Genomic DNA, 144,179 nt, shown 5'->3' on the forward strand with positions numbered 1-144,179 from the left:
AGCGTCCTTTGTTTACAATTGGAGCGATAGTCTAGTGGTAGAGCATCTGCCTCTCAGCCGAGAGGTCGTGGGTTCGCGTCCCGGCTGTCCTCGTGACAGAAAATCTTCCTATTGGAACTAGCTGTTCGACCCGTGCCTGCGACCCGTTAACTATCACCTTTTTAGACGCCTTTCCCACTGCCTGCAGACCCTGTCGGTACCCGATCCGTACCCGGAACACGATCCGTACCAGACGCCTCTGCGCATGCGTCAACTCCCCGCGCATGCGCAGAAGTGGGTGTATTTACGACACTCCGCGGTGGTAATTAAATATAAAAATATATATTTTAATTGCTGCCAACTATCACGCATTGGCCGGATTCACACGCTCCCACGCCACATCCTCCATTTCTCCCGCTGAAATGTCTTTTCAGGGACTTTGTTTTAGATTTCGGCTCAAAAGTGATCTGTGATCTACCTGTTCAGCCTGTGAACTCGCGATCGTTTAGTTTTGTCTCAGAGGCCGTGAAGAGATGAACTAACGCCGTCAGGTATGTGTGTTTTCAGTATTTATGCTCTTAAAGTTATAATTATATTTTCTAATTCGTTTATGTGTGTTGTGAGAACATTTTAAGGCATTTTGAGCGCTTTGCGGACACTCTTCGGAGGGTTCCATGCTTCATCAGTGAAGCTGCTTCACTCCGTCCTCCCAGCCTGCTCCTTGCTACCATCTGGTCTGTATCGATGCTGATCAATCAGGGACTCCAGAGCAGGATTCACTATTGTTTATCAGTTTTGGGATACAGCTGTTGTTCTTATGAGTTCGTTTGCAAGCTGAAATGTGGTCAAATAAAACTAGACAGACATATCTCTACAGTTACTATGCATTCAGTAATTCATGTCTATGTGTAGAACTTAAGAACAGTTTTATGGTCACTTGTTAACGATTTGTTTTCACATGTTAAAAAAAGGGAATTACAACACACTTGCTTGTGATATTAACCTGTTAGGAGACAGTCACTGGTTCACTCCTGTAGCTTTAATAAACCAGCATGAGGTTTGATAAGACAGGGCCAGTGGCAGGAGGAAAGAGGGAACAGGTTTTATCAAGCTCAGCAGAGCCTCAGGATGACAGAACAAGAACAGCTGTGTTGTTTGCTGATTCAGTGAAAGGAAAACAAGAAAACAGTCACATTTAAGAGCTGATTCCCTCTGTTCTTTGTCCAGTCTTCATAGATGATGGGGCTAAACCTGTCCCAGAAGTTTGCCCCCATCACAGGGATGGTCCTGGTCCTGCCCCACTCCAATGCAGATGCAGTGTGTTTTCTGTGGTGGGACTAAAGAAGACCAAGACCAGGAACAGCTTGGCTCTGGTTGGAACCCTGGAACCCTGGAGTCCTGGAGCCCTGCTTCAAGTGGGAGCCCTTCCCCTCCCCAGCATCTGGGCCTCAAAGACCACGACTCAGTACAAGAAGACTCAGAGCTTCAACATTTTGACGACAGCATCCTTTATCCTTTAAAGTTGTGACTAGCGTTTTGAAGTGATAACAAATTTAGCAGGAAGGTGCCTCCCCCTATATCGCTGCTTGCCAGTTAGCTGTTAATCATGTCAGTAAAAAGTTGAATTGATGTTTGTCTCATGGTACATGGCAGAAGCGGACCCCCCTGGGAGATGTCTGCCTGGATCTACTGAGAAGCTCCCGGGAGGCCCAGAATCACACTCCTCGCTGCGATCAGGTGTGGTGAAGCAGGACCGAAGTTCTCCAGACCAAACACCACCCGCTATGTTTCTGCGACGCCTGTCAGAATGACTGCTCCCCGGCCGGGAGCGTCTCGCCGAGCTTCGCTCTCCACTCGTCCAGTTTCTGGATCTGATTCTCGATAAGCATCACGGCCACCCCAAACACCAGGACCGCCAGGAGGAGCATAACAAAACAACATCAACCAGCATGTTACGCCAACGCTGTTTGTGTCCATATGGGAAGAGCACCTGAGGCCCAGTCTGCATATCCACCCGCGGACAATCAATCCCTGAAGTCCTGCATGGAGATTTATTATTATGAGAATAAAGTCAGAATTCTGAGTAACCTGTGGCAATCAATACTGCTACAGTGGAAAGGTCAAACTTTGTGAAATAGAACCAAGTGTATGAGGGTAACACATGATGGAATTACTTATTGCTTAAAAGGCCTGACATCTGAAAAGGCCACAAACTGAAAAACAAAAACTACCCAGTCACACTTGATTAATTCCCATTGGAAAGTTGCTTTTTTCACATTGAGCCATCTAGGATTCTGGGGTCACAGTTAGGGAGCACAGGGAGCTTATGGGGGTCAAAGTTCACGGCCAGAGACCCACAGTGTCTGCGCCTCCTCCACTCCTGCCCAGCTCCATCGTCCCTCTTCTTCCTTACAGGGCCTGTGGTGCCTGAGCTGAAACCCGCTGCTGTCAGAATGGGCAGCAACACACACTGTACACCTGCTTCCATCGTTTGGTCCCTCCGTATGGAACCATTGCTCCACAGCAGGGCTGTCAAACACACAACCTGCAGGCCGAAACATTCAAACCACAATGAGGCATTAACTTTTTTTAGTTGTCAGGTGTTTTCACTGAGCCAAGCCTGCTGATGAGGGGCAGGTGGGCAGGACGGGGCCCTCATTAAGTTATCCAGTATTTAAAAGCAAATTCAAACACTAACTGAGAAAATAATACATATTCACATAATACATAGAAGCTCCTAAAATACCTTATTTTTCTTGGCATGAATGCACTGCTCCCGTGAAGTCCAGAAAAAGTCAAGCAGTGCACTAAATTCTACAGATGGGGTCAAAATAACCAATAAGAAATCCTGAGGGTGGCTGTCAAACCGTTTTACAAGGAATTATCGCCATCTACTGTTCAGCTATGTGAATAGACGTTCAGCTTTTTTCCCCCTGGACTCTATTTTCACTGGCAAACACCCACGTGGTCCGTGATTGCGAAATATTTGGGGAAAACATTTGGAATTGTCAAAAAAGAAAAAAGAAAAAGTAAAAAGCTTCAATGCAAAGCCGATAATCGTGGGTGCAACTGTAACTGGTCTGGCCCATCTGAGATCAAACTGTTGTGGAAGTGGAAAAAGCATCTTTCTAACAGTATTCACCCCCACCAGCCTCATTACAGAGTCTCCCCTCTACAAAGGCTGAGATTACATAAAACACTGCGCATTCAATAGGAATTGGTTATTTCCCTTTCCCACTGGTCAAAAAACCCGTTTGAACCCTTTAAGTCATGGCAGTGGGAAAGGGTTTGACCCGGGATTTTGATCCGGGTCGTTGACCCTGCACTGACCCGGTAATTTGCCGGGTGAGTTTGTGGCGGCTTTTAGTGGGAGGGACACATCGGGGAACTTACATGATGACGTCGACGTAGCGCGGCTAAGTTAGCGCGCTAGTTGTTGTTTCTGGACACAGGGTGCAATATCCTTCGTTAAAATGACCCAGCATTGGCAAGATAGCGAGACCAGAGAGCTTCCCCTGATCCATGGGGAAGAGGAGATTCGTCTACAGGGAACAGGGACTGTTTTCCACTGCATTGTTTACTTTAGTTTGCTCCGTCGCGCTGATGATGTCATCAACGTGGGACACCATCAGTGCAGGAAAACGCAGCAACGCGGCCAGCGGCTCGCCAGCAGGAGGTGAGTCGCGGGTCTGCAGGCAGTGGGAAAGGCGTCTAAAAAGGTGATAGTTAACGGGTCGCAGGCACGGGTCGAACAGCTAGTTCCAATAGGAAGATTTTCTGTCACGAGGACAGCCGGGACGCGAACCCACGACCTCTCGGCTGAGAGGCAGATGCTCTACCACTAGACTATCGCTCCAATTGTAAACAAAGGACGCTTAAGATGAGGGTACACCAGATTTTGGTTCTGTTCTATTGACAGTGCATAAAAACAGGTGAATTCAGACTTGAATCGCTGTAGTTTCTTGAATTGAAAGCTTGTGCAATTTGTCTCTCTCTTAAAATAAGAAAAAAAATCTTGTTTGCCTGCCGGGATTTCATGTATACCATTGTTGTAGCATATTACTAGTAATTCTAGCTCAATATTAGCTGTAGTATCTTATTGAGAAAATGTTAGATATGTTTTCATAAAATAAGAATAATTTTCTAGAACAAAACTTGCTTGTCAAGATTATTTGATTTTTTTTAGACAAAAAATAAGAACACTATCCCTGAAATAAGATTTTTTTTTTTTTTACTTTCTTAGAAATCCTGTTTTGCAGTGTGAGTGCGTGTCTTCAGGAGGGCCTGACTGTAAACCTGAGACGCTCTGGATGCAGATCCCTTTTTTCTTCGGACACGTTTCAGAGTGCTGGTGAGAGAGCGGGACTGACTGCTCATGGCTGCTTCCTGATTGCTTTGTGAAGGTTCACTGGACACTGAATGACACTCGTAACCACAATCTTAAACACCCTCTGATCTTATTGTTTCTGTCCATTTTCTGTGGTAAAATATGCTTAATTTCATTTTAAGAAATTCACGATGATTGTTATATGTCATACAATGCATAACATAGTTAATATAAAAAGAGACATTTACTGTGAAAGGTAATTTTGGCTTCCACTTGATACTGCCTGCATGTACGTTGACATCAGATTGCAGCTGGAGATGATGGAAGCAACACAGTCTTTTGTGAAATCGTTGTAGTTACCATCCTCCTCAAACATGGGACAACACAGCAGACAAATACACAGAAACACAACAGTAACGTCCCTACAGTGGACAAAACCTTGATCATCAGACCTTGCCATCCTCACTCCCAGCCTCGTGGCTCAGTCAGTCCCCAGTTTCTGGGGGCTCGTCCGGTTATGATTAAAGCTGCACAAGCAGTTTTACAAGCCAGATTGTGTGCATTCATATTATAGTACATATCCACTAGACTATATGTAAGCAAGCAAGCACTCAAATCAAATGTAAGTTTTGCCACAAATCCCCCTCTTGGCCAAAAACAGATTTTAGGACAACAAAATTAACATTCCTGCAAAACATACATTTCTGCATGGTCTGCAAGCATGTTTCCAAGTGCATAAATTAATAAATAAATACTTTATATATATTTCTGTTGTTTATCTCCTGTCATCCCTCAGTGGTTACAAAACCAGAAAAATGAACCAAATAATTAATAATGTAAAATCGTTCAAAGATAAGAATAGATTGTAAAAAAAAAAAAAAAAAGTTCAAGTAAAGAAGAAAAGAGATCTAAATGCCAAAATGTAAGAACAATAATCAATACCAGCAGCTTAAAATACAAAATGATTACTTTATGAGCTTCGGCATCTCTGTTTTTTTTTTTTTTTTTTTTTTTTTTCCTTAATTTTGATTTGATTCAGCTTTACAATCATTGTCATGTGTTGTTGTGAAGTTAGGCACGTGCACTTTGTTCTCTGTAAACTGTGAATCATTACATGAGTCAGGTTAAAATAATGCAGCTCCAGCAGTTCCACGAGTTCCTCCTCCCCTTCACATCTCCCTTCGGAAGATGGGTGGAACCAGCAGAGGTGCAGAGCAGCAGCTGATAGGCTCCATGCAACCACATGACGAGCTGATCACTTGCCAGAGCAGTTTGTTTTGTGAGGAAGTGAAACTCACACGGTCAGAGCCACAGAGAGGAGGCATGGCGCTGAGAGGAGTTGAGCTGGACAGAGAGAGCTTCTCTTGTTCCATCTGTCTGGATCTCCTGAAGGATCCGGTAGCTATTCCCTGTGGACACAGCTACTGCATGACGTGCATTCAAAGCTTCTGGGGTGAAGAGGATGAGGAGAAAATCCACAGCTGCCCTCAGTGCAGGCAGACGTTCACAGCCAGGCCCGTCCTGGTGAAAAACACCATGTTAGCAGCTCTGATGGAGGAGCTGAAGAGGAGCGGACTTCAAGCTGCTCCTGCTGATCACTGCTATGCTGGAGCTGAAGATGTGGCCTGCGATGTCTGCACTGAAAGAAAACTCAAAGCTTTCAAGTCCTGTTTGGTGTGTGTGGCCTCTTTCTGTGAGCAGCACCTTCAGTTTCATTATGCTTCAGCTGCTTTCAAGAAGCACAAGCTGGTGGATCCCTCCAAGACGCTGAGGGAGAACATGTGCTCTCGTCACGATGAGGTGATGAAGATGTTCTGCCGCACCGACCAGCAGTGTATCTGTTTTCTCTGCTCTGTGGACCAACACAAAGGCCACGACACCGTCTCAGCTGCAGCAGAGAGGACGGAGAGGCAGAGGGAGCTGGAGGAGAGTCGACTGATCATCCGGCAGAGGATCCAGGACGCAGAGAAGGACGTGAAGCTGCTGGAACAGGAGGTGAAGAACATCGATGTCTCTGCTGATCGGACAGTTGAGGACTGTGAGAAGACCTTCAGCCAGCTGATCTGCCTCATCCAGGACAGAAGCAGAGACGTTCGGCAGCAGGTCAGATCCCAGCAGCAGACAGAGGTTAGTCGAGTGCGAGGGCTTCAGGAGACGCTGGAGCAGGAGATTGCCGAGCTGAGGAGGAAAGACGTCCAGCTGGAGCGGCTCTCACGCACAGAGGACCACAGCCAGTTCCTGCTCAGCTTCCCCTCACTGTCAGCTCACACACTGCCCACACACTGCTCCAGCTTCCACGCTGCTCCTCTCAGATACTTTGAGGACGTGACAGCAGCTGTGTCAGAGAGCAGAGAGAAACTCCAGGACATCCTGAGTGAGACATGGACAAACATCTCACTGAGAGTGACTGAGGCGGACGTTTTACTGTCACAACCAGAGAATACGAACAGAGCTGAATTCTTCAAGTACTCACGTGAACTCACACTGGATCCAAACACAGCAAACAAACAGCTGCTGTTATCAGAGGGAAACAGGAAAGTCTCATTAATGAAGAATGAACAGAGTTATCCTGAACATCCTGACAGATTCAGCTTATTTTGGCAGGTTCTGAGCACAGAGAGTCTGACTGGACGCTGTTACTGGGAGGTGGAGATGAGGGGAGACGTCCGTGTAGCTGTCGCATACAAGGACATCAGCAGAGTAGACTGGATTGAGAGTGTATTTGGTAATAGTGACAAGTCATGGGGATTGGATTGTTCCAAACACAGTTATAGTTTTTATCACAATGAAGTTGAAACTCCGGTGTCAGGTCCTCCTTCCTGCAGAGTGGGAGTGTATCTGGATCATCCAGCAGGTATCCTGGCCTTCTACAGCGTCTCTGAGACCATGACTCTCCTCCACAGAGTCCAGACCACCTTCACTCAGCCACTCCTCGCTGGAATCTGGTTTTATGGCCTGTTTGCCTCTGATAGAAGTGCAGAATTCATCAAAATAAAATAGACTGAGGTCAGATCAGGTGCAGTGATTCGGTCTGACCCTGTAACTGGACTCAATGAGTCTCCGCTGCTGAGAGCTCCTTGTTTTATTTCTACACTGCACACAGATCAGTTGTCAATCAAACAGGCTTTGACAGAACTTTTCTTCTTCTGCTTCTCTACTTATTTTGTCTCTCACACCTTTGTGTTCAGAAACCTTCCATCAAGTTTGGGTGCAAAGAGGCGTTTGAGAGTCCTGACACGTGAGACAGCAGACATGGCATCTTAACGGACGTGAGCTCATTTCATGTGCCGTGACGTTGACTGGATGCAGATAAACCTCAGAGGGAGTACGCACAGGGGTGTGTCTGCTCTTCCTTTTTTTTGGTGGGATTGTTGAAACAAATATTGTAATTTATTTATTTTTCAAAAAAGGGAATCACTTGTTTGGAGATGGGAAACTGAAGAGTCTTCTCAAAAAGTTGAATTAACTTTTTTTGTACATCTTTGGAAACATCCAAAATTTTCTCAAAGTTCAATAAACAATGTGTTTTGATGGTTAATATGAAGAGTCAATTTCTGTACTCATCAAACACTCTGACTAAATTACAACCTTTCCAGACAATTTTGCCTTTTTAAGATAATACTCTACATATTTTTAATGCTCAGACAGAAAACATTAAGGAAAATCTGAGGAGTGAAGAAAATGATCAGAAGCTTTGATTACACTGAGTAAAAAGCACTTTCAATTGTTTATTTAGGTCTTTCAGCTCAGTCATTTAATTGTATAAATAAGTAGATCTTCATCGGGAGGAGGTAACGAGGAAGACTGAGGACATGTTGGAGAGACTGTCTCTCAGCTGGCCTGGGAACGTCTCGGGATCCTCCTGGAAGAGCTGGAGAAAGTGTCCAGGCTGAAGCTGCTGTTGTGGGCAAAGTGACCCTCGATGAGCTGTGTGTACCTCTGCCTGGAACTTCCTGATGAACCTCTCCAGATCCCCCCCCGGGAAGATTCCATCTCCATCGAAGATGAAGCAGATACTGCAAAACAACTACGAACAGCTGTTTCTTTCTTTCATTAAAGCTTATTTGTTGAGCCGAATGAAATAGACTGGAAACAGTTTGAAAATGCTTCAGTGTTTAAATAAAATCAGCTGTTTTGGAGTTAAAAATTAATTTATTCAGCAGAATCTCAACGAAGTGTGTGAATATGTCAAATCCAAAGGGCTTTGAAACATTTTTTCAGGGTCATTTCTGTTTTTATCAACACATAACATTTCTCTTGAAGCAACTTTTCTCCATAGACTGAATTCCGGTGTTCAGGTGCGGGACTGCAGTGCCAGCCTGTGGACTGTGTCTGACAGCACAGACTGAGCCTGATGTCTGACGGACTCCCGAGTCTGAACCTGAAGCGTGAACCAAGAGTCCAGAACGCCATCAGTCCACAGTCAAAGCGATCAGGCTTCAACAGCAAGACAAACACACTGAAAATATTCCCCTGACAATTAAAACAGTGAGGCATAGTGTGAAACATTCTAGATGTGGATTTTCTTATCAGTCTGGGTTTACTGGATTTCACCAACTTGAAGAATATATATTTTAATGTTTTGATTGCAAAAAAACAAGCATGAATTTGGTGATGTCCCTCCTCTTACTAATACAGAACTTCAGCCAATCAACAGACCATTTAACAGTCTCAGATTTCATGGCATTTAAAAACTGCAGCATATGTTTGTCCACTAGAGAGCAGCAGATCCCAGAGACAGAGAACTCCACTTGTCTACTTGTCACATTTCTTCATTTCTGCGAAGCACGTGCTATTGCTAATGGTCCCAGACAGTTTTTAGACACATTTTAGTAAAAAAAAAAAAAAAAAAAAAAATAGCCACATGTTCCTGCAGACAAGCTATTTTAAAGCAGAAAACCTCTTTTAAAAGCTGAGCTGCATATTGAAAAAAAAATTAAAATGAAAGAGATGCAGTGGTTAGCTCTCTCAATTCACAAAAAGAGGTTCAGTGTGGACTTTGCATGTTTTCCTCGTGTATGTGTGTGTGTGTGTGGGTGTGTGTTGGTTTCCTCCAGCTGCTCCAGTTTCCTCCCACAGTCCCAAAATGAGCATGAGGGTAATTGGTGACACTAAATTGCCCTTACATGTGAGTGTGAGTGTGTGTGGTGGTCTGGAGACCTGTCCAGGTTGTATCCGGTCCTCACACACAGTAATCTGGGAATGTCTCCCTGTGACCCTGAACAGGATGAAGCCACACAGAAAATAGATGGAAACAAGAGGGCAGAGAACTATGCTCGGTGTTTTCCCTGTGGAATTTGCATGAGCTCATGTTTCTTTGGAGGCCAGACTCATTAAAACACTCATTTAATGTTAACTGGTGACTGTGAGTTGCTGGGAATAGGTGGGAATGTGAGCGTTCCCAGTCTTTTATCACTGGAAGGCTCGGATTCCTCTCAAGAAGCCACTCTCCAAACATCACAGTGAAGCCGACCACTGGCCCTGACCCACTCCCATAAACAATAAGCTGAGGGACACTTCCTGTGATTGTCAAGTGTCTCACTGACATTTTCTTCAGCATGTATGAAATTAAAAGGACAAAGCCTTGGCCTCACCTTGAAATCTGTGGTCCACCTCCAAGACTCCTGGAACCGCTGGAAAACGCCAACTTCAATGAGCATTTCCCAACAAAGTGTTTATTTTTGTTTCACTTTTATTTACTTTGCATAACAGTGGCTTTACAGAGGAGTTTCACATTATCCTGCTCATTCTTCATGTACCTGAGATATTTGGCTGACAAACATTCTACGTGGGTGTTTTGATTCATAAACGCGCTGCATCTTTGGTGACTCCGCCTACACTGGTGCAATCACAAAGTCCCAGCAAATGAACCAATAGGAACAAAACACTGCCTCTTTAAAAAGGACGGGAAAGTTTCAACCGTGCTGTAGTCGGTAAAAACTTTCTAAAAGCCTGCAGGCTGTGCAAAACAAACTCAAGCCAGGCTGACAACAAAACAATTCAATTCAAAAATAGGAAAAGAGGCACAACACTAAGTGAGAATAAATAAAATAGATTTAGGTGGGTGGCATGCTTATCATCACACGTGAGTTTAAATTAAAAGTTGCCCGTGAGACTTCTTTGAATCCGCAGTAATAGAAAAGGTTTGACTTCAATATCTTACGTTGGATATTCCACCCAAAGAGCACCATAATGCCCAGAGCAGCCCGAGCCCGAAAACACTGCTCTGCATGAAATTATGACAAACATCACACTCAATTCATAAATATAGTGTACGCGCTCAGTGTAAGTGCACTTCACAGTTTCTTACGTCAAATCTTATTAATGCCAGCAAACAAATCACACGTGAAAAACAAAAAAACAAACCAGCAGTATTCAGGCTTTACCTGTTTGGGAAAATGAGTGCCTCTAAAAAAAAAAAAAAAACAAAAAACATGAGGCATCAACATGAAAGTCTAACTGCAGCTTACAGCAAGGCAGCATCGAGAGAAGCAGCTTGTGCTGAGGTTTCGTTGTCACATGACGGCATTCATGTCAAAGTACGTCTGGAGAGTCTTTCACTCTTTTACTGAAACAATTCTGGAGGGTTTAGGAGTTTTTTTTTTTTTTAGCAGAATACAACCTACATGTGACCAAAAACTAAAGAAAACCAATGTAACATTATCATCAGATATTGTATCTTTGGCGCAAGTTTCCTGCGAACTTATCTTTATTTTTCAAGAAGTCCATTACGTTGTTGTCAGAGACAGGATTTGTGTTGACAACAAGGAAACGACAACTGAAGCATATTTCTCTGTTCAGCTTGCAGCAGACGTTTCGGGTCCGTTCCGTTTAGTTCAGAAAGTTTTTAGCATCAATCATAAACCTGTGCGTATTTTCTCAAAGCTGAGACAATGATTTGAAAGTTGGTGTGTTTGGAGTGAGGTATACTCCTACCTCGATGAAGAACAGATAAAAGCCTCCAGATGTGCAGTGGCGAAGCAGCGGTGGCTGACGGGACCATCAAACCTCAGGCTGTTCAGGATGCTGCCTTACTGCAACAGTTTGACTAGGCACAGAGTTATTTCAGCATTCTCTTAAATATTTCTCATATCGCGAGTTATTTTTCCCCTTTTCTTTCTTTTTTTTTTTTTTTTTGAACTTTCTTTGCTTCTGTTGCTCAAAAGCAGTTTTGAAACTTTCTTTGCGGATGCGTCACAGCATCCCAAATCCTTTGGCGTACGTGATGGCCTTGAGGAGTCTTTCCCTCAGTTTTTCCTTGGAGGAGTACTCGGGGAGCAGCAGTGCATTGAAACAGGTGTGGGAGGTCGGCAGCCTGCATGAAGAAAGAAGAGAACGATCTGAGTCTGAGTCTTGACTTCACAGGCTAAAAGAAACCAAAACGTCAGTCTTGGATAAGACGAGCCATCACAAGGCTTGACACCGACTTGAGGGAGCAAACAGCAAACTGTCAAGCCCAAGATGTTGCATGACTGTCAGAATTAGGACCAGCGTTCCTCGGTTTTTGTGACTGCGTGCATAAACACATTTTAAAACATTTTTACAGATTCAATTAGCAGAGTTTACAATTTAGCAAGTGATCGCAGTGGATCAGCTGCCAAAGAGCTGGAGCTCAGAAATCAAAGCCCTTGTTTTATAATATAAACAAAATGAAATTGAGGGAGTTTTAATTCCAGCTGAGTTCTACCTGGTCTCACTTCATCTCACATCAACTTAAATTTGATCATTTCAGCTTTCTTCATGAACAAAATGGTGAAAGCCACTGAAAAAGAGGAACCGATTACAATAGTTACTCTGTTAAGAAGCAGTGGCGTTGCTTTAATATTCACTGCAAGAATGCAAGTTGTGACTTGACAAACTAACTTGCATTTGCTAATTTTCTTTCTTATTCAGGCCTGCCTTATTAAGGTGCATGTAGCTGTATTGTTCCAGTGAAAAGGGACTAAAATGCTTTTCATTTTGTAGAGCTTACTCATTTTTATTGCATTATCACTATTGTTGCTGTTGCTGTGACACATTAGCTGAGCTGTCAGTACTGTGTTACTCTAAAAGACACAGGCTCCATAATCTGGATGTGAGCGCCTATTAAAAGAAATAGATTTATAACTTATTGTCAACAATAAACAGCAACGAAACACTGAAGATAAACTACCAACATGCAGGCAGCAGGAGAAAGTTGTCTTGACAGTAATTCGAACTGATAATGCAATACTGTAGATGAAGGGGAGGTTTACTAGAATTTAGAAATCAGCTAATTCAGGGATAATTAGATACTCTTGTTTAGTGAAATAGCAACGGAGCTGGTTTTCACTGGAGACATTTGCTCAGTCAAACACTGTGTCTGTCTCACACCCAGCAGGAGAGCCAAAATGAAGACAGAACAAGAACTTTTTGATCACTTTCAGAACATCTTCCTGAGCTCTACCTGTCTGTGTCGGAGCCGTTTTTGGCGATGATCATCTTTAGTTTTCCCAGCCCTCCAACAGGCGCTCTGTCCGTTCCGGTGGTAAACTGAAGAAACAGTCGCTTCTGCTCCTCTCCAAAGGAGTGAATGGTTTCCCAGAAGTCTCTGCAATCACCAGGATAAAACTTTGAGAAACTTTTAGATAAAAAAAAAACTATACATCCCCAAATCACCTCTGCCTACTTGATAATTTGGCTGTCTGTGCTGTAGCCTCCGTCATATTCGGTCGTCTTCTCAAGGGCTTCAAAGTCCAGCTTCTGAGGGGTGACAAAATGTGGACCAGTCAATTAAAAACCAAGCAAAATAAAGATAAAATTCTGACAGGCGTCCTCACCCTGCTTCCACAGATGAGCAGTTCAACTTCCTCTGGTCGAAACAGATATTTCAGCGGAGACTCGTTGGTGACCATCAGGAAACCTTTTTTAAAGGCTTTGAATTGTCTCTCAACGCTTGTGTTCAAGATGTAGTCAGCATACAGATCTACAAACTCCTGAGAAAGAATAACACATATGAAGAGCAGAAAAAAGTCAACAGTCTTCAAATCTACCCCAAAAGTGATCGTTTTTGAGTTTTCCCAGCAACAAATCTGACAGTTCTGTGTTATCAGATGGGCAAACCTGCAGGATGTACCCTCAAACAAACAGTATTTTTCTTATTTTTATTAGGTTTCTGTTTATTCGCTAGGGAGAAGTACTTTGCTGCCAGAAGGCGTTACCCAATATATCTGTAGTTACTACTCTATACCACAAGGAGGCAGTGTTGCACAAGAATGGTAAAGGAAAAGAAGCTCAAATCCCTTCACTCCTTTTTAATAATTGTTACATTTAAAAAAAATATATACATTGAAAGCTAAAATTGAGAATTTTAGTTGCATGTAAAAGAAGTTCTCTTTTAAAAAAGTTGGCAATCGCAAGAATGCAGTGTCTCAGAATCCATTGTGACGACACTGAGGCAGATAACATCAAATCTCCCCTCACATGAGACTGATCTGACTGCAGGTGTTTAAAATTGGATAAATTCTGCCGGATTACCAAAAACTGAACGGGAGATGACTGAATGTTTAATTTCTTGGGAGCTCAATCTACCACAGCTAAAAGTTTAAAACAAAAAAAGTCACACAAGAGGATTTTGTAAACATTTTACCTGTCTGTTGTCTTCGGTAACTGGAATTTGGTCTCCCTGGTCCTTCAAGTCGTACAACACCGGGTTTCCAAAAAGGTCTGTGTGTGAAATCTGGAAAGTGAGCATCATGTCTTCTTCCACATTACCGGTGTGCTCCAGCAACCCCTTCAGACTCTGGTACAGAACCTAAGAGAGAGAAGAGAGAGTTGCTGCCAAACGAAGCAGGGAGTCATTTAAATGTCTGCAGAACTCCAAAGTTTTACCTGTAAAATACAACACAAGCACATTACAGCTGTGAACAACACACTTTTCGGAAAATCTGGACTGTGTATGAACGTTGGAGAAAGTTACTATACTGGATGTGAGTCTGACAGGTCCAAGTAGGTTCCCTTCTTTCCCATCAGCTTCCTGTAGACCACCATTGGGAAATGGACATCCAGTATGCAGTTGTTGTAAATTGCTAGGCCCAAGACGATTCCAATGAGAGTGTACTGCGCTTCATTCTCCAGCGATGATGAATTAAACCAGAAGAGCTTTGTGTCGCTGTCATAGGTGAACATCCCTACGCACACAAATAAAAGAGAAAGAAAGTGTTAAGCTTGCATGACCTTCACACAAAACCTTTGAATTTCTGGATTTATGTCAGTCACTGGCGGTACTCACTGCCGCTGTTCTGTTAACACTAGTGACCACATCACATAATACAACAGAGGTGTACAAATATCCTTCTATTGTGACTTTAGGTGTTGTGAAAAAGGAAAAACAGCCTGATAAAGCTAATTGGTAATTCCTGTGTTTTGCGCTGGAAGACTCACCTATGTCAGGATTAAAGATTTCCTCTAAAACCAACTGAAAGAACTCCTTTGAAACTCCTCCTTCATCAACCCCCTGCTCCCCCTCGAACTCGACAAAAAGCTGCTTCTTGAGGTCGGACGGGTTCTCCATGGAGATCATCTCCAGCTGAAACAGAGGGGAGAAGAACTCAGTTCACTCACCAACGTGGCAGAACCTTGGTGCCACGCCGTCTGCCCGCGAACGAAAATCGACCAAACGTGCGGGGGCTCACCCTGACGAGGGCATCGTCAATAATGTGGTCTCTGCGCACTTTCAGCTTGAGATAGGGGTTTGCCTGCTGGCCCTGTGCCAGGCTGTAGAGGGCCGTGAGGCGCCGCTCGCTGTACATCCGGATCCTGTTGTCGTAGTACAGGCCCTGGCTCTTGGTGATGACGCTGAGGATGAAGGGGCAGCTCTGGAAAGAAAACTTAGTTTCTGCATTGACCTTGAAGAAGGTGAAGTCTTTGTCCATCTCAACCACGTCGTTCAGCGACTCGTTAACGAAGTCCTCAAAGGGCAGCAGGGGTTTTCGGCTGTCCACAGGCCGGACGCCCAGCTCTTCCTCCAGCGGGTCCACCCGAGGACCCTTCTTATAGAGACGCTCCTCACCGAGCAATTCGTGTAGCGTCAGCTCATCAGACTCAGCCTCTTCTTCTTCTTCCTCTTCATTGTGCTCAACGTCCACGTCCCCTCCCAGGATGCTGGCGTAGAAGACGACCTTCAAGCACTGGGTCGCCGCCACCACCGTCTCGTCGTCGTTTACCAGATTCGTTGCGTCGAATTCATTGCTGACCACTGTGAAAGTGATGAGCTGCTGGAAGGTCTCCATCATGCGGCGAAGGTGTGAGAGTCCGTAAGTCGACCACAGCTTGGACAGCCGGGCGAGCGCCGCCACCGGCAGTTTGCTCATGGCCTTGCAGAACTGCGGTAAGGCCACCTCCAGGTACTCCGGGCTGTGAAGGTTCCCGTTTTCCATCACGATGACGAAGATGTTCAGGTAATCTGGGTTTACTTCGTACACGTCAAGATATTCCAGGTCGAGTTCCACATTGGGAGTAAGGTATATGATGGCGTTGACCAGGACCGCCTCCACCTGCTCGATGGACAGCAGCTTGGCGTAGACTCTCCGTACGGCTTCGATGTCCACCGTCAGATCGCAGCAGTTGGACATCTCGCCCGAAACCTCATCAGGGGTGGAGGCTGTAGAGGAGGCGCCCGTCTTCTCACTCTGCTTCTCCAACTCTTTTGACTTTTTCGAGTCAAGATTTTCAGCAGCCTTCGGCTCATCCTTCCTGAAACTTTTCATCAGGCATTCCGCATTTGAGAAAACTTTTCCGATGGCACGGGTGAGAGCGGAGTAATCCCCACGCTCCTCGCAGGCGTTCAGTATCATGCACACAGTGTTTTCTGAGAGGCAGTGAACATCTGCAACAACACAAGAAAATAAAGACTGAATAACGATCAGGTTGAGTGGAAAGACGGAGAGCTGAGCGTACAGTACCTGAAAATTCCTCACTCGGAGAAACGGGTTCGCTGTCGCCCATCGTGCTGTCCGGCTGAGCGCTTTCGTCACTGCCGGACGCAATGCAGGGATGATAGTCACACAGTTTGGCATTAACCTTAAACAGCTCGAACGCTTTGGCGGCCGCCAAATTGTTATCCAAAGGTTGAAAATCATGACATGAAGCGCAAAACTCATTCGTGCAGCTGCCATTTCCACAACCCTGGGTTAACTGCCGAAAGTAGCGCTCAATTAGAAGCTTTGCAGTCGCTCTGTTCCTGCGTGAGACATTCAGACAGGAAGTCAGACTGACGGGTTCAACGTCACCTTCGGTTAGAAACGAAACAGCGAAGACAAGAAGACACAGACTTGCAATGCAAATAATGTATCGACATGTATTTGAGATTTGTAAAGAATTCTTGAACAAGTTTTTGCTTTGACAAACATAACATAGCATAACATAACAGAAGGAGACCAAATATTAGTAGAACTCTTCATTTGTGTATTAATGTATTTACAAATAGTGGAGGTCCAGGAGAGTGACTTACATTCGGCTGGATTCTGATACCTTTCAGTGGCTCTGCGGATGATACTCTGGAAAAAAAGCATTGATATTGTTATTGCTGTTATTGAATATGAGAGCATGACTGATATTGAGGCAGTGGGTCTAATTGAGCGCTCCAATAAATTACTGAAACACAGTTAGAAGAAAATCTTATCAAATTTAATTGCAGAACTATCTGAGGTGATTAAATAATGCTGAACTGGTACTAACACCCCAAAAACCCAAGTGGTCAAAAAAGAAAATCTCCCTTCACCAGCAGCAGCAGCCTGAACTGTTAATTCAAACATGTTGGATCCCGGCTTTAATTGTGGCGTTTTGGTGAGCGTTTGTGAACTGTTCTGACAGCAGTGAGACCCGGCGAGTCCTCTGCTGCCGGAGACCACCAGCCTCAAGGTCTGAGATCAGAGATGCTCTTCTGCACTCTTTGCCTGTAACAAGTGGTTATTTGAGTTCATCCCGTCTTTCTATCATCTCCAGCCAGTCTGGCTGTTCTCCTTGTACCTCTGGCATCAACAAAGTGCTTTTTCCTGGAGAACTGCTGCTCAGGGGGTGTCTTATCTCTCTCAGACCATCTCTGTAAATCCTAGGGATGGTTGTAGATAAGCAGCTTGTGAAATAATGCAACCTTCAAAGTCACCTTGATGTGCTGAGTTTGAGCTTCTCCAGGTTAATACGACCACGTCTTACATGTCAAAATGCAGCGACTTGCTGCCATGAATGACTAATTGGCTGTTGAGTCAATCCAGTCTCACTCCAAATTGTGCAATAGCTACGTTGGTCCACAGCACATATTATAGACACGTCAAGAAAAACGCCTAGTGTGTTAAGTTTTATCATCCCAGTCTTTCCTATGGGCATAGTCTACTGACTACAGCAAAGTGTTGCATAACCTCTTGCTCAAGGTCTATAATAATGGTGTTTATTTTCCACAACTTGGATAAATCAGATATAGAAGACAAATGAAAGGATGCGGGAATAGTTTGAATGGAATATTTTTCCGTGATGGATGAGATCAAACAGTCTTCAATCGATCCACTAAACTTTAAGAATGAAACCGGGACTTCAAGTCACTTAATTCCTCCAGTGTACTATCACAAACCCATACTAGAATTATCCTCATAATAAAGAAACACATAAAAAAATAGTTTAGTGACAATGGTAATGATTTAAAAAGCTTTAAAAATCTCAGCCAGGCTGAATTCTCCCTCCACCATCAACATGACACAGCAGGAACCTGGCGGCTGGCTTCACACACGTCTCTTTCTCTAATGTTAACTTCCACCACTTTCAGGCTGCGGGTGTGAATTGGTGTTTTTCTGCTGGCTGTACAGACCTGCGCGTCAGTGCGTCCGTGACGGTGCAAAAAGCCGCGTGCGCCCCGCTCAGTGCGCCCCGCTCAGTGCGCCCCGGACGCGGTCACCTCCCCGGAGTCTGCCCGCTGTCTGACAGCCCCGCGGACACGGCACGGAGAAGGAAGGCGGCGAGCCTGGCGACTGACAGCAGCTTTCAGCCTGGAAGTCAGAGAGAAATACCCTCCTCTACCGTGGTGTAAACAAGAGCGCCATTAGTCCCAGCATGCAGCGCGACGCCGCGGAGCCCCTCAGCCCCCCTGCGCACTGACACACATTATAAATAACAGCAGGGCGCAGGTCTCACATATCCGTCTGTCTGCCTATCTATCTATCTATCTATCTATCTATCTATCTATCTATCTATCTATCTATCTATCTATCTATCTGGAGAATCTGCACTTAAATCCTCCCCAAATCTTCACATGGCTTTTTAAAATTTCATTTTATTAACTTGAGGTATAACATTTATAGACGATAATAATAAACGACAAACTATCTCGTTATAACAAGATACCGCTCATAAATATATTTCTTCACTGTGACAATTCTGCAGGTGCATTTGGTAATTTGATTATTCTAAAGTGTACATATTTGATAATTTTTTTACATAGTTTTTCATGTGAATCGATTTCCTAATCATCAATATTAAAAGGTCATTCGTTTTATATGGTTCATTCATTTAAATTGTATATTTCAACTATAAATTCACCATATTTTTTTGAAGGAAAGTGCAAACACGTCTGTCTGATTGCTTTTACAGAAGGGATATTTCAATGATTGACATCAACTCTGAGGAATTTGCTACAATATTTTTGGGGTCAAATCCTGATATTTTAACCATGTGTGTACTCAAAAAGAATATTTATACATAATTCAGTTTCAGCATTATTCTTATAAATGAAGATAAAATTAACACAGGAGTATTATGTATTTATTTATAAATAATGTAGCATATAAAGATCATATCAGTATTCTTTCCATTTTTCCAAGTTGTATATTTTTGATCAGCATTATTATTACAATATCAAACACTCCTCTGCTCCGAAGTATTCATTTTCTTGGTCTTCAATATTCCGATGTCAGACTCAGACATCTGAATTATCGGTTTTGATTATTGTGATCAATGATGGTTTGACTTGGAGTCAATGATCATTCTGTCACTGAGTATTTTGAACGATGTTTGAAGGATTTCTATTAATTTTCATTATTTACAATAGGTTGATTTTTGCAACTAGGATTAGATTATGAAGAAAAAGAAAAACTCTTTGAATCTTGGTTGATATAGTACAACCTCTTATTACATGAAGTGCAAAGTGTGCACGTTATCTTCACCCAGAACAGTGCAGAAGCATTCAGGAATCAAACTGAAATAGCAAATTTAGAGATATTAAGTGTGTGAAAATAGGCATGTCTTCAAAGAGAAAATCAACAGCTACAAACAGATTTAAAAATTACTGCAGCGCAGGTTTCTAAAGAGTGGGAGAATGGACATCAGAACTCTTCAAACACTATAAATTGTGTTTTATTTTAAGATATCTGGTGTCGCTTTATGAAGTCTGTCACTGTTGTGACTGTTAGAGAGCTGTGGCTGTTCTCCATCACTCTGGCACACAGTGGAACAGTGGTTAACAACTTCAAATACTGGCAGAGAGTTTCCATGTGAGGTGTGTGTATGTGTGTGTGTCTGTATTTGCCCTAAAGGAGTGACATGATAGCTAACAGAACAAACACCACAGTTAGAATTATGACATATCTGACTGCAGCTCAATGGAAACAAGGGGAAGCACATCCAGTTGATTTCCAGTATACTCACCAATCAGCCACAACAGGGTTTCTGTGTGTGTGTGTGTGTGTGTGTGTGTGTGTGTTCTTCCACGCCGCTCTCTCACAGCCAGAGCTGCGCCGCTGTACACTTGCTCCCTAACGTAACTGCCTAATGTTTGTAATGTATGGCATACTGTTGTAAACACTGTTATCAAGGAAGATTTACTGTAAATGACCTTGAGGAATTGAAAAGCCAGTCAGGATGTGCGGCAGGAGTGACAGAGTGAGGAGTGTGAATATTAAGACCCCCACCGGCTCACGGAGGCCCAGCAGGCAGTGCAGCCTCCTTCCCAACCTCTAAATCATATCCATAAACCATAAATCAAGCCCGACACTCATAGCAGCTCGTCAAATCCGGCGGCCGTCTCATTCTGAAACAGAGCCTTGTAAATTATGCATTATCCGATCCATATGCATCTGGCGGTGCAGGGGAGATGTTTGTTATTCTGTCAGTGTTCAGGCCTGATATGGAGTTTTACACTAAGTGTGACATTTAGTTTCCGTGCCCATCCGTCCTCTGTGTCACACTGCACAATGAGGAGCCTTCATCTGAACCCAGGTGGTGCGCTGGAGGTCAAAGGAAAGCAAATATCAGGGTGGCGCACAGTCATAGAGATGGAAATGAGCCCAGAGGGATAGCCTGAATGGAAATGCATTCAGATTTTTACCATAATTGAATGCTTTCTGCAATGAAAAGCGTGGTCCCAAAAGCCATCAAGCTACTATTCATATCAATCACACATGTGCTAAAAGGAGCTGAAACATCCCATGCGATCCTGAATAGATGTGGCGTTCTGAATAAGAAATGCTCAGCATTAAGCCCCCTATCTTGTTGCTCTCCTCTTTCTTTCTTTAAGCCAGTGGCCTTACCACGAATGCAGACCTGGCTGCAACCGTCCACATGAACACTGGGAGTCACTGCAGGCACACAAAGCTTCAAACACGCAGCTCATGAGCAGCAATGCAGAGGGAAGTATCACACACACATAAGCACATGTATTTAAGTACTGCAGTTTAGCAGAACTGGAGATTAATACTTCACTAACCAAAGTTAAATGTAAAGAGGCTGTTTGCATGGCAGCTCCATAATTTAAACATAACAGCAAAATACTTTGAGCGCCTACTTCATATTGTATTAATCCACTGAGAAGGTTGTTTTCACTCCGTCTTAATAGCAGATCACATCAAGTTGACTTGTATGAAGATGCACAGTGTATAGAAGTAGGAGACAAGAGAACCAGACCCCCGTCGTCACCCTCTGTGTTTGGTGTCTCTATGGCTGAGTTCAAATATCAAAACCACCTAGATGGTTGAACCGCTTGAGTCACGCACTTTAATACCAAACGGACAAATGTTTGGACATTAATACAGGAATGTGTTCAAATATGACCTGAGACTTAGCCTTTCACTTTCGCTCAGGTACTGCAGAGGTGCTGTACCTCAATTAGCAAAATACAAAAAAAGAGTGCAATTTTGCTGCTTTCCTTCAATATGCGATAGAGTTCAATTCCCGTGTAGTGTGATGCAGCACTAGTGGTTTAGATGGCCCACTTTGGTACTGATTGGAGTATAAAGGAATAGGGAGTCAGGCTGAGTTGCCACTGACGTAGCTTGTACGTTTTGTTCAGGTACCCTACAGGCATCTACAACAACAACAACAACAACAACAACAACAACAACGGAAGAACCCCACATTATTGTACGCCTCCCTTTAGCACGTGTGTCGTGTAAAGGTTAAAACCCGACACTATGATGCATTTAGAGAAGGTTGCTCGATTATTATCTAATCCCTGGCTTTTTAGACTTTCACTTTTGAAACATTCTGAAACCGTACTTTGAATAAAAAGGAAAATTAGACCGGACATTGATACATCAACTTACTCTGGAGATCAATGGACAGGATCTGATTTCTATTCAGTACATCCATCCATCATCCATCCATCATCCATCCATCCCTCCCATATCACCATGTGTGGTTAGCTGGCCTCCGGCTGCAGGACTCTGACAGTGGAGCTGGATGTTCATGTTTCCTGTGAGTGAATTAGCTGTCTGATGTCAAGTTGTTTGCTCGCTGCCTCCTTTTCTCTCTCTTATAACACCCAGACGTGGCAGCAGAAAGTCTCCATCTTTGAATCTGCTTCTGCAGAGATTTCTTCCTGGTGAAAATGTGTGTTTTTCTTCTCACTGTTGTTCATGCTCCCTCATAAGGGATTGTTTGGTGTTTCTCTTTAAAAGTACGCTGAGATGGCTATGTTGCCACTGGCGCTATATGAGTAAAATGGAACTGAAACGCCAGCGTACTCGATGTCCATTCTTTGCTTGTGGAATATTTTTGCAGAATGACTCTACCAGAGGAACCTTTTAAAAACGACTTCAAAGACAAATGCAATGTTTTGGATGTATTCATCCCATCAGTGCTGCGAGGAAGAAAGAAAGAAAGGACGGGCAGGTGTATTCTAAGCTTTGCACAGGAAGTTATCCTATCAATTCCTACTAATCTCTCTGCTCTGCCCGTCTGTTATTGCCTGTTATCAGGACTGTAGGGAGTGGATATGTTTTTATCGATGGATCTGAGACATCAGCTGGGTGACTGCTGTTCTTCCTGCCCTGTATGTGACAGCCTGTGGTTATATCATCTCCTTCCCAGTCATCTGACTTGAATTAAGTGTGTGTGAAATTGACATCTTCATGATAACGCTGCATCCTCTTGAACATATCAATTAACCCCAATCACAGGAACCGGTCCAGGAATGTGGCGTGCGGGTGGTGCAGAGTTCAGCGCAGGATGCTGAAGGTGGCGTGTAGGACGGGACAGAGGTGCGGCCTGTGGGACTGTTTTATCATCTCTGTTAAGTAATTCCTGGAAGTGCTGCAGGCCGGCTGGGCGTGGAGACGGGCGGGGGGTGGCGGGGCAGTCACCCAGGCAATCAAGACAGAGCTGAAGCCTTGTGTGATCAGGATACATGTATCATAGGGAGAGCCTCACATCTGGCTCATAACCCCACCCCCACCCCCGCCCCCCAAGGGGATTTTCGACACTTCAGCATAACGCAAATGTTGACTTCATCACAACAACAAGCGGGCGCGATTTGTTTATGAGGCAAAAACAAAGATTTTGCTTATTTTGCTTATGTGAAGGTTTATGCCTCACGCTCCTTTCACAGCTCACTATAAATAATCCTGCTGTTCCCTCCTGACAGGAGATCCGGCCGGCCAACTTTTATCTTCAGGTATGGCAAAAGTTTTAAAACTCTGATCATCCAATGACGTTTCGTATCGACACACTATGAGAATCAGTTGAAAAGACAGAAGCACACGGATAATCGATTCAGGCTGTGGCTCTTTAAACTATCAGAGGACACTCAATGAAATGCTTTTCACCTTTCAGTGTTTCACCTTTTCAGTGTTCACATCTGCAGTGTTGAAATGTACACTCTCCCTGCATGAACTACTAAGACAAGCTAAAAAGAAAAAAAGAAAGAAAAGACACAGGACAAACAACACAGTTGCCTAAATAAACTCTCATTGTGTGTTTGTGATTTGCAATATTCATCCATGTGTAAAAGTTTGATGACTGTAGATGCTGCTGGTTTGTTATCTCAGAAGATTGTATTAATTCAGTGTTGTATGATGTGGAAGCGGCCAGGCTGGAGCCGCCTGTCTGATGTTCACGTGTTTCAGTCTTATTCAGACTTATGCACCAATGTAACTTTATTTTGAGGAGAGTTTTGTGGAGAAGGCATCCAGTCTGTGTTTCAATTTGTTTTCTTTTTTAAATTGTTCTATCCACTGAGAAACCCTCAATTAACTTTGTTCTGAATAAAAGAAACCGAGATATATTTCTGTGTCCTGTTCAGTGTTGATTTTGCTAGGCTACATACGGATTGGTAAAATGAGCAGTAACGCTGACGGATCTTTGTGCAAATAACAGAATGCTTATTTTTGCAGAGAAACTGACAAAAGTCACCTGGAAGCGCTTTATGGACTGTACTGTATTTCTCATGACTTTATCAGTAAAAACATCATCTGTCAAAAAGTGGCTACTGAAGGACAAATGGAAAGAATGTGGGGAGTCAACAATCAGAGGTGTCCAGTGCCGTGACCCATTTATTGTCCATTTATAAACGACACCCTGCTGAAATAATTTCATTTACAAGTTTACTACAAATCGAGAGGTTTGGATTTTATCAGCTGTCAAAGTTTGAATCTGAAATGCCGACGTGCGAACGCTGCCATCTGAATGAGTGGGGAAAGAAAGACACTGGCTGAAAAAAAAAAAACCCTGATTGAGAACCTCAAACAATGGACCATGACTCCGATACACAAACTGAGCTCTTCACCAGGCCTTGTGATGCACACACAGATCGCAACGTTCTATGGTCTAAATTATATGCTCATAGTATCTGCTTTAGGCAGAAGCTTTTCACTTCATCACAGCCTAATAATAATATTTCCATGTGTACAAAAGTATACAGGTATATTCTGTTGTTGAAAGGTGACCAAAACTCGATGACTAAACCATCAAATAATAATAAAAAAAAAACTCCCCACGCACAGGAAAAACAAGAAAACTAAACGAGGAATAGTCAAGGACAAGTTAAGGTGGCTCCTGCTGACGGGAGGTGGTGGGACAACCTTCCCGTCCAGTTTGTTTTGGTATCGTCTGGTTGGTCTTTGTGAACCGGCGTCCGCTGCATCGTCAGGACCTGCTGAAATGGCCTCGGCCACGCCAAGGAAAAAGTCTAGCTCCGCCACTGCTCTTTAAGCCAGTGCTACGGGGTTGTGCCCGTTTTCAGTCCCTCCCTGCTTCAGCACACTTCAATGTAATGTTAATGTCATCACCAGGCTCGTAAATAAAATAAAATATCCCTTTATTTCTGATTTGCAGTCAGATGTACAGTATTGCAACTGGCAGAGGCACACGAGTGTTTTCTGCAGTTTCTCGGTCTCCATTCTCACTTTGTGTAAATTCACTCATTCTGCTGCAGCAGCCCAGCGCGTCTCAGTTCGAGAAAACAGCTTCAAGAACAAAAACGATGCAAATTCACTAACTCAAACAAAAGTCTAAACGAGCAGCAAAAAGAGGAACGTGGAGCAAAAAGCACAGAAATAAAGCATCAACATCAAACGCTCTGCAGATAGAAACAAAGCACCGAATGCTATAAAGCCCGACGCGGTTAAACACTTTATTTCCTCCATTTTGCTGTGACAACGAGTTAATTTCACTGGTTGTCTCGAGTTATTTTTCTCATTTTCTTGAGACAACAGAGTTTCCTTTCTCAGCGTCTTGAAGTAAATTATCTCGTTCTGAAAAATAACCTCATTTTTCCGGCTCTCTATAAATCACCACAGACAGACGCGAGTTAAGCCTGTTTATGTGTTTCTTTATGCTTTTGGCCCTGTTTTCACTCAGAGAGTTATGATGCAAACGTCCTGTTTATCTTCCCGGAGCGTTTCACCCGGCAGTCTACCTGTGCAGGGTCCAGGTGTCTGGCCCACACTGCAGCCTTTCATCCAGGAACTGCAGCAACCAGGCCAGATTCACCAGGGAAGCTGCACTGTCTCTACTTGAATGCTCTCCTCTTTCCATGCTTCCCATCCCGACAGCCTTCGCTGTTATAGAACAATACGTTTTGCGGCGGAGCACGGCAGTGTAAGATAAGCACGAACAGTGGATCATTTCTTTAACAAACTGTGGATATTTGTGAATCATATTTGGACTTAGAGGACATACAAACCTCACTCATTAAAGTTGAACACGTGTTTATTTGTATCCATGATATGAATCGTTCAAACTAACACTGCAAAAAGAGACAATCATTCAGAAACCAGGTTTGAATAAAACACAAGAAATCCACTTACAGTCCGCTGGCTGGGGGTAGTGAAGTTCTGGTTCATGAGGAAAGGCTTTCCATTCTCATCACAATGTCCAGAAGCAGCCGGCATTCAGCCTGTGACGCTGTCCCATGTCCTCATGACACCAGCACATCAGGACAGAAAACAGGCGGTTTACCTGCTGAAGGTGTTTGGGGCGCCACAGACACCTGGACCCTGCATTAGGAGGCTAAACATCACAGTTCCAGACAAACCACGGCTGATCGTCTGGCTTGATGATGCTGTGATCGGCAAGTAGATGTTGCAGCTGAGTTGTCGACATGTTGTCTTTATCTTTCCAGTTTAAATAAAGTTTTCAGACAACTCTGTTTCCTGCAGGGTTGCTGTGATTATATATAATAATGAGTGAAGGATCTTAATGACTGTGGATCCAGTTTCTGGGGAAATGCGTATAAAGAATGCCAGGGTGGCCTCGCAGAACAGTCATAATTCTGCGTCATATCTCAATATTTATTCATTATAAAAATCTCAGCAGATTGCCAGAGGGTGGATCGTTCTCACTTCGGTGATAACTTTATGTCTGTTTTTCAGTAAAATGTTATTATGATGGCATCCAGTCCTGAGTCTGTCGAATGGCTCGGCTCACTGTGACCTTGCTTTTGTTTCTGACTACTGAAACAATTTGCTCAAACAAATATGTTATTTCAACATAACATTTGGCTCTCCTGTTCCTCCCTGCAGCAGACAGTCCGGTGGACTAAAAGAGTGTAAATTAGTGAAAAACGTTTGTCGGATGTAGCTCTCCGTCTCTGTGCATCCCTTCTGTTTCTGTTGGCTGGATTTCCATGTTTATGAAGACTGAAAAGGTGCAACAATGCTTCATCCAAGCCACTCCTGTGTGAAGGGAAGCTAGAAAGCAGATGGTGCCGACCAGCAGGAAGAAGAGGAGGATTTTTCATTCTATATGCGGGTAAATGAAGGCGATGCAGTGAATGTATCCGCTGGTGTGAATGAACAAACCTTCTCAGGAAAAAAAAAAGTCTCTTCTCGTCCTTGTTCTCAGCCGTAGAGGCTGCAGTGGTGTTAAAACATAAACAATTTCCATAGTGCGCCTCCTCGACAGCTTCATTGAGCCAGGCTATTTACGAGGCAGCTTAGGAAATTGAAAATATCATGATTTAAGCTTGTTAAAACAATGGGTCATGAAGCGGGCCAGGGCTACTTTAACGACCACAATCAATGAGGCTCCTCTATGATAGAATTCAAATTAAACTCCATTAGCTGGAGCAGAATTGGCCTCCTGTCCGTCTCTGGACTGCAGGTCATCCAAAAAGTAATTAGAAGGAAAATGAGAGGAGACTGCGAGGAATTCTTCACTTTGCACGATGAAACATTTTTAATTACATTATCAATCTTTCACATTAATTCTCGTGTGAAAAAAAAAAAAAAAATGGAATCGCCACATGTACAGCTTCTCAGGTGTGAAGCCGCTGAGTGCTGATACAACACAGAGCAGAGGATGCAGCAGGAATAAAATAATAATAATGATAACAATAATAATGATAATACATTGAAAACAGCGGATGAATCCTGGTGGTTTCCACTGGCGTTTTGACAGAGACTGAGAGAACAGCGCTGCAGGGCTGAGGAGTCGTCGTTCGGGGCCCGGCCGGCCGAGGAGCCGCGGCAGACTGTTATTTGTGGATGAAAGCAGGCAGAATGTCTGCAGACGCTGTACCGTGCACTATTGACACACGGGGGGCCACGAAGCCGGAGCTGCTTCTACCTTTGAAAAGCAAACAGAGCTAAAGGGGCGAGCGGGTCAAGGTGGGAGTAATAATGTCGGCTCTGTCCGTAGACGCTACCGCTGTTTGCTCTGGTCCCGAGGCAAAGCAAAGAACCTGTGAAGCTGCGTTTTTAGCAAGCATGTTGGATCCTGGGGGAATAAAGTCCTCACAAAATTAACCGATCATCCAGCCGACGAACTGCAGCGTTGACTTTGAAGCTAAATTAAAAGGCGGATCTGCTATAGCGTCTAGTGGGAAATCCTGAGCGCCCGCAGACTCATCAAGGTGAAACATTTTCAATGCTGCAATGAACTCTATTTTCACTAAACCTTAATAAATGTTTTACCGAACACAAATAATCAAAACTCATGACCCTGTGACCCTTGACATGGTCCCTATTCTGTCACTGTGAGATCAGACTGTCCCGTTTACATGAACACTGAATTAAATATGACCGATTCAGTGAGTGGATGCACGAGAGCATGGTTTTACCCTGAAGTTCACTCGTTTACCGAACTTCTGCCTTTTCATCACTTCTCCTTGTTCAAGTATTTGTTTGAGGGCTGTCTTCTGAATCAATCAGGACGCTTTTCTGGAAACAGCGTGAAGTGTGTGACCGAACAGCGTTACATAACGAACACACAGTAAGGATGATTCCTTCACCATGATTCCTTCTTTGTGTCCGGAGCCCGGAAGACGCCATATCAATAGATAGATACGATCCAGTCCTGCAAACCGGCGGCAGGTTCCAGGAACATGACCGACGAGGAGTCCAGACTGCATCCATAAGGTGAAATAAAGTTTGGACAGCGGCTGAAAATGAAGGCGTCAAAATTTACCAGTTGGAATCTGAATGTTGAGACATTTTATTATGCAAAGAGTACAATATTCTGATCAGAAAAACAGGTAGCAAAGGATAAATACTTTATTCGTGTCTTTTTCTTCTTTGTTCACAAGCCACCTTTGTATAAGAAATACTGAAAAGATTCTCCATATAAATGCTTTACACTTCTTTTCCGAGTGGGAGACTGACAACCAAACATCTCTGAGGCAAAAACCGGGCTGTGTGAAGCATCATGAGTTATATCCTCAAATCTACTGAAGCCATGCAGATAAATTCCCCAAGATAGACATAAAAAAAAAAAGAAAAAAAAAAGTGGCGCTCACAGTAGGCCGACTTTGTGACTGAAATGAAAACGAAGGGAGAAAGAGCGGAGCTCTGGTCTGTTGGGCGCTGTGTGTGGTGAAGTGAACGAGCGATCCTGTGAGGAACATGCGAATGTGGCCGACGCCGCGGAAGCGACTGCGAAGGCGTCTGAGCCAAATCACAGAACGAACAGAACCTTCGAAGTAAAGTGAACAGACTGCAGAGTCACAATCTGACAGAGACGCCAGAGAAAACCGAGGAGCGGCGGGGGGAAAAAAAAACGAAGAGCGAGGCAGGAGGAACCGAACCAAGGACAAAGTCTCATAAATATCTCTAGCAACACAAAAAAACGCTCCATCCTCGCCGAACCAAACAGATTCAGCATCACGGGGAGATCTGTTAATTACTTTCCAGTGTTAAGGCACATGCTATTCTTACTTAGAAAATACAGAAATATAAATGACCTTTGGTAAATGTTATACTTTTTACAACAACATACGGTAGAGTAACAGAAGAGACAACAAAACATTAAAGGTGCTGCTGCTTTAAACTGCTGAACGATGAACTGTGGAGTCGTTTCTATCCTCCTGCTGGTGCGACGACGCATGCATAACTTTATTAGAAAACCTTATTGGAATAAAAATAAAAGTGACAAGAGGATGAAATCTCCCGTTGTTTGTGTCGTCGCCGACACGCTGCATTTCTCACATGATGCTTTCAAAGTGCGAAATAGAATTTACATTTTAAAGCCACATCTCTACATTTGGAAAAGGTGTTCAGCACCTCTCAGCACTGAGGATTTGGTCTACAGCTAAAAACAGGCACAAAGGCCGTCAGAACACAGAATAAACAGAATATAAAAAAAAAGTTATTTCAAGTAAACTTGTTTATGAAATGAGATGGCAGCTTGGAATGAAAGGAATAGTTTGATATTTTGGGAAATGTGCTCTTAATGAGCTAAAAAATAAAAAAATAAAATGCTCCCAGTCTTATATTTGCATTAAATATGAAGCCTGATGAAGGTTGGCTTAGTCTAGCAGGAAAAACAAAACAAAAACCTCCAAATCCTCTGAATTATCGCAAGCAAAAAACTGTCTATTTCTTAATAATGTCAACATGATGGACTATTTATTAGCTCTATCAGCAGTGACTTTTGGAATTTACTGGCGATCTCGTCAATAAATTTAAGTAAAACCCTGTAAGAACAGTTTGTGAGGCTGTGAGAGGATCGGTGAGAACAGAGACGCTCTCTCTCTCTCACTTCTACTGAGGTTCGCCCAACGCTGAGCTCCAGCGGCGACCCGCTGACGTCTCATAATAATCACACCAGACTTTCTGGTTAAGATGAAACTAACATGATACAAACTGTTTTCTTTAGATGATCCAGCTTCAAGCAAGATTAGGATTTTGATGCTAATCGTGACCACATCCTGTAAAGCTGTGTGTTTTTATGAAGTCGTCATCAGCATCATGTGTGTGTGTGTGCAACCTGTGTTATATGTCCCCATTCTTTGATTTGACACAATTCCCACTCAATATTTTCTCGTATTTCAATTTTGTTGCGCTCGACGCAGATTTAGGCGTTGTGCTTGTTGCTACACTGCCCCCTGGAGGATTGGCATGCTCATAGCAGCTCGGAAACAGGTGTTTGTTAAAACACTGACGGTGTGTAAATGTGGCCCGTTCGTTTCAGGCGCCACTCCTCTCGTCTTGTGCTTAACTTAAGACAGCCGATCAGCAAAGAGACTAACTGATGAACTTCTTCAACTGCCAAAAGCCTCAGTGCTGGTGGCTTCTTGAGTTGTGTATTTGAACCAGTATTGGAAATAGGTAGGGCTTCTAGTTAACATAACGATTTCAGTGAAATTGCACCATTTTTTGCCTTTGTTTGTTAAAAAAGTTTCATGTTTACTCGGCAGCTTCATGTCCATTTACCCAGAAACAGCAGGAACACTGAAAACCTTGTAGTTAGCACACTGGGCCACGAGATGGCGCTGTGGTTTGTGTGCAAATCCCTCTGTTCCCATTAGTTCACTCCAGATATATTAACATTTAATGTTCAATGATTATTTGAAAATACTGGATCTTTTGTTTTCCCATGGAAGAATCTCTTTCCGTTCATCATGGTTGTTTTGGTCGTTTTTGTCACGTTTGTTTCAGGAGAGCAAAATAAATATTATTGTTGACCAAACGTCCAGCTGGTATTTTTGTGCTGTGTTCCCCGTTCTCCACCTTGAGCCGGGATCATAGCACTGATGTTTAAAGAGGCGGGAATGCAGATTATTTTCACACCTTTTGGCTCCAGCTTCATGTTTAACACAGACGACTGAGAACAGCTTCGACTCTCGGTGAGAAGCACATTCCCAAAATGTCAATCTACTGTTGACGTTTTACTGGCTAGCATTGTTTAACGCACACACACACACACACACACACACACACGCACACTTACACACACATCATTCCGGTTTTGTGGGGACACTTCCTGTCTTAAATAAAACCTGAACCCACAGAACCTAAAGCTTTAACCTCAAATCAGCACTGATGGTGAAATTATTGACACACACACACACACACACACACACACACACACACACACACACGCACACACACGTAGCATGATTCCTGGTAGGCTAAACTGACAACTGGTTGAACTCCCAAACTGCATAATTACAGGTAACAATGGTAATTCAGCACTGTGCAACTCAACAGCGAGAAATTCTCTAGTCTTTAAAAGTTTGAAAAAAAAAAAAAAAAAAAAAACCCAAAACAAACAACAAACAAAAGACAAAAACAAAGAAGCAAAGTTTGTAGATCCAGCAACAAGACTAAAACGTGCACTGGGACAATGCCTCTCTTTGCATTATGTAAATAGAAAAACTTTGGTGTGTGTGGAAATCCTCTTAAAACGCGCTCACAATGTAAAAACTTCTCTCTGCAGGAGTGCGACCGGCAGCGGTTGAAGGCCGCAGTGGCGTCGGCTGCAGGTCTACAGGCCGAAGCTGAAGGAATGAACGGGGTACCGTATCAGAGAGAAAACAAGAATCCTAGATAAACCCAGCACTGGAATGTTTCGACTCGTCCACGTATCAAAAAAAAACCCTGATGAGATGCTTCTTTCTGTGGAATCCAAACTTCCCAGGATTCAGCAAACATTAGAACAGACGGGAGCGTTTCCAGTTCTTCCTGCTCCCAAACCTCTAAACTATCTCACATCCAAAATATACAGTACCTATTTGCATCTTTTCATAAAAAGAATCTCCTCGAAAAAAATAGAATTAGATTTTTAAAAACCTATCGTGCAAATTGAGAGCCTGGAGCATCATGTGCGGGTCCGTAAGACTTCACGTGGCGGCGTGTGGCGACTGCGCCGGCGCCGCGGCGGACTCTGTCCTGTGCGCCGGCCGCACGCGGGTCTGCAGACCTTCCTCGGCCGTCCTGGTGTACTTGACGCAGCGCGGGGCTCCGCCGGGCGGCAGGCTCAGCTGGACGCTGTCGGCCTTGGCGAGCAGCGGCGTGGAGGTGACCCAGCCGGACGCGCTCGGGTCCGACAACTCCTCGCTCTTTTCCAGGCACTCCGAGTCTTTGGCTGACGGCGTCCGCGGCTCGGCGGGCGGCGGAGCGTCTTTGGTGTAGGGAAGGGTGCTTCCTTCGGAGGGAGCCGGTGAGTAAGGGCCGGAGAGGCCGCCCTTCTCCTCGTCGGTCTGTAAACCCGGCCCTGGTCTGGAGGTCTGGCTCCTCTGGTCCTCTTTACTGCAGCCTCTCGGCCAGGGCTTGGCGAGGGAGAGGAGGGGCGTCTTGGAGACGAGCGGCAGCCCCGCGGCGACGCCGCTCAGGCTCAGGATGTTCCTGAGGGTGTCGGTCGGGAGTCTGTCCAGCTGCCTCCCGACCTGGACCGGGCTGGGAAACAGCGTGCCTTGACACGCCCTGTAGAAGTATCTGGAAGACAGAGAGGAGAGACAGTCAGGCGCTGGGAGCGCCACGCCGGCGGGCATCGCCGAGGCCGAAACGCACCGAGGCAGGAGCGCCGACATGGGCGTGATGAGGCAGAGCAGGTAGAAGAGGGGGTCCTGCAGCAGCCTCTGCATGGTCCAGTAGGGGTTGGAGGGCGAGTAGCAGGTGGGGCAGGAGGCGTTGTAGCAGAGGGCAACGGTGAAGAACAGCGTGATGCTGAAGGCGATGGACAGCCAGTTCATCCAGGTCTGCAGGAAACAGGAAGCTTCAGTCACAGTGTGAGCAGCACAGCGAGAAGCAATCACCTAACCCAGAGAATCGACAGTCATAGCTGATAAACCTGCCCTAATAATCCAGAACCTGCGTTTCGCAGATCAAGATCACTTCCTGAGGCCTGAACATGAAATAAACTGAAGAAGAAACAAGTCCGAGACATTTCACACAAACAACGTGGTGCGTATGAATGTGGATCGAATCGAAGCGGACATGGACCGACCCTGAAGCTGCAAGAATGCGCCGGCACTAATAAACCTCGTCCAGGGTCACGCGTCGCTCTCTTTTCTGAGGGACGAGGGAAAACCGCCGTACTTCACTGACGACTCAAAAACCTTTAACGCAACCATTAAACTGAAGCAATCTGACAGTAAAGTCACAAAAGCAGAGTCTTTGAGTGTAAACAAGCCTTCACTTTGACTCTGAGTGATCAGCTCAAGTCCAAAAACCATCTCTCTGAAATGACAAGAGCCGGTAAACTCCATTTCAGTCCCAACATAAATACTGTTTGAGAGCTGCTTCAATATTTTTGGGTCACTCGGAGGTAGCGGAGCAAACAACAAGGACAACATACTCCTGTTTTATTGGCTGTTTTGTCACCTGTCAAAAATACAAACGACTTTTATGACCGTACATTACATGACTATTTGATATATATGATGACGCGCTTCGCTGCACTGTGGACGGAATGACACCGTGATCATAAATACGACGATACGCTCATCATCACACTGATATCTGCCTTTTCAGTCCATATTCGCCCTCCAACGATCCAACGGCGCCAAAACCAGCAGAGACCTCTGATAAAAGCTATTTTTCTCATCACCTGCCAGGTATTTGATCCAGAGACAGAGTCAGTGAGATATTCGGTCTGAATATCAGCTCACCTGGCGAGCAGGCAGTCCACTGATGAACGGGAAAACATTCAAATACAAAAACAATATTGCATTTTTGAAGTAAATGACTGCAAAGGGCCTCCTGTTTTTTTGCAGACGCCTTTTTCCCAACATGGAAACACACACAGCGACATCAGTGTTTCATCTACTAATCCAACTAAAGCACAACTTTAAGGCTGACTTTAAATATTTCTACATTCTCTGATATTATCCTCAAAAACCGACGCACCAGAGGAACCGCTCGGACCCGAGGGCTCAATGTTTGTTCTTATTACTTCTTCACACGTTTGACCGTCGGTCTGAAAATATGGATGAGTGAAACCTTAGGGTTTGAAATCTCACAGAGTTATGCATTAAACTGGAGAACAAGCTTCAGGACACTGAAATATTCAATAGAAAAAGAAAAGACAAATGTTTCCTGACGTAATCTGGAATATGAGCAATGAATGTGATCAAAGCAATCACTGAAATACTGCTGCGTTTGCACAACGCTGCACGTGGAAATCCGTCTTCTGGTGCGCTTTGATGAGTTTAGAAAGAGAAAAGAAAAAAAAAACCTCCAGCGTTTCATCCTGCAGTTGATTGGCTGATCTGACATCTGACAGAGTGAATATTACACAACGGCTCGCCGCGGCATCGTCCTGACACACATAATTAATTACAGCCTCTGTACAGGAGACAGGAGCGCTGCCTGCCGTCACCTCAAATACCTTTAATTGACTTTCACAGCCGTTTACCGATCATGCATGCATTATGCTCCCCAGCAGCGGGAGGATGAAGTACCTGCCAGCACAGCGTTTGTTTACCTTCAGCCGGTGCCGCTCGCTGTGAATACCGGCGGCACGAGGGGCCGATTGTGTCTCGGATGTTAGTTAGGGAACAGAACATTCTTCATGTGTATTAGAGAAAGAAAAAGAAAAAAAAAAAAAAACTTGTCAGGCTAAATTTACAACCCGGCACATAATGGAAAAGACCAAGAGTCATAAATTTAAAAGGCTCATGACCAAACAGCGCCGCGCTGTTTTACTGGAATCACAATGGATGTGGATGGCTGGGAATAAAGGCCGGTGCAGCGCGGCGACGTCCTGCTGCGAGCAGGTAAATTACTTTCCCGAGAGGCCACGTGAAAAACGAACCCCTAATTCACACCCGGGACAGAGTTTTCATTTGTTCACGTGGTCGAATGCCGCTCGCACCAGCTTCATATCGGCTGTTGCTTCGATCTTTTCTTCGTTCCTTGATTTAAAAGTTTTTATGTTTCTGACTGTTGTCGTGTTCCCCCACACGTCTCCAAAGTATCATTATCAAATACATGGCCACGATCATTTCCAGAGAAACTGCAACGCTATTGTTGCATTTTGGCGTGGAACCTTTAGAGAACACTGAAAACTCAGTCGACAAGTAAAAGAGGGGAAAACAAAACTTTCTGAAAAGCTGACGTCTACTCTTCTTGAAGCGTAATCCGATACAGTTTTTAATTAATGAGTAAAAGTATCACTATCATCCAGACACTGGCAACCTGCAAAATGAGGCAAAAAAATAACACCACTTCTAGAAAAGTGGCTCCAAATCAGGTGAAAGTTAGTCAGCTGGAGTTAAACATCCAGACGGCAGGAATCACAGAGCGAGAAGAGAGGCCTCCTACCCATGTCTTCGTCTCAATGCCCAAATGCAGCAGAATGGTGAGTAAGGCGATGGTGGTGATGGGGGTCCCCCATGTAAACAGATCCACGTCGGAGTCCGCGTACGCCTGGAGGCGGAGGCAGAAACGGCGAATTCACTGCAGCAACCAGGAGGTGCGAAGGACCAGCCAAACAATCAAAAGCAAACTCACAAAGTAAGGGATGAAGAAGCAGACCAGGCTTTGGTAGAAGGCATCGATCATGTTCATCCAGAACATATATGGCTTATATTCCTGTCAGACAGAAACAGACGTTAAACGGACGGCAAACTCTTCACCGGAGAGGCGAGCTGTGACCGAACACATGTCAGAAACAGCTCGAACCAGTGATACTGCTGAGTGTGAGCTGGAGCACAAATCAAGCTTTTCTAGAGTAATTGGTGAATCATTTCCAAAAGGAATGTGGTTTTCTTTTTTTAACTTTATATCAAGGAGCAAGTGAAACTCTCCACGTCTCTGAGCGGCGTCTTCAGGGGTCATGGGAAAGGGGAAGAGGGAAAAAAAAACCCTCACACACACCTTATCTCTTAATTATGAGAAAAGATCTCGTAATTACGAGATGCAATGCACTATCATACAGGGGCAATGACGGCAGTTAATCTGCTTTTAACGGTCTTCTCCGTTTGTGATGCTGAGGAAAAACTGTTTCCTAAAAATGAGGGATGGCATTAAGGATGGACGGATGGATGAAATCTCATATCACTGGAATTCATGGTGTGTGGCTCGCTGTGCAGTTGTTCAGTAGTTAAAACCTCCTAAAAACTTCCCCAAACACAACCAGAAGAAGGGCAGCGTGCTTGGTGCAAACCGGCAAAAAGCCACAGCTCATTTCTGATATAACGCTGAAGAAGAAGAAGAAGTAAGTACAAGCCGACTCTATCCGAGAAAACGAGTCCTCCCGAAGCAGACCGAGGAGAGCAGAGCAGGAATACCTCGGAGTTTTGGCCGTTGACGTAGAGCTGAGGTAGATGCTGGAGCGTCTCTGCCGACACGTCTTTGTCCAGCGTGCCAGTGATGAGTTGTGGGAAGGCGGAGAACATCAGGTTGAAAAAGATGAGATACCACTGGTCGATCATGGCCGAGCCTGAGAATCCACAGTAGAACTGATACCAGAAGATGAGCGCCACGAACATCTGTGGACACGGAGGGGAGGGAGTCACACCACCGACAGGAAAACACACCGACCGCAGGGCAGATCAGCTGTGGCCTATAATGAAGACCTAAGGCACAAAATCTGTGGATTAATATAGAAACTACACCGTTTCACTTCTACCGCTACTTTTTAACAACTGTAAAAGACTCAAATGTTCTTTAAAATTCGCCATTCATGACTTCCTAGTTTGAACCTCTAAATATCAAATACAAACAATTTACTTAAACCTGTGACACCGTCTAAATCCCGACGTTTGTCATCTACTGTGCATTCAGGATTAGGGTGGAGGCAAGTAGCCGAGTTTAAATTATAAAAACAGAAGTTCAGTTTGGTTTTAACTGATAAATACTGTAGACAGTGGTAGAGACCGTACACAGGAAGTCGGGACATACAAAATGTCCAAAAAGAGTCAAAATGGCTAAAACAGAAATGGTTGATAATATTGCTGATATAGGAACAAACAAGAAACCAAACTAAACACTAAAATGTGTAAAAGCTACATAAAGCGCCGGCGGTTCCACACTGCAGTTAAGAAAAAACATGAATGGAAACTAGTGAACTAATGTAGCAGAGAGGGATGTGTAACTGCACGAGCTTTATCCTCACTGTGAGGCTCAAAGACGCCTTGTGGCTTCAGACGCCGTTCGTTCGGTGGAACGCGGCGACCCGCAGACCCCCGCTCTGAACCCTGACGTGACTGTGAGGCTCGTGTTCTCGTGGTCATACGGCTGAGGGAAAGCGGCTTACGGCGTTCTTGTAGAAGAAGTAGAGGATCATGTTGGCCAGCCTGGAGTAGCACCAATGCCCGTGGACCAGCAGCAGCTTCTGGAGATACCGGAAACGTGGGAGCGCAAAGTCGCTCGCCATCACCGCCTGCAAAGCACCACAGTCACCCAACGTTAACTTTCCTCCCCCCTCCTCCTTCTCCTCCTCGCTGTCCCGTCGCCTCTCAGCAGCGATAACCTTCGAGCCAAGCGTCCACGTTCTGGGAAGGGCCGTCACTGTGGCGGGAGATCCAGGAGAATCTGAAACCCTCCTCGCAGTCCCGCCCACCTCCCAACGCCGCCGCCAAGCCGTCCACGCCGCCTCTCCACTGTCAACAAGAGAAACAACGGCGGGCGCCTCGCTGATCGCAATGACCCCCGAACGGCGGCGTGGGGAGCGCACTCCTGATCGAGCAGAGGTGTGTTAATCATAATGTGGCGCGTGCCGGCCCGAGTCGCAGAGGTGTGTGTCTCAGCACGCCGCGGGATGCCAAGGACCGACTGGCCGTCTCATTAAGAGCACATTTGATTAACGGTGATTAATCTAGCAGCTCCGGCGGAGACGGGAAGCCGAGGCTCAGATGGGCCGGAACAGATGGGCTGCGCGGCGGCGCGGCAGCGTGCCGGCGCAGCCTCCCCTGGAAGTTAATTGGGAATCTCCATCATCGCTGCGTAGGATCACCGCAGCGAGTCCGGGCGCCAGAGTTAAATGAGAGCGGGGAAGGAGGGACGTCGCCTCTTATTTATTTATCTCCCCTCCTCTGCGGCGGCGGCGCCTTCGTTAGGGCCGTTACCTCGGCCGTGACCTTTGTGAGGACGGCGTCCCGCGCTCGGCGCCCGTAAAGCTCAGTGCTTTGCAGCGTGACGCGGGGGAAGCGGGCGGGACGAGCCGACTGACTCAGCACGGCGCTGGAAATCCCATTTAGAGGAAGTGTATGGATGAGGGCTGAAACTCGCACTTAGGAGTAATGAAAAGCCGTTAGCGGCGCTGAAGAACCTCCCCTCGTTCGCCCAGTCCTGGATCTCCTGGCTGCTCTCGCAGCAGTGACGCTTTTTTATGATCCGCTCTACCCCCCCCCACCGCCACCAGTCCCCCCTCCCCTCCCCACTGCCTCATTCCCGTTCTCCGTCCGCCACGCCCACATTCCTCCTTACCTGCATGCCCTCCTGTCCCGAGATCCCGACGCCGACGTCCGCCACCTGGATCATGCTGACGTCGTTGGCGCCGTCACCTGTGACCGATGCGGCGGAGCAGAGCAAAGGAAACACGGTCACTGATTGGTCGGCGGGGGCGGTCATTACCGGCTCGTGTGACGGCGACGTGGCGAAGGCGGCGCTCGCTCCCGGGTGTTTATTCTGTTGGTGGGGGGACCGGCGAGACCAGGAGCCATCAATCTGCGCCCGTGTTCGATATGCGCCGTGGTTTACTACCTGACCTTCACCATCGCCGCGCACAGGCAGGTTTTATTACGGTTTTCCTGCATGTAGCAGCCCATAACGTAGCGACAGTCAACAACCGAATGATTTTATCCATTTAAAATGTAGCAAACACAATAATGAAAACGCAATTTGTTTTCTAAAACATACGTATGATCAATGAGTGGATAAGACGACGAGGTGTTCTCCATCACACTGATGAAGCTTTGGTGGGCAGAGAAGGATTTTGTTTGTTTGTGCGGTGAAGCGTCAGGACAGACGTTTAAGGCCTTCAATAGAAGCGGTGCTGGTCGACTGAAACGAACCTTCGTCTCTTGTTTAGGTAGAAATATTGGGGGGAAAAAAAAAAACCTGAAAAAGTTCAGGTTTCTATTTGTGTGCTTGGTGAAAATCTTTGGCTGAACTCCAAAACTCTGAAACTGCTAAAAGTGCAAAATGTTCTGGCCTTCGTTACACCTAAAATCATCTGGTCACGGCTCATAAATCCTGCTTCAGCCTCACAAGAAAAACTCAACGCCTTTTCACATTTTAAGCTTTTCTCCTGTTGTTTTCCAATTACATCCTTTGAGTACGATTACTTTTGAACTGCAAGGTGTGATAAAGACACGTTTACATAAAAGTTGCAGTAGCAGTTGTTTGGATTTTGCTCAAATCTAAATGTCACTTTTGATTTCTTCTTTTTCTTGTGAATCAGTTTTTTCTGTTTAATATCCACCACTGGAACATACGGGGCTGCGGCAACTCGCACGCATCACGTTAAGCGCAGGTTTTGAACCAGAAGGTACAAAGATGCTCAACATGCAGCTGTGAGGAGCGAGAAATACGTCTGTTTAAACTTCTTAGGAGTGAAATAAATCAGACGGCATTGCAGATGAGCCGAACTGATCGAACCACACATGACACTTATACGGTTTGATGGTCAGAAAGTATAAATAATCAAGTAGAAGAATTATAAAACATTTGTAAGAAACATTAAATAAACTGTCTGTGTGCTCTGCAATTTCAGTCCGCTAAAGTTTTACCTATAATCCACATTGCTGCTGATTTTCAAGATGAAAATATTCCCAGTTCTGTCTGTAGATCCCTGTTTGTCCTCATTTGCTTTTGGAAAAGGGTCTGAATGAGCTTTTTCAGTGTCTTCGTGCATTCATTTCGAGAGTGATTCTTTCGGTGGACATCAATCAGCGCATGTTTGGGTGATATCTATAAACTAGTTACGATCATGCAAGCCAATGTATGCAGAATGGTGGTGTGCAGACTTTCCGGCATTAGGAGACCAAATGCTGATTAACAGTGGTGTTTATTTGGGCTGCAGTTCACTGACAAAGGATAATAACAGATTAAAAAAATATCTATATTTAAGTGAAAACATTTCAATCTCATGGAGTAAAAGAATGAAAGTCTATGAGATCTGTTTTCCTGGATCTGATTCTAACAGAATAAAGCGCTGAGTCTATTATAAGCGATGTAAGACGTGAGGATGATGCATCTTTTGATGACCGATTCCCTTTTCAACACAGCTGTACTTTCACCTCGTTATCATCAATTACCATCACATTTTTGCTGCTGTTCACTATTATTTAATCCTCGGTTGTTTAACTGACGTCCCCTGAAAGCTACACAGCACTTAATTACTGATACGACAACAAACGGTGCGACGCTGGCGAAGCTCGGTTCTGTAATAAGACTGGCGTCTGGCGTCCTGACGGACGTCGGGGCTCGGCCCTCCTCTGCCGTCCCCACAGGGACCAGAGGCGCTCTGCTCGGCCGCTATCGTAGCGAGCTCGCAGAGAAAGTGCTTGTCTGGCAAAAAGCGGATTCTCCTGAGTGCCGCGGGAACAGACGAACGGAAAACACTGGGAAAGGCGGTTATAAGTCACGCTGGCATCCTGGTGTCACCTCTGTGGGGTAACGGCTTCATTAAGACCACGGAGTGCAGCCACTAACAACACCAGAGCCACGAGGGAGTCTCTCAGAGACCCAGCGTAGGGCTCGCCGTGGGGAGAGGCCGTCCACGACGGGGGCAGAACACATGTGAAGATGCTGCAGAACACTGATCAGGTCTTTAGGACTATCAAGTATATGATTTAATATAACAGTGCTCTTTCTGTTGTTGGGCTGAATGCCAACCAGACGCTCCTGCGGAACTATTTTTCTTTTCAGATGTGATGATTTGTCTGTACTTTTGTCAACTGTCTTGTTTTTGGGCAATTTTCTTTGCTTTTTGTGCTACTTAATTGACAATCTTGTCCAGCAGGGATCCATCTGATGGGTCAAAAATGTTGACCTGCAGTGCATGAAACCAAGGTGCAGTCATTTTTTTTTTTGTTTTTTGCAATTTGTATATTGGAAATGTTGACCATATATGTATGCCGTATCATGTAGTCACAGTTATAATAGATTCTATTTGCCAAGAGGTACAGAGTATGCAAGACGAGACACGCATAACTTAAGCTGCTCATACTTTGGATTTTATTCCTTGAACTGAAAGTAAGAAAGGAAGGTTTGTTTAAAGCAGCATGAGCAGGTTGAGTTCATGTAAGCACGATTCTGAGCGCATACCATGTGAAGTGTTTATGAGAAGTGTATAAAAGACATATGCAGACACTGGGTGCATGCCAGAGGAAGACTCGGAGAGTGTTTGGTCTCTATAAATCAGCCAGAGTCTTGAACAGACAGTCCGGTTTCAGCGTGCCGTATCTGTTAATTCTGATCTTGCAATCAGGTCCAGACATGGACTGTGTTTGAATTAATTTCTGTGTACCTAAATGCAAGATGAATTAAACTGGTCTGAACTTGCCGTGATGGAGAAGGAGATCTTTATCAAAATCCATACTCCGAGCAAGAAATGATGCTTAATATTTAAAAATCACTCACGGCTTCAGTGGGCTGCAGGTTAAACCCTGCTGTGGTAACAAATCACGCCATTTACTGAATCCTCCCTCAGTGTTTTTTAGACATCTTCTTTCCTCAAGATGCAACTTTTTGAAACTGCCAATGCGTATTCTCTTGAGTCCTGATCTCCAGGCCTCAGCAGAAGGCGACCACCCATCCTAAATCTACCGCCTGCTGCTTCCAGCCAAGTTCCTCTCACATGGTTAATCTCTGACACTTTGTTTCTACTCAGTGAAGGAAAATAATTTCTGCCTCCTGTGTTTGCAGTATAATTTCTTTTGGACATGTGTGAACGGCGATAAGCCCAGACGAAGGCAGCGGTGGAGACGGACGTGCTTCGCGTTCTTCTTCTATCCAACAGTTCAGCAACAGCAACCAACCGCTTATCTGCTGCTGATTGGGTTGAGTATTCAGGCTCTATCAAAATATTCTGAGCAGCATGCAGGCCGCTCACATGACTGCTGTCGACGGGGAGTCGGAGAAAATCCATGCAGGCCCAAAACCCGAGGAGTTCTGTAATGAGCGTTGGCAGTAAAATCCTCCCGGAGGCCACGTCTGGTCAGCGAGTAAAGAGAGGATCGATGCTCCAGTGTGGTAAGCAAACCACTCTGAAAGCAGCTCGGAGTATCAAGCTGGATACTGCTGCTCCACCGACTGGACTTCAGCACCGAGAGCATCGAAGTGGCCTCACTTAGTCCTGCTGACTGAAGCTTCAACACTGCAGCAGTCAAGAGTCCACAGGCAGTCACGCCTCCTTCATCCTAAGTATGGCGAGCGTTTCTCTAAGACGGTCACACTGCTTTATATTTCAGAGCAGTATTTTCTTGTTGCTGTGTGATGCTGAATTCGAAGGCTTAGAAGTATCTTGAACTGTCTTGCTACTGCTGTGTCTTGTAGCCTGAAGGCAACTCAGAGTGAGAGAGTTTTTTAGATGTTTGTTTACACATCTGAACAAGGAATGTACAGCCTTTCTGAAATGGGCAGAACTGTACATCCTCATCTGGATCACTGACGAAGTACTGTTGTCTGTGTGCATGTCTACGATAGCGCATTACAGAAACAGAATCAGATGCTACCCTGACGAGAAAACTGAAGAGTTTTCAGGAGTTCTGATGATTCTGCCATCTGGACGAGCACTGCTTCACCACCACATGCTGTCACTTCCATCAGAGTGTGTGTGAAAGGGAACTTTGGGTCCGGCGCTCACCTATCGCCAGGGTCATGACCTTCAGCTTGTTCCGCACCAGCTTGACCACCATGCTCTTCTGCAGCGGCGTGGAGCGGCAGCACAGGACGGACCGGCAGCTCCGCGCTACCGCCAGGAACTTATCTTCCAAGCTTTTATCCAGGGCATAGGCCAAAGTACGCCCATCAATTACCAGGCCCAGCCGGTGCACCAGGAAGGGAGCGGAGTGGGAGGACGGAGATGAGGAGGAGTAGATCTCACAGGGAGCAAAGCCAGTGTGGAGGGCCTTGGCGGCTCCATCGGGGGAGTCGCAGAGGAATTTGGCCTGGATGTAGTGCAAACTCTCCTCCAGCAACTGCGCACACGCCTCCTGGTTCAGATCAAGGGGAGAGCGAGGAATTCAGTGTCTGGATGCTATGTTGTTTAATACTGCTGCACATCTGGCCACCAGGCCCTTTGGTAGCACAGAGGTAAACAGTCTGTCCTTAAATGACCCTTTCATCTGCTGTCTTCTCTATAAAAGGTTCTGTTTTTAATAATATAAAAAAAAAGACAAAAACATTAACAGTTTGAGATTTTGGGACAGACTAAAGGTTTGAGAAAAAGATCAATATCGCTCTGTTGTCATATCAATAAACTCGGGGAAGTGCAGACGAGCTACACCTCTGTGGGTGTGTCTAAGACATGAAATACAGCGAAACTTTACCCAGCTGCTCATGTGTGTGTATAACATGTTGATTCTTCCCCGGTCACAAATCCAAACTCACATCGGCGCCGCGAGACACTGAAGACTCAACAGACTCGGCCGAGCTTGGACAACACTACTTTTTGAGAACAGCTCCCAAGGTGGAACTTTTTGAAAACGTTCCAACTCTGTTGTCGTGTAAATGGAGGAAAATGCAACTGAAAACACCAGAACTCTGTGTAGAGGCAGAAACACTTCTACTGTGCATGAGCACCATGGCTGTGGTAAACGGTCCTTCTGCTCAGTGGATGAACAATAAGAACATTCTCTACCAGAGAGTCGGGACTCCCTGTCCAGATTCTCCTGGACTTGGTAGTTTTAGTGTTGAAAGACACCATGACAGTAATCCAACTTGGTGGTCCGTCGGTGTTCTCGCATTGCTAATGTTCATAGAGCATTGACATGTTTGTGGTTTCATATAAAAAAACAAAACAAACGACTAGGTCTGACTTGCTAGCTACATCGTTTCCAGCGTTATCTGCTGTCGCCATGTAAACAGACATTGTTTTCAAAACGCTGCCCTGTGAATGAGAAACATTTCTGAAGCAAAAACTCAAAAAAGAAAGCATTTTCACTTGAATCTGTTTCAGCCTTTCATTTGACTCGAAGTCAGTCTGAAGTGTTTAAATACTTGCAGATGCGAGTTTCACATGAACATGCCACTGATGTGTCTCGGCCCTGACAGGTAAAGGCCTCATGGGGCTGCTCACCTGAGAGTCTGCGTTCAGAGTGAGGATCTCTTCCTCGGGGTCCAGCAGCTTGCAGGCGTAGGCGATGTTGACGGCCGTCTCCTGTTTGTCGCCCGTCAGCACCCATATCTGCAGACCGGCCTGTCGCAGCGAGGCGATGGTTTCAGGCACGCCGTCCTGCAGTCGATCCTCGATGCCGGTTGCGCCTGTGGGGCGAAGCAGCTCTCCGTGTTAACTTGTTTAAATAAATGCCGTCATGATGGCGTTTAAAAAAATAAGGTGAAGAGCACGGTATTACCCAGAAGCTGAAGGTTAGTCTCGAGTCGCAAGGCCGACTCAAAGAGCTGCTCTTCTCTTCCCTGAATGGCCGTCTCCGCCTCTAGGTGGCGCTGCAGCCAGCAGGCATACTCCTCTTTGCTCAGAATCTGCCACACAATGACAATTCACACACGCCATCAACTGCTGAAGTGTTGGGGTAAAACCCAATGGAGGAGCAGCCTGAATGCAATATGAGGATCTGCAGGGAGAATATGACATCCTGACAAGGTGTTTTATTTATTCGCTTGGGTGGCGGGCATTTGTAACAAGCCATGCAATATAACGAGCCCGGCTTGCGAGAGCATAAATTAGCAGCCTGGGAAAGTGGCACAGATTGCAGCTGAGTCACGAGGAATGTTGCATTTGGAGGAGGGCAGCTCCGCATCGGGGCTGCGAACACGACCCGCCAAAAACAGCCACGAAGACGCCATCTCCGTCTGAGAGCGGGCGGCGGAGCCCCCGTCGCTCACCTTCTTTGCAATGCACAGCGTACGGAGGCCATCGGCAGCGTACAGGTTCAGGTAGTTCTGAGTCCGGCCCACGATCTTCTTCTGACGCTTTCCTTTGGAACTGCCTTCAGGGAAAGAAAAGAGAGAAAATGAACAAAATCTGGGTGAATGTTGAGAGTACGGCATCATCAATCTGTGTCTGTACATTTTATTTCTGTTATTTTTTTTTAAGGTGTGAGTGGCTGGAAGAAACCTGCAGCAGCAGCAGCGAGTTACATCATAACAAGTCTCAGAACCGACAGACACCTGCTATCTTTAGGCTTTCTGGCATTTTCCTGTCGGAGTTACCTTCAGAAGCAGGGAAGGACACGAGAGGGAAGATTTAACATTTTGAGACTTTTTTTTCCTTTTGGCAATGTGTCTAAGTGCTTCGTATTTTGTTCCAAATCGACAGACTTCTTCCAAAAAGCACATGAAAAGCCATCTGTCCTTACACCTCCATCCACCATGTCGGCCGAGCCTCGGTGTATTTTGCGTTGAATTCTCGTGGCTCGTCACGCTGCGTCTGGAGCGCACTAATAAGTGATTTAATAATTTCCCGTCAGATCCCACATCCCGCTTCACAGAAGTTTAAAGCCACTGAATACTGCGTGCCGTCAGGAGATGTGTCGAGGCGAGTCTCGCAGCATCTCCGCCATCTTTCTGGCAGGGCCGCGGCGCTCTGACAGATCGGCTTTGCGGGTCTCCTCCACGACACAGATGCACCAGCCAACAGCGACTGCCAGCCATGTAATCTCGGTAATAACACAACAGCTTGGCAGGCACAGCTAAACACACACCACCGTGCAAAATGGAAAAAAGAAAAAAAAAAAAAAAAATCACTTTGAGAAACAGATTAAAACTCGTAGGAATCAAATTCACATACAGAGAAGTCTGTTTTTGGGTTGTCATAAAATGACATCGATGAAGACAAAACGTGTCTTTGTTGAAAGGTTTGTGTCATACGGGAGGAACATTCACACCCTGTTCTGTTTGGCTGCGGACTGAAAAGGACAACATGCGTTTTCTCCCCTTTTAGACAAATAACTGCTGGGAGCAGACAGCCGTGCAGACGCAGGTGGAACTTTGTGTCAGGTTTATTTTCCTTTCCAGAAAAAAAAAAAAAAAAATTGAAGGGAAAATCCACCTAAAATAGAATTTGATGCCTGTGTGCCGAAGGCTCCCAGCAGACTTTTTCACGACTATCAGGCATCAGTGAGGGTGGCCTCACTGTTGTGGTGTGAAACATTTATCTCAGTCCCTGGTATCGCACTGCTGGTTTCACAAATAAACACGTTTGTGCTGACATGCCAAGCAAGCATGTAAACACTGTGGCTTTCTTTAAAAAAAAAAAAAAGTCTAGCTTTTTGTGCAGCTTACATTCTTACTTCAAGAAGGAACGTTTACACTTTTGATAAAGATAGATTTACTATAGATAGCTTAAATCCACATATAAACTTTTAACTTCATAAACTTCTGAAATCCCGTTTACACGACAATGTTTCAAGAGAAAATGCATCATTTTTGCATTTTTTAATTCAGAATAATTTCGAGTTTACACTGCGACATTTTGACAACAGTGTAGTTTTCCTGTTGGGCCACAGATGCAATAATACACTACAACCCCAGCCCTTCCTCTGGTGGCACTCGGGAAAAGTCATGTCAGTTTGTAATAAGAATTATTTGAAAATTAAAAAAAAAAAAAATCCGTCAAAATATTAAAAAACTTAAAATGCAAAAAGTTTAGTGTCTTTCTTAGAAAAGTTGCGTTTTCAGTGGTTCCAAGGATTGACTCCCAAAATGCAACTAAAGTTTTGTTTTCACTTGAAAACACCGTGTGAAGGAGCCCTGAAGCAGACTTGGTCGGAATCGTCTAGTATCTAGCGGGACACACTGTGTTAGTGTTGGTGTGTTTAGCAACTAAATTTTACTTTTCCATTTGAAAGAGTGTGAAAACAAATCATTCACTAAAGAAACTGCTGAATTATTGAGATTTTGCAAAAAGCGCAACCCTTGCACCGATTTTAAGCCATCGCCTCAACTTTTCTTCGCTGTTCGTTTCCGCATGAGAAACACGTTTTGACAGTTTGTGCCAAATAAATCATCAAAATACATTTATATAAATATTTTCACATCAATTCCTTCTTTTTCTCTTCCACCATCAGACATCTTACATCAATGGTGTGACTTAAAAAACAAAAAAGATTTTTAGTCACGTACGTAGAGACCCTGAGGTTCCCAGTGATTTATGAATGGTCTCACAGATTTACTAACATGGCTTTGTTAAGTTCAATGAAAGGTAAAACAGGAATTGAGGGTGAAAAGCAACAGGTTTGTTTCTTTTTTTTCTTCCAGTTTTAAGGTGGGTGTGGCTATTAAACAGAACGCTGCAGCAGCAGCGAGACTGGAGTTACATCATGAGACACACTCTCAACTTTAAAGCCCTCGGGGTCGACGGCGTACCTCCACCGGCGCTGTTATGAGAGTGGCGCTGAACAACTCCCTCACTGCCTGAATGGAGCCTTTATGGAGGCCTGTGTTATGAGGAGGCCCAACTCACCCCGCGCTCTAATTGGCTGGCTTTTCACCCAATGGTAAAACAAAGCTGCGGGTTGTCCGCACGACGACACACCCAGCCCGTCATTAAAGCCGCTGGGCTGAGACACCAAGTGTCGGCGGAGGAGGAGGTGGCGGTGGCAGCATGTGAGAGTCCCCCCCAAAAAAACCCTCGGTCCTCTGGTGACCTGCAGAACTCTTCAAACACAAGTGCAAATGGTCCATTCTACCAGGTCATGCAGCACTCAACCAAAAAAAGAAAAAAGGCCTGCAGTGTTCTCCAGAGGAAGAATCAATACAGTGAATCATGCAGTGTTTATGAGGATTTCTTCAAAGAAGAGGACTGACCATCAGCATCCCTCCTCCGATCTGCAGCTGTACAGCACAGAAACACTGTTTGGCCTGAGACCCGTTCCACCCACCGGGCTGAGCAGGCCTGCTCAGATTAACTTGAGGCAGCTGTTAACATGTGAAGTAAATAATTTACAAACACGACTGCATGCTTTCACTGAATGGAAAAGCAGCCGCCAGGATTTATACATTTAATCAAAATACAGACTTCATAATATACTGCAGGCAGAGTTCAGGGACTACATTAGCTTTAAAAAAAAAAAAGCCATAATAAAAAAAGCTGTTCTTAAATCATAGCGTTGTCAGAAGAAGCTCGACCACTTCATAGCACCCTGGTTGTTATGTGATCATCTTAAAAGAATCACACAAAGAATGAAAAGAGGCAGGGATTCACGTCTGTAAGTTTTTCTGATTAACAAGTTGGAACGACAAAAAAAAGGAACTTTACTGAAGTTACTTCACCAAATCTAACACTACGACCTTTATAGATGACCTTCATGTGACCTCTAAACTTCTGAATGTCCAACTGTTCAATATTTCAGGACTTTTTATTGAACTTACAAAAAAAAACCAGTGAAACGAGGTGCATCACGACAAAATTCACAATCAGGTGTTGGATTCATGAACGGACCCAGTTCAAATACAAACGGCATTTAAATGGCCGAACAACTGATCGACAGGACCTTGACTTTGAAGGCTTTCAAACAGGAAGTTCTGTGCATCGAGCTCAGAGCGTCATCAGCAGGCTGAACAGAGAAACACACAGGCTGGAGGAGCCACAGGGCGGCAGAGACGTAGACGAATTAAAGACAAATTAAAGTTGCTTCAGTAGGTAAAACTCTGGAATATCGTCCCATACGATAATCTGAATGTCTATAGAGGCAGCTAAAAGCCAGCGTGTCGTGCTAACCCTCCGTGTGGGCCGGAGTGGGTCCTGCTCAGCAGCCATGGACAGACGTCTGGTGACTGTGTACAAAGCATTAGAGAAAAGTGCCTGTGTGGCTCTTTGTGTGCCTGGAATACTAACAAGCAGCTACACCTTTGCCATTAGCACATAAAAAGAACATGTGGAATATGGAATGAGGGGAAAAAAAAGGGAAAGAGGGGAAAGAAAATGCACCTTGACTGTTTCTGGAACCAGGACTCGCTGAACTTTGCGGCTCTAAAAATACAAGTTGTTGTGTAACGAGACGGTGTCCGAGGAAGGTTTGGGAAGCAGAGCCTGAGACCAGGACCCCGCTGCTGGATAAACGACAACAAACCTGAACTGGCGTCTTCCTACCTGTGTCGGGCGGTTTGATGAGGTCCATGATGACCGAGTCGGCTCCTTTGGTGTAGACCGTGATCTGGTCGGTGAGCGGGTGCCGGACCACCACGGACATGCGCTTCCTGGTGGAGTCGAATCCCAGCGTGTGCAGCAGCTCGAAGCTCAGCTTCCCGAGGTGAGGCAGCTCCACGGTCACCTGGTCAGGGAGGCGCCCCACCAGGGAACACTTGTAGGCCCGGGCCGCGTAGACCAGCGCCGCCTCGTCGGGCGACTCGGCCTCGTAGCGCAGCTCGCCCTCCTCCAGGCTCCAGGAGGCCTTGCCGTCGTAGTAGGGCGGGACGGGGCTGAAGGCGTGCTCCAGGCCCTCCGGGCGGGGCAGCTCCTCGTGCAGCTTGGTGAGCGTGCTCTCGGCGGACGGGGACGACAGCAGGCTGGAGCAGCCCTTGTTGGAGGAGCGGTTGGTGACGAGGCTGGAGGAGCTGCTGCTGTTGGAGCCGGAGGTCAGTCGGCTGGGAGTGAAGCGCTTGATGAAGTCCTCGATGGTTTTCACCGGCGACTTCAGCTCAAACCTCATCCGGACCTGGAGAGGACAGGAGCTTGATCAAACCAGACTCACGTGTTGGCGAGAAGCGGTATGGAGGTGAGGTTTAGGTAAATATGAATTGATGGACGACAGCAGCGGCTGTCAGACGGACTGCTTCGACATTGTTACTGCAAACACGGCACGCTTCACAAAACTCCGCTTGTGTTTTCATGTGGAAGTGAGTTTGGAGTCTCCTTCCCCTCAGAAATGTGGTCTGCTTATCGTTACATAACCTGGATTTCTGTCCAACCTACACAACATTATATTCACAAATGGATTTCATCGGGAGAGCGCCGAACAAAGTGAAAACATCCGTGGCTTCGGGGATTGTGAGGAAATTAGAAATTCCTGTGTCACACAGTGAAGGCTGGCGTTTGTCAAACTGAGGTTGTAAAGTTGTGTTTTCACCAATGTCCGTTTGTTAAAATATGAGAAGACATGAAGGAAGAAACAATTTCTCATGAAACAAATACAAAAAACAACCACATTCAAATGAGATTCATCTTCATGAGACCCAGTGATCTGAGAATGTGTTTGATTAAAAAAAAAAAACATTGATAGCAAGCATTTTGATGAATAATGGATTTTTCCCAGAATATAAGCAATTATATTTATGGAGCCTGAGCTAAATGCAGCAAAGTACAATTGGAGTACTCCATGCTAAGTGAGCCTAAAGTCTTCACGGCGTTTTAACAACAGTTTTTTTCTTACAATTATTCATCTCAGTTTATAATATGTGTTTCTGTCTTTGGTTGTGCGTTGACATGCTCTAGAAAATAAAAGTCCACCTCTTTGTGGGGCAGGCAGCTCCAGAGCTGACATAAATCCCTCTCCTGCAGCCAATGCTTCATCCCAAAGGGGGGCAGCACAATTGTAGTTAGAGTGACTCACTTTGAGGTCTCTTGGCAGCCGGAGCTGCAGCTCTCAGATATGAGTATGAATCATTCAGGTGCCGGTTCAGCCACAAGGGCATCATCATAAACTGTGAACAATGACAAAGGCACAGCGGACAACAAAGGGAAAGAATAGCGATAATTATAAAAACAAGTTAAAATGGGTGAACTGCTCGAATGTGGGATGCTACTTATTTGCGTCAGGATCCCTCCAGGAGAGAGATGCAGACTTGAAAAGACGGCGTCCCGCACTGAAGCAGTCTGATCCGGGCAGAGCCACGAGTTCTGACCGTGAGGACGAGCAGCGAGCAGAGGATATGACCTCCGCACAGGACGGCCACGCCTCGACTCGCAACAGTGTAAAAACAAAACACGGATACACTGTGGCGAAAGGAGCGAGCACATCAAAACACCGGCGGAATAAAAAAAAAAAAGAAAAGAAACAGTGAAAGCTGCATGCATGTTTGAGAAGCTTTCTTTCTTTTTTTTTTTTTAAATTACTGTTTCAAGGCCAACTTGAATTCCTTTTCCTCAAAAGATGGAAACTACTCCCCGGTTTTTCAAAAAAAGACAAACATAAAGAAAAAACTAACGATATTAGATCAACGCTTCTGTTACTGATCTTGGAAAGATTTCAGTTGAATTTCTGGATCCCCTGGATCCTGCCTCGTACTTCCAGGTTTGTGGCTATTAATCTTGGTTTAGATTACTGTCTCTTAATCTGAGGTCTGTGACCTTTGTGGAGGACACAAGATAACGCGAAGCGGGTCCAAGGCTTTGCCTGCTTCAGGGTTGCGAGACTAAAATTAGCTGGATGAAAAGTGTACATGTGCATCTTAGACCTGAACGAAAGGGTTACCGAGCTGACTGGATCCACAGAAACTACTGAGAACAAACTACCCTGTTTCAACACACTGGACCCAGCATGCACCACATGTGCTCGGCTCCACAGTCGACTAAACCAGGGCTGCCTTTGAGTGGCTGCTGTTTTAGTTGTAAAATGACAAAGCTTCAAATCCGAGCAATTGTATTATGGGGTGTTTCCTTCATACGACACAAGTATTATGAACAAATGTTGGGTTTGAGGTTAAAAGTGCTTTCTTTTAATTCAGCAAGAGCCTCTATGGAGCATTCGCTTTTTTGTGTTTTAATCTGTATGTGTCACTGCAGTTTTAACAGCTCATCTGCTTCTAACAAAGCGGTTTTAGCCGTTTGAACTCATAATTCCTTAAGTTGTATATAACGCCAGACCAGATCTGTAACGTTTATAAATAAACAAAACAGAACAATTAACTCGAAGTTATCAGCCAGCAGTCAGCTCGCTCCTTCCGCCATGCCTTCCCTTCACTTCTTGGGGTCATTGAACTTTAGTGGTGTCCTGCTGTTTCCAAAAATGGTCTGTGTATACTTTATGCACAATAACATCCATTTCCTCCAATGAGCGTCTGCCAAATCTACTGCTTGACAAATCCATGGTGGTAGCGGCAGCACTGCATCAAGGTTTAAACTGGATCTTAAGGATTGATCTCATTGATCCATTTGTTACACACCAAAGTTAAATTAATTATCAGAAGCCTGCTGGTGTCCATGTCTGACCTTGGTTGCATTTAAACACAAATAGCTTTGTGCCTTGCGAGTTAACATGAAGCAAAGGCAACAAGAAACACACGAAAGACAAGATGCGCACTCTAACTTGCATGGTAATTATCTTTAAAGGTTGATGGGAACGTCAATAATTCATAGTAGACTGCTGATTAACTTTTCTACCTCAAGCCATGTTGTTAAATTAGAGGGCAAAAGAAACCTTGAAATTTCCAACCCCTTCGGGTGGAACTCGTTCACTTCGTCTCTCTGGCATATCTGCCGTCTTAATCCCAAATAAAAGCTACAAATCTACAAAAACATCCTTTCTTTGACCTCTGAAGAACTCTTCTGCGGTGGTAAATTTCAAGAGCTGGATTTTACTCGTCAAAGGTTGCAGTGAAGTGAAGCTGTAAGTTGCGGCCTCTGATATGCTGACGGCACGATATTACGAGCTGAGCTTCTCCTCCAGTCCAACAGACACATCTATTACAGTAATTAAACCCAAAGGTCTGCAACGTAAAGGTGGCTGCTTTTCTGCTGCGCCACAGAAACACACAATAACAAACCGCATGTGTACATGAGTCCCTGAAATGAAGTATCATCAACTTTAAAAGGTAAAGCCCCAGAGAGCCGGAGTGGGTCCATCCAAATCAATAAAACTGAGGACAGCTTTACCTTGTGCCTGGGCTGATTGGGAGAGGACACCACTACGGTGTTGCAGATAGTGAGAGCGATGAAGAAATCGATGATGTCGGAGAGGTCAGAGGGCAGCTGGGACATGGACTGGCTCTGAAAGCGCATGAAGTCCATCCGGCTGCTGCATTCGTTGACTTTCTCTAATAGCTGGGGATCAGGGGTGATGTCTTTCTCCTGCGGGACAGAGGAGTGGGAGGGGTTATCCGGAGGAGAGCAACCAGCGGACAGACGCACACACAGACGAGCGGACACACGGACTGACCATCGGGCTGCTGAAGGCCGTGTGCTTGGAGAGGATGCTGGCCCGCTTCGCCTCCGCCCTGCTGCCCGTCCTGCGGTGCGACTTGGTGCTCTGGGAGCGCAGCACCACCCGGGCGCTCTGGTGGCTGGTCACGCTGTCCCGTCTGGGCAGGGTGCCACCGTGGGACGTGCACTCTTCTTCTTCCGAATCCATTTCCTGGTACATGGCGAGCCTTCGAGCTGTGCGACACACACATGCGAATGCTTTTTCAGCATGATTTACATGTACAACAATTCCTGAAGCCACTGTGTGTTTTTGCTTGTGTGCGTCACCATTTGCATCGTGGGAGTACTCCACCCCTGCCACCGTGCAGCGTCGAAACACCATCTTGTTTTCCGTCAGCGTGCCGGTCTTGTCAGAGAAGATGTATTGCATCTGGCCCAGATCCTCAGTGATATTAAGTGCTCTGCACTGCAGGTGAGAGTCTGTCTCCTCGTCGTACAGATCCATGTCCTGATGGATGAAGTACACTTGGCAGATCTTGACAATCTCAATCGACACAAAAAGGGAGATGGGTATCAGCACCTGGGGAGAGGATGGAGAGTTTATTAGAGAAAGAAAAAAAATAAAAGAACCGGCGGTGAGCTGGACGACTAAACTGTTTCAATAGAAAATTAGAAAATAATAATTAAAAGAAGGTATGTTAGTTATTTAGTTAGACAGTTGTAAGGTAAGCATCTAAATAGGTGAAATCCATTTGTACACGTGCGGCTGTGGATCGGTGGGCAGAGCGGGTCGTCGGTCAATTGGAAGGTTTGCAGGTTCGATTTCCAATCTGCCAACATGTCAAAGTGTCCTTGAGCAAGACACCGAACTCCAAACTGCTCTCAATGGCTGCACTGAGCGCCTTCATGGCAGCAGTTTGCATTGGTGTGTGAATGTGAAAAGCACCATGTGAGTGAAATCTATTTATCATATATAATTAAAAATGCAAAAAAAGCACTTGAAACAAAGGGCAAAATTACACGTTAATTCATCGTTTGCGATGGAAAAACTGGCAAATGAAGGTCTGAAACCGTGCAAGCTGAAGCAGCAAAAGCTGAGACGATGTGTTAGCCCGAAGAGTTTATCCTCAGAAAAAAGGAACTCGTCGCTACAGAACCCAACAAAGAAACTGGATTTCACATATACAGTGTCTTTGAGAGGCTCCTTTAACTTTTTTTTTTTTTTTTTTTTCCAAACAGTACAGGGTGAAGGAGAACGCGGCTGTCTGAGTTCACAGTGGTTGAAATTTCGGTCCTTCCTTCATGTATGTACGGAGAATGTGTCGACGTCCTTCAAGAAGGAGCAGGTCATGCTGTCAGGTAAATAGAGTCCCTTCAATATTATAGTAAATTATGGAGCAAAACATGTCGATGTGAAGCAGAAACAAATGTAAAGCAGTGGTTGAATGTTAGAGGAGTTAGCTAAAGATATGAAAGATTAAAAATCAAAAAGCTGATTAAATGGCAAGCTAGGTAAAAGAAGCATAAGTGAATAGATTAGAGAACAAAACAAACTGTAGGTAGTTTATAACGGCAAGGGATTCTGTTGTTAATTCACGAATAAAATATGGCGTGGAAGGATAAATGTTTGAAATATTTAGGTGAAGGTGAAGAAACAGTCGCTTCTAAGATCAGATGTGGGTGGATCTTAGTGAGAATTAAAAAGGCTGTGTGCCACAATAAATAATGTTCAAGCATCTCCGCTTCTTATCATTCAGACGGTGTATATGTGTATTGTTTAGAAAAATGTTGGAATGAGTCGGACATTTCCGGGCAGTGACTTTGGAAAGTGGATCCGGAGAAATGAGTCACAGTCTTCAGGAGTGCCGTGCAGCCTGCGCTCCTCGTTCCGCAGAACTCCAGCGGCCATGAGTTTATTCCAGTCATGTCTGGTAAACTCCAGCAGATCTCCCAGCCCCAAACAGTCACTGTCTTTACAATAAAACAAAACCACTACCTTTCCTGAATCCTGTTCAGTTTCAAAAGCTTCACAATATCAGAGAAACTCAGCTGAGAAAAAAAAAAGAAAGAAAAGAAAAAAAGATAAGAAAAAGACCATCAATAACTGTCAGCTGTCACTTCTACTGCCTTTATTACACGGGTGGTTTTTGCTGCAGGAAGCAAATACTTTGCTGGTGCTTTTCCAGGGTAAATGTGGGGATGAAGATCTAGAGGTCACACGGCCAGAGGAGCTGAAACAACTCCTGCCAATGCTTTGGTTTACAGCAGCGCTTTCATACACGGGTTATAAAATGTTTCAAAGTAAGAGATACCGTGTCCCTCCTTTATATCTTCACCCCTGCTTTTGTTCCTTTCTAAGGTCCTCTTGGCTTCGTACCTGAAAGACGATTATCATAGTGAGGAAGAGATAAATGGCCGACATGATGGGCGATAAGTCTGTCCCCTCCGGGCTGAGAACGTCAAACACGGGTCTCTTATCTCCGTACTGAAACATCCACAACCCGTGACCTGGAACGGCAACAGCACAAGGTCAAGTCGCATAAACAGTAGCGCGGGGAGAGAGAGAAAGAAATAAGGAAGGCAGGGAGATATTTCCTGACTTGCTCATTTAAAATGTGTCACAACAGAGGCTGTATGGAAGCGTTACGTACCAACGGCAGCGAACAGGCACATGACCAGCAGGATGATGACACACCAGAACACATCTACATTCATCTGTCGCTCCAGTTTGCTGCGCTTGTAACGTGGGCCGTTGTTGTTCAGCATGGCTTTGGTCTCGTGACCTGTGGAGAAACACACGCAGCGTGTTAGTCAGAGGTCAGAAATTAAGTGCAACACACGGCAGCGTTGTTTTTCTAACATTCTCGTTCGAGGGCCCCGACCTGCATAAATGACGATTCCCACAGCCTCCTCTGTGTTGCGGATGGTGCAGCCTCGCAGCAGCAGGTTCTCTTTGTAAAGTGCATCTCTTCTGCCACTCCGGTGGACTCTGTCAAGTGAGGAAATGACGGTAAAGGTGTGGGCAAAACGATCAGGGTCCACGCTCGGGTGAGAAACGGAGGAGGGATAAAGTGCCGTTCTGCGGCCGAGTCCTAAAGAACACATGGTTTACTCGGCTGAGCACCTCCATCAATCACGACCCGGAGCGTCGTGGAGCCCCCTCACCAGGAGTCCTTATCTCAGCACAAAATCCCCCTGATGCAGAAGCAGTGACTGCGCTGCCGCTCTGCAGAAAACCCCTCTGGACCGAAGAGTCAATCAGGCAATTCACTGCCTCATCGCTGACCCTCACATCTCGCTCGAGACTCGTCAGTTTCAAGCTCGTCTCGAGCCTCAATGTCACCAGAAGAGCAAATTCAACTCTCGGCTGGCCCAGCGGGGGAAGTCTAAACCCCTCTCGGGGGAGAAGAGCTTCAACTTTCAAGTGAGATGTGCTAAACAATCACACAATGGGAATATTATTGGCTTCCAATGTCATCTTTAATCCTATTACTAAATTGAGGATTACAAGTGTGTTAGTTATATAGACTCCGGCGGCCGTGAGCAGCGCTTACTCATCCCTGCTGGAGTCACGCAGCAGTCAGCATGTGTACAGACAGAAACGTCCATCCTCTGGCCTCTGACAGCAGGCCCGAGTGACACGCCACCGCCGCAGCAGATTAACGCCGCCGTCCCTGAGCTCGGAGGAGTTCACACACAGCCTGTCCTATTTCACGGCCGGCTCTGTTCGGCGGCGGCGGCGGCGGCAGAGGAGGGGGGATTGATAACACCCGCAGAGTGATTTCTCCCCGAGACGATGGGAGCAAGATTAGACTCGATGTCATTGGCCGTAATGTAATAAAACAGAGAGCGAGGCAAGCGGCGGTGCCCTGTGCCCCGCTGTAGCCTGGCAACTGAATACCTGCAGCATCTGGCGTCCCACTGAGCAAAGAACACACGTCTCAGTCATGAGAGCGTGGGTCCACTGCACCACTGCGCCGTGTGCTCCCACATTTCTCTCTCACACACAGGCACTAAATCTCACTCTAAACTCAGCTGTGATCACAACACGTCTGACCTTCACCCCAATCTGACTGTGACCATGACCCCATCTAGACCGACTGAAAAGAGTCCAGATTTTATTTTTTTTCCTAGGAGAGACGTCGATAGACGACAATAACTCCTGCTCTGCATCGTCGTTGCGGAGCAGTATTACTATTGCAACAACACATCATCAGTAGGGTAAAACTAACCTGTCTCTAGCCTGTAGAACCTACACTGTAATTTTTTGCTAAGCCCCCTTGCCATTTATTGTTGAGTTATGCCCAACTATGTGAAAGACTGCCCTATCTCTCAATGATAAAGAATCCTTTAAAAAAATTCCTGGATCCAGACAGTGATCCAGATCATCACCAAAATGTAATGGATTTTAAGTTAGCCCAAGACCCACCTTTCCATAAAGTTTCGTTGCAATCTGTCCATAACTTTTTCCGTAATGTTGCTAACAAACCAACCAACCAACAAACCAACAAACCGCCGTGATTACATAACCTCCTTGGCGGAGGTAAAAATGATGTAGTTTTCAAGCAGGGCCGGCTGTCGTTGTTTTTGTTGGTTATTATAATGAAACCACACACACGTGCCCAGAGAACAATACACTCTAAACATTACCAATGGGAGGACACGGGCATTAATATGGACAGATGACTGTCAACTCTAAAACTAAAATCCACGTCCAGGAGAATCTGAACTAGGACCAGGATCAGGAGAATCTGGACTGGGAGTCATGACACTCCGGAGGAAGACGTCGTTCCTGCAGTCCATCTACTCGTGCATGTGCAGAAGAACAGGTCTGTCTTGAGAACAGGTGCCCAAAATGCAGAGAATTTTTTTTTTTTTTTTTTTTTTTTTACGCTTTCACTTGAAATCGTTGCAGCGTAAACAAACCCTTAATGCTAACACTGAGAGAACAGTTCGACTTTCTGTCTGGTTGACTTTAACTCAAGAAGTCAAGTCTTGCTGTTCAGTGCAAGATTCTTACTACTGTTTTCTTTAATAAACCTACTTTAACAGTTTCCCATTTAAACACAGTGCATGCTGCACCTGAAAGAGTTACGGTAAAAACGCTGATTTATGACAATATTTACGAGAAATCAGGTAAAGATATGATATGCAATAACGTTATCAGAGTATTGTGACAACAATATGAGCAGTAAATGTAATATTTTCATCTTTGTAATTTGAGATTTGTTAAAAAACAACAACAACAACAACAAGAAAACACTGATCTTTCTCTTGGCTCCAACTTAAACCCAATTGTGTCTTGATTTTTAGTATTTCTGGTTTCTTCTTTGGGGCCAACAAGCATTAACTGATTAGATATTTCAAAGTATTTAAAATATTTTATGAATTCATTTCACTCTTTCAAATTTCAGATTATATCATTTTGAAATAGCAAACTATGAGTGCAGAGTATGTGGTGGACACTGTCCATCTTTGGCAAATTTGTATCAACATCATAATAATTTCCCTTCTTGATGTTGCGTTAAACTATATATTGACTTATAAACATCTGTGACTTCATCAGGAAATTAGTAGTAAATGATCATTTGTGTTCGGATTGTTTTGGGTTTTTGTTTGTCAGTTTAATCTCAGGGAATCGCAGAGCATAACTCGAATGCTACACGATAATGTGAGAGCTTTAGAGAAAGCCTGACGAAAGGCGCCTGCCTGTATACAACGACGGAGAAGAGAACCGGAGTAATGGACGAATCCGCTGCAGCCGGAGAATCGCTAAATGCGTTTGTTAAAAGACTGAGCTGAGTGGCTCGTCTCTGGCACAAGTGAGGACAGACATTAACAGGTCCTTATAGGCAGGCTTTCCACACACCGACCATCTTACAGTGAACACAGATCTAATCACAGAATTTTTGCTACTACAGCAGTCGATCGCGAGCAGCGAGCTTTCATCTAGAGTCCCACTTTCACACTGCACAGACGTAATAACGCCAATTCACGCTAAGAGACGGAACATTGTTTTTCGGGACGCTCAACAGAATCCCACTGACGGTGTCCACTCCGCACTGAAGCTGGTCGACCACCGTGACCCGACATGCCATTAGCATCGCCGGCCGTCAGTCAACGAGCAGCCCAACAATCCAAACAACAACTAGCCGAAAAGTCATTAATGAAGGAGATGAGTCATTGTTTGAAACTCAGTCACACTCCTTCCTTCCTTCCTCTCTTTCTCAAGCCTTCTACTGGTCCCAACGCACATCTATGTGTATCTTGGGAAAACACCCACTGTGGACAGAAAGGAACAAGTAAGAGTGAACACACAAGTTAATGATTCTCGTAGAGGTCTGGGAACTGCAGATACAGAAGCTGAACTGCCCGGAGCAGATGTGCTTTAGGGGGTTTTTCGGGTCAGGAAGAGAGCACAGAAAGCTTCCAGCGGGCTCAGTCGAAAACCCTGCAACCACATCCCAACGAGGCAGATCGCAACCTCCACTTGGAAAAACTGTAATTATAAGTTGGAAAACTTCTGGCACTGTCAACAAACCACACTGTCACATTATTTCCAGTCTGAAGCTGAGCATGACTCAAAACGCCCCATTAATTCATTGTTAAAAGAAATGACAACAGGAAAACCCCGACGTGAGCTGATGAGCAGGACTTCAGAGCATCCTGGGTTCAAAACCGTGGTCTGAAGGGTTCCGCTGGTTCTGACAGGGCTACGTGTAGCGGGCGGTACTCACATGTAGCCTCTGAATCTGTTCAGGTCGTTGTTTGGCTTTTCACATTCGATTACACTGGTGTACTTCAACGGGTCGAACTCGCAGTCCTGCAAACAGAAAAGAAGCGGCTCAAGAACAAAATTCAACAGAACTACACACGGCACGGACTTTAATAGTTAGCCTGATGCTTTCTAAGCACAGCCCAGTGTTTTGCTATTCAGTCATCAGCTGCTTGTTAGCCACTTATGGGAGCAGAGCTCGGCTTGACTTCCCGTCTCACCGACTTCTTCTCTGGAAGGAGCATCAGAGGAGAGATCAGAATACTGACACATGGCAGCTAAAAGGTGAAGTAAATTCATTTTCCTTTGATGTGCACAAGGGATGCACTGATATCGATACCAGTCTCAGGTGTCAGGTCATGCACAGGGTGCGTATACTCAAAAAAAAAATTCCCAGATGCAACCCGATATGTGAGACATCACGAGCAGTATCCACGATTTGGAGATTCTCTATCATCCATGAGCTTCAGCTTAAGTACGTAACTTCAGCTTTCTCAATTATGTCCACAGACATTATTATTGTAGCTGAGCTGTGAGCATTGAGGGGTTTGTTCACTGACTCATTAGGTTCAGCTGAACTTTGTTTCCAGTCAAATGCTGTTTTATCAGGAATTATTTAAAAGCAGATAACGTCAATGGCACGTGGCGGCGTAATTCTCATCAGTCGTGACCTTAACAGGACGTTTCAGGTCTGGTCACGTCTGCTGGTGGAAATCACTTCAGGAGCATAAACAGAACGCAGTAATCGGAGTTTTATCATGCTACCAAGAAGCGATAACGTCAAGACGAGAGGCAGGCTTTTACATGCTAATTTTTACTACACCTCAAGTTGTCCAGTTGACCTGTTGAATAATGTTTCCTTTCTTTTTAGCTTTTTTTGTTGACCTTCAGCAGCACAGGTATCCATTCTGGACCCTGATGGGTCAGAGATTTATGTCCCATTTACAAGACGTAACAAATGAAAACGCATCGTTGTTGCATTTCCGTCTCAGTAATGTTTAACGTTTACACAGCAACGTTGTGAAAACAGCATCTGTTTACAGTGAAACTGCAGAAATGCGAAAAACGACATAGTTAGCATGCCAGCCCATGAGCCGGTGCGGTCGTTTGCCTTTGTAATGAAATGAAACCGCACACGCACGCACGCACGCACGCACGCACGCACGCACGCACGCACGCACGCACGCACGCACGCACGCACGCACGCACGCACGCACACACACACGCACACACACACACACACACACACACACACACACACACACACTGCAGAGAACCACAACAAATAAATAAAAATTAAAAAACCTGAAAAGCTCTTTAGCTCCTCCAAAAGTTTTTGAACTATGGTGAACTAAATGTCCAATGCACCCTAATTAAATCTCACCTGTGTAATAAGACTGGCATGAGGAAAACATTTAAAAGAAACAAAACAACTGACGGTAAATGAGAAACTTCTATCTCACCAGGTCGAAAAAGCTGCGGACGACCTGCCTCTGCTTGAGGTTGGTCTCGCCGTCCAGCGTAGCGGTCTCGATGTGGCACAGGCGGTCGGGGTCACTGGAGCTCAGCAGGAGGACGTCAGCGGGGAGGATCTCGTTGCAGCGCAGTCTGATGAAGTCTCCCACTTGAACCTCCTTCCAGTATTTCTCCACGTAACGTCTCTCCGCTCTGCGAGGGCCATTGGGAAAGAATGAAAAGATGGAGCATGAGGCAGAATGAAACACGTCCCTCTACTGCTTTGAAAAATGGCAGCTTCTATCAACAGACACTTGAGGACTCCTATAACTCAGCAAATATGCTTCACATAGAAGTGAGCAGCTGTTTGCTGATGGCAAAGCTGCTGAGAGGAAAGCCCAAATTTCTTTGAATGTATTGTATTCAGTTCAACTTGTTCTTGTACTAATTCACCATGGCACCAAAAAACATGGTTAATCCATCCAAAAACACTCAAACACGAATAATAAGTCTGTGCTATTGATAAATGAAGCAATTTCTGACTAAAAACTTGATAAAGTTTAAACCATAAAACAGCAGGCTCGACGTGAAAGAAACACTCAGCTGTTTACTCGGCATTATGTGGCCTTGAAAAAAAGCCTTTCTTTTAAAAAAAAAATGCTTGAATTCCACAAAAGAATAAAAAGTGAACTTAGATCCAATAAGCAGATATGAATCCCCCAAAAAAGACAAAAAAACAAACAAACAAACAAACAATAATATCTATATTTAAACTGCTACTATTCCAATCTGACATTAATTGGTGGAGAGAATAGTTTGAATGAGGAAGCTATTCCATGGTTGTACATTAGTGACAGGGCTGCATACTAATGCTATGATATGCATCACAGGACAGTGGTCACAATTAAATGTATGGTAATATACAGAAAAGCTGTAAATAAGGCAGTGCCGGACAATCTGTCTAATTTTAGAAAACTATTCAAGAAGAAAAAAAAATAGTAGATTTTTTATGTAATAAAGCCACCATTGTGTTTCAGCTGGCCTCAAACACCAACATCAAACAAGAACACACACACGGGCGCACACACACACAGAATATGGAAAAAAATAAAAGCTACTTCTGGAAAAAAGTAAGTAAGAGTGTAAAGGCTGCTGATGATTCTTTAGTTGATATGTGTAAATCTAACACAAGCGGGTCACTTGACGGATTATTTCTCACCTCACTTGTTGGTTCTTAGCTGACAGAACTCGTGGCATGAAAAATACCCGGTGCAGAAAGCAGCCCTGAGCACACTTTTCCTGGTGATGTTTGTTTAGGAGGTCATCGTAACAGTTAACTCCTTGAACAGTGTTAAACAGCAGCCTTGTTCCTTCACATCAGCATTCTGTTTATTCTAACAAATTAGTCTTTTTAAACTTGTTAAAGTGTCGACGAACAGAAAACAAGAAACGCGTGACAAACAATGCCTCGTTCCTGCAGTCACAAGCCTCTCCTTTGATTAGATGTGAAATTTATCCTCTGTTCCTCGAGCTTCACTGCAAAACAACTGGGTCAGTGCCCCCTTCACAGATCACTAATTAATTATACGGTTATGGCGGAATATACCAGACTCACTGGACGTTCAGTGACCTGGAGCGCAGATGATTTCCAGCAGCCACAGTTGGCTCCTCATCACCATTAATTGGTTTAGATTAACTTTCAGGCTTTTCATGAGTTATCTGCAAGCTACCAAAACTCAGTGAAACTTACCAAAACTATGTAAATGTCTTAATGAATGCTTCTTTTCTTGTTGAACTTGTGAGGGGGAAGAAAATGTTTAGAAGTTAAATATTTGGATTGGGCGTTTGTCAGGGTTACACAATCTCATTTTCTTCCGAGTTCCATGAATACACCATCAGAAAATTGAAATTAGTCTCACGGAACACCAGGTCAACCTGTGAAATAGATACCATGACTCATGAAGACTGCCTTCATTAACTTGACTGGGCGACAAGTGACAACAGTTAGACAACAAAAAATGTGGAAGTGTTTCCTAAGAAGAGAAGCATGTTTGTGTAATTTTTCCCTCTAAAATCGTCTACTTAATCAGTGTGATTCTGTTTAACGTCTATATTTTCTGTGCATAAAACCTGACTCAATACACTCACTCCTTAAAAGTGAATCCCAGCTGATTTATAACAAAAACGGCAACTTGTACGTAAAATCAGGGCAGCTGAGGTTTGTAAGGTTGCAGGTTTGGTCCCCATTTCCCCTTGTCCACATGCGTAAATGTCCTTGGGCAAAACACTGTGTGGATGAATGGACTTAGCGCCTTGCATGGGAGCTGTCTCCATCAGTGTATGGATGTGTGTGTGTGTGTGTGTGTGTGTGTGTGTGTGTGTGTGTGTGTGTGTGTGTGAATGGGTGAATGTGATAGAAGGACTTTGGGGACTGCTCAAGCAGTGGAAAAGCATTTTATTAAGTGAAATCCATTTACCATTTAAAGTCGACTTTTAGAACGACTTCTTCAGGGCCGATATGGGTTTTTCCCCGAACCACTATAACTTTTCTACTGCAGAGTTGACATATGGAGAAATCTGCTCAAATGTGGATCAAAGTGATGCTGCACTTCGTAAGTCAGTCTTCTGCTCTTCCTGAGAAAAATGGTCTTTTGCACAATATTGCCACAGCATAAGAAAACTCAATTATCTCCACAGATCAAGTTGGGTCAAGACTGCAGCGTCAAAGTGTAGAGCCAGTCAACACTGACCCTTTTGATTACTGTGAATTATGCTCTGTACAGAGACGACAGTGCTGCTTTTCATTAGCAAAATACAGTCTGTGCACACAGGCTCGGGAAAACAGTCAGAAACAGGTCACCAGGTTTCATGGTGACTCATAATTAATAGTGACAAGAGAGCAGCAAAAGGTGTGCTTGCAGAAAGAAAAAGCCTGGTTCACATCTCCGTGACAGACACGTGGGCAGGAATGTAGTTTCTCTCTGAATTCCTGTGATTCTCTGCTGCTTTAAAACAGGACCTCGGAGTGTGACAGCTGGGTCCAAGCACCACTTTCAGACTTTTTTTCTTTTCTTTTTTCTGGGAAGTTTTCCTGCATAACGTGAGGAGCAGTCGAGGACAGGCTGTACGCTGCAGGAAAAGCAAACAGGAGTTTTCTGAGTCTCGGCTGCCAGGCCATCTTACCTGCTGTAGACCAGACAGTCCATGTGATTGATCTCCTTGTCGGACCGGTGCCTCCGGTAGTCCTCCCACAGGTCCTTGATGGCGGTGACGGACAGGATGAAGACCACCGGAGCCAGGGCCAGCTCGGGCTGGAAAGCGTTGACCACCGGGACGAAGTTGAGCAGCGCGATGAAGACGAAGTAAACATTGGCGAACCTGTGGAACTGCTCGAAGAGGTTCTTGGGCAGGAATGACAGCACGGTGTACTTGGTGGTCTTTATCTTGTTGCTGGCGTAGTGTCTGTTGGGGTTCTCCTCTCCCTTGGCGTGCTCGTACAGCGTGTTTGCGTGGATCGTCCTGGTTTTGTTCTCCTTGCTCTTCTTCTTCCTCTGCCGCCTGCTCCTGGGAGCTTTGGCCGTCCCGGTGCCTTCGCTCTCCCGCGCCATAGCTCCAGCCTCGGCCCCCCTCTCGCTTCCAAACTTTCCCACACTTTAACTTTTTCGCGTCCTCTCATACAAACACGCCGTAAAGCCGCTGTCTATGTTATCATTCTTTGACCGTGCGGACAAAGTTTTCGCCGGTCCCTTTCTTGGTTGGCTCACACAAACAGCTCCTTTTCATCCATGTCGACTCCTCTTTTCGCCAGTCAGAGGAAACTTTTTGCTTGTTTAGCTTCTCCCTTTTTTTCCTCCCGTACTGCTGGGAAGGATGCTGAGATAGTAGGGAAGCATAACTCCCGTCAGCCGCGGCTGCGACAGTAGATCTGCACCGAATATGGATGAACCGTCGCCACTGCAACTCGCCGTTGTGCTGCAGTATAGAGCAGGGAAGCTGCGCAGGCAGCGCACAGCGATGAGGCCCGTCAGCGGTCGAAGGGTCGCACTTCAGTGGAAATCTGACCCCGAGGCCCCTCCTCGATCCATCCTGTTTTTTTTTTTTTTTTTTTTTTTTTTTTTGTCTAAGTGCCACGCGGTATTATTGAGTTTACTCTGGTCTGCAAGAAACAGCCAAAATATCCAAGGTTGAGTCAAAGTACTTTCTCCATTGTGGTGAAAACATGGTGGAAAAGAAGTGTTTGACTCAAAAATCTGGAGAATTGTGTGTTTATATCCTCTCCCAGCAGAGCTGCTCCTTGATTAATCAGAGCTGTTGAACAATGATAATGATCCCCCTTCTGACACTACACAGTAAAATACCATTCAACACAATAACTTAAAAAAAATAACCAAGAGTTACTTTATTTGTCAAAAAATAATTAATGCACTCTGCGTATCAGTCTATACTACAAAATTCAGAACAGATTTTGGTGTTTCATATGTCCCTCATTAAATTAATTGATGTTTAAATTTTTGTTTTTTTATTAAACAAAGTCAACCAAAATCCATCCAAAAGAAAAAGGAAGAAAAAAACAGTGGAAACGTAGCATGGAGAACAAACATTAACAATGGGACATACGTATGGACAGGCGACCATGTTAAATTCCGGGTGATTCTTCATTGTAAAACTATGGCGTCCCAAAAGCATATCAACAGGAAGTCATGACACTCTGGAAGCTGCCATATTTGTTATTGTCCATCTAGCTGTGCATCTGCAAAAGAATTATTTACTGAGATCATCGTACACATGACCAGTAGCGGTATCGCCACCCACTCAGAGTTGGAGGCCGACCTTTTTCTGAAAGTTGCTTCTACTTCCACCCTATTCACACAACAACAGAGTCGGAGCATTTTCAAAAAGCTCCACCTTGGGAGTGTCACAATGCATTTTAAAAGTGTGTCAAAGTTTTCAGAGGCTCTGAGCATGGTTCTTGTGTAAACTGACACCCAAAAACAACGAAAGTTTTGCATTTCTACTTGAAAACATTTTTGTGTAAATGAGGCCTTATACACTATGTATGATCAAGTTAGTTTTGAGTAGATGAAAGTTAATTACTTGTCATGTGAAACTGGAAATATGTTTATTTTAATTTTTCTTTTACCACTCATCCAACAAACAACCATGAATAGCAACAGAGTAATACCCTTTCAAATATTGCCATACTGGGCACCTGAATCTTCAGTAGTGCATACACTAAAGAAAACAAACTGTTTATGTCTTCAGCTGAGGTGAGGATAACGATGCACCCCTAAAGTTCTTTAATGACCAGCCAGCTTTAAGTGAATTTGTTTATTCTCTCCTCCACGGTGGCGTCCAGATGCTGACTATCAATCATCGCTAGACTAGGCCATTGAAAAACGTCCACTCTCTCTAGTTGATACACAGATATAGTATTCAGTAAGTCTCCAAACAACCTGCATAAATCCGATTAGGAGTCATTCATCTCCATCTTTTCATGGAATCAGAGACTCGTAGAACATGTGGGAGAGAAGCTCTCACATTTAAAAAAAACATTACACTGAGCCGTTATCACTGAAAATAGAAACTCTGACAAATTTATATTTACTTTCCAAAGTCAAAATATTGCTGTTCAGCAATTCTCCAAAATGTAGGTTTAAATGTTTATTAGGTGACAAATTATCAGCAGGAGGATTTTTCCCTTCCACTAGTGTACACAATCCAGAACTTCAGATAAACAAAATGTAAAATAAACCTTCTCTAAAAGTAGCTTAATCTCTGAGGAGTAAATAACTGCATTGACAAGAAATACTTGAGTGTCACAAAATAGAGTAGTATTTAACATACAAATGCAATACCAGATCTTATATGAAGTAATACTATCACAAAATGTGTCATGAAAACAGTTTAACAACAGAAAACAAAAGCTCTCGAAATTGCTAAACTTTCACAATATTTGCATTTTGGTGTGAAGGGGTTTGCATGGTCAACAACAATAAAACTGGTTTGATTCTCAGCCAGTTCCATTGTGCCTGGATTGAATGATGTCCTGGTATATATGTGAAGGGTTTTTTTTTCTGTTCTTTTTTTCTTTGCTTTTAGAGAGGAACTATACTCAAGACAAACTTGGATAAAGTTCAAACCGAACAGAAGTGGAAAACAGCATGATATGTCCTGCATAATGACGTGTTCTGCTGAAGTTCATCTCCAGACCGTAAGCTGTAATGGCAACAATAAAGAAACAACTGGCATTCTTGCTGTGGCACTTCAACAACAACAATGCCAGTCTATCTTTTTTATATCTGACAATCAAACATAGCGAAACTCTGACAAGAAAGCATAAATATAAGGCACCTATACACAACTAATGGCCATCTCACTTACCAGAGGTCTACTGCTACGCTATCAAGTGGGGTAAGATATAAATAGAATTTGCCATTCAGGTAAATCAATCACACAACCGGAGTTATAAGGTTATGCCAGCACTTGCTGGAAACCTTTAAGTCTGAAGTTTTTATGGGATACGGTTCTTTATATCTTAAGCATACGTCTACCTTTGTCTGACTAAATGTGAAGCATTTTTCTGTGCGCAGTTCCGGTGGAAACTCAGCATTGCCTCTAAGCTCCATTGAGATTTAACACATCAAGCTGTAACGACTGTGCTGAGTGTGATTATATATCCAGGCATCATGTTCTTGCTTCATAGTTGTTGTGCCCTCATGAAACAAAAATATATTGCAGTATATATGAAAATATCATGCAATATATTTGGCAATATATTCCCATATATAAGATGTGAAATGTATAATTTTAAACATATTGCAATATGTTGAAAGTAGCAAATAGCTGCATGTTTTGCAAAATTTTCATAATATATTTCCAGAAATATATTGGTGAATATATTTTCCTTTGGTAAGGGTTCTCTCTGTACTTTTTTTTTTTGTGAACTGTATAAAAATGCCAACAAGGGCAGACATGTCTTGCAGCCGATCACATCTACTTTTCTTCAGCATTAAACTGTTTGCAGAGTACAATAAAGTATTGGACATTAGCGCTGGAGGCTCCGCCTTCTGGGCCTTTCTCCCTGCTGCACCTCCAACGGTGCAGGCTACACCAGTCAGCCCCCCAACCACAGGCTTGCTGGTGTTGGCGTGCTAAGATGCTGCTAACCACACTGACAGCTTCAGCCCTGAGTTGGCCGGCAGTCCTGGAGCCTAGCCCAACCTTTCCTACCTGATGGCAGCAGGATCATCAGCTGGGAGTCAGCCATCACTGCTGTTTGGCTCCATTAATCCCAGAACATCTCAAGATGATAGTGCCAAGGTGGGATTGTCTCCCTGCAGATCCCCATGTTAACCCTTATTGTCCTGCCTTTGAAGAAAGAGACTGAAGTTCCTTTGTTCTGCCTCCTCTGCTGCTTCTTTATTAGGCCTTTCTTAACCTGGAGCTAATCATCCTAAGAACCTGGTGGGTAGGTGAGTGTCCTCCAAGACTCCAACTCTTTTGCTTTTTCCTTTAGAAGACAGCTTCAATTAATTCGCAGACAGTCTGCAAGTTCAGCGACAAAAGATGAATGTGTTGCTCATTTAATGGGGGCCTTTAAGTTAAGTTTGATGTTGTGGCTTCAATGCAAAACTCAGTGTTAACGTTAGAAAAGGATTAAAAAAAGAAAACATTGAGTCATTGCTGCAGTGATCCCCAGAATGGACACAAAGCTCAAAGATCTGAGATATTAGTACCTCGAGAGGCTCGCTGGCCTCTTAGACGGCAGGTTCCCCAGAGGTGATAAATCAAAGGCCTGTTCCAGGGTAGACTGCAGCAATTTGCTACAGGAGCATCCAGCTGTTGGACTAAAAACGAATGGCTGATTGTACACCGTGGCATCTTGGCATGGAGAACAATTCAATTTCCACATGATGGATGACCACAGTGAGGTGGATCGTGCTACATGGCTTCAAAAATCCAACTACTGCACTGAGAAAACAATAAGAAGAAAAAAAACTAAATCAGGTTTTACCTCTTAATAAAAAATAACAAATGCTTTTGCTTTTCTTTTTTAGCTCTTAACACAATCAACATGACATAATCTTCTTTATCTTGTAACAGAAAGGGTAAAGGTTGGAAAGGAGCTCAAAAGTCCCTCCCTGCTTTAAGGACTGCAGTAACATATTGTGAAGTGTCACCCTCTTGAGTCTGAGGGTCAGACCTCTTGGGGTGGTCTCCAGGTTAGAGAACCAGACCTGGGATTAGAGTTTTGCAGGTTGGAGTGGCACAGCTGACTGTTTACCACTGTGGGTGGTAACCAGTGCAGGACCATCTGAACCCCACAGCTCCATATCCCCGCAGCCCGCTGATGATAATAATAATCAGAAGAAGAATAAAAACACTTTATAAGCATATTTACAGGCAATAATTTCACATTCAAGCCCAGGTTCTCTTCCCTAAAGAAGCAAGCATCCATCACTAATGTAGAAACATAATTCGATAGGAATTAGTTTGACAGTCATCATTGTAAATATTTTTGATTAAAAACGATTATGGGGTGTATAACATTCAGCAGAAATGAGGCTGTTGTACTGTGTGTAAACTACAGTATTCAGTCTCACACTCCTGAAGGCCACCAGCCAAAGGTCGCCACATAAATCTGAGGGTTAGTCGGATGATAAATGGTGCACACCGAATAGAAAAAAAACCTTTGGTAGGAGTCATTTTTCAAGCAAAGACACCCATTCCACCTTCTCAGTCTGGAGCATTTTCTGAATCTTTGTATCTTTAAGGCTGTGTGGTGAAAGAAGACAAGATTCTGTCAGTGTTGACAATTTTACTTTTTTGTAATTGATTTCTGGTAATAAGGGGCAGACATAATAAGACTTGTCTTCTTTCTGCTCCCTTTCATTTCTTGTTTGGTGACTGTATTTACATAAAACCTTTTTATTTTACAACTGAATGAAATAAAAACAAAGAAACAAACAAAAAAAAAACTTGTGAGAACTTAGCTTGATGTGTAGGGATACAAAACTAAACAGCACAAGTAATGAATTATTAGAGCTTTAATTAGTGAGGTGTATCCTGGGTATAAATACATGAAAACTGGGTGTTTTGCCAGTTACTGAAGTACTATTGTTAAAACTAAAGGTAAATAGTTACTTGAAAACTATCTCCTCAAATTATAAACTACGGTACTTTTAATATCTGTCCCTATTTATATATTGCAGTGAGAAGAATTTCATCAGCTTGACTTTTGTTAAGTAGGAATGGTGTTTTTTCCCTGCATGCCCTCTTCCTCATTATATTGATAAGAACATTTAATAACCATTCTGTATTTTTATTTCTATTTTGTTGTGACTGAATCCATTGTACTTGTATATAAAACAAGCAACGTAATTTGTTTTTTCTAAATTAAAAGCCTTCCTCTAGAAAACATTGGATTTCAACTCTTGTTCAATAACAATATTTGAATGTGTTTATTAGGTGACAAAGACAGGTTTTAAAACAAATTTTACAGTCAGGACTAATTAGTTGTGGATCAATGAACAGAAAGGAAGAAGGAGCAATAAAACCAATTGAAATAAATTTCAGAAGCACCTTCTAAAGGTACGTATAACTTCTGATGCATACAGGTACTGTAGACACACTCCACATATGCTAACTCTAATGTCACGTGATATTATGAGAACAAAGAAGCCATTCACCAGCCGTAGAAGCTTTATTATAACATCTTCTGGGTCTTGAGAACAAAAAACACCCACAACAGGCCTGAAAATCATGTAAAGACCAAAGAAAAGCGAGGTCTGTGAAGAACAGCATGTAGACAAAGGGTTAAAAGATCCTGCTGTGGGAGTTTTTTGAACAGACAGGGACTAACCCACCAGAAGAGGGCACACTACTACAATCAGCCCGGGGCTGCACTGAGCTCCCAGGACCAGGTCTCTAAACTACAGCATGGAGGAAAAGTTGATAGAGTCAGGAGAAGAAGTGTTTTTCATGCTATTTCAGTCACACACTGTGTAAAAGCTCTTTTGTAGGAATCACCCAACATAACAAAAGCGAAAAGCATGTAAAGCTCACCATATACCCTTTCTTTAAATATGCTTGGATTGGAGCCATCTGTGGGCTTCTGTGCTGCTGTGTTTGGATCTCTTCAGGGAAGTCAAAGAACGACCACTAAGCTTTCAATTCAGTCGACTTGCATCCGTTTGAGAATCTCCAGGATGACGTCAAGGATGAAGATATCCAGTCAGAAAATCCACTGTTAAAGCCTTAAGAAAGGTGTGGAGCTCTTCTGCTGATTAACTGGGTGAAGGGGAACTCCGCAGTTGAAGTCTTTGCTCTGTTATAAACGACCTCATGAAGCCAACAGAGACTTGGTTTTACTTGATGTTGTAGCGCTGCTGGTCAAGCGCTGCACAAGCGCCTCCTGATCAGCTGACCTGCCACCTTCATCTTCAACAACCTCAAGCAACACGAAGCATCTCCAACCTTGAGAATCAAAACGGGGTTTGGTTAACTGCTTTTAGTTCAGAGATCTCCAGGTTTTTCCCATCTTCATTAACAATCTAAATACTCAAAATAAACGCAAAAATCACAAATGTACCATTTTAATTTCTGCTTTTATTATTTGTTGTACTTTCAGTCTGCACATCAGAAAACTGATATATCAACTGAACACACCAATCATTGAAAACCTTGTTGAACATGTTGTGATACGTTAGGAGCACCCAGACCGAACTCCATGAACAGGGACAACCTGCAAACTACACATGCTGCACTGCAGCAGTGTAAAGTTCTAAAAACGTTCCTGTAAAAATCGGTCCTGTTTTTGTATTTTTTATATATTTCAACATACAACAATAATATGGCTGAAGACAATGAAGGGTAGAAATACAACAAATACCTGCACAAACTGAACTGAGCTCCACTGGAAAGAGTGAAAACTCAACTCTGACTCCACAGGATGAACTATAGCCTCTAGTTCTCAAACTGTGTCATCTATTTTGCATTTTAAAATACCCTATATGGTTAGCATGCACATCTTGTGAAGCATCAGTACTGTCTTTATTTGGCTCTGAGACCGCACAGTGCTGCAAAAAATGCAGCTTTAACCATTAAAATGTACAGCTGTAATAAAAAAAACACAGTATGCTTTTCCACACAGTGAAGTTGTCAAACAACAGTTGTGGATGTTTAACCGAACAGATTTACACTGCATCACATGTTACGCTGACGTTCAACATGAAGTCGACCTGAGTGACGCATTTAGTCTACTTGAATGCGACAGGAATTTTCATACATCTATGCTTTGGATCATTTCAGAAAGGGATTTGGTTGCAGATTAAAATAAAACTGAGAGGAAATCTTGTGAAATCAGATGGCGTCTGTGTTCAGCCTCTCATATCCTAGTTGCCTGGAGACAGCGGCGACACTTCTGAGGTGATCTGTAGGTGTGTGTGACAGCACGACAATGTAAAGCCGTCAATGGCTGATATTACAGTCTCCATATACACAATCGTTGAGTTCCCAGGTATTTTTCATCTATTCTTTCCTAATATGTGCACTTATGAACAATTTCATGAATCTAGAACAAATCCTGACACACTATTATTATTATCATCATCATCATCATCATCATCATCATCATCGTCATCATAATTATTATCATTATTATTGTAATCAAACATTCTGTCATTCATTGATTTTGCTATTTTATATTATCTTTATTGTACTGAGAAGAACTTTGGTTGACCATTTATGGTTTTGTTTGTATTATTAATGTTATAGTTGATGCTCATAATGGTAAAAGAAAAATATGATTTTTCTGTCATAAAATGAGGAAGAGAAAAAGGGTTCAGTAGAAAAGGGTGATATGGACCTGAGAAGGACAAGGTTTCCAGGCAGGACCAGGAGGCTAAAGACGCTTCTCAACAAATCCTAACCAATATCCTAACGTGCTAAAATCCTACTGTGCAATCTGGACAGCCCATGGATGTGATACACTTTATACACTTATTTAAAGACAAAATCTCCAAAGCGCCCCCATATTGACAGGTTTCATGTAATTTCATGTGTCGGCTTGTGAAAATATATCGTCCAGAGTAACCTGACTGGAGACAGTACGCCCCTACACACTGGCAAGGACAGACTGGAGAGTGAGAAAATATGAAAAAAACATCCGTCGCACTGACTGTAAATCCTCTTCTTCACCTTCGTCTCATAATGAACCCACAAGATGGATATTATATTTGTCCCACAGATAAGCAATAGCTGCCGAGCCTGCTGATTTCCAGGTGAGCCGGGTGCAAACCTGCTGATTCTGTTGAAGTTGCAGATCAATCCCTGGGAATGATGTACAGTGAGTTGGAGTCATTGTAGCAAAGGTAATCAGTTACTGCAGATGGCATCCATATAGCCCGTGTAAAAAAACAAACAACCCCCTCCCCGAAAAAAAAAAAAAAAGAAAAGAAAAAACTCCCTAATGCGATTCTGGTTCAGTCATGTTCATCCACCACCTATCGTGATCAGGATGTTGCGACTGAAATTCCTTTCTCTCTCATACCACATACCATTCGAGAGGTTTGAATCAATTCAAATCAGTTTAAAATATAATGTCTTTATGTAATTCCATTTTTCAGGGGTTTCTGATTTTCTGTGAAGACAGAACAGCGGCGCAGACTGGGAGTGTGCTCAGCCGGCCGGAGGGCTCAACAAAACCCAACTTAAAGAAACAGTGACGGGACAAAACGGTGCCCGGTGGTTGCATGTCAGTGTCTAAATAACGCCAACAAACTGTCCACTTATTCCAGTTTGAAGCAGCTGTCCAAAGGTCGTCCCCCACTGGACTCCTCAGATGTTCAAGGTTAAACTTAATGGCTGGTGCTGGGTCTTATTAGTCCGGCAGAACATGGACAGGGTAAAATTTGCCCTGAGGGGATGGGGGGTACATTTGCTTCCCTTTGCTGAGTGAAGGAATGAATTCTTGATTAAAGCTATTGTATTCAGAGCACTTCACTTTTTTCACATTTTCAGCCTTATTCCAAAACATGTCAAATTCATTTTATTTCTTCTGTACACAATACCCTGTGATGACCATCAGAATCAAGTTAAATTTAAATATTTGGTAATGTATTCAAATTATTAAAAACAAAATAAAACAACCTTCACATGTACATAAGCATTCACAGGCTTTGCTTTGTTGGTGCACCTGAAGCTCGGCACACCTGCTTTGGGCAGTTTGGCCCATTTTGCAGAACCTCTAGGGCTTCATGAGGCTGGATGGGCGGCGTTCAGCGCTCAGCCGTTTTCACATCTCTCCAGAGGCGTTCAGTCAGAGTCCGGTCTGTGCTGTGGCCTCTGAAGAACCCCACACACAGTTCTCCTGAAAACACTCCTTCGATGCTTTCCTGCCGGTCGATGAGCCGTCGACCCGGTCTGAGGTCAAGAGGAGTCTGGAGAAGGTTTCACAATACAAGAAGTTTCAATAATGACTTCAGAGACTCGTGGAAAATAAAAACCATTAGCTGACCTATGCTAATTTCGAGGCTTTCGCTCCAAAAGGCAGGATGAGTCACAACATACAGCTCGTCACCTCGGGGCCCATTACACCACTTCTATGCACATTTAGTCCTTCAATATGTGTTGTAAGAATACAGATGAGATCTGGGGCAAAAGGGCCAAACTACACTCACAGGGGGCAAAAACAAAGTTTTATGGCCTCCTGTTATGATTGAAATTATTGTTATATGGATCTGATGCGGTAGGAGCTGCACGGGTGTGAAGTGTGTGTGCCGGCGACTGTCTGTGTTCCAGCGTCAGCCTATAGGATGCTAACCTGCATCCAGGTGACTGCGGACCTCTCAAACAACCAGCCCACCCGGACACCACAGGCACGGCGAATAGATCAACGATGGGACGGATGCAACAGATGTTCTCGTGAAAACGCTGTCATATAAGTAGAATATTAAAAATTAACAAAAAATGTAAAGACTTGCAGGGAATCTGCTGTCAGTCTACTTTTGGGGACTTTGACCAATCGCTGGTTTAATCAGAAATCACACACCTATACACAAAAAGTACAGCCGTAGTTACAGCAAAATGACAAAAATGGAAAAACAGCATGACACTGAATACTGTTTTTGTGGTTTTATTTTTGCCACACAGTGTATTTTATTCCTTTCATTGTAGTGCTTTTAACATGTGTACTTGTCTTCTTTTTTAATTGGATTTCGTTATTGAATTGCCTTGTGTATGAAATGCGCTTTTGAAATTAACTTGCCTTGATCTCCATTGCCTTGCTTTGCTTTTGGGTGCTTTTAACCTCTATGTTGACACTGTTTGAATCACTTCAGTTCTTTGTAATGTAGTCCCCGGTGGCTGGCGTGGGCTGAAACGAGTGTGCAGTGCAGTCAAAGAAACCTGAAGGTCAGAAGCATGCTTTAATTTCTCGCTGTGTTTACATAAAGTCAGTTTATCTAAGGTTTTTGAATGGTTAGTGAAGGTCAGGCTAACTCTCTCATAAATACCAACAAATCATAATATATGTGTGCAGATGTGGAATGGAATTCATTGCCGTCTGTTTTTTGTTTGTTCTTTCCATAAAATCACAATTTTGGTGTGTTTTATATTTTGACCCTTTAAATATGGGGAAGAGTTTGATGAGTTTGGTGCTTTAAACTTTCTCTCTTCACTTCACCCATACTGCAAACATGAGACACTGCATTCATTATCTGTTTTCTTCTTTTATTCTGTTCCTGTACATTGAGGGGCGGAACCAACGACAAATCTCTTGTTTGTGTGAGCAATAAATGTGATTCGGATCAAAGAAAGGCTGAGGACCCTAAAACTGTATCCCACCCCAATGGAAAAGATTTTAAAAACCACTTGGATTAAACTGGATTTTGTGTTGTATGTGTTGAATATTAATTTTCAGTCTATGCACCCTCAAAACGTTGAGCATTAGCCTATTTGTCAGGTTACAGGAGCTTTAATTCTGAAGTCCACGGCCCTGTTGTGGTGCTAATCTGCAGATCACATGGAGCTTGGCGCTGTGTAGCTGTTGACTCTGCAGAAAGCTGTCCACCCCTGCACACTGTGTTCCTCAGCATCTGCTGACCCCGCGCTGTGGTTTTTCACGGCCGAGCTGCTCTCGTTCCCAATCGCTCCAACTTTGTTTTAGTGCTGCTAACAGTTGATTGTGAGGAACTTTCCCGGCTGGACTTGCTGCTCCTATTACTGTACCGGGCTGGAGTTCACCGAGCTCCCGAGAGCAACACTTTCTTCACTAAGAGTCTTCATGCTGAAGTACTTGATTTTATACGCTGTGGCCACAGAAGTGACTGGAACACCTGGATTCAGTGGTTTGGAGAGCTGGGTGAACACTTCTGAGAATCAAACAGTTAAGTGGATAATTTGTTGACTGTTGAATCCTCCCAAGCTTGAGATTTCAGGTTCGAAAGCAGACAATTTTTACTCATTTTCACCTTTAAAAAAAAAGATAAAATCTTCCACCAAGTGTCAAAACTCTGAAGTGCAAACAATCAACTGAACTGAACTATTACTATAAAGTTAAACTAGTTAAATTGATCTTACATGAAATGTGAAAATCCAGAAAGAGTCCTGGAGTACAGCTCAGAAACCCGCTGCTGCCTCCTCGGTGGACCGCCGGCTCTTTCAGCACCGACAGCCACCGTCTTCTCATGCCATCATCATAAAAACCTCCTCCACACCTGTCCCCAAATTGCTCTGGGAAACAAGAGGGGCTTGTTTGAAAATTAGTGTTGAAATCATCACAACAGAGGCGTCCAGCGGGCAATACCTGCGCACACTGTGGCACCGGCGCCGGAGGATCTGTGGAACAGCTCCACATTACCTGTAATAACGTCAGCCGTGTCTTTTGGGCTCCACTAAGTGTTAAAGCTGCAGTGGCACGGTTTTATTAGCCAATGCAAATTGCGACAGCAGCAAGTGAGAGTCTGTGCACAGAGCATGCAGCGTCTGATTGGTGTTTAATGAGAAAGCTCATTGAATTAACATTTCCTCCCAAGAGTTCATGAAGTGGACACTGGTTGGCTTAATTAAAAAACATGTTGCCTTTTTGATGAAAATGAGTTTAAAATTAGTATCTTGCTTCGCTGAGCCCGGGCATCCTAATTATGAAATCTGCACCTCTGAGGAGGCTGACTAATGTGACATGAACAGCAGAGGCGAGGGCGGAGCGCCACTCTCTATTTGTTTATTAAAATTCAGCAGGATGATAAACACTTTGGCAACTAATGGAGGAGAGATGAGTTTTGTGTGGAGTTAATTTAATGAGTGGCGGCACTACCTTGACTTTTTTACAAAAAATAAACACTGTGAGTTATTTTAGAATATTGTATGTAAATTAGTGTGTCGTGAGAGCCAGCGTTCATCCTTGTTCCCCTTGAGTTTCCTGGATTATCTACTGCAGGGGTAGACAACTCCGGTCCTCGAGAGCCGCCGTTGATGTTTAAGACATCTGCCTGCTCTGGCGCACCAGAATCTGGAGTCATGTCATCATCAAGCTTGTAAAAAGTCCAATATCGAGCCCCATCTTGCAGTCAGGTGTGTTTTAACTGGGAGAGACCTGAAACATGCAGGGCGTCGGGCCTCGAGGCCCGTAGCTGCTCACCATGGCTTACCACTTGTTTTTAATCTAAGTTTGTCCATATATCCTTTCTGTGTTTTCTCCCCGGCTGCCCGGCCGTGATCCCACTGCAGCTACATCTTAATAATACTGCAAGTTGACTCTGAGGAAGTAACGTCGCCTGCGTCAGGTCAGTGAAACTCAACATTAAAACCTCATTTCGTCTTGTCTCGTTTTGGCCAATGAAAATGAAGAAACCTTTTAGTGAAGTTTTTACTCCATAAACCACATTTTATCTTGTTTTTATTCCTCAACATGATGTTACTATAATTATCGCCACATAACCACCATTTACATTTGAGCTCGTCCCGTTTTCGTGACACAGGTTGGTGGACGAGGATATTCTGTCATAATTTTCTTTGAGGAAAGCAACACCACATGCAGTGAAGTCCTGTAACCTGCTTCAGATCTTCTCTGCATTCAGAAAAGACGCTACACTGATTATTTTCATAGTGTCTTCATGTATTAGATACACTACTGCACCGACACACAAATGTCAATCAATTTTCAATCAATCAATTTATTTTTGTATAGCCCAGTATCACAACAACAGTTGCCTCAGAGGGCTTCAAGATGTTACATTGGTCGGTAAAAGTAAAAACAGTGAATAAGCATAATGGTAATATGTCAATATTTACAGTAACGAGACAGAACGAAGCAACCACTGCCTTCGACCCTCACATCCGGCAAGAAAAAACTCCAAAAACCCAGTGGGAAAAGAAGAAATCTTGGGGAGAACCACAGTATGGAGGGATCCCTCTCCCAGGGACGGACAGCTTTGGCAACAGCTAGCATGAGACAATAAGAAGTAAAGCCTAGGACAATGTTGAGGACAGTCCGTTGGACGGTCCAGCACAAGAACCACGGATCCCAGCAGTAGAACCGAAGCCAGTCCACGGGCAGGACCGACAGGAGTGTCCTCCCGGTCCGGACGGAGCTTGTTCATAGGCCCTCGTAATAGTGGAGTCAGCAACTGAAACTGGAGAAGACTCCCCCTCGAAGGGGGGGACAACAGGTGAAAAGCAATGAACGGACTAAAGGGAATAACATTCAGACATTAGAGGATAGGGCTCAGTGCACCGTACTTCCCACAGCATTCTAGCTCCTGGGGCAGCTTTGTGGATACTTAACTGTTTAAACTAGTATTTAGTTAGTATAGTTTAGTTTAGTTTAATTTAGTTTGGTTTAGTTTAATTTTGTTTAGTGTAATTTGGTTTGGTTTAGTTTAGTTTAGTTTAGTTTAGTTTGGGTTGGTTTGGTTTGGTTTAGTTTGGTTTAGTTTGGTTTAGTTTGGTACCTCGTTCGTTTGGGTCGGTGGTCAATTCAGCCGTTCACACTCACAACACACCAGAGTGAATCCAAGGTTCTGTGGTCAGTGACAGTAAACACTGAGCTGCAGTGAACCACAGACATGAAACACCAAACAGGATTTACAATGACTCATTGCATTATTGGAAAGATTGCATCCATTTCTTGAAGAGTGAAGGACAAACTCCAAGAGTTGTTTTTGGTGGTCTCCCTGTTCGGGACCTTGCTGCAGTCGGACCACTTCATGCAGGTGGAGGACTGTTGGCTGGGATCTGAATGTCTGGTTTGGCCCCCGTCTTCCATTCCAGCTGTCAATCATTGATTTCCTCTTTTCCGTTATGTATGTTTCCGGTATTTATGCTCCTGAAGTTTGAATTGTGTTCGTGGTTGGCACAAATGCATGCAGCATTTGCAATAATTCATATCTATGTATATAATTTTAAAGGACATTTTCACGGTCACCTACCTGTTACAATTGGTTTTCACCTGTTAAAGTAAAAAAGAATTATAACACACTTAAATGTGACATTAATCTACTGGTTCCCCCTGGTAGATTTAATAAACCAACAGGACCATTTCAATCCTCAGAGGTTTCACAGATGCTTCGCAAAGGTAAGACAGGGTCAGTGGCAGGAGAAAAAAGGGAACAGGTTTTATTTTTTAAAAGAGCCTCAGGACGGACAGAACAAGAACAGATTGACGATCAAAGGAAAAATGAAAACAGTAACATTGCTGTGTTTTCAATAGCACAGAAATAATGCTGTTTACACTTCTTTAGACTTAATGTGTCTCACTGTTGGTGGTTTTTCCACTTGTCTTGTCTGCTGAACCGAGTGGCAGGAAGGTCTTGACTGAAACATGAGTTTCTCTCACTGACTGATCTTATTTTGGAGAACGGTATTTGGTCATCGGCCAGTAATGGCAATTTCTGGCCATTGCATTTGAGAAGATTAGAATTTAGAGGTAAATTAGTGGTTCTGGCTTTCGCAGTCTCAGTGGTCCGAATAGATTCCTTGTGTTCCCCATTGTTAAAGTGACTGAGTCAAAAATCAAAGACTCAGAACTTCACTGAGAACCACTGATGTGTGGTAAAAGGTAAGAAAAATGGTTTCGCTGTAGACAACATTTTCCGTATATTGGAAAAATGATCATTCATTGATTGAAATGCTCAAACAGCTGTTGGCTGGCTTGAACTGCAGCTCTGATTCGTCTTTATGGTAATAATGCTTCAGTGTTTGACCTGATATGAAGATGAGTGCTATAAATAGAACATGTAATTTCCTATTAGGCCTGCCTGCTTTTTGTGTTTACTGTGGAAAAAAATTAAACTACGCCAAACAAGACATTCTAAAGCTATGGACCATGTTATTTTTTGCATTTCATCATTTGAACTGAAGGATCTTTTAAACCATTAGTGTAACATTTAGCCATTTGAGTGACTGCTGCATAAACTGCTTTTAAATCTGCCGTAGCAGATTCGTTTTCCTCCCAGAATCACTCTCTTGGCTTTATGCTAAACTAAATGTGTTTTTATCAGCCTTCACTGTATTTTGTGCAGCATAAACTTTTTTAGAAAAACCCCAACTTATTAATTATTCACAATGGCTCCGTTTTGTTATCACTGTTGATCCATAGCACTCGAACAACACCGGTCGCTCTCTGCTGCACGAGCATGATCCGGTTATCAAAGGATTTAGCTGACTGGCTCTTGAATGTGTAATGCGTTTAGAAGTTCACTGTGCAGAGGCCAAAATAAATCAAAGTAATTAACTCAGTAATTGATTTGATGAATTCCCCTGCAAAATGGAGACAGTTTTGCTAAATCTGCAGAAATGTGCAGCTGCTGGGGCTTGGAGGAGTATCACATAAAGAGAGACTTTACACTGGCTATTTGCACGTTGTGCCAGAGGGTGAGGCACTTTTAATTACAACACAACTGAACACAGCGGCCCTTTAATCAGAGCCTGATTGGTGGATATACCCCATTCGAAATGCAAAATATTACCACAGAAAACACACTGCGCCTTCTGTCAAGCAGACAAAAATGAGCACCATACTTATAAAACACTCAGAGTTTTGATGTGATGATTATTTGATTTGTTTCAATACACACAGGATGTGACAGTGTGTGTATGACAACACACAGTTTCAGGTGCTCAAGGAACCAGAAATCACAATGAATCTGAGGTTTTAAAATTTTGATGAAAACTAAATGATTTCATTTATTTATTTGTTTGTTTAAAGGTTTATGTGTTTCTGAAAGTGAGAAAGTCCATCAGTATTTGGCTCAGTGTAAAATAAGTAAATAAATAAATAAATAAATAAATAAATGTGTTTTCTCATTTTCTTCTTGAATGCAAAGAAAAAAATTCTGATATTTTAGTCAAAAATGTTTTCAAAACAAGAATGTTCTGCTTTGTTTGTCAGGTTGTTCACTCGTTGGGTTGTTTTTAGATGCACATCTGGCCACACTTTAAATCTATCACACCAGTAGTTATTTATGAATCTATACTTGCTTTGATATGAATGTGTCTTGTTAAAGTAACAACAAAGTTTTACTTTTTCTTTCAGAAATAATTAGGAAAAAAATAAAATTCCGTCTGTCAAATTAATTTTTTTTTATTTCTGTAATAATACAACAATCGTCTCGTCCAAAGAAACACCGAGCAAATAGAGGAGACAGTGGTGAATGGAAAACTCACTTACACCTACAGAACCAGACTCAGTGGAGGCTCTCTGCTGGTCTGGTCTTGGCTGATGAAAAGAGAGAAAAGGAGATCACAAACAGACGGAAAGATTTTTTTTTCCAGTGTAGTGTTTAGAATTTTTTAGTGTGTGAATCCATCTCCTGTACCGAAGAGACGGTGACATTGGAGCCTTCTACATTCATCCTCTGGGAACAATACGTTCTGGTCTTTCGTTAGGGTGGAGAAACAGCTTCTGTACTCAGTGCAGCAGATAAACACTGCAGCACAGTCAATTGAAATGCTCTTACCATGTAAATTGCTACTTTTAAATGAAAAACTATATGAGAGGCACACATTTCTGTGACACTGCTGAAAGACTTTAATCAATATTTAATTCCAAATTACCAGCAGTTTTTTCTTGGGCTGGTATTGATCCCAGGGACCAGGGAGGAGCTATTGCACACAAATCACTAGAAATTATTTGGCTGTTTCTGCCTCGCAGCCCCACTGGGGCATCAGGACAGTGTTGGTGTTCCACCGTGGATTAGCGTTGTACAGGTTCCTGTGGAGAACAAAAGTTTTTTTTTTTTTTACCCTGAAGACAACAGAAGCAGAGGAAATATCACACAACAGCTGATTTCATAACGATGCTGTGTTGTGGGAATAAAAGTTATTATCACTTTTTTTTTCTTAAGAGTTTTGCCACCGTCAAATATTCAGTAATGAGCATTTGGAAAAAAAAATACAGAAAGAGTTATTGAAGACGACAATGCACACCACCTTATCTGTCTTTCCATTTGTCTTGCTGTCTTAAATGTCAGTGAAATATGATGTGGACAGTCCGACATGATTATGGATAATCTAACCCTTCACCCTCTGGAAGGCGTTCGTATGATGGAGACCGTACATTTTGAACGTCAGTGTAATAAGTGGAAAATCCATGATTGTAATCACAGCTAACTGCTTTGAGAGGCCATAAATCACTGCACCAGCAGTGTTGTAATTTAACATTCCGACACCTGCACTCCACAAAAGATTATCACACTTTTCCATGCAATAGAATCCTGTCTGTCTTCAGATGTCTCTCATTAAGTATTTGTCGTTTTATTTGATTCTGGTTTTGTTTGTGCTGATTGGAGACAGCCTCATAATATTCGCCTTTTTACCAAAGATTACTCTTTGCTGTTTACAGTCGCACTAATGGCTTGGCGTTTATTTTTCTTTCTTCATCTGGAGTCTCATGTGGTCCACCGGAGAGCTTCGTTCAGTGAGCTGCCAGGTGTTTTGTGTCTGGACTGCATTGCTGCAGAACCCTTTTAGGACCCCACGCTGTTTTCTGGCAGCGGTCCATCTTACATGGTCAGTATTACACCCTGCAGGTTGCAACTCACACCTGGTGCAATGCAGCACCAGGCAGGTGTCTTTGCTAGTCCCACATGGACAAAGTCAGGATGAATTACTCCGTCACAATGAGAGGCAGCGGACTGAATTACTGAAATTATTGCCAGGTTTTAAGTTCCTTTTTATTGAAAAGGTCAAAACATCTGTGTGGACGGGTGGCCACAGTAGGCTGAGACCCCTGAAGGTCTCCCACAGCTGAAGTGGATCAAACTCCTGCCGGCTGTTTGTTGAAGAGTTTCTTTGAGTGTACAAAGCACCTTCAGCAGGAGACAACAGCAGGACCTTGACGGGCTTCCATACGTGTCAAGACTGTATTTCAGGTGGAAAAGCTGGAGGTCTACAGGTCCCAGCTTCCTCTCAGCTGAAGGTGAGCACGCCGCATGCTCGTTAGACTGGTTAGTGAACAGCAGTAACACGCAGCGGGACAGGACCGGTGCTGTTTACCCTGAGCTGTCACTGATTCGTGGATGTGGAGCCGATGGCCTCCGTCCCGAACCGTCACAGCCGTCACCTTTATTTCATGCATGAGTAAATCTGTTTCCAGCTCGTCTGCTGGTTGGACATCAGCGTGCGTTGAGCGGTTGTTAATTTGCACCATTTCCACTGTGATCATCAAGTTTTGCAGGAAACTTTGAGCAACTCTGATGTTTTCAGAATCCTTTTTGAATATTTCTACATATTCTGCAGGTGTGAGAATCTTTCTGCAGTGTTTTTCTCTTTCTGATTTATTTATTTTTAACTGTAATAAAATATTTCAGGCTTGGGTTTCTCTCCACCATGAATCCCATCATAATGATCTATTTCAGCACGTTCAATAACAGATCCCGGGAGTTTCATTTCAGGCTTGGAAACCTCCAAAGTTCCTCCAGCGATGCACAATTGATTCAGACACCTTGAACTTGAACCTTCCCTCAATGATTATACATAATAGAAATGACAAGGTACGAGTCCTGACTGTTATCAACATTAACATAGTACTGTGAAAGCAAAGAAAGGCAATATCCAGTTTGTAAACAACATGTTTGGTCACAGCTTTAGGGTTCAAGAGATGCAAACAGAAATGCACAACAACCTCCAGGCACCATTTAAGAATTTCTCTAAATGCCATCCTGTTCCATTTTGTGAGCCTGAGCACTGTTTTTCCTCTTTACGTTTCCTTCTTTAACAATTTAGGAACAGCAATCAGTGAAAGTACCAAACACTATATACTGAAGCCTACACAAAGCCGTAAAATGATAATAAACCCATTTTACAGGACATTTATTGGCGTGAAGTCATTAATTAATATCTCATTCATGAGCCAAAGGGCGTATCCTGATTTAATTCTCATTTCTCCTCCCTGTCGGTGCCCTCATCTCCCCTTCTCCTCTCTCCAGCTAATTCCCCGGAGGTGAGGGAGTAAAGAGAGAGACATGTTACTTTTTGACACTCTTAAAAGAGAAATTGACTTTTGGCTTCTAATGCAGAAAAAAATATTGCAAAAAGTCACAGAGGACACGAAGCGAGGAAAATCGGGAAAACAGCAGCACCATTAGCATCTCTGTCTCCCCTTAAAAAAGACGGAAAAAAAGAGCGTGAGAGGCTCCTCACACCTTCTCCACCAGGGCTGTGTCCTGCGCTGCCCGGCTGTTTGTGCTGCGTCAGAGCGAGCATTGTGTTACCGGTGCAGTAACCTTTATGAAGGGCTGGGCCGGACTCGGGCGCATCTCACCGGAGAGGGCAGGAGAAGAGAAGACCACTCAGCTGTAAAGTTAGCTCGCAGGACGACTCAGTCAGGCCTTTTGGAGCTCATACGACACAAGATGGATGAAATATACTGAAATTTGTGAACTTGCTATTGCGAATTTGCCATTTACAAGGTGAAAATAAGTTGCACAGGGCAATTGCGCTTTGTACACAGTGGCAGAGGAGAATGCTGTGGAAACGCAGTGCGTCCAGAAAGTGTTGACAGAGCTCCACCTTTCTCACGGGTGGACTCCAGCGGAGCTGCAGACACATCTGGAGGAGGATCAGTGGAAACAGACTCAGCCTGAGCTTCATGGCACAAAGTGAAGGCCCGGTCACACCGCCCGAACTTTGCTGGAGCGTTCCTGGAGCGGTGAAAAAAATTCATCACCACTCGTAACCGCTCACCACCGTTTAACAGAAGTTGGTCCCCATTAAAGCAACGCCGTTACGCGCGGCCCCCGCTGATGTTTCTGGAGGGGAACTCCTACCGCTCCGAAAGTTTTGAGCTGCACAAAATATTGCGAGCGGTGAGGAGCGCGGAATTTTCCGCCCCGGCAACGTTCACCCCCGCTCCACCAACGCCCAGTCCAAGTTTGGCACAGCTAGACGCAAGTTCCTGGACGCTCGGGTCCGCCAGGCCAACGCAGAAATCTTGAACGCTGGACCACCGCTGCTTCGCCAGCGTTCCCCGGGCGGCGATTAAACGTTGCACAAACTTCGGTGGAGCGGTGGTAAGTGTTTTACGAACGGACACGGGGTTGCTGGAACGGTGTCCGGCGTTGAAGCAGCGATTCATGGCGGCGATGAACTTTGGTTTGGCGTTGGTATAGAGGTGTCGGGGCGGGACCAGAATTTGGCTATAAATACTGGGAGAGATGGACCAGGAGCTCATCTGGAATCGAGCTGCTGTTGAGTTCAGACCTCATCTATATCGAATTTGCTCAAAGTTACAATAAAACTGTATCACAATGGATGCTGAGAGACTTGCTGTGATTGGTGCACTTGTCCAGCAGCAGAATATACAATATACGTAACAGTATTTTTTCACAGTTGTTAAATATTTCTTGACACATCCTCATCTATTTACCTGACTCCATTGCTTCAGCTGCCTGCTCGGTAATGATCTTCTAGCAAAAATCTATCAGAACTTGTATCAAAACGATCCGTTCAGCTCCGTAGTCACAAGCGGTATGCCGCTAAACCAACTTTATATCCCCGCCGAGCCAACGCCCGCAAGAGCAGAACGCCGCTCTACCAACACTCGAGTCACCGCTAACCCAACGCTCGCTACCGGTAAACCAACGGTAAAGCAACGCTGGCTTCAGCGAAGCTCGGGCGGTGTGATCGGGCCTTGAAGGACTGCTGATGTTTTCTGGCTGGACCACTGTTTCAGAACATAAACCTAATAAATGCACGCTTATATGGAGAAAGCTACAAAGGTCACGATAAAGCCTGAATATGAAGGACAAACTGAGGGCGTTCAGGCCATCGACTCTTCCTCCTCACGCTCCTGTCGATGGGTGAAGCAGGAGGAGACGTGTGTGCAGGCTTGAGGGAATCAGGTGAACACAGCATATGTACAGTAATCTCATTAATTTAAAGGGATCCCGGGCATCCTGCCAACCCCAATGAATTATGCCAAGGTAGTGAAGCAGCATCGGGCTAATATTATTTAGAGATATTAGAATGATCTACAGCATGGCCCATTACATCCAGGGTCAAGGGTGAGTGTCGTACAGGGAGGACTCGGCTCGGCTGCTTGACTTATGCGCTGTTGATTCTGGGGAGCGGCTCGTTCGGGTGTCTGGTTATCTTGACTCTCGCCACTGAACTGTGCTGGGCTTTTTTATCTTATTGTTCATTATTTTATGACACGAGCTGAAGCTCAAAGGCCGGCGCTCATGCCATTATTTCTGGTCAATGTACAATTAAGGGTTCTTTTTTTTAATGATCATGGACAGTAAAGATAATGTAGACCCCAACACAAATCTTGAACAGAAAGATTAACTTTGCAAATTAATTACACAGGGTTTAAAAATCTGAAGGAAGGGAATAGCAATGGGGATAATAAGAACAAAAGCAATGTTGATTGATCTTTTCAGCTATCTTTAAATTTGAGAGAATTTAACCTTATTAATTGATCTCACTTTTTAAAATAATAATTAAATAAACTGCTATATTTTTCATTTTGAAGTGACTAGTATTCAAAGGTCCACTACCCTCTTGGGGAATGAACACAAAGTACAATGAATGAGACATTAATACAAAAATCTAAACAAAAACAACAACAAAAAAAAATCCACCAACTTCAGGCTTTTAGCTCGATTATGAAGGAAAATGAGCTCAAGTAATCAGGCACTGGCTTACAACGGCAGAGAGTTGTTGTTGTTCTGCAACTCTGCTCTTTTCAAAATAATTAAATCAGATGGATCTTGGATCATGTATACTTCATAATCTGTAAAGAGAGGAATTGATGCTTTCAGCTTGGCAAAGGTTTTACTGGACTGATGAACTTTTTCACACATTTACTGTGTTTAATCTGGGTGTCATGTATTTTAGCTATACTGATGCGGTTCGTAACACATGTAAATGATTTGAGGCGATGTGTATTCAACAATGGCAGATCGTATGAAAAGTCTCCTGTAGGTATTTTTAACTACTGGGTCCTCGCTCGCAGCTGTCAGCATGTGACAGGGGAGCGCTGGGGAGCGACGTTAGGACGGGTGAATCCTGACTGCCGATGACAGGCGGAGTCACGGGGTCACCAACAAGCGTCCAGTAACGACGTTTCCTCCCGAAATGAGCAGCAGCTGTGGCGGTCTTCGCTACATGTGACCAGACGCCAAAATAAAAGCATACATGCAGCCCACAGTTATTTCAAGCACCGCAGAAAAAAAAACCAGGCAGTTTGTTTTCAGTGAGACTGTTTTTAAAGAAGGTCAGAGTTTCTGACGTACTGATGTTTGGGTCGCGTTAAAGAAAAACAAGATGTCGAATCTTCAGACATTATTCTACGTCTGTGTAATATCCTGAAATCAAAGAAAGTTTTATCATGAAATGACACTAAAAGGCAGGAAGGTCCTCGTTTCCTTGTTTGTGTGTTTGATTTTGCTGATTTACGATAAACATAAACATTACCCAAAAGCATTTTTGTTTTTCATTTTTAAAGAGTTTCCTATTAAAATGTACTGTAATTTGAGTTAAGTTGTTTCTCCCCACGTTTAGTTACGAGCCTCCTCCCCGTGCCCACAGTGGCACTAGTAGTCTATCGTCGGACATTTGTCAGGCAGAGCATGCTAGTTTTAATGATTTGGTCCTGGACAGCTGAAGCAGCTCTTTTTGTAGGCAGTACAGTAAATAAATGAGCCGGTTGTGGGATGTGGGTGCAGCGTTCTGGCTGCATCCGTGGCTCTTTGGAGGCACTTCAGCGATCACACTCGCGCTCCCTCCTGCCAGCAGACACACACATCAAACATCCAGGCAAAACAGACTGGGTCATTACTGCTGATTGTAATCACGACCGTACCGCTAAAACGGGGAAGCACAGAAATAGAAAGGACGGTATATATTTGGGGGAAACCCAAACTCCTGTGATCTGAAGCGGAGAAGGACATGAAAGTCGGGGACAGAGGCGGCGGTTTGAGTTTTAAGATGAGGTCCTTTGGGTTTTTTTTGCTTGAAGCAGAACAATAGTGTCCCTCTGTAACAATGATGTGATAATTATACAAGACCGCCCCCGCGTTCTTTCACCGAGCTGCGTGTGAAAATCATGTAAAAAACATCCACACTCTGCCTCTCCGGTTGGTTACTGACCTTGAACTAATAACGGGAAGTTTTCTGGAGCGCACCGACTGCTTACCGAGCCTTTTTCAGACCCGTTCACGCTTTTGTTTTTGTGCCCCAACGGCTCACAAACTAATCCTAACCCTGGAAGAAAAAAATTTTATATATACAGAACAGAAAAATATCTCATCTCATCTACATGTGTGTTTACGTGTTTTTTAAAATCTGTTTTTACTGATTGAAATTATAATAACATCTTGGCTAAGTCAGAATAGCAGTATTTTAGTCAATCAGCATGAAAAAATAATTTAAAGAATCCCTTTGTTGTTTAACTTTTCATACAGTGTTGAAATATAAATCTATTTAAACAATTTCCTTTTCAATAGAAATGCATCTTTGATGTACTGTGCAGTCATATGTGAGTGAAACATCTGCAATTTTCTTTAAATTTCAAACAACAGTACACTACAGTCAAAAAGACAGACTCACTTTGGGATGGGTAAGGATTGGTGTGAGCTGCATGTTGTCTGAAAGTACTGGGAACTTTTTAAAACGCAGAGTGAAGATTACAATAACAAGAGGACCAAAATCCTACAGAAACACCATAAACACGGTGGAGAAACATCCCGGTTTGACAAACATGGATGAGAGTGAACCTGCACTGTGCTTTATGGGGATTTGAACTGGACAGAAAATGAGCGGGATGGATCCAAGAGACCAGAAAGACTCGACTCCTCCCTCTGTGTATTTATGCATAGTCAGGGATTTGGAGGGGGTGGGGTGTGGGGTGTGGCTACTGTGTGGAGTCTGCATTTTCTTCATGTGTGTTAAGGCGTCCTTTGGGTTTCACAGTCCAGAAACATGCGGTGGACTTTAGCCATGGCTCCAGTTTCCATTGGTATTAATGTGAGTGTGAGAGAGGGTGTGACTGTCTGCGTTTCTCTGGTGAAATGTGAAATGTCAGCTGGGATCGGCTCCAGCGCCCAGTGACCTTGAGAGGGATACGGTGGTATAGAAGACGGATGGATGGATAATATCAATCTCATAACACAGCGATGCTTTGCATAATATGTAAAGTCAAAAGGTCATTTGCATTGCATCAGTTCAGCTGGCCAAAAGTTAGATAAGAACAAAGGAATTATCCTTCAGAAACTCAGCACAGATATTTGTATTTAAATAGCAGAAAGTTCTTTTCTATATATATATATATTTATGTCTTTAAAGTAAGTAAGATTTAACTTTTCTGGTGGTGTAACCGGGTCACGGTTATTTAAAGCCTGAACAGGAGTCAGTGAAGCGCTGGGGTCACAACAGAGACAATTGTTTGAAGTCTTTTCATTTGAAGAAAAGCTGTTTTATTTCCTAATTAATTCATAAACTACTGTACCGTCACAACACATTCTGTAGCATAATCTAAAGCTCTTTATCTGTGCAGTGGGCGACTTATTTGCTGGAAGGTTAACTCTACAATGAAAGTGACCACGGCGGATATGTAAGCATGCATGACTCAACTCTGCTTCAACCCTGTACGCATGAATATTTCAGCACCAGTATAGATCAAAGTGAGGGAGATAAGTGGGGGCTACAGATTTACTTTTATTAGCGCGCTGGCTCATGCTATTTAACAGAACAAAAAAACGCGTATCGAGAACTCGGCCGCAGCAAAAAGGCAAACGGAGACAAAGCCAACCAGCGTTGCATGGATCTGTGTGATAATATAACACATCTCCTGTCTTCAAATGTGATTTAAGAGATTCCATTTCTCAGTGCAGCTATAATTACACTGCTGTATATATGTGTGGGTTTTGAACGCTGCAGAACCATCTGGACACGCTGCAGCCCAGCTGGTGAGCGGCGCCGAACCCCGAACAGCCAGCTGAGCTGAACCAGTAGAAGTGATGAGTTCAGGTGCTTCTCTGCATCCAGAAAATAACGGCGCTGCCGGGAATCAGCTGCACACTTGCCCGTGCGCTCCATCAAAACGCTGCTCCCAGTGATAACGGGCCGGGCCACACATCTGCTGAGGCACAGAGCAGAAGTTTTAGTGTCAGTCAGTCAAACCAATCTGCAGCTCACACCTTCCCTGCACACAGAAACTGTGACAAAAAAACAAAACAGGAAGGTGGATACCAGACAAAAATGAGAGACCATCAAAAGTCTTTTAAAGAAATGAAGTCTGATTGTTCTTACGCTAAGTAAAACTGGATGAGAAAATAAATAAAATATAATACTGATTAAATCCCAGATTAAAACTGGGATTTAGCAAATAAATAACTAAATAAGCATTTTATTTTATTAAATAAATGAAGCACAAGTGGGACATTTTAAGTTTTATTATTGTGATTTTGTATGAACCAAAAATTTCTAATCACATATATCAGTGACATTAAAATTAATGAGTTTGATGATAAATCGGTCTGACCTGCACATTAACACCAACAGTTATAAGAGATAGTATCAGAACCTGAGCGAAGATTTATTGGAGACATTTTCTACATTAAATTATCGGCTCTAAGATGGACTTCGCAGGAGTGTCCAGTCCATAAAGCCTCAGTTGTTCCACCTCCCCACCTCTCCGCATGATGAAGTATTTTATTTCAGATCTCATTATACTTCACAGCCTTTCTGGACAGAGAGGCTCCTCGGAGCCGAGAGCATCGGGTCTCGCCTTTTCCTCCAGTTAGTATGAATAACTCATCTCATGGAGTTCTCAAGTCACACAGTCAGAATGTATCGGATGTGGGAGAAATAACTGTTAAAGCATCACTGACTGATTGTCTTCTCATGACCTTCCCCTTTAAAAAGACGTAATGCTGGCCTGCGTGCGTTTCACCACACATGTCAAAATGCAACCAAACCATATTTCTGATCTGTGCTTTGTCGCACAAGAAGAAACGTCTCTAAATTCATTGCCAGGATGACACTTGATGTAAGATGGCAAATGCCTCAATGTTCTTATAGATTTAAAAAAGTAATTTCAACTGGAATTAGAGGAATAAAATACCAAACAGGTGTTTGCTATTATCAAAAAGAAAAAGAAAAAGATATGCAAAACAAATGTGCTAACGTACGATGGATTTGGACGACTATTGAATATTCATGCTCCTAATTCTGATGACTGTGCGTTTATCCAAAGTGATTTTCTTCATACAGTGTGAGCGTCTGGAGTTTCAGTCTTACGTCCTGGACAGATCCTCCAACGAGCCAGTTTCTCTTCAGTAAAGTAAAAGTTTCGTACAGTGTTTCTGCATGTTTGCAGAGAATGAAACATTCTCAGAGTCAGTCTGTGTGAAAGCGCCTGTGTCTCTGTTGATCCACAGCATGGCGCTGAGAATTTCCACTTTGTCGGAAAACACTGGGTTTCCTCCTCTGTTGTTGTCGTTGATCTTCTGCTGGAAAACTGTCCACTACAGCAACGGTGCACATGTGCAGAGCTACGCCTCGTTTCAGAGCAGCTGCAGAGACTTGCAGCATTCTGCATGTAAACAACAAAAGCTTATCGTGTTCAGTGAGAAGCGTTTCACGTAAACAAGTCGTCGGTCTCATGCTCATCTAATTTCTGGTTGACTCCTGAACGTCTAAATGCTTTTTCCATTATAAAGTTCTAATAAAGTCATTAGTTTTGCTCTTGCCTGATTTATTTTATTCAGGCTTTCTTGAAAGCCACCCCTCAGTTTTGACTGACGTGTACTTTATTCATGGGTCTCTGCAGAATGTCTTGAAACTTTGCAGATGTTATTCTCAAGTGACCAACTCAAAAGTGGAAATTTCATGGAGGGGTTCCTGTTTTTATCGCATTTCTTCTTCTCACAGAGAAACGCTCCGGTGACAATGCCAGACGAAGCTGCTGGCGGCGTGTGCGTCATTCATCTCCACTTCTCTGATGCTTCCAGAGACACGGTTTGCTTGCAGCCGCGGCTGCTGGTTGTCAGTTCACCTGCTCGTGGGGCGGAGCGGCGTCTGGGAGGGTGGGGGTCGCTCACAGCTGCTGCACAGCTTTCATTATCACTCATCTTGATTGATTTTCCAGGCAGCGAGTGTATCGATATTGGGAGTTTATGTCTCAATACGAACACTAACATATCATCGTTTGTGACTAATTATTATGCCACAGCCACACACACACACACACACACACACACACACACACACACACAGGTTAATTGTAGAACACTGAGGTTAGAAAGGGTTTTGGGTTTTTTCCCCACTCCTACAATATTTTCTTTTATTTTCCTTTAATCTTTTATCTTGGGATGCTCTGATCTCACGGGTAAAAATACCTTCCTGGATGTGTTAATTTCAGTCATTACACTCCACCACACTCCTTTTAAGATTCCCAGAGGAGCACTCTCTCTCCTCCTACCCTCGTACCATCTGATCCCTCATTTACAAACCAATTACTGAACAAATCTGTATTTTTTTTTTTTTTTAATGAGTGACACTCTCACCCACCCATCTGACAGCTTCTCTGAAAAAAAATAAAAATAAATCCTAATTATTCAATCCTGAATGCAGTATTTTTGGAGGAGGGTTTCATTTTGGCCCCTTTGATGAAAAAACTTGCTTGTGGGAGGTTGTTGCTTTAATATTCTGGACAAAAGTGTGGCTCTTAAAAAAATCTTCAGAGCTCTATTTAAAAAAATAGTAAGTTATTGTACTATTGTTACTTAATACAAATGACAAAGAAATGTACTTATGTAAAAACAGACCAGCCGTGCATTCAAGACAAGCTTGTTCGTGACAGTTTCCAGTTTTAACACACAGGAGTTTGCTTTGGTTTTATCTATCATTTCTGATCGATGGATGTTCTTTTCAGACAGTTTCCAGATGTTGTTTTTACCTGTAAAAGTTTGAAACAGTTTCTAAATATGAGTGAACATTTTAAAATGTCATGTCTGAATTTAGGGCAGATAAAAGTGGGTTGGTCTTCTACTCTGTAACATTCAGCTACTACATCTTTTCTAAATTTTGCACAGCAAGCGGGATGGGACATCAGCTGAAACCCGGGACACAACTAAAGAGGCCAAACTAATAGTGACCCGTGAAGGAGGACTAAGACGGTGGTTTTCTGCTCTTTGATGCTTGTTTCCCTCACGTCTGCATTGAGATTTATCTGCTGATGCAGAACAATGGCGCTGCCGGTGGGACGCCTGGACCACCTCACTCTGTATGCCGCCGCCGCCGCCGCCGCTGCCGTGGACGGCTGCAGCGTATTTCTCCACCACTTGAGCAATTAGCGGCGCTGATCGTGGGTGATATCTCCAAGGGGCTATTTCACAAGTGATTCATGAGCGCTACTTAGATGCTGAGTGTAAATCTTGTCGAGTAAAAGATCAGATTAGCTTGCATGTGCACAGCCTAATAGAGCTCTTTAGATAAGTTAACACCGCCCGAAAGATGGGGTTTTCTTTAGTGGCCGCTGTCCTTTCCTTTTCTAAATGGCGCATCGTTTTTCTAAACTACCGCCACGTGCAACACGAGTCTGCGAATTGTACAGTGTCCCTCTTTCATTTCAGTCGTTATTCGTAATCACAGCTGAGACCAGTACCAGCGGTTTGATTAATCTCATCTGTCACCAAACCAGAGACATCTAATCAGAGCGCAGGGGACCGAAGGTGGCGCTATTCATGGTCCGGGGTTTTGGGGAAGAAAGGTCAAAGAAAGAGAGGGGAAAAGGCAGCGACAACTACACGCATCTGAAGTTCAAAACTATCTGTCAACTGCAATTTGTGGATTGAAATATCGCGATATTTCAATCCACAAATTGCAGCTGACAGATAGTGGATCATGGCCGGTATATCCCGCAGAGGAATTCTCCCATCCATTCATCCCACGCTGCACCAATCACCGCAGCGTCACGAGCCGGATGATGAAGAACAAACAAGCCCGGTGACAGAAATGAGATTAGGAATGACGAACGCTGGCAGAGAAACACCGGCGCAGAGAGAAGAAAAGACCGGGAGAGTGAATGATGGATGCAGCCGACTAATGAACAATTAGGGGACGTGGTTACAGTGGCGCCCCGGCTTATGAAAATTACACCGGTGTTGCTCGTTGGAGCGGCACCACGCTGCGACTTTCAGCCGCGTTAATACACAAACAGTAAAACAGGGATCACGCTTGTGTTATGGTTATTGCTGTGATTATTTCAGTCCCTTTTCTGCTGACGACGTCCTGCAAGAAAATTGCCTCGCCGAGCTTAACTCAATGATATTCATGGCTGCAGAAGAACACTTAAGCTCTGGTTTTATTGTAATGTGGGAAAGAAGCCGCATATGAAAGGTAAGTATAGACAGAATGAATGAATTATGTTGGCGTCCCCTCCATGTGTCTGCTCTGGAGATGCCGTTATTTTACAGTGGTTGTAACGTTATGAGTGATCAGTGTGCGTCTCAAACAGGATAAAATATAACACAGAATATATCTGCTTATAAGTAAAATTATATTGTTTGGAATTGGTTTACTCACAGTGTGCAAATGCTAATTAGATGAGGTTTATAACAGATGCATCCATCATCCCTCATGTTTATTAAAATATGCTGCTGGGCTCACAGAACCTGCAGAGTGGAAACATCTGAAGACTGCGGTCTGGCCTTGTATTCATGCTGCAGCAGCTGGATTTTGAGACGGTGTGGAGTGTAGTAAGGTGGGGATGAACACAGTACAGCAGAACTGCCTGAGGAGGTCAGAGGTCAGAACTAAGTGGATTCAGTCTCAGGCTTCATTTACGCGATTTTAACTTTGTTAAAACAGGAAATTTTTATTTGCATTTAATTAGTTGCATTAAATAGTTTTTCTTCACGGTGTATTTCTTCTAAACTACTACAACCTCGTTCCGAGTTGAGCGTAACACAAAAACATCGCAGAAGTTCGTGACCCACAGTGAAAAACGGCCCTATTTCTGTTTCCTTCCTGAACGCGGCTGCTGGCTGTGTGGACATGGCGCTCCCCACGGCGCCGTCGTGCTCGGCAGTCACTGAACGCGCCGCTCACCCAGTTGGTGAGGTGTCTGAAGTGGGAAAAGTAGGTGTGAATGAAAACTGCACCGACTACAATGTATCACATTTACATTTCAGCACGCCGCGGTCCGCACCTCAGGGTGCGAAACCGCATTAGCTGGAGTAGCGAGGGATCCTGAAGGGACGATTTACGTTCAATGAAAACTTTTTTAATCCTTTACTCCAATTGAGAGAGTGATTTAGGGGCATTTTCTATGCACGGTTTTAGCCTGATCTGTTAGAATCGGGCTCCATCAGGCGGCCTGTGTGCTGTGCGGACTTCTGACAGGTGGCGTCACTCCTACGCTCGGCAACTCGCTCAACCAGGCGGTGCAGATGGTGCGCTGCGAGCTGCGTCTGCCAGCAGTTGCTTTTTTCATTAAAATGTTTTTTTTTTTTTCTTTTCACAAAGTACATGCGCTGAAGTTCTTTCCTCGATCGGAGGATTTTTTCTTCTTTTTTTTTTTTTAATATCTTTGCTCCACCTTCAGAAAAAGAATGGCAAAAATATCAAGCTGTAACATTTCTGTTTATATTTACAATCACATATAGGAAATATTGTGCAACGTCTCACAAAACAAAAAGAAGCCAGGCCAGAAATCACAGTGCAAAAAACATTGTTGACAGCAGAGCCGTGTTATTATTGTGAGAGAGAATGTGCAGTTACAGCGTGACAAACACAGCCGCCGCATGACGGCAGTAATGAAAACACAATGACAGGAAGGAGTGAGATTACCTTAACCAATCAGATATTGTACAAATCATTTGGGAAATCTCATCCAGTGACTCTCAAATGTTTGTTATGCATCTTTAAAAGTGAAGCAAACACAGCAACAAATTTATAAATGACAAAGAAAATGTTGGATATTTGGAAATATAAAACAAACTTCCATTCACGTACTTTTATATCTTCACTGAGAGAAAGTTTTCCGCCACATACAACGGCAAACACAACCTTCTGAGTTAGCTTGGCTCAGCATTAAACAGAGAGGTGAATATTTTATTTCCAAATTGTTTTGTCAGACGTATTTTGATCTCTTGCTGTTTTTTTTTTTTTAAACCTTTTTTTGTTTTAAAAACTGCAGGCATAAGTAATTACAAAACGCCATTTTTTTTTTTTTAGTAATTTAAATGACACATTCAGCAGTAGGTTTGACGTGGCGGACATACTTGAAGCCGTATGTTTTCACATTTTTTCCACCGCAGCTGGAAGCTCACACTCACATGCTGAACTGTCAGGTTGGACTCATGGTTACTCTGCAGCTTTGGCGTCAGAGGAGTTCTTTGCTGTTTTGAAGCCTCCAGCGATCTCTGCTGCGAGGGAGTTTTCCCTCTATCCGCATGATGATGACAATTGGTTTCAAATTTTAATACAGTAAATGCAAATTGTGGTAGTAAAAACCATTTTTACGGGCCAGAGAGAAATCCAGAGATCCTGCTGAAAATATCTAATAAAGTTTGAGGAAAAACCAAAAAACAACTTCAGCTTTTTCCAATGATTTTTTTTGGGGCAAAAACTGGTGTGTGAAACATTCATCTATTTATTGCATAGTACTAAGTGCCCTCAAGCAAAAAAGAAAACAAAGTGGCAACTCTGCCTGGACAAAAAGTTTTAGGTCCCGTTTACAACGATGTCGGTGAAATTCATGAGAGTATCAGGTCTACACAGCAATGTTTTGAAAATGTCTTCTCACGTTGCAGAAACGCTGAAAACAAATGTAGTTTTCATGTTGGGCCACTAGTGGGTGCTGTGGGTTGTTTGTGCGCGTGTAGAGAAAAAGATGCTATGAACAGTAACAGCGGGAGAACACGGACATATGTGCCGTAGAAATCTTTACTGTGGTCACGGTGAGCAGGAGCAGCTTCAGCGCTTCTGCCGTCTACGCAGTGATTTTAGAGATTGGCACAAACACGAGGTCACAGAAAGGTCACCCAAATCTTTGTCTCTGACAGAGGAGCAATATCTGGAATGGGAATGAGTGTTTGAAAACGTTCTGTTTTATACCCTAATTTTTCCTCTCCAGTTTGACCCGTGGGTGAAATATTGGAGACTTAATTCCAAAAGTGTGTATATTTGATTTCAGAGTGAATTCACACCAGTGAGTTACCAGTAACATGCATCCATAGCCAGCATTTCATAGCCCACACACACACACACACACACACACACACACACACACACGCCCACAAAAAAAACTAAAAACGTATTTAACACTCAAAAATGACAGTTGTAGTTTTCAGACACAAAGGAGCTGCAGCAAACAACGCCTCACAAAAACATCTTTTTTTTGTTTGTTTGTTTTGTTTTGAGTATTGGGAAAGCAAACATGACCAGTCAGCATCAAAGGTCCAGTCCAGTCGTTCAGCGGTTTGTTGTTACTCTACATGCTAAGCTAAGACAAACGCCTGCTCGCTTCAGCTTGAGCTGTATCGTAAAGAAAAGTCAGCGGTTTGAGATTTCCAGCAAAGTGAAGGAAGCCGAGTCCCACGATGATTCTTCTTGTAACGGCCGTACGAAACGATAAAAAAATAAAAAATGCTGGCATGAATTGCGTCAGCTCCTGAACCGTTCACCACTTTCAAATCAAAGGTTTCGAGAACGTCACACAGTGTTCGGGCTCCAACAGGAGGAAGGTCACAGTGCTGGCAGCGAATATCTTAAAACAGCGAGTTGCCACTGACTCCATTGATAATTACGGAAATAGATCCATATTTTTGGGAAATACACACAGTTGCTTTGCAGAGATTTCTACTTTTACACAATAAATGAAGCTTAGATGTTTACACTGTCCCTCACTTTGAAAGCAACTGAGCTGATTTCTCAGAATATTTGGATTTTACGTGTTCATGATGGTGCAGATGACCTGCATTAGTAAAACAAATAGACATTAATTTTCAAAAATCGTGACCACATCAGCGCAGGAAGTGTTGAGGAATCAATCTACAGCCGTGTAAAGGATGACTGGCAGAAACGACACCGCCAAGAGCTTCGGCCCCGGAGGTCCAGGTTCAGATCTGCACAGCGAGCGCCGAGTGACGGAGCATCGACACATGCGAGCTTTTTTAAAAACACGTGCTCTGTGAATAGATCCACGCCACTGTGCTCAGTCTGGGCGAAAGATCGCTCATCCAAGTCTGAACTCACTGTGATCCAGAAAGAGAGTTAAGGATTTCATCACGCCCGAGAAGTCTCCTCTCGTTCCCGAGCAGAACGAGGCGAGGGCGGGAGTTCTGACACACGGCGTGTTAATGGACGTAGTAAAGCCAGTAGATGAGGTTAAAGAGGGAGAAGGTGCAGGGGAAAATAATCCGTGACCATCTGTCGATGGCGTTCACGTCGGTCAGGTCCGGGATTTTGATTTTCAGCTGCGAGGACCGCCTCCGCAGACGGGTCTTCTTCAGGTGCGCGTTCCTGTCCAGGCTGTGGCGGCCGGACTCCCGCGTCCCGCTGGGCTTCCGGTACTGGACGCCCGAGTTGTCGAACACCATGGAGGATGAGTTGTGCGTCTCGCTCACGGTGGTGGTGATCTCGTTGGCTCCCACCTCGTTGTGGATTTCCAGGGTCGTCAGCAGGATGTTACCCTGGGAGTCGACCTGGGAACGACAGGCAGCGGAGGAGGAGTTAGAAACGCGGCGGAGGCGTTGGGGTGACTGATGGCGAGTGTCTGGAGGCCCCGGGGCCGGGCCGGGCCGGGCCGCGCCGGGCCGGGCTGACGGATCACAGTCAGGGAAATGGAAAGCAGCCTTCAATAATCTGGTTTTTCCGTCCCAAAGTTAAATCGCTTCTCACAAATCAGCTCAAGGTTGGAGTGGACGGCTCCAACACTAATTCCACGACAACCATTTGTTCCCACATGAAAACAGATAAATCACTCAGACCCGTGTGCAGAAATAGAGGCACAAGATGAACACGGCGATACAGGAATGTGGTTATAAGGCATGAGGGGGAGTGACAAGGTGAATATTTGTTTTTTTTTTTTTCACTCCACTGCTGCAAAGTCAAGACACAAATGACCTGAGGTGTGAGAATTTCAGAGAACCAGCTCCTGCTGAACGTACGTGATCAAACTTTGAGCGCATTTATACAGCTGACACAAGCAAGAGCAACAAAACCTCAATGTTTTAATGTTTTGTAGAACCAAAATGAGAAGGCTACGTATTGAGATGCAAAAATGTAATGTTTTTCTTCTTTTTTTGTGTTGCTGGAAAATTAACAAAATGCAAATGTTTACTGAGCATTACAAACGTATGAGTTTTGCACCAAGGACTGTATGAAAATGTGCATCTCTACATTGTCCAAATGCAATAAGAGGGCTTTTTTTAGTCACTTTACACCAGAACAAACTCAACTGGAGCCACAAAACATGTTTAACCTTTAAAATGTGGCCGATGCAACTTATTAAGTCACAAATGGAGTTTTGCTGTATGTCCAAAAACTGGATCTTACACTGCTTTTCTGAAATTTCAATTACAGTTTCGCAAGGATGCACTGACACTACTTTATTAAAGGACGACTTGCTGATGCCGAGTGCCAATACCAGTACTTATCATATGATTTAAAGCCTAATTTAAACTCCAACCAAAGACTCCAGCTTTGGTTGAGTGCGATGGCAGATGAGCACATGATGGGAGTTTGTTTTTGTTCACTGTACACAATGTTCACAGGGAAATAAACCAAGTGAAAACACAGGCGGAGTCGGGCGGAGTCGGGTGTTGCGGATGGAGCTGGTGAGAGAAACGGCTGCTCTTGAGGAGATGCTGTGAGGTGAAACTTTGCTCCGCAGCGGCAAAGTGGGTCCACAGACGAGGAACGACAAGCAGTTGCGAACACTCACCCGACGTGAGTGACGGCGCTCTTGTACCTGATTGGACTGTTTAAGAGACGACGGCTTGCAATTCCCTCCTTCCAGCAGGGACTAGCCAGAAGAAACACAAACACAAACCCCTCGGTCTGAGCTGTTGAGTTTATCAGTGACGCTCAGACTTACACTGTTACATTTACATTGGCTTTTCAGCAAGTTTTGTGCAGTTTTCTTTATGAAAAATAAGCACAGCAGATGGAAAAGTGAGATTCGCTGCAATAATCTCTCAGTCAGGGCTGTAAAAACTCTTTCACTATCGGATTACATTATCGGGAATTTATTGCCTCATCAGCTTTATTAATGTCTGAAATTATTACATTATTGGTCTAACACCATAATGAGCTAAATGAAAGTGAACTCTTGTAAATAAATGGATAACAAACGGGTTTCCCAACAACGACTCATATTCAGGTAAGTACCAATCTTTTATCCTCGTCGATAATTTGATTTTGGAGAAATCGCTGAGTTATGACGATGAGACAGAAATCAAAATCTATCACATCTTCTACATTTGGAAGACTGTGATTACTGAATTTATCTACTTGTTGATATTCTTTTCACTGACCTGTATTTTTGTGCCGATTCCCATAATTTGACACTTGACTGGCACTATTTTACTCCTGCCTCCTTCTTCAGTTGCAGTTTAATGGCTCACACTTTATTTTTGGAAGGCATCTATATTTAACCAATTACAATTTGATGAGCATCGATTGACCTTAACGTCGGGGCTCCGGGTGCCAAGCCAGCGACGTGAGCACCGCTCAAGGCACATTTGGTTTGAAGCCAAATGAAAAAGCAGAGTCCAATAACTTGGAGGGGCCGGTTTGTCAGGTTTGCAGCGTGCTCGGTTATTACAGTGGCGGGAAACGGCGAGACAAAAGAAAGCATTTGTATGACAGTTAAACAGCCAAATCCAATGAGTGACAGTAACAGTGCACTACGAATAATTAGCAACCAGGTGCTGGAGAAAAAACACAAACACCTTCTGAATGGTGGGTTCTGGTACTGGAGGTCTTCAGGCAGGGCTGTCCGTTCAGGACCACCAGCAGCCATGTATGAAATTACTTTCATTATTTCATGCATCCTGTTTTTAATTTTATAATTTCTCCTCTAAATATGTCAATCTAAAATATAGCATTGTACTTTTCTTTTTCTTCATTTGGAAAATCTGAAAGATTCGGAATAATAATTTCTGTTCTAAACTTTCTTAACGTTTGTCACGTCTCACAACATCTCATAAATAGGTACATGAATTATAGCATCAGATTTAGGAAGCAACCCTTCACTAAACCATTCAGAAAAACTAAGAATACTTGTGTTTTCAGTATTTTCTTTCATGGACGGTGTAAACAGATCCACCTCAGTTGTGATTTCCTCAGAAACTTTGCTTATCAAACATGTTTCTACTGACAGAAGAAGAATTGTTCTAATTGTTCAAATAATCAACACATCATGAATTTCCTCACTCTATGTACATTGTTTAGATAAAATTAATGCTGGGCCATTGAATTACATTCAGCCTTGTTTTCTTTATTCAATTTTTTTTAGTTTAACCCTGTAAATTTCAATCAGAAGTAAAAAAAAAACAAAACAAAACAAAAAACGCTCAATTGTAATTTAACTTAATGCTTAATTTTAAAAGTGAGGCTTTTTTCCAGGTGAGTTTTCTCAACCTAAAGCTACTACACTCCACTACTACATACTACATTCTGGAAAATTTCTATCTCAAAATTTAAACTCTCAATAAGTAACGGGAACAACAAATCCAACCGTGATCAGGCTGGTGTTTGACTGAGGTCCTGACCTTGGGCTGCTCGAACTTGTTCCGGTCGTTATTTGCCTTCTGCGCCTTCTCGGCGAGTCTCTTCTGCATCTGAGGGCCTCGTCCGAAGAAGATGTAGTTGACGAAGGCGTACTCGAGCAGAGCCAGGAAGACGAAGACGAAGCAGCCCATCAGGTACAGATCGATAGCTTTGACATAAGGGATCTTGGGTAGCGTCTCCCTCAAATGCGTGTTGATGGTTGTCATTGTCAGCACAGTGGTGATCCCTGAGAGAAACCAAAATAATTACTGCAGCATTACAGAGATGAATTAGTTTGCCAGGGCACAGCCGCTGAAATGAAAGTAGACTCTTAAGAATAATAGGCTTTCTGCCAAGGTCCCTGAGCATGAGTCAGTTTCTCCATCTGCAGGTATGAATTCATCCAAAAACATCATAAGAGTTTTCAAAAAAAAAAAAAGAGAGAAAAGTGAACAAATGGAATCCTTGAGAAATATTTGGCATCCTGGATTCTCATACCATGAGTAGCAAGAAAATGCTCCGAGCAACAGCTCGTCAAACACACGACAAATGAACAGATTCTCAAAATGTGCAATAAACATTCATGTCGCCTTTCTCTCCGGAATACAACAATAATGTGTCGCGCTGTTGTTTCTTTCTATTGTGTGCCTCACAGAGGCAGCATTTCTCTCCATTCAGGCTTACATAATTTAAACTGAAACATCTGCACTGGAGTGTGTGTGTGTGTGTGTGTGTGTGTGTGTGTGTGTGTGTGTGTGTTGGAGTGTCGGGCACACGCCTTTGATTGCCGCTCAACAGAAGGACGAGTCAGAACTTAAACTCTCTGCGAGTTCATTGGAGACGACGGTTCGTCAAGGAGCTCCTCAGAGAAAGTGAGGATGGAAATGGAAATGAAAAGCCGGCAGTGACTCATCGCACACACACACACACACACACACACACACACACACACACACACACACACACACACACACACACACACACTGATTGAGTCCTGGACAACACACCGGGTGTAAATGCTGGCTAATGCGCATTAATCTCAGTGTGTGTCAGACAGAGGCCTTCAGAGCAAGGCTGCGTTCGAGTAGATGAACCACAGGAGTGTTTACTCAAGAGGCATGACCTCTACACACACACACACACACACACACACACACACACACACACACACACACACACACACACACACACACACGCAGAGTAGAAATGCTCCTGTTATTTATGTATAAGGTAGGGGGATTAAAAAGTCGCATCTCGGTGATGTTATACACGAGATTAGAGGAGAATAGAAATTCATGAGTTTGTCCATTTGGATATTGCGGCCATAAATTATTTTTTATTAAATTTGTCTTGGTAAGAGAGCCAGGCGTTTTGTTTCGCTGAAACTTTCAATTCCTGAAAACAAACTGTATATGAGCTCCACAATCAGCCCATTTGAATGAATTACAGTTGAATATCTATTTCTTCTTTAACTACGCCAGTACGAAGCGTAATATTTTACAGCTGCTGTAGACGGTCATGGTAACACACATCAAAAACGTAATTTTTCACAGCTCATATATGATATCTGAAAGGTATCCAGACACATTCAGATTCCACAGCACGGAGAAGTGAAAGCTGCAGTGAATCACCGCACCGACAGTGATTGAATTTGGACAGCTCACTGAGTGTAAATGCTTTCTAGTGGGCATTGATCTCTTTGTGTCTCAGACATCATTCCTCCAAACCAGGAGGTAATAGAGCAGGAGCGTTTCCTGAAGAGGAGAACGGAGAACCTCCACCTGCCGCCATCCACCTTACGGTGGGCGAGCCACTGAGAACTAATGATCGCTGCAATAATGAGCATGCAGACAGTATTTTAAGAGGGCAGCGTAACGGTCTCTTTTAAAGCTTCCTAAGGACATTCATGGAGTCTGGAAAACGTGTTGACACAGTGAATCAAGACTTCTTCCATTACATAAATTACAAACTAAAAAAACTCTCCAATTACACATCCGGCCACATGTCTATCATAAATATTAATTCTGCTAAATTTTGAATACAGAACAAGAATGTAAGTTATTTAAGAAGCAGAAGTCAGTGAGACGTTCATTCTTACTGTCAGGAATAGGTTGCAGTAAACACGCTTGGTTCTGCTCTTAAAGCACAATGTTTACCTATAGTGACAACAATATTAATGAAAAGTGGATAAAGCAGGTCATAACGAGGATTTTTTTATTGTTAATCCAACTTCTATGAGAACGTTTTATTGGTGTTAAATCTCTCCTCACTCTTTCCTTTGTCTGCTGGTCACTCACTCAAAGATAACAACAGGCTGGAGTGCGTCGTAAGAAGATGCTATAAAACTGCACAGAACACACTCAACGACCTCCATGATTTGTACAGGATGAAAACAATGAGAAAAAAAAGCTCATGAAGTCCAGCTTGACCACTGGTGTGAACCACTATAAATGCCTGCTCAGAGATAATACAGTTTACCTTGACCTTTTCTTCTCAACCACAATATACAGGATGCCAAAACATAAAATAAACAGTTTGAAATGGAGACTATCCAGTGTTCGGGCTTTATCTCGGCTTGAATAAAACATCAGCTACCTGCCTATGTCCGCTTTCTAGCGTTGAGATATCAGTGGTCACGAGCAGACCGGCCTCCGTCCGCGACAACACAACAGACATCTGCCTGTAGCTGAAACCACAGCTCTGAGGGTCAGCGCGCTCCACGGGACACGTCATACCTAATGCAACTCTGGCTGCCGAGGCGTCATAATTTATCCAGAATGACACCCAGGACAGGATGGTGATGAGGATGGAGGGCATGTACGTCTGCAGGATGAAGTATCCGATGTTTCGCTTCAGCTTGAAGCTCAAAGACAGCCGAGGGTAGGCACCTGCAGGGCGAGAAGGCAGAGAACGACAAGGCATCAGGCGCCGGGGAAAGGAGACAGAGGCTCATCAAGCTACCTGCTCAAATGAGGAATGTTGCATTTGGAGTAAGAAAAGCTTGATAAGACTGAGTTATAGCAGCTAGTTTGTGGTTGGCTGTGTTGAAACATGCTTGTGTTATACTGAACAGAGGTGCCGTCATGGACAGCAAAAATATTCTGAGAAAACTCTTGGTTTAAGGCTGAAGCAAAATGGACAACTTTTCTGTGGTGGAATTAATAGAAAAACTGCAAAATACACCGGCAGTATACAACATATCCTCTCATGGAGAAAACGTCCATTTCAGGGAGGGTCTTCAAATGAAGTCACACCCAGCGTCCGTGGCTTCACGGTGCTAAACTGACCTGCCTGCAGCTCACAGCTCTCACCAACAGAAAGCATTTATAACCTCATAAACAAATGACCTGACAGCGGAGGGCAGAACGGCAACACTCCTCTGATAAAGCCTCGGCAGCTGGTGTCTTTACAGACGTTTACAGACAGTTGTTAAATGAGGAGGCGATGCAGGGCAATGTAAACATCGCCACGCTACAACCGTTTAATCAAAGTTATTCAATACTTTCCATAAAACGCTAGAATCTCTCAGTTTCAACATATTATATGCAGCTTATGATCCACTTTCGATCCAACACTTCGACCAGACTCTTTTGGAACTGAGGTCGTCAATATGAACGGTTCAAGCGTTTAAAGTGTAAAAGCAATTGTCTAATGTGTGAAACAGATGAAAATCTGTAAAGTCATCTACTCACATGTTGAAGTGTAACGTACATACAAGTGAAGCGTGTGCTGATGTGCGTGTTTGTACTGTGTAAATGTAAAATACTGAAAAATGCATGCAGCAATGCTAATTAACCACGGGATTTTAAACTGTGTAGTCTGTATTCCGATTTTAAAATGCTGAATTGTGTGGTAAGAAGTATGAATTTACAGAAAGCAAAGGGAACACGGACATGTTAACGTGGACGGTTATGGAACGTCAAGTCGACGTTCACGGTGCCCATAAGTGCTCCAGAGAGTTCGCTGCGTCCGGACACTGACTGAAATGAGCTGAAATGAGCTGAAATAGCCCTCGCGGTATCACCTCCCGGGGGGATGTTTGGACAGTATCCATCCTGAATGTCATTAATTCAGCAGACTAATCACTGTTTTGGTGCCTCTGAGTTATTGTATTATAAGAGAATAATTCATGCTGCCTGCGCTCTTCTTCAAGAATCCATTATATTGCTGTACGTTCAGCCCCCCCATTTGTTATCGAGAGCTTGAAGAAAAAAGGGGGTAATTGCTTCTCCATTATTATTCGCAGCTTTGATGAGAGAGGCTGGAGAGGGATGCAAATATTATAATCAAGGAAGTGCAATTTGTAAATGGCAAGAAGATGATACAGGAATTTTGCTGGTATTGGTGAAACTTTTTGGAGGAGACGAAATGTTCCGGCTGAAGTTTCAAAACTGCATTCGCGACTTCAAAGTTTAAATAGTCTTCGCTTCACATTTCACTGCAAATAAATGGTGGTTTAAATACTACTTGGAGGGAAATTGTATCCAACATCAGTCTAATGGGGCTCAGCTGCGAGAGGTGACACTAATAACAGTGTGTGATCTAAGTCCTATCGCATTTAGAGGCGTCCTCAGTTGCTTACACCCATACAATCAGTGGAAAGCACAGGGACGGCGGTATCTGTACCAACAAAGAGCCTGTCTGTCCTCTCTCACTGTGTAGGTATCCTGACGGCGTGCTGGACTCTGAGTGTCTGCATGGCAGACTGTAATCCCACTGCTGATGCTTTTTAAGCTCGATATAAAAATGTACATTTTGGATTTGTCCATTATTTTTAATGAGATTCATTTTAATTCGGGTTCTCAGCATAGGAAAATGTATTAATATCAATAGTTCCCTATCAGAATGCAGTACATGCATACAGAATTTTGACATTTTAATGTATTTCTTGTCTTTATGAAATCAAAAAAGATCCACCAAAAAGCACCATAAAATGTTTTTCTCTACAGGATCTGCTGCAGTAGCAACATCAGCAGCAAAAACAATAAAGCTTTTCAGTGCTACATTGCATTATATTATATTTTCATCAGGGCATATTGCTATATAAATGGCACATTTCAGGTTTTTAATTTTTATTTTAAATCTCGGTGCCCGGTTTTCTTTCCTTATATTGTCTTTTCTTTGTTTTCATTCAATTTGGCTGAGATATTCTGTCTATATTCTCTGTTTTCTTTTCTTCTTGGTGATATACGTATGTCGACACCGTAGGAGGGCAGGCAAGACAAAATTTCGATTTTCACCGAGTGTCTTGTACGTACAGCAGCACTGACAATAAAGCTCACTTTGAAAAAAATGTAGAAGATGCAGGAACTGTAGCAGCTTGTTTCAGAGGGTGAGCAGGAATTTGTATGTACTGAGCATCACACGACTTTCCAAATGAAATAAGAACAAGTTTGCAGAACAAGCGCGGTAAAGGTCGCTGCATCACCTGTGGAAAAGACCACGTTCCTGGAGACCAGCTTGTAGTCGACGATGGAGAACTGCGGCAGCTCGATGCGCGTCACTCCGGTCACAGCGGTGTCTCCTCCTTTCCAGTAGAACTCGATATCATCTGTCGTGTAACCGTCTGCAGGAGAACACGGCGTCAGGTATGATTCCCCCGAGTGGAAATGCACTGGAGTCCACCACCCAAAATTAATCATGTATTTTTATTTGCTTAAGTGAAATGCGCAGGTCTGGTAGCTACAGGTGATTTATGGCGTGTCCCATGAATCACGCAGCTTGCTTTCTGTAACTGCTGATTGCATTGGATGTAAATCTTCCTGGGCATGTGTGTCACCGCGACCACATGCATTTATGTCACATACGTCGGATCCATAATTGTCAATAATGTTATGGCGGCGCAGATAGCCCAACATGTCATCATGGCTGATGAAGGTGAATCTATCACCGCCGCCGTCTGCTGCGGAGATCCCGGCCTGGTTAGAGCCTCTCTGTGTGAATGAAGCCGTTTTAAGTGGGGAGGCTGCGGTGAGCAATCTCGCTGAGACACGACAGGTTAATAAATCCTGAGCAATTCAGCCTTCTGTGCAGTTTGTGTCTCGGTGAGATGACAGAACTTTTTTTATGAGAATCACCGTGCCGTTCATATTTTTAAGTGATGAAAAAGTCGCGGCGTCTGCTGTATTTCTTTGCTTAAAAACAAGACGCAAGGCCTTCGACTCACAGCTCTCGATTTCCAGAGTGCAGTTCTGCTCATCCAGCGGGTATCGCCGCAGATCCATCATGCAGGCTGCTGTTGTGGTGATTCTGGGACAAAAACAAGCAAGAGAGCAGCAGATTCCTTATAAACTCAGTGGATATCCTGCATGAGAGGAGGCTTGAGCAAGCGTGGCTCATTTATGTGCGATGCAAATGAATTTCACCATCGTTTGTTTGAAGGGGAAACTCCCTGGCAAAAAGCTTGTAGAGGCACTTCCAGACTCAACAGAGCTGCATTATACTGCGAATCCAATTCTGAGCCGCAGTCCAAACAAACACATGACGCGAGTTATGAGATGCGAGCCGCTGTATTAGTGTTTGATTGCGCTGAACTGCAGCTTAAATGGTTTCAACAAAACAAATAAGGCTTTTTGCCACTCCATTTGTCTGAGGCACTTTGGAGAGCGTCGTGATGGAGCGAAAGCCAAGAATAAATGCACACAATAACCCTTTGGAGATGGATTGCTACCTAATTAATGAAAGCGCCACCGAAGGTCAGGAGGGATGGTGAAATCTTGCAAATACATCAGTTTCTCCAAGAGGTGTAAATCATTCCAATTGGATCAAACGGAGTGAAATCCACAACTCATTTACCTGTCCGCCAAAGAGGAATGCATCAGCTATGCAGAATTTGAGGAGACACGGAACAGCATATGAATTTTATCGGGCTGAATGCCACTTTAACGGTAACCGGAAACAGGCATAAAAACAGTTGTTGTTTAAACTTTAAAGACTTCTTGACAGATTTTTCAGGGCGTTTGTGGCATAAACATGACGTAGGATCTACTAATACCACTTTGTGCCATGAGATGGTGTATTTATACTGCTCTGCTTTCAGTATAAAACAAAAGCAGGCGTCCACACCATGTTCGCACTTGTGAGCTTGGGCAGCACTAAAAACAAGTTAATATTAATGTTTTGTTCCAGTGGTGGAAAAAGCTGTTGGAGAGTGAAGGAATTAAGTTTCACGCGATCTTGAGTAGTTCCTGTAGGTCAGTAAACAGCCATCAGTGCACACACAGCTTATTGTATAATGCGACTGAGTGTGTTATTTTCCACTGAACGACGCGGGAAGATGTGATCATTGCCCATGAAAGCCGACAGCCAGCTGTTCATTGACGACGTTTCCTTTGAGTCAAAATATCAATCTCATTCATGCACGTCTTCATCTCAGTTCAGCTATTTAATTTACCGCTGCGGTGACAACCGCAGCTAAACTGTCATACGTGAGGATGACAAAATCACAGAATCGATTCAATGCATAGAGAAATCTAGATGCAATCTGTTTAAATGCAATCATTACCAACTTATTGATCATACTGTATTACAATACAAGACTTTAGTTTGCCTTATTATACCTATGAACGTGGGACTGTGGTCTGTAAAGGCACGTTTCTTTACAGTCTGAAAACACGTCTCGGCCTCACGCAGTGGAACCCTCACGCCTTTGTTCAACATTCAGATTGTCTCAGCGGCTGCTAACCTGAGGCCGTAGAGCACCGTGCCGTCCGGGTGGAGCCGAATCATCCGGTTCTTGACGGTGACGCCGTGCACAAAGGACTTCTTGTCGTTGAGGAAGTAGGTGTCAGGAACCCAGAGCTGGTCGGCAACTCTGTTGTCCAGGGTCAGGTTGAGAGGAATCCCTGCATAGGACAGCCTCTTATCTCTCCAGTACTGCTGGAAGTACATGGTCAAAGTGTAGTCCTGTAAAAATAACACAGGATGGTTATGTAGTTATATTTCAGAGGAAATAATCTAAATAATCTTATTCTATTCCAAACTTATGAGGTGGCTAAGTTCAGCATTTGTGTCTGCAGCCTGCTGCTCTGGATAGATTTTTTTTTTTTTTTTTTTTTTTTCCCCACAAAAGTGATATTTATAGAATTGTCAGTCTGCCCTGGGTGACCATATTTCAAGACCAGCCTCTGCAAAACGTGAAAAAAAAAAAAAAAAAAAAAAACCCTCCTGAGCTGCTCTGTGTGCTGGACTGCCACTGGCCCCTCAAACTATAGATTTCCATTATTGCAGGCACAGCAAGGCACGCTGGGTTTCTGCTTAGCACTTTCCCCTTTTCTCTTCCAGATAGATAGATTGATAAATAGATATCATTGCATATTACCAGCCATACATGCGGTGGCATCAATAATTTACCGGGCATTCATTCTCAGCTCGCTCCACAAGTTGATCCATCAAAGAGAAAAGCTTTTTCAGGCCTTTAATGGAGCTCTTTAGTAGCTCGCTTGGCTTTGTTCTGCTGACTAATGTTCTCTTAAATAAATAAGCATGTCTTGGGAAATAAACAAAAACTTGGCTGGGCTGAAAATGCCTGTCCTCTGGTGCAATGGCATATTCATAATATAGGGCTCAAAAACGCCTACATTCAAAAAATCAATACTGGAATTTCCCTTCTCAACACTAAACTAATTATTGCTTGGAGTAGGTGTGTATGTGTGTGTGTGTGGCTTCTCCCTTCAAAAGTGCTGACCTGATTTTGACAGAGCAAAGAAATGCATTATTTTCCGTTGATTCCTTCATTACTCTGTACACAACGGGCTGCAGCAGCGGCGCAGCTGGATCAGGCACGATTGACAAACTGAGAGCTCGGCTTGTGTTTGGAATAATTTACACAATGTGATGTGACAGTACAATATCGTATTGATTCCCATGAATAATTCAGCGTGTGTATACGTGTGTACAGTCAGAATACATATTTATTCTCTTTAATTGATGTCAGGAGGTTCTCTCTAGTTACTGAGACTGTGTGGGTTTTTATTTGTTTGCTCGCTGGCCGTACAGGAGGGGTTTTTTTTTTTTCTCTTTTCCTCGTCAGACTTCTGTAGCGAACGCACCGTGTTTTCTGAAAATCCTTGGCTTGAGACATTCATTGTTGTGCCTTTTTAGAAATGCCCTCCCAATTCTCTTTCACCCCTGGGAACAGAAGATGCCCTCATTATGTTTCCTCCCACATGCAGTGGAGGTGTGGGCCGGGTGAATCAGCTCTGCACAGCAGCTCTCCTACTCCAGAAACGGAGCCCGTCCACCAGCACACTCCCTCTGTGTCTGGACCGCCGCTATTTTAGTTTTGTGATCCTCTTTTTCTCCCACTTCAGCCGTCCTTCTTTGCCACCTTAAACATTTCTCAGAAACAAAGCTGTACCCCGTCACAGTCGCTGTAAACACAGTACTGTACTCCCGCCCCGCCACCCGTCGCCGGTGCCGTCTCCATCCAGCAGGGATCCTCAGGAATATGTTTTTCAGGCCTGCGCTCACGACCCACAGAGGCCTTTTACTGCGTGTACCGGATGGAGAGGGTACACTGAGGTCAGCTCTTGTCCAATGCAGGCTTTTGGCTCCTCAGAAAGTGACTCATGAACTACAACATGTCACGCGCTAAATTGATAGTTTGGTGCAAAGCCGACCTATTTCAGCCCCGTGCTGTCTGCAGCGGTGGCTGAAAGAACAGGACGGAAAGGCAAGTTCACCTCCTTAGAAACCACAATTGCTTTTTTTTCAAGGTTCTGAAAATTGCAAGGTGCCGACAAAGAGTGAAAAAGTTGGCATTCAGACACATATGGAGGTTGGGACATGTGTATTTGAAGATCTGAGTCCTTAAAACATGTAGGACAAAACTTTGGTCATATGCAGGAAAACTGTGGGACAGCTGAGTACGAAGTGTTTCTTAACAAAACAGACTCGTGTTTCGGCCATGGTTTACCAGGTACTTCATTGAATAGCAAACACCATATGAAATATCAAAATATCTCATTTTCACACATTCTCACAAGACTTCCACAAAGGTCAAAGTGCTGTTGACTGATTTTTCACAGTTCCTCAAGAGACTCAAGCTACGATAGCTACATTTTTTTTCAGTCTCTTTATTCTATTATCTCACTGTTACGCCTTGGAAATGACACCAACTGTGCCAAAATGCAGAGATCTTTTCCATTTATAAGAGAAGACTCACGACTGAAGAGGACAGTAAATCAGTGCGACAAACACCGAATGAAGAACTGCAGAGTCTGGACTTGGTCACACGTAATTATGACCCAGGTACAGATTTTCAGAGTAGCCGACTACACCCTACACTGCTGCACCCATCCATTCATCTTCTACACCTGCCTCCTCCAATTCTGGTCTGTGGGAATCTGGAGTCTTTCCCAGTTCACTCTGGATGAAAGGCTGCGGTGCAACCTGCACAGGTCAACACTTCTCCACAGGGACAAGACATGAAGCGTCAGAACACACATCTACACCGAAGGGCAACTCAATCAATCCAACATCCAAAGTGAGAACATGCAAACTTGAAACAGAAAGAAGTCCAGGAGCAAACTGAATGTCGAAATCAGCATGCAAGTTATTCTGCCTGAGTTAGCATCTCCAAAGTGTTAGCTTGGGACTATAAAGCAACCGACTGCAAAGCCACATGTTGTAAATACCTGCAGAGGACTGTTTGTCTGATTTGGGGTGGTGTTGTCTGTTGTCAGACACGCGGACCGCGAGAGACAGGAAGAGGTCTGTTCTCAGCACCAGTGAGTAAATGAGACCCAGTGGGAGGACGCCACTGTCGTGTCATCCTCGGCTCGGAGAGTTCAGTCTCGTACTCAGACACGGTTACTGTGTGCCAGTCAAACATCGTCCACGTCAACTTAACGCCAACGGATCTGCTGGGAATACAGGAATAGCGCACGGAGAAGCCTGCCCCCTGCGAGAGCGCGCTCCTTCGTCACTCCAGAAGACAGTCAAGTGTTCCCAGCAGGTTCTTAAAAGTGCGCTGGATGTGTTTCACAAACCATGCGTTTAATAATTTCAGGCTCTGTGTCCTCCCACACAGTATTTAACAGGCTTTTCATTAAACTATTTTACTCTTCTCGCTGTCTCAAGAAGAGATGAAGAAATGTAAAAGTGAGCCACACTTGGTTCTTCAGTTTGGTTTAAATGGATGCATGAATTTGATATGAACTCTTAAAGCTTGAATAAGTCTGTTTTTTACCACCTTTTTGATGAAGATAATTCGAAGTGAAGCCAATTTGCGACCGTCATCTAATCACTACTAAAAGCTGCATGACTATTTTGGGGTCACTCTGTTAGGTAACTTTGAATAAAATCTGTATATCTTCAAAATATCCAACAATCACTCCAGAACCACCTTATTATGACCATATTGCAACAATGCATCATCAGTTATCAATAAAATAGTTCCAATGAATCTTGCTGATGAACCTCCCGAGATGGAGACACTGGACTGGTATAGTGTTATGGTTTATGATGACGTTGAAGTTCTGACTGCTTTTGAAGCTTTTTCAATATAATGAGAGCTAACCAGGTTGAATATAAGTGGGATAGAAAATAAAAGTGGAAAGAACACAGAAGTTGAAGGGTTGGCTTGTAAAACCTCCACAAACGTGACAAAACACGCTGAAATGCTGTTGAGAATCTGTGCTGTTCCTTTTTATATATATATATATATATATATATATATATATATATATATATATATATATATATATATACACACACATATATATGTGTATATATATATATATATACATATATATATATACATATATATATACATACATATATATGTGTATATATATATATATATATATATATATATATATATATATATATATATATATATATATATATATATACACACATATGTATTGTTGTTGTTGTTATTGATGTTTCCGAGGCCCAGCAGTGCCGTTTCCCTCCACCACAAACAGGGACTTGGATGTTACATTTCATGCAAATGTACAATTAGATTAAACACCACTTTTCCTGTCATGAATTCCTAAAAGAACTGATATTATCTCTTTTTTGGTCAAACACTCCGCAGCCGAAGGTTTAACCTGTGAAAGAACATAAAGTCCCATTTATATCTTAAGCATCCATGACAAATACAATGGTTCTGCTGCACACAGACTTTATATTCCTGTCGGGCCGCATCCAGCTATTGTGTAACACTAAAGGCAGTGTTGTTCCAGCACAGTGTGAAGCTCAGCATATATAAAGGACGACTCTAGTATTTCTAGCTGAGTTCTCCTTACCTTATGAGCAGCTCGAGCCCGGGGCTTTTCCACACGTCGTGTGGCTGACTTATTAACAAAGGCCTTCAATATAAATCTGTGAGAACATCTGTAGTCTGAGTTTTTTAAGGGTAACGCTCCCTCCAGGCAGAAGGTGGATAATGTTAAAGTGTCAAAATAGATGGGAGTTTTAGCACATGATGGATTGGTCTTCCAGCTGACTCATACTGAGGCTACTGAATAAATGTGTAACAGCACCACTGGGAGTATCTGCTTCGCGGCTTTAGGGTGCTTTATGCGCACGGCCAGGTGCTTCTCTGCAAAGTGTAGGAGCTGCGAAGGAGTGATTCTCTTTAAAGGGGTAAAAACACAAGATCCCTGTTCCTCGAGTGCGGATTGTGTAACTTGATCGTCAGGGGGACGAAAGATTATTAAAAATAACAACAGGATGGAGACGGGTGCAGAGCTGTCTTAATTTTTAAGCTAAAAATAAAGGAATGGAGCCAGTAAAGCGAGAAATATATTAATAATCTTATCTCCTAGACAACAAGCTCTGCAGCTCGCCCACACAGGCTATAATGGGCCAATACCTTGTGTGACTCTGGCTGTTTGAAAGCGTGCAGCCAACACCTTTATGGTCTCCTCTGCTCAGAGGTGGAAACAGCAAGTTCTCCTTTTGTACGTCCAAGTCAACAAAGGCCGGTGTGCAGACATACTGCTGAAAACAGCTGAATACGGCCGGGTTTAAAATAAAGCATAAAGCAAATGTTACAGCAAACACTGGAAAAACAGCCACAGATTCAGTTGCTAAATCAAGCTTGATTTCAGATTCTTTGCTGCGTTGAATGTCTGTGGCTGAGCAGCCAGCAGCAGTTCAACTAAAACACAGACAAAAGAAAACAAGTTCTCTCTTTGGGCTTCTTGCCATCAAAAGTTTCAGGGTCACATTTAAATATCCAAAAGCAGCTCATTAGTGCATTCATAAGAGCTACAATAACAAGCCTACGAAGCATCAATCAGCGTCAACACTCCAGCACAGACGCACCAATCACTCGGACCCATTTCAGGTCCTTTACTGTAACTTCTTTGTGTATTATTAGTAATAATAAATCACTGGTGACGGTATTATTTATATTTAGCAGAAATTTGGTACGCGAGTTCTGAACGTAATCATTTCACTACTTTCAACATTTAAAATCTCAACTAAAATCTGTTTATTTCACAGAAAGTATCCTGATATACTGGTATTCCATGAGGTGCTGGTCGTGGCTTTTACCATCTATGCATAAAATTCAATTAAACTATAATATTATTAACTATCTTCTACATTTTGATCTTGCATAATTTCCAGTAGTTTATGCTGTATTTTTTTGTTTTTGTTTTTGTTATGTGGTTTATTAAAGTTTTATCTGACAATCTGTAGACTATCCCTGCAGAGTTCATCTTAGCTTAGTTTATTTCTGGAGTTTGTGTAAGTACCGTATTTAGGTATCAGGAAGCATGTAGTTATGGAATCAGTTGTGCACAAGAAGCTATCAAACTGCTAAACACTCGATAAATCTAGTTTTTGTTCAATAAGTACACCTGATTTGTATCCATGGCAGGGTGACAACAAGCTGTTACTACTACTTTTTTAAACATCATTGGATCTGAGTCCTCAGTGAGACACAAAACATCAAGACACAGCTGAAATCAGTGAAGACAGTCAGTCAATCAGTGTTGTCCCTGCTAAAAACTTCAACATTATTCCCAGTGACAATTCAAAAAAGTGTCCAGTGGCCGTGTCTTGATGATGACAAATGAAATAATATGTCTCAGACTCAAACCATTAACATGTATGACATTACATATGCATTCGTAGATTTAAATACAGACCAGTTCATTTAAATTTAAAAAAATGATAATTAATTAATTAATACGGTGCACTGCATTAGTTTTGTTGCCACATGCAGTTTTATTATCGGCTGACTATCAGAGTTGGGTGTAAAAAATGCAGCTAAACTGCAGATAATTCAGAGAGACGTGGCTTCCCTGCTCCTGTGGACACTGGGGGAAGTCAGGGAGCTACACCACTAACAGGATCTCGTTGAAGCGTATTAAAAAAAAAAAAAAAAAAGACGGACGTGCACTGCATTGCAGATCTAATCGCTCTCTTTTCTCCACACTCCTTTTACAGCCCGACTCTACACTAAGCAGCAGTGCTGATTTACTAAACACAGTCACCGATCCCATCAACAGATTAAAAGTTACTGCAAATAGCACACATGCATGTTCACACGCTACCGTCCCTGAAACACAGCCAGTCAGCAACTGTCGCCTTTTCAATGAGTGTTTGTGGCAAAAAGTCAGAGTCTGAAGCTTCTCCGGCTGAGGACTGTCTCGGGGTTTACAGAGGACAGATGTCTCTTCGTTCAGGCTGTCCGGTGGACGAATGACAGATCTCATGTTCACTCAGACGTCAACGCGGAGCATTTCCTGATCTGACCGGACACCGCGCACGCCACACGCCCAGGCTGCCGGTAGAGTCACTGTGTCAAATTTTCACCACTGTTCACTCACAATTACAGGTTTTTGAACAAAATTCCGGCAGGAAGGAAGCAGGGAAACATTGTGCAGAAGAATATAAAGACGCCGTTCATCCTCTCAACGTCTCCGCCTGCATTAGTGACCGGCCACAAGCTCCTTGTTTAGGCTAAGCTGACTCTAAGACGATGTTCTCCCCTCTGGAAACTCCTCTAATGTAGAGTCTGCTTGTGCGACTACACCTGAGGTTATTAAACTGTTGAGAGAAGTAGGTCAGAGGTGTTCAGAGCCGTGACGAATGGGCTGAAAGTCACAGGAGAAATCACGTGAGCAAAGCTGAAATCACTGTAAATGCGGTAAATCTGAGAAAATGAGGTCTTGGTTTTCGTCTCCTGCTCATCGGGACTTCAATCATTTTTTGATACTGTCATGATGATGGTGATTTGCAGTGTTGGGAGTAACGAGTAATCAAACTAATTACTTCTCCAGCGTTAGGACGCCGTTACCGTCACTGACAATATGAGGCGCGGTCCCGTTACTACAATTCACCGCTTTCAGCTGGTTGACCATTTTCAGCTCTGAGCCAGCGGAGCGTGGAGTCTGTTTACAGAATGAAGGAAGCGTATTGGGGAAAAGTGACAGAGACATGGCCACAGAGAGCCTCAATGGCAGCTTTTAAATGGAAGTACACACATCTGTTGACAATGTTTTAACATTCTTTTACAAATATAGAAATGTTACTTACAGTTACAAAAGAAAATTTGATTGATGTCATTTCATTTCATTCATCAAATATTCAGTTTTACAAGAAATAATTCTTCTTAAAGTTCCATTAAGAGGGCAGCCAAATTCTTTGACATATTTAAACACATTTTTCTAAGTAACACGATGGTTACTCTGCCTAGTAATCAGTTATTTTTAAAATATTGTAAATAAGTTACTTTTTTGAAAAAGTAACTAGTAACTATGACGAATTACTTTTTGAGAGTGACTTGCTCAACACTAGTTTTTGTAAAAAAAAAAAAAAAAAATTAAAGGGCAACAGCCATGTCTCAAGTGTTTAACATTCACACACTCTTACAAGCCTGTTATTTAGTATTTCGGAGGAAGATGCTTCTCCTCTAAATCCCACATCGGTGCATCGATGAAGCAAAGCAGTAAATTGGTATTTAGGAGCCATCATTGTTTTGCTATCTCATTTTCTGCATGTGACAACACAGAACAATAACAGTGACAACAAAATGGCAGGGAAGACCTTCTCATTGTGGATTGCCCTCTCTAGTTTAAACTATCTTGATTTGCAGAAAATGTTCGACAGAACTCTCTTTGCGACGTGACTGAGGGATTTCTTCTGGAGTTTAAGTTGTCATGTCAGAAAACAAGCAACATCTTTGTGTGGTTGCAGGTTTTTGAACAAGCAGGAGATCAGGAATGCAGCCAAAAGGTCATCGATCCTTGAGAAAGTGCAAACCAGTCAATCTTATTCTGCCCCTGTTGTGTTTCACGTCATCTCATGACAGCTCTCGCTCTTGGTTTTTTTCTGATTCTATGGTCTGAAGAGGTGGTGCAGGTCCCATCACAACGAGACCTGCAACTGGCACATATTGGCACAATTAACGTAACAATGTACATTTCTACCCGCAGAATAATAACTGAGTCAGAGTAATAGTCGAGAACTTTGAGCAACTTTGGATCTTTGCAGATGGATGTAGCTCTAACTCTGGGGGTTAAAAACATAAAAAACTCACTGTGTGCCTGCTGGTTACTCATGTCTGAGAATAACATTACAGTATGCGCCTCACAATAGAGTATTTTAAAACAAAAACCATGAAGACATTTGCTATTAGAACTGTGGCGTTGCATTGGAGAAAGACAGTTGCATTAATAGTGTTGCATAAGAAAATCAGCGGTGTATTCCAGTCTCTAGGTAAGTTTAGATATGCAAATTATATGACTACATTTGTTTTTATTTCTCACACTTGATGCCACTTTATAGTGAATGAATGGGAAATAGGATGGACAAGCAAACCTAAACACTAACATGAAAGACTTCTTGATCTACAACATGTGACTGCACTTTAAGGTTTTTGATCAATGGAAAAAATGTTAAGCAGCATTTCTAAACATTTATGGAACACTTATTGATATCCCTGATGCTTTAACCCCACAGAGTGATTAAAAGATATTCTAAGTCTCTGAAATTGGTGCAGATAAGCACCAATTTTAAACAACATTATCCTGATCTTAAAAATTATCTGATTTGGAAACATTTCTCAGTCGATTTCTGTACAGAAAAAGGAACACACTGCAGATTACCTCCATCCTCCCACTTGTATTGATGACCAACTTGAAGCATTGGGGTATATTTGCTAATGACATACTGTCACTTGTGCATGTTTTCAGATTTGGGTTGATTTTGTGACCATCATCTCTATGCAAATGTAACTTTGGAAGCAATACTAGAAAATACAAAAGTTGTAAAATATGGGTTCTTGTCACATTAAGGATGAATGCAATGTGTTTTACATTGCGATATCAGTGCTTATTGCAGTGTTAAGAGAGTTTCTGTGTGCACACAGCTCTACAACGCTCCACTGAACAAAATGTGAGGAGAAGCTACAAATGAAAGTCCTGTCTTGAGGGGGAATTTTAATGCCGCTTGAACAGAAAGAAACAGTTTTGCTGTTTAGGACACCAGGAACACTCACACGGTGTTTCAGTGGTCGTGGCTGCTCAGAATCCTGATGAAAGTGAGCTAAAGCCTCAGGCATTTAGAAAATTGAACTGAACTGTGACACAAGGTCACTTTGCCTCCTTAAGTCCTACAGACCAAGCAGTCTGATCCTGTATTCCTGGGTGTTTAAAAGTGTCCACTCCATCAGACTGGTAAAGAGATTTCTGGCAAAAAAAAAAAAAAAAAAAAAAAAAAAAAATCTGCTTTCCTACAGCGCATCATGGAGACGGCGTCTTCTCGGTCTCAAACCATTTTTAACACATATTCAATGACCACTGGTCATGTGTTCTCTCAATGCCTTCCGTTTCAGGAAGATTAGACTGTGATGGAGATTTCTAGTGAGTGCATGCTTCCTTGACTTGTAGTGCTTACAGAGATATTTTTTGTAAACAACCGTAGCCCTCACACTCCGATGTGTGGGAAACCGCCAATGCTTTGTCTAGAATTCACTTTTCCTGATAATCTTAGCTTAGCAGCTGCGGGCACTAGCAGGAATCTTCCTGGATCCAGCTAACGGCTTTGGGCAGTCAAGGTCCCTGTTATTGGAGACTTGTACGTCCCAGCGAGGGCAGAACTCACCCTGTTACTCTGTTGACTGTGTGACTTCTCCTGCTGTACAGCATAATAAAAGAGACCACAAAGAACTCACCGGCTGACGCCCTTTATTAAATAAAATTTCCATTACAAGACGTATGCCTTCTGTCTCCATCTGCATGTCTGGAACTATTGCATTAACATTGACTCTGATGCACATTATGCTTCCACACTGCGTGACGAAGCAGATAGAAACTTTAGTTAAAAGTGGGCAAACTGACATTACGACTGACCAAACAGGTGCTTGAATCCACTGACTGGATTGAGGCTTTCCAAGCCAGTGAGTGGATAAAGTAATAAATGTTTCTCTTTACGAGGTCTGCGTGTTTGAAAAGGGACGTGAAGTGGAGACATGTCCACTATAGCAGCTATAGGTGGGCTGATGCTAATGCTCATGCTAATGCAACGATTCATTCTACGTCACACAATAACAACAAAGCTCAGCTTGAATCCTTTTTCAGGGTTTTTTTTTGTGAGAACATTTTTGGGGGCTTTTTGGACAGTTTTTTGAGAACAATTATAATTTTCATTTCATGAGTGTTTGTTATTATTTCATGATCCCTTAGCAATAGCCTACAAGTTTGAATGAGCCTTAAAGGTGGAAAATGTCTTATATCTTTATGTAATGGGTTTCAGCGTTGAGTCCAATCTCTTTTTAGATGGGCACCAAGAGTTTGAACTGTTTGATCTTATTGATTGTGGCTTGCGAGAGCTTCAGCTATTGTTGTCTTTGCTATTTTATCCAAGAATATTCAACCGGCTGCTTCTTCTTTTGTTTGGATGAAGAAAAGTCAGATGATGTGGTGGATCAAAACGCCATCATGTCAGACAAAACTGTGTTTATACGTTTTACAGGAATGTCCGAAATGTTTCATTTGATATGTTTTCCTACTTTTATCGTTTCAAAATATTGAACTGTATAGAGAGGAAACATGTAAAATGTAAGCTTTATTTTCTCTACAGTTTACTAATCTGGGCTCAAAGAAACACATGGTGTCCCAGAATAAAAATTCACTTTATGGATTTTGGATTGGCAGCCAAAAAAAACATCCATACTTGAATGTATTGTGATTCTTGGCTGCTTGCTCGCCAGTTGCTGAGACTGTTAATACCTTTTTCTATTCAGCCAGATACTGTAGCTGTTCTTTGAGCTATTTGGTGATAATGTTTTTTTTTTATTCTAATCATTGGGTTTGTCATGATTGATATTGAATCCTAATTCTTTACTGTACTGCAGAGCATACCACCAAATTATTGCCCAGATCGGAATGAGAAAAGGGTAAATTTTCCACAGTCATTTCTGGTGGCACATCCTTTTTTTTCAACAAAATTAGAATCATCCTCATTAGGAGTCAATATACAACGCCTTCTAAAATCTATCTATCAGTGAAATAGTTTGATACTGATGAAAAAGCAATCCCCAGGCATTTCTGCACTTCGCTTTAGAATATATCTTGGATTTATGCGCTTGTCATAACCGCACTCATAAATATTGGAAATCAAAGCTAACTCAATTAGAAAAGAGGAATCTTGGTGTTAAAGCAGCAGTGAGGGCTCAGCTCCTTTGTGGTTCCCACCAAAACCACAGCGTGCTGCAGCCGCCGCCGCTGTGAAGAGACGCATTAAAATGCACTACGGGTACATTTCATCACATATACTTGTCAGGCCGGCGTGTCAGGGGCTATTTCCTCGCTGCGCCACGTGACCGGGCATCGAGCACCATCAGCACTTTATGCCGTTGATAGATGGCATACAGACATTAAGCTGTGCCCGCCTCAGCACACATGCACGCACCCGGCCGTGCACACGTGTGACGGTATGGCTCGTTTTTCATTCTAATTTGAACAGAGACAATGTGGCAAGCGACAAAACTTAGTGACCCCATTGTTAGGAGGTCGCTGCTGGAGTCACGCAGCCAGTGACCCAGGAGGAGCAGCCATACAGGCAGCCATGAACGCCACAGAAAAACCTTTGTGAACCACGTTTACTTTGGTCTGTTCATGAAAGCAAATGGGTCAAATCAGGACTTTCTATTCTTTTCTTTTAACCCGTAATGCAATCGCTGCTGTAAGCTTTAAGGCTCCAGGTTCTGAATATTAATTCTAGTTTCTCATTATTTGATGTGATAAGAGAGCTTAACAGGCTTTTGGGAATCCACAATATATTGCAAGGGTTGAAATCAAAAACAGTCACACCAGAATGAGAACAGATGTATAAAGATGAATGTTTTCCCGTTTAAACTACTTGAGTCATCTGGGAAAAAAGTCTGGTGTTTCTTTATATCACTAAAAATAACGTGAGAAATGACACAAACACATATTCACAGTGTCTGTGGAAGAACAAACATTATCTTGATATAGTTTTGTTTCAGGATGGCAAAGGCTTCTTTCCTTGTGATTTTCTTTTTTTTTATTATTTTTACTGAAGATACATGCATATTGGCAGCGATATTCCCCTAGTGACAGATTCTGTTAGACGATTATCAAGTAACTCTAACTTGAAAACAGCTCTAGGGTTAGAGCTGATTTAATGTAACCTGGGCACAAAAACAAAATGAGCAATGCTGGTCGCCTCTACAACTCAAAGCCACAAACACCAAGCACTCAGTTTAAGGCTTCTATAAGGAAACAGTATTAAACTAAGTCAAAAACTATTGGTTTACAGCATTTGACAAGCGACCAGCTAGCCACAGCCTGATCAGTCTTGAAATAGCATGCTGTACCAATAGATGGTGCAGGAAGTGCAACACTTTACTGTGCTCAGTTGAAGAACAGAAAAGAGAAAAGCAGTTTCTCACACAAATCAGAACAGGAAATTCAAGGAATGCCCCAAAAGCACTGTGTGGCAAACAAATAAAGTTGACACGTAAACAAAACAACCTAATAAAAGTGTTGAAACACAGAGGAAAATGTAGTTAGGCATTTCATTTCTTAAATTTCACAGACTATGTCTTGGAAAACAAGCCACAATTAATTTATCATTAGACATTAATTTCAAAACATATCAATTTCTCTTTTACATATAGTGACGAGGAAAAAACCAGGTAGTTGTTCTCTAATGGAAGAGCCCAATATATTGCTCAAAAATGCTTTGAAACAAAAGATATGTGAAGGCATGAATCGATGACCAACTTCAGGCATTCTTCTGCACGGCCAGGAGTGTTCTCAGCTTTGAGGAACCTTCCAGAACACGGATGTCAAACATTGAACCTGGGAGCCAAAACTGGCCATCAACAAAGATGCAATCTGACCCACAACATGAAATTTCAAAGATGCAATAAAAGTAGTTGTTGCTTGTGTGTTGTTGTGGTTAAAAAAAAAAGTGTAAATAAGATATGCACTGAGAGATCAGCAGAGAAAGACAGCTATCCTATTGACGAAAGAACATAAAAGTCAGACCATGTCAAACCATATGCCTACTGAAATGGTGTCTTCACTGTATTTTGCACGAGGAGATGGCTTCAACAATAGCATAGTAATGAAATGGTAGTAATTTATCAACTTCTTCAAGTTTCATAAATACATATGTTAAAGTTTTTCATAATATCTTTGAGCATAGTTGCATCAAAACAAAAAGAATATCATGATCCCAATTTATTGGTGGGGCCCATTGATGCATGTGGACCCTGGACACAGGAAAGTTGTGTTTAGAAGGTCCTGCAGGAAGTGTGCCTTGCATTTAACAACTCAGTGAATAACTTCACAACTAGCTACTGAGCGGTTAAGTGTTGAAATGTCTTTGCAGTACCATACGTGCTGCAAAGACGGTTCCTGAAGCAGTGAGAAATGTATAGGTTGATAATGAAGTGCCAGCATGTGGGAGTGTCACATCACACCAGGTGCTGGAGACTTTCAGTCTTCTAATGTAATTTCATAGTGTGGCAGAAGTCTTGAATTGTGTTAGAAAACAGAATTTCACAGTTGTAAAAGGGCTGAAGAACTCGGAAACTCACCATGTTGACTTCTGACACCATGTCTATGCTGGCCACATCTATACTCATGCCCACAGCAACCGGTGGACCTGCAGAGCAGAGCAAAGTTCACGCCGTGAGGCAGAGGCGGCCAGGCGGTCTGGACGGGTCTGGCTGCCGAGTCATACCTCCGAAGTCCGGCCGCAGACGGATGTCGTAGCCCTTCAGCAGTTTGTCCACGGTCTCTTTGACGAAAGACATGTTCCCCGGCTCGTTGACGCTGGAAGCAGACAGAGCACACGAGACAGAGCGGGTGTGAGTCCTTCCTCTGCGCCCGGACCGGGCTCCGGCCCCCCCGGGGGCTCACTCACCTCTGGCCGCAGCACAGCACCGCCACGACCAGCGGCAGGGAGAGGACGTCCCGGAGCCCCGCGGTCCGGGTCCCCCACATCAGTGCGGCCGGCGCGCACGCAGACGACCGACGGGAGAAGGAGCCGCTAGTTGAGGTGAGCCGAGCCCCACATGGTGGCCGCCTGCGGCTCCGACGCGCTTCATGAGGCTGGGGAGCCTCCGGAGAGAGTCGCGGGAGCAGAGTCGCCGCCCGCGATGCGACAGCGGAGCCGTGCAGCCTCCTCCCGCAGGCTGCCCCGCATCATCCCCGCATCATCCCCATCGCGCCCCGGCTTCACGCGCTCTCACTGTCTGATAATCCACAGGTCCAGCGAGCGCGCCGCGGGCTGGATAAACAAGTGCGCGAGCGCTGGCCCCGGCTCCACAGTGAGTTTGGAGTTAATTGAGTGATTAGAGAATGAGAGTGCGGCTGCTCTTTGATTGAGGCGGATGTCCTCACGTCCCAGCGCCACTTCACTTATGTTCGGCTGCAGGGGCGTGCACTGCTGTGGAGGGGGGGCCGGGGCCCTTCCCGGGAAACTTCACCTGTTTCATTTTCTCTCTGCCACTCCAGCTTCACCGTCCGCTCAGTGCCGCTCTTTCTCAAATGCCCCACAACTTGGTCCATGAAATTGTCTGCATACTCGCCATTGTCAATGTTCTCTGCTCCTGCACGTGGTTTCGTTATAACAGCGAACAAAAGCAACCACTAGTGACCCTACACGAAAGCATCGTTCATCAGCGTTTCTTCCATTTCAACTACACTGCTGTGTAAACATTAAACTTTTTTAAAACAAAAACCCCAAAACTGGTTTCTGCATGCATGTGTGTTTATAGATTATAGATTAGCTTTTAAAAAAAATGAATCAAAGCACACTGAAAATACAACCAAGAAGTGAGAAAGGAGCAGACACCCGTGCACTGCTGCCAGCAAGGTGTATATTCACGCAGATGGCAATTAGTGAAAGACCCCTGGGTTAGGTTGACCACCAGTACTCCAAGAAGTGTCATGCATGTTCACTGGACAGACATGCATTGATATCTGTAGACAGGAGCCTAATGTGTCAGTGTGAAAAAACAACAACAACCTACATTAATTAATATTTAAAATCTTTTTTTTCAACACACTGTGTAAACCTCTTTTATGTCATGTCTTTGAATCCTTCTGCTGCGATCAAGCGTAACCTGACAGTTACTTTGTTAGAACAAGGAATCTCTTTGTGAACAGATTTGACTATGTCTGTCTGCTGCCTGCAGAGATCATAAAAGCGATCCACTGCTGCACTTGAATCCAGATGGTATTGCTTTTAGTCTGCTGTATATTCAAATTTTTCATCACTCACAATTTGAAAACAGTGTAAAAAACATTACTGTTAATCAGCCCCTAAAATTGTGACGCGTTTGTCTCTAATAGCATAATTTGTTCCCTTTAATTTTCCACCACTTTAAATTGTTTCCCTGAACGTTTCTTGAGTGCACTCTCTGACCTCCCTCTCTCTGTTTGCTCCAGTGTCTGCCCTGGAGAAAGAAGTTCAATACTGCTGCAGGGACTGACAGTGTGCTTGAGCTGGACTCCTCCCAAAAGGTTTCTTCTCTTTATTACAGAGATCCACTCAGGTTTTTGTGCCATGTTTCAGAAAAGTGAGAACTCAGTGCCGTCTCCTCACATAGTTTCTTTTTGTTTTATTCCTTTGTTACCGTGTTGAGGAGAGCATGAGGGAAGAAGCGATTCTCACCTTGTGTCATAGATGGCGTACAGCTTCTTGTTTCCATTGACAGCATTCCTGTGAACACAAAAAAAGCAACGGCATTACTTTGTTTGTTTTTACAATGCTGACTTTAACTGCCTCTGGCTCGTTCCTGCCAGCGATTTGCATGTGAGTTTTTATTGCTCACTATGAAAGATTTCACCTTGAGTCTAGGTTTATATAGATGTAGTTCCCACAAAAACAACTCATTCGGGTTGTGCTGTGGCTGTGAGGTTCGTAAGGACTCCACCTCCAGAAGTGAGGAAGCTGGAAATTGAGTTGACCCTAATCCTTGCCTGTATTTACACAGTGGGGAAGTATAGATTTCTGCTTGTGCTGCTGGATGGCATGTGTGACATATTGTCTCCCTGCACATTCTGGACCACGAAAACAGAAAAAAACCCAAGACTCCCAATCAAATGGGGCACAAAATCCAGAAAAAATAAAAGGTTGTAGAAGCTTAAAAACCATACCAGTGAGTACGTTCACATGTGAATGTCTTAACAAAATGGGAAAAATATCATTTTAATAGCAAACGCTTTTGGACCTCAGAGCAGAGAAAACATTCTTCAAGGTTTCTCACACATTCACTCTGAACCAGCTCTGAATTCATGCTTCTGTATAAAAAGTCTTGAAAAATAATAGTCTTCAGCACTGCTCTATTGGAAAAAAGGTTTTAAATGTCTCCACATATGTATTTTATTTGCAGAAACACTGGACAAAATTGTATAAGTTACAGTAATATCAACACATACACCTTAAAAGAATTTCAAAGATATAACAGTATTAGACAATAGATGTAATTTTGAAAAATTATTGATAATTCACGATCAGCTGGGCAGGTTCCAGGATTTTTATTTTACAGCATTTTTATTTACAGAGCATGGAGTTATGATGTGGGCAGCAGGCGATTAATTTTTATCTTACTGAAATAAGCAGGTTTGGAGGAAAAACAATCTTCTGAAGTGTCAAACCAGTTCAGTATTTGTGGCATCGATAGAGGGCATGCAAAAAAAAAAACAAACAAAAAAAAAATAGACATGATCGGTCAATTACTGCGAGTGAAGCAAAGAGAACATGTTTCGAAAGCAGATGAATGTGGGGTAAAATGGAGAACAGGCATCTGGACCAGCTTCTGTGCAGCTTGTGAGCTGCGTTCGCTCCTCTCACGTCAGCAGGTTTCTCTCAGGTCGGTAAGGACTGTCTTCAGTGCAGTGCGAAATACACATTTAAAATTTTTCTTTCACACACCATGAAATATTTTAAGGAGCTTGATTTTACCTGAGTCCTTGGAAAAAAAAAACGATTTTGGGAGATTGCATTATTGTTCCTTAAGTTTGGCAGCCTGACAGGTGTGTTCGCTGTCCATGGTGCTGAAAGCTCAGACAGAAAGTCACGGGCTAAATCTGTACCATCTTTGATACAGCTTAAATACAAAATGAACACAGCTGGTCTAAAATTACACAATCTATTCAGATAGATATAGACACAGATATCTATATCTTTTGGAATTCACGTGTATTAGAAAACAAATAGACTCCCGGTCTCTTATAGTTGAGAGCAACACAAGGCACAATCAGATAGCCAGGTGTTTAAGACCACAGCATTCTGATAAAGATAATATTTCTGAAGGTTTCACTGACTCACCAGTGGCTCCGATGTTAGGTTTTGGGTAGTACCGCTAGCAGCTAGCATAGTGTTTAGCATACAGTTTAACTTCCCTCCAAACAGTTCAGATCAAGTGCAAAAGAAAAAACTGGTTCATGCCGCACAGCCAATCAGCGCTGGCTTACAGCTCTGATGCATTCATGGACAGTCCTAATGTAAGAATTGGCAAATTAGAGCCCACACTCATATGCGTATATCTTCTCTCACACACTGCACATTTTACTATAATAATTTATTTACGAGTAAATGTGAACAAATCGCATGAAACGGGGCCCTATGGCCTTGTGGACCCTGGCCCTACCGCCCCCTTGCCCCCACTCTGGCTCCGCTACAGGTATTGGTTTAATAAGGAGTCAATACTGTCTTTGTACTCTTTTGAATAAGACTAGATGCTTATGGCATGTTGATCCTATACCTTCACACAGACCCAGGACTTTTCGGAACAAGGGTTTTAGTTTATTTGGACATCTTCACTGAAGTGAATATCCGTCCATCTTCTTTTCACCGTAATCCATTGGGTGACACGTTGAATATAAAGATCCTGGACTGAACTCAGACCCCAGTGCCACCAGAAGTAATCCATGTTCGAACGACATTGACTGGCTCCTCTCAATGTGGCGGAGTAGAAGCTTTTGTTGCGTCCCTCACAGTGTCACTGAAAGTGTCGGTCATAACCAAAGGTTGATGGCCATCGATGAGGGTGGAGATGTAGACCGACTGGTCAGCGGGGAGCTTCGAACTGATCTCAGTAACCCCCCTCCGACCATATAAGACCTCCACCTGGACGAGGTCCCCCCTCCTGATGTGGGCCACGGACTCATACTTGCAGATGGCCAACTGTTTCAGGGCACACTTAAGGCCTCGTGTGATGCTGCCAAAAGGACAAGATCATCTGCAAAAAGCAGAGACCCTGACTTTCAGCCCCGCTGAGTGAATATTGCTCCTGAACTTTTCATTGATGCGCAGATTTTGGATGGCTTGATCACAGAACAGACACAAATCCCGCTGAAGCCTGCAGGAAACAGGGGTTTGAGGGATTTTGTAGATATGATATAATGCAGTCAAATCTTTCCAAATCGTGTATTACGGGATCATGTGCGCTTTGTTTGACAAGGACGATATCAATCTGATTTATTCCTGGAAGCAGTGTTTGGCTGTTAAAGAATAGAGGTAGTGTTGAATCGATCCCTGTTCTCATGGCAGTCATTGTTACTACTGATAGTTTGTTCTCTCCTCTTCTTGCTCTCTCTGCCCTCCCCTCTCTGTCTCTCCATCCCTCACCACAGCATCCCTCCTCTACTCTCCGGCCACGCATCCTCCTGCTTCTTTCTCCTCCTGCTCGCTCGCCTGCTCAATTCTCACCCAAACTCCGGTACATGTTTTCTCTCTTTTCTTGGCTTTTTTTTTTCCTTCATTTTTGGGTCCTGCCTCGCCTTCGCCTTCGGATACAGAGCTGGATGATATCGTCGTGTTGCTGAAGGATGGTCAGGCAGCAGAAGTGTTGGGAAGCCTTTTCTTTCCTTTTATTCGCTCCCGGGGAGAACTGAGCCCCTCCAGATAGTGAAATTACACCACATCTCCGCGCTTTTCTTCGTCCTCCTCCTTTTTTTTCTCTCTTTCCGATCGGCGGATGGAGGCGGCGTTCCCGGGAATTGATGCCCGAATACCGAGCCTGGCAATCTGCGTGTGAGACATCAGGCGGAGAAGTTTGACTGCGCATCGTCTTGTGTGGTAAGCAGCGTTTTTTTTTTTTTTTTTTTTTTTCATTTAAATTCCGGGGCGCCGGTGCAGCGGAGGCCGGCGCACGGAGCCGCTGGCGGGGATGTGTGGGCTCTGGTTCCCTTGTCGGGGGGGTCTCCTGCTCGGGGGGACCTGCACCGGGCCCAGCCTGGAGGGTGAGCCGGGAGAAAGACCCCCTCTGCTCCTGTCTCTCCTCCTCCGTGATGTGGGCTGGAGGTTGCGCGGGATGCGGCGCAAGGTGCGCACACAGGAGGCGGCGAGCAGACTCCAGCTGCGCTGCAGACAGCCATCTATGCGTCTTGCGGGAAATGTTTGGCTGTGGATTTTAACCATATGAGGTGCAAGCAAAGGTGTGTGTGTGTGTGTGTGTGTGTGTGTGTGTGTGTGTGTGTGTGTGTGTGTGTGTGTGTGTGTGTGTGTCAACCCGAGCTTGTCTCCTGCACTCAATTCAACTTAATTAGTGTGAGGTGAGGGGAGGCAGTGGAGTGGAGGAGGAGGAGGAGGAGGAGGAGGAGGAGGAGAGTTCCATCAGACATAAAGGGAAAACTTGAGGCTTTGCATGATCAGCATTTTAGTTTATTTAAAGGTCACCCACTGGCTGGCATCTCCCAGATGTTGTCTTGCAAGGCATGACAACACAGATGGAAACTGTGTGTGTGTGTGTGTGTGTGTGTGTGTGTGTGTGTGTGTGCTATAAATTGATTCTGGCTTTTTGCACACTCCTTTTATTGAACACACACCCACATGCAGTCAGTTCCTGCATGCCAGCCCACATTGCTATAAACCCTAGCAGAACCAGATACTGTTGTAAGGTTCAGCATTTAAGTTCCATATTAAGTTCTATTTTTAACTAATTAGTCAACTCAAATTCATGGAAAGGTGATTAGAAATCTGCAGTCTCTCTCTCTGTCATGCTAGTTCTAAAGAATTGCTTCTAATGGGTGCCTTTAATCATCATTAAATTGTAGTTGTAGCTGTTTGTTGCAGGGCGGTATTGTGGTTAGCACTGAAACTCATTCACAAAGCAAAATATTCTGAATGCATGCAGGGCATTTCCGTGCAGTTTGCACGTTCTTCCTGTGCAAATGTGTTTTTATTTCCTCTTGATGCTTTGGTTTTTACTTCCAGAGCGTTTAAGGTTACTTGATGATCCTGTATCGTTCACTGGTGAGAATGTGAATGCATGTGGTTGTCTGTCTTTTTGTTTGTCGTGTGATGGACTTGGAGACCTGTCCAGGGTACATAGTTAGCTGGGATTAACTTCAACATCCCAAACTGCACAGAGCAGTGTAGAAGGTGTTTTCTTCCCCCACCTAATAAATATCTGTTCATGATGTAAATAAAGTTTGTTTAAAAGAATAAAAAAAATGATCTATTTCAGTCTTTCTCTTTCTGTTTGTCTGTCTGTTGGTCAGTCAGTCAGTTTCTTTCTTTTGTGTCTGACTCCCTCTCTGTCTATTCATCTCCCTTTATCTCCAACCAGTTGTTAATAATCCCCTTTACTTCCCATGAAGTCCTGCTAACCAAGGTGCTGTTGGTGTTGTGGTAAATTGTAAATGACCTTATGCAATGTTGAACAAATTTAAGAAGAAAAGAAATATCAGAAACCCTCTCTCTCTCTTGCTCTCTCACTCTCGCTCTCTCTCTCTCTCTCGCCCTCTCTCTCTCTCTCTCTCCCTCTCTCCCTCTCTCTCTAGGAATGGGAGATGGAATGTGCCACAGCTTTGCAATGAGACGTCTGTGGTTCTGTGTCTTGCTTGTGAGCATCACCTGCCGTCTGAGGTAAGGAACTGGCTCCTGTGGTGTGAGGACACTGCAAAGGTGTAGTCTGCATAATTTACAGCTTTATAAACACACATTCACTTTGTAATATTTTCTTGAATTATTGATGTTTTTCAGCCTCTCTCAGGAAGTAACTGGAACTCCTAAAGAGGCAGAAATAAACAACAACATCACAATCTTCACGCGCATCCTGGATGGGCTGCTAGATGGATATGACAACAGACTCCGCCCTGGACTTGGAGGTCTGCCCATTTAATTCATAAAGGCTCACGCCTCTGTCATTGTCATAATTATTCCAGTGAAATGCAGACTCAGATGAGGATCGATGAAGCTGGTATGGTGTATATATCTGGACAGTTTCTGTGTAATGCACGAAAGGTGCTTGAAGTCCACATGGAGAAAAAAGTGCTCGATGCTTGTGCCAGATGAGGAAATGTGTCGGTTTTCATGAGACACGTGATCTGAGTTTGATATATTGGCACCACTGCTGAAGGACACAAGACCGGGATTTTATCAGCCAAGTCTCAGTCTGGCTAGCAGAGATTTAGTCCATGATGAAAGATCCTGTCTGATATAACGTTTAAATAAGTGTATGTCATTAACTTTAATAAAATTCATGTGTTAATTAATGTGAAACAAAATGTCAGTGTTTCACTGTGTAAGGGAATCTCTTTTAAAACAAGGACCCCACCCCATCCCCTCCCATTTCATCTTTTTTTTTAAGTTTTCTTTACTATGCGCTCCTTCCTGTGTTTGTTGATGTGCCCACTAGATGTCATCAGGATCAGACCTTTTCTTTTTTGTTGAAAAAAATAATTCCTGATCCTTCAATAATTCCCACATCGTTCGAACTGTCGCCTCACTCTACTCTAACCGGCCTCATTCTGCGGCATGTGGCGAGGATTGATGCCGTCCGACCTCAGTGATCAGGGTCGGACAGGACTGGCACTATGGAGAGCTTTGCGTTTGTGTACTTCCCATCCAGATACAGATGTTTCAGCTGCGTCCTTAAAGCAGCAGACGTGAATGCTGGCTATCATCCACAGTTTGTTTAAGTCATGCAAGTGTTCCTGATTATTAAAGCACTCCGATCTGAGCAGGAATGCAGTTTTATATCTTCAGCTTATCTACTTTTAAAATCACTTGTGGACTCTTGCTACTGCACCAAATGACCAAATGTTTTTCCTTTATTGAAACAGCTTGAAGATACATTATGTTCCAACTTTTTTTTTTATATATCTTACAGATGTAAATATACCAGAAAGACTGTGAGGAGACAGTGTTAACAGCTGAGTGATGTCGTGTTTGCTGCAGTTGGTCTGTGAGAACTTGGAACACCTTTTTTCACCAGCTGGTGGTGTTATCAGTCTCTTTATCGTTTAGTTTACTCTTCTTCCAATGAGAACCAGCAGGGTCCACACGCTAAAAAGTAGAGCACAACTACTGAAGCTACTTCTTCTCTACTAACCACAAACAAACTGTCCCGACGGTGAAGGAAACACTAGCGACACACTGATTACTACAGCAAGTCAACTCTGTATCCGACTTTGGCGTTCTGGATTAGTATTTTTCTCAGGTCACGGAATTGGATTAATTAACATTTATTTCATGTTTGAAGCTGGCGCTCTGATCACCAACGGAGTGTTCATTGTGTTGTTACAGAGAAGGTGACGGAGATCAAAACCAACATCTTCGTCACAAGTTTTGGTCCAGTCTCTGACACCGAAATGGTAAGTACTGCATTTTTTATCCATAACTCAACCATATTTCTCAAGTACTCTAAATATCCATAACATTTATTTTCACTCCACCAAATAAATACATTCAATTTTCTTGTTGTTTTTTTATCTTTAAGAGTGAAAAATCTGAAAATCTGTATCCTAAAATACCCTCCTCTGAGGTTACTCCTGAGCCAAAACAGTGAAGACAAATGCAGGTGGACATGCCCATTCTTATAAAAATGCATAAGCAGGTGGATTTAAAATGGAATATCTCCTACGGGTCTAAGAACCAAGAGTTTGGAAACTTTTGCTCAAAGTGTATCAATTATGGATGATGGCTTTTTTCTTAAAGGTTTAGATGATCTGAAATTTCTTTCATTTAAATGCCCATCTTCTTGTCTCGTAGTGACGGTTTACAGCAAGTTTGTGCGTTGACTGATCCCTGCTAACAATGGGCAAAAGCAAAGCGCGCCCTGGACGTCCATCAAGTTCACACTTCAGGAGGAAACTGGAGTTTCCAAGAAAAAAAAAAAAACAGACACACAGAGCAAAAGAACTCCACACAATAAGGCCACCACGCCTCGAGTGTGAACTCAGAGCGTGAACTACTGCAACACTGTGTTTTCTGAAAATGATCATGTTACATGAACCTAGTTTTTACAGAAGAGATGAAAAATGTCACATTACTGGACGACTCAGTGCAAACTGAATCAACTCAGCCGGACTTCATCCAGCATGAGCTGATGAAGTGACTTGGATGAGGGGTGAAACAGCCTGGTGTCGTTGAGATGCCTCTTCCCTGGACGAATGAGGACATGCAGAGGTATTTTATAGGCCAAGTGTTCACAGCCGTACACTGTCTCTCCACAGGAATACACTATAGATGTGTTTTTCCGTCAAAGCTGGAAAGATGAGCGGCTCTGCTTCAAAGGTCCGATGGAAATGCTTCCTCTGAACAACCTGCTGGCCAGCAACATCTGGACCCCCGACACATTCTTCCTGAACGGGAAAAAGTCAATAGCGCACAACATGACCACGCCAAACAAGCTGCTGCGGCTGAAAGATGACGGTACCCTTCTCTACACAATGAGGTACACTTTCCCTTTTTTCTTTTTTTTTTTTCCTAAATCAGTCATACTAAAAATTGATTCATAAGAGCTGCCTAGTGCTCCTTTGACTCATTGTGTAATCCAATTAAAACTGGTGCGATGACTAAAACCCTCCATCAGCCCGTAGTACTTCTTCGCTAATGGTTTTTAAGACCCCCGCTGCACGAAAACAGCCCACACACTCGTACTACATGTCTAAGTGGTGCATCGATGCATCATCCTGTTGTCCTCACGCAGCACACAGGAGGTCAGGAGGACTCCAAATGTTTGCTTTGACCCAGCACTGCGTGTCCTTCCCACACTGTGATCACCTGCTGTTAACTCTGCTGACACATTATAGAAACCCTCACTTTGACAGGAGAGACAGCACAACCCATTCGGCCTATTAGCGCTCGCGGCGCGCAGTCACAGCTGATATTTCACACCTCGCAGCCTCTTTAAAGGGTGTCTAAATGGACATGCGTGAAGTACACCTTGTTTGCAGTCTCTTGCCTTCATAGTTGAAAAGTACTCTTTTTTTTTCTTCCTGAGGTAAAAGCACCCTTATCTTCTCATTACTCTCATTACCAGCAGCCAGAATGCCTTCTGGGTGCAAAGTACATTAGGCTCCGCTCTGCCAAAAGAGATACATCCTCTTGATAGAACCATCTCATTTACATCCGCTTTCATTTCAGTGCTGTGTCATCATCTCATCAGGACAATAAATCCAAAAAATCAAATACTAACGAAGGGAAGCTGAGGGAAAATGGACACGGCTGAACGTCAAAAATCATTATTGATCCGTCCACTTTGGAATTGCTGCAAATCTACAGCACATTTGCCAACTCTGCACGCCATTAGAAACGGGCCTGCAATGAGCCATTAATGCGTTTGTGTTCTGGTAACGAGGTTATTAGAGAAACATTTTATGCATGCATTATTCTTCTTTCCTTCATTGGTTTTGCAGAGAACAAATGCAGTAGCGTTCGCAGAGCCTCGGCCGCGATACCGTGAAAACCTCCCTCACAGCAAACAGGCAGCTGCAATCTGAAGGAATCACAGACCGTGAGCTCCATAGTCCGTCACCACGATGCCCTGTCGGTCTGGACCGAACTGTGCACCTGTGTTTAAATACATCCAGCAACACTCCTAATTCTGTGGCGGCTCCTATTGTCGCTGCAAATCTGTTCTGTCCTTAGTGGTCCTGATGATTTATTAAGGAGCCACTCTTGTATGTATCGGACTAATTAAAGGCAGTAAGGCCTGCCCGTTTGCTCTGAAGTCCCGCTGTGGATATTAGTCATGCTCAGAAAAATGTCAGAGCTATGCAGAGAAGGACTAACACCCTGATGGCCTCGCTATCATGTTGTAGCTGTGCACTTTTTTAATAACGCACCTTTGGTGACTAATTCAGCCCAGAATTCGGCTTCTTTGCCAGTAATGATGCTGCTATCAGCAGTAATGATGACAGAGTAATTTCCGCAGTATTTCACTTGAATTTAAGATACTGTACACCGCTGCAGCTACCATTTATTACCCATTGTTTTAATAATTAATCTGTCTACTTCCTTTTAAAGGTAAAATATCTGCTATTTTGGGTTCAAAACATTCATGAGAGGGAAAAAAACATGACTATGTCTTTGTATAATACTGAATAAATAATTAAAAACAGAAGCTTTGCAAAATAGTCAATAAATAAGGAGAAACAACAGTCAATAGTGTTAGTTAAACCCAAGCCGTATCAAGAACCAGGCTGGAACAAGACGAGATCAAACAGCTAGTTCAGTGACACTAAACTCCATTAACGGCAAAAAACAGGTAGAGAATATAGGTAAAGGTGCGCCAAATAATCATCATATTAACAGCCTAGCACTGCTCTTCAGTGTTGATACCACTTTGCCACACACAGGGATGAAATGAGTCACTTCATTGTGCTGAAGGTTTAAAACAACCAATAACAGTAAAGAGTAAATATTTAAGAGCCAAATTAAAAACAGATTAAACATTTGAGAAACTACCCAGCAAAGAAGAGTGGTATTTCATAAAGTAACAATGTGCTAAAACTTTATTTAAATCGTTTGTGCATATAAAGAAGCACCATGTAACGTTTTTGTTGTTGTTTTTGTTGAAAGCATTCAAGCAGCCATTCTGTTGTCTGGTCTGTCCTCAGTTCAGTAGGAGAAGGAGAAAAAGCACTTACTTTTTCTTAAATGTTCAAAAACAAAGTTGAAAAACAGTGTGTCAATTAGTCCAGTTTTCTGGTCTCTAAACCCTGCTCTGTCTGCAGTGTAGTCACTCTAGTGTGCAGCTTGTCTTCGTTCTAACAAGGGAGGGAGAAGCATCGCATGTTGAATCTCCTGTGCAGAAAGATAAACGGTAATTGACTGAAGCACTTTGAGCTGCACTGAGGAACGCTTGGACACTGTGATGACTCACTGCAGTGAAGTGACAGACAAAAGTAGTTTGATTACATTTTGCATGCTGTATCTTTTAAATAAAGCCGACAGAGCAGTGAACATGGCTGCTCAAATCCACCACAGCTCAAAGTATCACATAAAAATTATCTGATTAGTCAGAAAAATGCTCTCATACATTTAATTCACACTTACAGCAAATAAAAAAATATGTATTTGTTTCATGAAAACATTTATTTTCCCACAGTCTTTGTTAAGTCCTCAGCGGGACCGAGCATGATTCTCCACTAGGGGGAGATGTAGAGCCAGAGATGAGACTCCCAGACTGTGGTCAAGAAGGTTTTGTTGATCATCTGCAGGATCAGGTTGAAGAAAAACTGGCCAGTCGTGTTTTATGCAGTTAAATTTTATGTTTTTTAATGTTGCTAAACCTCCAGTATAATACAACGAACTCAGAGCTCATATTTTAATGGCCTCAGATTTTAAAGACAATGAAAGTTGATGCCACAGGTTTTTTTTTTTTTTTTTTTTTTTTTAGTTGTGTGACTTTAATATTGTAAATCTTTATTTTGATGAGTGTAACTATTTTTATTGCAGTCATAGAATTAAGTATTTATGGTGGAAGATATTATTATATGCTTAAGAAACAGGAGGAAGGAAGGAAAGCACATAAATAACTGCAGTCAAAGAAAACACTCCTCATTCAGTGGTGTATTCCTGTGTAAGAATCTGACGTGCAAAGATTGCTGTTAAATAGCAGCAGGACTTGAGTCTCTTATTGCAAGCAGACATGCTTTTATAGAGGCTATACGAGACTCACAATGGCAGTGGTATAAAATTTGATTATTCCTTGCTTGAATGCTGGCACCATTAAAAAGTGGCGTGCTGAGCCTCATTCAGTCCAGTTTTCACATGATTCTGTTTTTCATATTTAGCCACTTTAGGATCCTGACTGTTACTGGACAATATGAGTCTGGCTGCATGATTTAGTTTTGATTTTTGGTCATTTCAGAAGGTTTTTATTCACAACAAAAGGTGCCATGCAGTCACAGAAGTGGGAAGCATTATGTGGCATTAACTCAAGCTAGATATGACTTTCAAAGATTTCATGGTCAAATTAAATATGGAATCTGAATCATAAACCAGAAACAGCCACAGTTGCACTTGTAACAAAAAACAGACATCTCCTCTTTGTGTATTTTTATCCCCAGAAGGTTGAACCTTTTCTCCGTGACTTCAGTGTTGCTGGCAATATCCTATACCATTACTTGAAATTATCATAATATCATACGAGTATATTATTATTTTGTTAAAATAGAGAGATCCCTACAGGCATGTCACAGCTATCGTTTAACAAATCATGCACGTCAGCCATAAATTCCTTCAAAATTGATCTATAACTCCAGTGAGTGTGACTTCGAATATTCTTTAACTTAAAAAAAGGTACAGAAATTTACAATGTTTTTTCAGAGAATATTTCTGAAGTGAAGGCATGTTTGGTTCAGCTTGGATTTGAATGGATTTGTTATTTCTCAGTCTGGCCAGCAGAGGGAGGCATTGCATCAGACTCTGCTACTTTTTGGCTGCAAGCCTGAGCTTCTCCCAGGGAGCTTTTCAGTTTTCAGTTTGATTTCCGTCGCTTCTCTTCTGGTTCTGCATTGCTGAGTTGACACAATTTGTGCATAAAATCACCCATTAAAAATGACATTTGCACACAATTAAATTTATCTTTCTAGACGGGAGTTCCCATTGAAGGTCGTTGCAAGCTCTGTGCTTTTTTCCTTTTGTTGTATTACCTGAGACACACTGATGCAGAAAGTGTGTTATGTTTGCTTTTAGGGCGACGACCATAATCCTTTTTTTAAAGAATAAAAAAAATCATGCCACATTTTGCACAGTTCACCATCTAACTTCAGACACTCTTCTTCCAGGCTCACTATTTCAGCAGAATGTCCCATGCAGCTGGAGGATTTCCCAATGGACGCCCACGCCTGCCCTCTGAAATTTGGAAGCTGTGAGTAAACAAGTCTTAAAGAAAGTATCCTGATTCACAAGTTTTCACACTTTAAGTCTTCAGACGAAGTCTGGGAACAAGCTGCTTTCCTTGCCTGCATATTTGGAAGCCATTTGTATCACGATGATGAACCATTACAGGCAAAATCTGCAGCTTAGAAAGCAAATGCCCAACTTCCTTTTTTATGATTTGTTTGGTCTATTCATCTTCTAGGTCCTGTTTAATTCATGTTGCACTTTTCATGTAAATAATAAAATGCACAGTAGAAAACAGTTCCCATCTCACTTCTGTAATGAGGAAGGAGTAGAGCCAGAAAGAGGCATTAAAAGGCTAATATATAGATTGACAACAAAGTTGAAATCAAGATTGAGTTAAAAGGTAAAACAAGTAGATGCTTCAATAAAAATCTAAATACCAGTAATAAAATATGAGAGCAGGAAAACAAGATGGACTATAGCAATATCTGTAAAAATCACTAACATCTAAGTGAATCACATAAATGGTTATGTACACAGCAGGTGTAAGATTCATGAATGGAATCAACCAGAGATCACCTCAGAGTCTGGTTAAAAAGCTTATCTAAGTTTTGTGCTGCACTTCAGTTGTGGCTCTGTTGAAACTGAGGCTACCACAGGATTTGGAAAACCTCAGACACCTCAAGAGAGCAGTTCAAATATAAAAAATGCAAATTTAAGGTTGCAATTCACATATATTGGTTATTTGATACAATGATAATATTTCCATACATACATGATGCCAATGTAGGATGGCCAGTTACAATTGAGAAAAAAGGAACCCAGTATATCTGTCAAAGTTACACTGGTCAAGAGACTGTATGAAACTTGGTCTTATACTACAATCAATTATCCGGCAAAAGCAGCAAAACAGTTGGAATTTTAATTGTAATGTACAATGTAAATGGTGTTCCAATTGTTCCAAAGAGAAGTTTCTTTAGAGAAAAGGAACTTATAATTACAGAAAATAACTACAACTGTATTTCACATGTAGAGTTATTATGAGGCTCCTTCAGCTCTGCGGTGTGATTAATACAGGACGTGGCGGGGTGGGGTCGCCAGTGTTTACAGACGTAAAATGTGGGTCCTTCAGGACAGAGGCTGAAGAATGTCATACCGTTTTCAGCCTTTCCTTAACAAGTCCTGCCACCAACATTGAAAATAAAAGAGAAATAGTCATACTGCAAATGGTGTGTGTGTGTGTGTGTGTGTGAGACGGAGACACACACTTCTCTCATGTAGGCACTAATCAGCAGTGGTGCTCTCCTGCATCCTTTAGTAGCCGTATGTAATGGAAAACACTGGAATTGTAAAACAGCCCGTCCAAACGGAGGTAATCTTTTCAAACATCTGACCTCTGACACCTGTGAGCAGCTAAACCACGGCTGCTGTTCCGGGTTCCTCAGGCCCGCTAAGCTAGTCAATCTGACTCACTGAGCTCCGGCAGTTCAAAAATATCTGGGGAGCTCCTGTCGCGTAAGCTTAAGATTAGCGTTTCAGGTCTTCCCTGCCACTGACGTATGGAGGAATATCTCAGGCTCAGCGCTCTCGGGACTCAAAAGGCAGAGCCGCGCTCGAGGGCATGCCGGCGGACGCTTAGCCGCTCCCACGCTTACTTTGGCCACCTCAACCCCCAGCCGAGTCCCGGGACAGGGATAATCAGGGCGCCGAGGAGAGGGACCGAGCTGTCAGATGTCTGTTAAGCCATTAAAGAGGCCAGAGAGTCAAAACCTCCTTGATTTAATGATATTAGGTTTGAATAAAGAGGTTGCTGTCTGGTATCCCGCTAATTCAGTGTAACTAAAATCACAAATTGCCTCAGCCCGGTTTGGTTTACGTGAGCTCCGCGTCTTCTCCGCAACGGCTCAGTCAATATGCATGTAGTCAGTCGAGGAAAGGAACACACACTAACTGCTTCTCTGTCAATTTACTTTATTTGTATTTGTATCATACATAAGCACTGTGTTGTGCTGTTGTAGTTGTTTGAAAGTTGCGGCCAATAACAGCGAAAGTGTAAATGTCACATAGATTTGTAAATTAAAAACAAGAAGCACTCTGCTGATGACCTCTAAAGCATAATGTGACTGTGGAAAATCTGGTCCATGTGAGGGTCTAAGCTGTTAAAGTTACTGTGCAGTTACTATCCTGTTTTCTCCAACTCCATTAACCCCAGCTAATCCTCTGACCTGATGGACAGCACTCACCCACCAGCTCAAGGCTTTCAGAGCGATGGTCGACCTGCCCCCCGTTGTGTTAATCACCTCTCATACACTAAACTGTGCTTCTCCTCCTCCTCCACCCGCTGTCGTTCATATATCCTACAGTGCGCAGCAGCTGTAAGTCCGTGGCAATGTTGGTAATAAATTCTTTTTGATTCGGTTCATGCTGGCGGACACAAATAGCTAATCAAGACGTCACATGACAGGAACTCGGTGTATTTACTCCTGAAAATGATGATGGAAAATGATGAAGATGACTTGCTGACAACTGAGCTTAAAGAATGGAAAAGAAAGGTCTCGTGGTTGTTGACGGCGTGCCTGATATTTGGCACCGGCTGCAGGGACCCTGCACAGGATGCAGCAGGATGTCAGGGAAAGCGAGAGGATCCAGTGAGCGGCAGTTCTCTGGGAGAACGTGCCTTGTTGATGCCAGAGGTCACAGTCGAAGGGACAGACTGTTTGGAGATGGCAGGAAAACAACAGTAACTCAAATAACCATAACTTCAGGGTCCTCCACAGTCAGCCGGTCTCAGTCTGTCCGAGCACATTTAGGATGTGATGGATGTGGACAGTGGGTGTTTGCATCGTGGACGTGTGATGACAAAAGTGACACGTTGTAATGAACTGAACGGTTTCCTGCCATTGCTCCATATTTAGCATGAAGAGACGTTTCTTTTTCTTTTTCTGACTCTCGAGAAGTTAAAGGGAAAAACATGAAAATCGATTATTGGGATATGCAGAAGTCATCAGACAAGGTTAACACAGGCGTTTCCTGGCCGTTCGGCCCATGACGTGTTTGGATGCTATCATGCTAATCTAACTCTTTGTTTTGGCAGGTCTGTGCGTCTCACAAATGAATAGAGAAAGGCGGCATCACGCACCTGTAATTGACCCGAAATGCAAATAGAAAGCAGAGCGAGACAGCATTGTCTCGTTTCCAGACAGTCTGGTGACTCATTCCGCTCGTTTCTTTGTTTTTACATCACACCGTGATGCAAATGAAAGCGTGTCCCAAGTTTAAAATTATGTAGATTATCCACTGTTTATTCAGCTGTGTTCTAACTTTAGCAGCAACTCAACTGTCTCGTTTCGCTCTCGATGGCGGGCGGACAGCGCGGGCCTGAGGGGAAAAGGAGGAAGGGGAGCATACCCAATATAAAGCCTCCCCAAAAAAGCTCAAGGAACGGGAGGATCGAATGATACGTTTGGTCACTGAGACTAAAGCAGACATCTCTGCTTTTGGTCCCACTCTGTTACATCTGTACCTCAAAATTCAATGTGTCTGTATTGATTGAATCTACCATAACTAGACTGCAGGTCTTCAAATCAAGCAAAGGTCTTACAGCGCAATGACTGATGGATCGTTAACGAGCCGGAAAAAGCCAGACAGCGACTGCTTTGCTTTGCGTTTTCTAGCGCTGCACACCCCACGTGTCATTTGTGGCGACTGGATAGATTTCTTGAGGCCTGTGATATTCTGCTTTTGGTCTAGTTTGGTGGTTTTCCTTCATGATGCATTCATGCGTTAGTCAGTTTTAGTCAGTTTTATTAGAGTTGATTTGAGTCTGAATGGTCTCTACCAGGTACCACATGATGATTCTAACACCGCAAATTATTGCAATAAGAAATACTAAAAGGCACAACAGGAAATGCATCAGTTATGATTTTTTTTTTAATGTAGATATAGTTTATAGATGAACAAATGATCAGTATTTGACATCTTAGCCAAATAGCTCATATCTGCAGAGACTTGTGCTCTTTCAGCCACATATGATCATGTTATTAGCATGGATGGGCGCATGCTTCATTTTTTGTCATATTGTCTTAATGCTAGTAAATAATACAGATAACTAGAATGAATATTGGTTTGTTTGACTGTCTGTAATCTTAACAGAGCAGAAAAAAACTGAATTCCACGGAGGCAGCCAGCGTCAAGGTCGAGCCCAACAGCACAGACTTATAATCATAAGAATGGAGTCTTAATGCCATGAGGGGTGGAAGTTAAACACTGCAATGATTCTGCGTCTCTTTGTTCTCCGCAGCCCGCCGTTCACTGGCCGTCAGGCATCACATTAAATGTAACTAAAGCGCTGTTTTTAATTTTATTATATACACATGTGAAAGTGGTGCAAGTGATAGTTAAATTGTTTCCACAATGTGCAAAAGGACCATAAAATAATTTAGGGGAAAAAAAAATACTTTTGTGTGATTATGGACATTTTCACACATTTTATTCGTCAAATGTAAAATATAATTTTGATGATACAGAACAGATTCTTCAGTAATAGGCTGAAGTTAAAATTATTGTGAAATACTTTATTATAATGATCATTTAAAACAAAACAAACGTCGTTTCACCCAGAATTAAAAGATGGACATAAGTGATCAATTCATGTCAAATACACAAACAGACTCAAACCATCTCATCTTAGATGTTACGGTACCTGCAGTGAGAAAATAACGACCAAAAATGACCACTTCCAAAGATAGTGCAGGAAATAAATGGTTAGAAGTGTTGGCTTCTAGCCTCAGTGTACTACAT

The 144,179-nt window shown here is 43.4% G+C and overlaps 5 protein-coding genes across 9 annotated transcripts in view; 2 read left to right on the forward strand and 3 right to left on the reverse strand.

Annotated features, from left to right (window-relative positions):
• Positions 1 to 5,610: 5,610 nt before the first annotated feature.
• On the forward strand, positions 5,611 to 8,325 carry LOC115382071 (tripartite motif-containing protein 16-like). The gene has a single exon (XM_030083714.1). The coding sequence runs from the start codon at positions 5,630 to 5,632 to the stop codon at positions 7,304 to 7,306; it is 1,677 nt and encodes a 558-aa protein (XP_029939574.1). The 5' UTR covers positions 5,611 to 5,629; the 3' UTR covers positions 7,307 to 8,325.
• A 3,079-nt stretch (positions 8,326 to 11,404) lies between these two features.
• Positions 11,405 to 18,307, reverse strand: ube3a (ubiquitin protein ligase E3A). Of its 2 annotated transcripts, none has more exons than XM_030083782.1 (11): positions 18,126 to 18,307; positions 16,776 to 16,821; positions 16,228 to 16,298; positions 14,959 to 16,151; positions 14,708 to 14,852; positions 14,249 to 14,454; positions 13,914 to 14,078; positions 13,105 to 13,260; positions 12,954 to 13,027; positions 12,732 to 12,875; positions 11,405 to 11,621 (listed from the first exon to the last, which is right to left on the reverse strand). In XM_030083782.1, exons 3-11 carry the CDS (start codon positions 16,268 to 16,270, stop codon positions 11,501 to 11,503), a joined length of 2,247 nt encoding a protein of 748 aa, XP_029939642.1. In that variant the 5' UTR covers positions 16,271 to 16,298; positions 16,776 to 16,821; positions 18,126 to 18,307; the 3' UTR covers positions 11,405 to 11,500. The 2 variants fall into 2 exon arrangements, with proteins under 2 accessions (XP_029939642.1, XP_029939641.1); XM_030083781.1 differs by having other exon boundaries at positions 16,228 to 16,505; positions 18,126 to 18,170.
• Positions 18,308 to 31,526: 13,219 nt separating this feature from the next.
• On the reverse strand, positions 31,527 to 65,465 carry atp10a (ATPase phospholipid transporting 10A). Its single transcript, XM_030083800.1, has 21 exons — positions 64,806 to 65,465; positions 61,631 to 61,835; positions 60,130 to 60,215; positions 56,275 to 56,381; positions 56,044 to 56,175; positions 55,770 to 55,900; positions 53,720 to 53,972; positions 53,409 to 53,626; positions 53,126 to 53,320; positions 49,406 to 49,970; positions 45,199 to 45,302; positions 44,709 to 44,835; positions 44,432 to 44,616; positions 42,998 to 43,346; positions 38,614 to 38,690; positions 37,442 to 37,567; positions 36,474 to 36,674; positions 35,695 to 35,775; positions 35,506 to 35,610; positions 32,752 to 32,939; positions 31,527 to 32,676 (listed from the first exon to the last, which is right to left on the reverse strand). The coding sequence occupies exons 1-21, from the start codon at positions 65,228 to 65,230 to the stop codon at positions 32,082 to 32,084; spliced, it is 4,455 nt and encodes a 1,484-aa protein (XP_029939660.1). The 5' UTR covers positions 65,231 to 65,465; the 3' UTR covers positions 31,527 to 32,081.
• Positions 65,466 to 99,427: 33,962 nt separating this feature from the next.
• Positions 99,428 to 144,179, reverse strand: part of gabrb3 (gamma-aminobutyric acid type A receptor subunit beta3) — a 52,767-nt gene continuing 8,015 nt past the window's right edge. The window contains exons 1-9 of one of the 4 annotated variants that reach the window (XM_030083053.1): positions 126,966 to 127,002; positions 125,028 to 125,119; positions 124,882 to 124,949; positions 110,530 to 110,750; positions 109,012 to 109,094; positions 108,274 to 108,411; positions 105,581 to 105,733; positions 102,848 to 103,092; positions 99,428 to 99,775 (exon numbers count right to left, since the gene is read on the reverse strand). In XM_030083053.1, the coding sequence (XP_029938913.1) occupies positions 99,428 to 99,775; positions 102,848 to 103,092; positions 105,581 to 105,733; positions 108,274 to 108,411; positions 109,012 to 109,094; positions 110,530 to 110,750; positions 124,882 to 124,949; positions 125,028 to 125,100 (1,329 nt within the window). In that variant the 5' untranslated portion in view covers positions 125,101 to 125,119; positions 126,966 to 127,002. Of the gene's footprint in view, positions 99,776 to 102,847; positions 103,093 to 105,580; positions 105,734 to 108,273; positions 108,412 to 109,011; positions 109,095 to 110,529; positions 110,751 to 124,881; positions 124,950 to 125,027; positions 125,120 to 125,210; positions 125,291 to 126,965; positions 127,003 to 144,179 lie in introns of those variants that run through there. The other 3 variants (XM_030083051.1, XM_030083050.1, XM_030083052.1) reach the window with 3 other exon arrangements.
• The window catches only part of gabra5 (gamma-aminobutyric acid type A receptor subunit alpha5), a 25,530-nt gene continuing 11,596 nt past the window's right edge, over positions 130,246 to 144,179 (forward strand). The window contains exons 1-6 of the mRNA XM_030083054.1: positions 130,246 to 130,376; positions 132,083 to 132,167; positions 132,285 to 132,409; positions 133,830 to 133,897; positions 134,759 to 134,979; positions 139,322 to 139,404. Coding sequence (XP_029938914.1) covers positions 132,085 to 132,167; positions 132,285 to 132,409; positions 133,830 to 133,897; positions 134,759 to 134,979; positions 139,322 to 139,404 — 580 coding nt within the window. The 5' untranslated portion in view covers positions 130,246 to 130,376; positions 132,083 to 132,084. The remainder of the gene's footprint in view (positions 130,377 to 132,082; positions 132,168 to 132,284; positions 132,410 to 133,829; positions 133,898 to 134,758; positions 134,980 to 139,321; positions 139,405 to 144,179) is intronic.

This window comes from Salarias fasciatus, chromosome 23 (genome assembly GCF_902148845.1).
Source record: "Salarias fasciatus chromosome 23, fSalaFa1.1, whole genome shotgun sequence".
NCBI classification, from domain to species: domain Eukaryota; kingdom Metazoa; phylum Chordata; class Actinopteri; order Blenniiformes; family Blenniidae; genus Salarias; species Salarias fasciatus.

Coding starts and splice junctions, on each gene's coding strand:
- atp10a (XM_030083800.1), bottom strand. CDS start 65,230: ATGGCGCGGGAGAGCGAAGGCACCGGGACGGCCAAAGCTCCCAGGAGC. Junction 44,617..44,708: donor GACTAACCTTCAGCTTCTGG/GTAATACCGTGC, acceptor TTCGCCCCACAG/GCGCAACCGGCATCGAGGAT. Junction 43,347..44,431: donor CTCTGAACGCAGACTCTCAG/GTGAGCAGCCCC, acceptor GATCTGAACCAG/GAGGCGTGTGCGCAGTTGCT.
- LOC115382071 (XM_030083714.1), top strand. CDS start 5,630: ATGGCGCTGAGAGGAGTTGAGCTGGACAGAGAGAGCTTCTCTTGTTCC.
- ube3a (XM_030083781.1), bottom strand. Junction 16,152..16,227: donor TCCGAGTGAGGAATTTTCAG/GTACTGTACGCT, acceptor GTGTTGTTGCAG/ATGTTCACTGCCTCTCAGAA. Junction 13,028..13,104: donor TGCTCATCTGTGGAAGCAGG/GTGAGGACGCCT, acceptor GTCACCCCTCAG/AAGCTGGACTTTGAAGCCCT.